The 144,179-nt window shown below is 38.8% G+C and overlaps 1 protein-coding gene, 2 long non-coding RNA genes and 1 other non-coding gene across 6 annotated transcripts; 1 reads left to right on the top strand and 3 right to left on the bottom strand.

Annotated features, from left to right (window-relative positions):
• Nucleotides 1–41,996: 41,996 nt before the first annotated feature.
• Nucleotides 41,997–86,460, bottom strand: LOC148852705 (shaggy-related protein kinase kappa). Of its 3 annotated transcripts, none has more exons than XM_088943631.1 (13): nt 86,198–86,460; nt 82,672–82,934; nt 82,062–82,154; nt 81,894–81,953; nt 81,543–81,815; nt 72,499–72,573; nt 56,346–56,402; nt 56,119–56,259; nt 55,996–56,046; nt 55,593–55,688; nt 53,106–53,189; nt 52,894–52,996; nt 41,997–42,425 (listed from the first exon to the last, which is right to left on the bottom strand). In XM_088943631.1, exons 2-13 carry the CDS (start codon nt 82,819–82,821, stop codon nt 42,337–42,339), a joined length of 1,272 nt encoding a protein of 423 aa, XP_088799757.1. In that variant the 5' UTR covers nt 82,822–82,934; nt 86,198–86,460; the 3' UTR covers nt 41,997–42,336. The 3 variants fall into 3 exon arrangements, with proteins under 3 accessions (XP_088799757.1, XP_088799758.1, XP_088799759.1); XM_088943632.1 differs by having other exon boundaries at nt 82,672–82,915; nt 86,198–86,440; XM_088943633.1 differs by lacking the exon at nt 41,997–42,425 and adding an exon at nt 42,511–42,661.
• On the bottom strand, nt 50,472–50,573 carry LOC148852706 (U6 spliceosomal RNA). The gene has a single exon (XR_016100054.1). It is a non-coding gene; the product is annotated as a U6 spliceosomal RNA (small nuclear RNA).
• A 14,897-nt stretch (nt 86,461–101,357) lies between the features above and the next one.
• On the top strand, nt 101,358–103,821 carry LOC148852704 (uncharacterized). The gene is made up of 4 exons (XR_016098962.1): nt 101,358–102,581; nt 102,657–102,709; nt 102,790–102,870; nt 102,952–103,821. It is a non-coding gene; the product is annotated as an uncharacterized LOC148852704 (long non-coding RNA).
• A 13,669-nt stretch (nt 103,822–117,490) lies between these two features.
• Nucleotides 117,491–139,913, bottom strand: LOC148852703 (uncharacterized). The gene is made up of 2 exons (XR_016099029.1): nt 139,363–139,913; nt 117,491–118,142 (listed from the first exon to the last, which is right to left on the bottom strand). It is a non-coding gene; the product is annotated as an uncharacterized LOC148852703 (long non-coding RNA).
• Between the last annotated feature and the right edge of the window lie 4,266 nt (nt 139,914–144,179).

Here is a 144,179-nt window from a genome sequence, read left to right as displayed (position 1 = left end):
AGCTTTTGGGCTAAAAGTTAGGATTTTTGGGTCTTTGGGGGTGTTTCGGAAGGATCAAATAGGTCTGATCGGGAATTTGGGGTAAGTTGTGGTTCATGTGGTGGACCGAGCAAAAATCGGGTGCTGACAGCTGCCCCTCTTTGTTGTGAGGTAGAAGACTATGAAACAACAAAGACAAAAACAAGCATATAGAGATTTTTGCGAAGGAAGGGCTTGGAAGAGGGGCAAGATGAGGAAGGAAGATTAAAGCAAATGGAAAGGTGAAGAAGAGGAGTTCCTATGTAGCATCATTTCATCATGTTCAATCCAGTTTTATTGTTGCGCAATTTCCTAATTCTTGAGGAATGGTGTGCCCTTAGGAAGAAAGGCTCGGTGCATGTCAAACACATAAAAAACTAACACGATAAACTGTAGTGCAAATCAGGAAATACATTTTCTATCTAAAAAGTAATCAAAATCGTTTTATGACATCATAAAGTTGTGATGCAAAATGGAAAATCCACTATATGTCAAGAAATCAGCAAAAGGCCATGATGTGAGGTTTAAAATATCTATAATATGGAAAAAAGCACGTTATGGCAAAAAGTTATGATATGCCATGATGCAATGTTCAAACAGTCATAATATGGAAAAACACGTTAAGCCATGACACAAGATGAAAAATCTCCTATATGTCGGGAAATCAACAAAAAGTCATGATATGCCATGATGCAATATTCAAACAACCAAACTTTAGAAAAGCATATTAAGTCGTGACACAAGATTGAAAAATCCAATGCATGCTGGGAAATTAGAAAAGAGTCATGATATGCCATGATGCAATGTTCAAAAAATCAAACTATGGAAAAGCACGTTAAGTTGTGACACAAGACAGAGAATCCACTATATGCTGGGAAATCAATAAAAAGTCATGATATTCAAGATTTTTAGCATGTTAAGCCATGGTGCAAATTGAACAATCTACTGTAAGCCGGGAAATCACAAAAGTTATAAGATTCAAGATTTTTAGTATGTTAAGTCGTAAGGAAAATTGGACAATCCACCGTAAGCCAGGAAATTGCAAAAGCTTATGATATTCAAGATTTTTAGCTTGTTAAGTTGTGGTGCAAATTGAATAATCTACTATAAGTTGGGAAATCGCAAAACTTATAGTATTCAAAATTTTTAGCATATTAAGCCGTGATGCGAATTGGACAATCCACTATAAGTCGGAAAATGACAAAACTTATGATATTCAAGATTTTTAGCACATTAAGCCATTATTCAAATTGGACAATCCACTGTAAACTGAGAAACCATAAAACTTAAAATATTCAAGATTTTTAGTACGTTAAGCTGTAATACAAATTAGACAATCCAGTGTAAAACGGGAAATAGCAAAACTTATAATATTCAAGATTTTTAGTACATTAAGCCGTGATGCAAATTGGACAATCCACTGTAAGTCGAGAAATCGCAAAACTTATGATATTCAAGATTTTTAGCACGTTAAGCCATGAGCCAAATTGGACAATCTACTGTAAAGCTGGGAAATCACATACTTATGATATTCAAGATTTTTAGCACATTAAGCGGTGATGCAAATTGGACAATCCACTATAAATCGGGAAATGACAAAACTTATGATATTCAAGATTTTTAGCACATTAGTTTGTGATGCAAATTAGACAATCCACTGAAATTTGAGAAATTGCAAAACTTATATTATTCATAATGCAAATTTTCAAACTACTAAAAAGCACGATATGCCACAACACAAATAGAAATTCACCTTATGCCAGGAAACAAACAAAAACTCAAAATATGCCATTATGCAGTCAGGTAATCCACTATATTCTAGGAAACAAGCAAAATTCATGTTATGCCATAATGCAATTTTTATCAATTATAGACTATCCCAATCTTAGAAATAAAGGTAAAAGTTGCCACCTCCAACTAGGAAAGCGATGATCACAACATTTAAACCTCAAGGATACAAGCTAGTTATGCAATGATTGCTAATAAAAGGTTCTCATCAAGAAATACCCTCAAAAAAGGGGTTTGCTCTAATTTGGATAAGTAAAAGGAGATGTATCACGAAGAGATCAACTGCTCAATTTAATGTGGTGAAGCCAAAATGTACTCATGGCGATTTTTGGTGCATCCGAGATGAGTCGTCAAACACCCATGGCACCAATTTAGAGATTTGTAAAATTTTCCAATCCTTACGTATTAAACAACGTAGTACGTGGTGAGGAAGGGGTCGAACCCATAGGAAAGCAAGAATACAAATTATTATTTTCGTTCTAGACAAATAAAAGGAAAATAGATATGGGATCTGTAGAAAATAAGAACATAAAATTTATTAATACTGAAATTTAATGTCTTGAATTGAACAAGGCAATAATTAAAATTCAAAAATTAAAGAACACTAAATCAACAAAAAAATAAATAAAAATGATCCAAAATTCGGATCCAGTGGTGGTAGTTGTCCGGGAAGATGAAATACATGCTTTCTCCCTCCGTTTAGTCCTCGAACCCTTCGAGACACCTTAGCCTTGAACTAGACAAATTCAGATCTGCAAAACACACAAATAAACAAAAATTAAATCTAAAAGATTGCTAGAATAAAAATAACATAAAAGAAAATAAAGAAAATGAAAGGGATGGTTGATCAAATCCAGTGGTGGTAATTGCAGATTGGTTGGACTGCTTGCAAGAACCCCTCATGACAAGATCTGGGCGTTCTTGCTTTCTACAATCCTTGAACTCCTCAAGAAACCTTAGCCTTGTGAACTGGGTGAATTGACCAACCCCTTCTCTAGGGCCCTTGGGGTCCTTTTTATGGAGAATGGTGGACAAAACTGGGATTAGAGAGAAAGAGAGGGGTGGCTAGTGGATTTATGCAGAAAAATGGGCATTTTTCTTCAATTAAGATTATGCTCTTGGGGTATTTTTAATCAAGATTATGCTCTTGCTCTCATTTTTCTTCAATTAAACACTCTTGCAATCACAAATGAAACAAAGTGCTCTTCATACCTTTAAATATTTTGGATACTGTAATCAAGTGATCAAGGAGGACTTTATTACAGGACGAAATGCAAATGGGTAAGGTTAAAATTAAAACTAAGAATAGATGTCCCTATGGAATGATATCTTATCAATTTGATCATCACATTAGTCCTAGTTTTTTTTTTTTCTTTCTTGTTCTTCTCTTCATTCTTTGTAGCAATTGGTTGTCCTAGTTTTTCTTTGGTTCTTCGTCTTCTTTCTTTTTCTTCTTCTTCTTCTTCTTCTTCTTCTTCTTTTTTTAATTATTTACACTTGCCCCAAATTTTCTATTTATTTCTTCTTCTCTTCTTATTTTGTCTTTCCCCAAATGTTGAGATCTACATGCACAATTAAGCATATGACATCCGCCCCCTATGAGGGTTTATTTGAAGGAATTGTTCCTACAAAGTTTCAAAAGGAATAACTAGTGAAATGAATAATAAAAAGGGTTTGATGAAAATGGATAAAGCAATCTGCCAAAAGAGGGCCTCCCACATCATTTCTCCATCAAATGCACAATCAATAGGAAACAACTACATGTCGAGCACAATTTAAGTTCCATTGACTCAAGGATAGTTATGTCATTTGACATCTTTAAGAATTGAATGTTCTGAGATTATTCGAATGAGACTTATTCTTTTCCCTTCTTTTTTCTTCTTTCTTCCTTCTTTTTTTTTTAAATGTGTTTTGCCCTTAGGAAAGAAGCATCTAGGGGATTTAATGGGTTTAACAAAGAAGAAGGTCTAATGAAATAGCTCAATAACTAACTAATGGTATTGATAGTGGTAAAGGGGTTTGAGGTAAACAAAAATGACCAATAATGACCTCTAGTCCTTTCTCTGATGAATTATCAAAGCACTAGGTAAATATGATGCCTGCATTCTATGCTGGCTCAAGAAACAGATCAAAAGGAGTGCATACCCTATCACAATGACTTTAACCTTATGAATGCCCCAATTTGAGCTGCCAATGATGGATTTATTTATCAATATGGTTGGGAATGGATATTGCTGTTTTGATTGATAGGATTACCCCACTTTCTTTAGACATTCCTATCGATGGACCCTTGATTAACAATCATTATTTCACAAAGCTATGCTATTGAGGCTTATTTTAATTTAATGATCAAAGAAAAATGATTTTTTTAATCCTCTCAAAGGAAGTGGCAATTCTGTCTCCTTCCAAGTTTGGACAATCTCCTTTCTTATTAAAAGCTTATTACTTTATTATCAAAATGACAAAAAAGAACACCTAACCAACACTTAAAGCAAGAAATCAAGGAATTTGGACTTATTATGCAAATTATGGAATGGGATGATGAGAAAAAATGAATCAAGACTTTTATTAGGTAAAAATTAATTGATTCATTTTCATTATTATAGATCAATGATAGCATGTCTAGAACCTTTGGGTTAACTTTATCTTATTTTTGTTTCTTTAACATTTTCTCACCTCTCTTTGGTGCTTTAGCCTTCGAATAATGGATGAAGTATGCATGCGATAAAATAATGGGAAAACAAAAAAATGAACATGCATGTGTGTGCCATTGGTGGCATGAATGAAATGCGAGAAAATGATGCAGTGAATGTGTGGCCAAGGTGGGATGGAACCTATTGGGGAGGCGACCTAGGGTTGTTCAACAGGTGCGATGAAGCATAGCATTGAAAGGTAAGATCAAGGAAAAGAAGACTATTTCACTTGATTGAAAGACCTTATTTTTATTTTATTATTTTGGTTGAACCTAAGCGACACTGCCCAGGCTGCCTACGTACCCCTCATGAGGGATCAAACCTAGTGTAGTTCGAGTTATTTACAACCTCGACTAAAAACAAGAAAACAAAGGAACAAAAAATCAAATGATCAAAAACTCACAGTATGCTACTAAGACTGAATGATTCTTCTATTGATAAGATTTTGTATTACAAGCAGGAAAGGGGCACACTGAATAATAGGATGTCCAAGCATTTGATGATAATCACAAAATATACTTGATTTGAACTTTCAAGGAAGCAGATATGAAAAGGACTTGGATGAAGCAGATTTGTAATTCTCCAGGGTTATCTGATCTTGATGACCTGATATTCTTTGAATCGATGTCTGAACTCTTTGGAACTAGATGCCATGGTCCTGAAGAAACTCCTATAGTTCAGAATGTGATGGCAAATCCATCTTTTTTTTTCTTTTTTATTTCTTTTTGCTTTTTTTGGTTTTTTATTAAAAATTGGACAACTAAAGGGAATGAGAAAACTACTAAGGGCTATGTACTGGAAGGTTTTACCTAAGGCCACTAAAGTAGGATATGCAAAATTCTAAATGTATGGGAAAATGATGTAATGACAACAAAACATTGAGAAAACAACAGTAAAACCGGCCTACGCCAAGTTCAGAACCAGGTGGGGTGAACACTTGGGCAGACAAAGAAATATGCATGAAGTTGGGAGTGGGTCGGCCACCTATGAAGAGGGTAGGCTGCTATGAATGGGCTATCTAATCAAAGAGTCCAAGGGTATTAATGGAAATGTGAGTGTTAAGGAGTTGAGTGTGATGGGTGTTGGTTTATTAGGCTCTAGTTGCTTTAGAATGGGAATGAGCAAAATAGGGATGGTAACTATTTCCAAACGAGGTGGACCTCTATCATGAAAGGCATAAAAATTAGGAAACTATTTCCAAAACACACCAAAAACTAAAGAAAAACATGTTTCAGATTAAAACACTTGCATTAAGTGGTTTATTTAGATTACCACTTATTTGAGAAGAAAAACTCAGATCATTATTTCTTCAATTCTAACTTTAAGAAAGAACACAATTAATCATTGACAACTAACTAGCACACATGTTTCATCAAAGCATACAAAGGAACATTTTGTTATTTTACTTGACCCATTTACATTACCTTTCTTTGTTGCCTTCTACTTTTTGTTCTCTCTTTTTTATTTTATTTTTCATATTATTTTTTATTTATCTTTATTATTTTTATCATATTTTTTTACTAGTTGTATTTTACACTTTTTTTTACTTTTTAATTTAATTTATGTTTTTTTTTGCTTTTTGTGGTTTTGTTTTGTTGTTGTTGCTTTTTATTATTATTTTTTTGTTTTCTTTTTCTTCTTTCTTTTTTTGTATTGTTTTGTAATTGTGTTGTTACTATCTTCTTATCCTCCCTATTTTAAAGGGCAGAAATTGACTCCACCTAAAACAGAAGCAACAAGCACTCACGCATTTTTAAGAAAGGAAACCGAGCTACCTAGTTTGCTATGGGAAACCGAGCTACCTAGCAATGCGGGCTCCGTGGAAAGCCAAGATAATGGTTAGCTGTATGATCTCCCAAAGGATGGTCTAGGTGACTGAGAGATCAGAAATTGACGTAACTAGCTAAGGGAACTGCTGAAATTCCATTTGACCTTTTTGGGTTTGAATCAAAGAGACAAAGTGATTCTGTCTTATCTTTAGATAGCACCGGGCTGACCAAATCTCAGGCTCACTTAACATAACTAGGTTTGATGCCGACATTGACATAGATAAGGCTGAACTTGACACACTATGGCGAAGACTAACCAAGGGGTTTGGCTTTAACGCTGTTAGGTGGACACTGCAAATTGGAAAATCAACCTGAATTTGAACATAACATTGATTTTGGAACAAAGACACCGAGTACACTGGATCTGGCTTCTACAAGAACCGGTGGAACTTGGGCAAGAACGAGGCCTCAGGATTGAACCTAGCGTCCTAGGATTTGACACTGCTGGGTGGACACTCCCCAACTTGGACACTCTTCAAGGATAAGCTTTTCTAGAGAGAACATGCATCACTACTAGTGCTGAAAACATCAAGCTCTCTCACATCCTAATGCAGATGGGCTGCTTCTTTTGAAGTATGAATTTCTAGCTTCCTTAGGTTAGTCAATCTTCCTATGTCCAATTACTGGATCTAGGTAGGGAGCTGAGGAGTAGATGGTATTACCCAGGTTTCACTAAACCTATGATCTCCTAAAAGATGCGAACAAAGATCAACCTGCAGCCTTGCACAAAAGTTGAACAAGTACCCCTAGGCTGAACAGTAAACCTACCTCTCCTAAGTAGAAAAACTCAGACCTTAGTACACACCGGCTTTCTAGGGTGACAATCTTTGGTGAAAAGAGACAACTGGAAAGTACTTTCATGATAGAAGTGAAAGGGATGGTAGAATCTATCGTATGGACGCCAAAACAGTTGCGGAATGGGTGGGCGAATTTCAAAAATTTTCTACCTGCCTTTCAATTGGGAATCACATTCCCTAATTTTAGAATCAAGATTCAAGTATCCTACTTGAACTAGAACCGAACTAGATCTGAACCAAAAGTGAATGGAGTAATTATACTTGATGCAGAGAAAAAATTTCTCCCAAAGTTGGTGTTCACGCCCAAAGAAGGAACCAAGATCTGCTCCTGCTGAAGATGACACAACAACTAGGAACAGAACCAGCAGAGTGCGTCCTACACACTGAATCCTTCACAAGAATCCTCTGGATGACAATGGGCACCAAACTGAATCAGCCTTTCAAGAAAGACTGATATCAAGAACCTTTCTTGATCTTTCTCTGGTAGAGAAAACGAACTGCAACAAATGGGTGGCAGCTGCAATTGGAGGAAGCTAGAGAAATAGACAGCGAACTGCTTTTCTTTTCTCTAGGGTTTCTGAGATCCTATCTCAAAAACTGTAGAATGTGTTCTGTCTCCCTAGGGTTCGAATTCATGTAATTCGATTAGGGTTTCTTCCAGTTGCTTAATGATTAAGAAAGGTTTTCCTGATCATATCAGGAATTGCCCCTTATCCAAATCTGTATTTGGATTATGACTCTTCTTAATCCTATTTGCAGATTAGATAAGCTTTTAGGCTCATCCTAATCTCAGATTCGACCCTTAATAATGACTGATCAAATCAGCCTAGTTTGAAATGGGCTTTAGGCCCAATAAGGTCATATGCTCAAAAGTCTTCCAAACTACTACCTAGTTGGGCTTCTTTGTATGGCGTGGGACCTAAGCATTGATCTACACACCAGCCACATGGGTTCGGCCCATCCTCTATTACAAGGCCTGGTCGAATTCACTGGAAAGCCCAGTGAACCCCTTGAGCCCATCACATGGACCCTATGGGTCCAACACCTGCACTAAGTGGTCACTGGGCCAAGCCATCTTATAAAAACCCAGGGACTGTGGGTAGGTGCAAGATTAGCCCATCAGGTATCATCCCAAATGGCCTTACACTTAACTTCTCAGCCCATAATGATCAAGCACTGCCCGACAAGAGAGGACCTCTCCCTCGGCTACAAGGAACAGTGTTGCACTCTCTACTTACATGGATCCCAGGAATTAAAACCATTTGCAAACATTTTGAAACCATACTTAAATATATATTATATATATAAACTTTGCAAAACAAAATTCCAACGATTGAAATCAACTACCGGCAGTTTGGTTTCCATCAGAGAGAGTGCATCCCCGATCATTACCTTTGTCCAACAAAGGGGCTGATCCCATCACTATGATCACCCATTCAGATGAATTCTCAGACTGTTCCAACATACCTAGATTTTGACCCCCGCTAAGGATCTCACTGATTGGCATATCAAAGACAGCCCAATCCGACACTTAGTGCAGTACCATAGTCGAGTCTAGGGGTCAAGTGTAACTTTCCAGTTTTGCCCATCAATCTCCAAGGTCTAGGGCAATACTAGAAATCTGGTTCAGTTTAAGGGTTCAATTAATTCTACACTGCACGTGCCTTGGGTATCACCCTGGTGGCTGAGACAAGCCACCCCAACACTTGGCAGCACACCAGTGTCAGCCTTGGCAGATAAATCTCCCCAGACTTATCCAACGGCTGTGAACATTCAAAACCAACACAAGTCTCATTAAGTGTCCAGTTTTAGGGTCTTACACAGAAGTATAGTACACAACATGAATCAAACATGTACTTCATTTATTTACATTAAATATCAAAAGTACATCAAAACTAATTGAAGCTAAGGGCATACAGAAACTGTCCAACAAGAAGGTTCGACCTAAACACTTTAACTAAGGTTCTTTTAAGCACCTTCAAGTTGAGAAACACGAACTAAAAAGATCTCAGGCGAGCCATTGCCCTTTGAGTCTACAAATCTCAACCTATCCAAACCCCATAGATTCGCCCAAATGAAGCTACTGGGAACACAATCGCTAGGGGATAAAGGCCTTTGGGTGACTACATTCCCCCAAGGAAGATTCAAAGATAACTACAACAGGTCTAAAGTGGGCAATACAGACTCATACACATGTTACGCCAGGCCAACAAAGCGGTGGGATGGCTGAACTAAACATCTTGTCGAAGGCTGAGAGTCATGAAGGGACCTTAATTTAAATCGGATCGGAAGAAAACTCAATAGGTTTGGGCTTTGTTCAGTCAGAACCGACAACTCCCATAATCTTCTTGATGACTCAAAGGAAACACATAATTCCTGAAAGGCCAAAAAATCTAAACGAATGGAGCAAATGAGCTAATGATCAGGAACCACCTTGACTTGAGAGATCAGAATGGATACTTTGCAGAGCTAGCTTAGCCCCACATACTTACACTACACTACTTTCTTTTACTTCCCTAAGAAATCCTCTTTTTCTTTTTTCTTATCATTTCTTCCCTCATCTTTATTCATTTATTCATTTTTTTTATTTTTTATATTACTTGGCAATACACTTTTATTACATTTCCTAAAGCTTTGGTGGTTAAAAGAAATCAAACACCGAGCAATTTGGATCACTTTCATTCTTCCCCCTTTTAATTTATTATTATCATTGTTATTTTTATTTTTATGTATATGTTTATTGATCTTTTCACTTATTTATCCCTTTTTTTAGTATTTTTATAAGGTTACATTTCCCAAAACCAAGATGCATTAAAAAAAGACTCCAAAAGATTTGGGTCAAGACAAGGAAACCTCTCACGCTTCAATAATTTCAACATACTTTCTTGTCATCATTTATTTATTTATTTACTTGCCACTATTATATATATTTTGACATTTTTTTGCTTTTGATAATTTATTTTACTTTTTTTTATTATTATCAATCTTTATTGTTCTTTTTTTTTTTTTTTTATGTAAGAGTTCCCTCATGACTTGAAATGCTTCACTTTCCTCCTTTCTCTTTTTTTTTTCTTTTTTTTGGCAATTTTTTCTCTTCTTTTTTTTATGTTTTATTTTATTTTGTTTGGTTACTCACAAATTGTTCAACACACACATCCGTGTCCTATCCTAGAATTCTATGGTAGGTTTACTCCCTATGCCCTTCTAACATCAAAATGGGTTCTAAGTGAAAATGCATAGGTTGACACGGTTCATGTTTAGACACAAGGATCCAACATGGTAGCTAGCCTTCAAACCTCCACCTGCCGGACATGCGGGATTCTAAAGTTGGTGGCTGGTTTGTGAGTTGTTGATGTTGTCCAAATGTCCTAGCATCTACTGGCCCCTCTCTTAATAGGACATAGGATTCTAAAATCTAATGCAAGTGGTGTGTGCAAATGATGAGTGAGATCAAGCATGGAAAGAGTGAAATAAGACAAACGTAGCTGAATACATCATCACATATAAATGTAAATAACAAAATTAAAAAAAAAACAAACATTAAGCAAAGAGAACACTCATTAGAAACAAGTCACACAAAAGAGATATTTATATACATTGAACTTTCAATCTTGGAGAGTATACTTATTTGGAATGTGAAATCATTGGATGCAAATCCCCCCTTTTTATTTTCTTATCATAAACATTAATATTTGCTTTTTATTTTGACTTGATTCTCCATTGTTTTATATACAGCTTTTTAGTTTTTTTCTATTTTTTTTTTGTTATCTTGAATCTTGAACACATTTCAGCTTAAGAAATTCTTTACTAAACTTCCTACAAAGCCTAAGTTATTTAATTTAAGTGGGTTTTCAAAGTCTCTTTATGATTTAAAAGATTATTCTTCTTGAATGGTTTTAATTTCTCTCCCCATTTCAGCATATGATCATGTTTATCCTCAAAGAAATAAAGCTAAAATATCTCCCAAACATATCCACCATGAGAAAGTTAACGACTTAATCAAGTCCAAGAGAGCTAAACTTACCCAAGAAGCTAGAAGCTCACTCAAATTTCAGCATTCCAAGTCAATAAACATCAAAAGAACAATGCTGAAATCTCTTCCAATGTCTCCCTAATAAACAAGTTCAAGACTCAAGGATTTCAAAGAAGTCACTAACCAAAAATGAATTAGCCTATCTTTCTTTTATTGCTTATTAGTAATAAACTTCTATACTAGCGCTGATTTTTTTACCTCACAACACACAAAACCTAATCAATCTCATTTGCTGATATTTTATTCATGATTACCCTAGAAACATCCTATTAAACCCCCCACCTACCAACCTAAAGCTAAAAGACCCCACAACTCACATCCTAACCCCCAACTTGCATGCATTATTCAACATTCTTGGATTTAACAAGTGTAGCTTAATTTATCATAGAACCCCATCCCCAAAGTTTATTTCCTTCAAGCCTTGATTCCAACATTTATGTGAGGGCTCACATTGCACAAATGATTTTCCAAGACAAGATTTTCATGAATATTATCTTCTTAACACTAGCATTTAATCAAGGAACCATCATGCCTGTCATAAACCTCAACCTTTCAGCACTCAACAAGAAGTATGTCATTTTGGGCATTCAAAACAAACTTTTAGATCAATACATCCATCCCAAATAAGTTCAAAAACCACATAGAACCTCCCATTTCAGTATGGGAATGCTTCTAGAATCATGCACTACTTAAACATTAGAGCCAAAGAGTACCTAAAACCCAGAAATTTCAGCATAGAACATGCTCCTAAATCAAACATCCTTCACATATTTGGATAAAAAAGAACCCAAAACCCAGAAATTTCATCAATATCATGATTCCAAGAATATGTATTTTCCATATAATGGGATCAAAGAGAGCCCAAAACCCAAAAATTTCAGCAATGGGTATGCTTTCAAAATCATCATTTTTCACATTCTAGAGACAATAAGACATTAACACTCAAAAATTCAGCAATGAACATAATCCCAAAACTTGCATTTTTCACATATTGGAGGTCAAAGAGAACCCAAAACCTAGAAATTCCTGCAATAGGGATGCTTTTAAAATTCACATGTTTCACATACTTGGGATTAAAAGAACCCAAACAACCAGAAACTTCAGCCATGAGAAAGGTTTTAAAACCAACATTTTCACACTCTTGAAGCACCTAAAACCTAGAAATTTCAGCAATGAGAAAGTTTTTAAAACCAACATTTTCCCACTCTTGAATCAACAAGAAACCAAAACCCAGAAATTTCAGCAATGATAAAACTTTTAAAACCAGCATTTTCACACTCTTGAATCAATAATAAACCAAAATCTAGAAAATTCAACAATGAGAAAGCTTTTGAAACCAACAAATCCACATGCTAAGAAGAAAAGAAACCTAAGACCCAAAATTTCAGCAATGACATGCTTATGAAAACAATCATCACACCCATCATGTGAAGAACAAAAGCAACCCTATACCCAAAACTTCAACAATGACATGCTTATAAAGAATCATCAAGATCCATCATGTGTTGAGTTGGTAAACCGCATGAAAACCAATGGCATTTCAGCATGAACATGTTATTACAACCATCCTATACTAGAGTCAAGAACAATAAGTACAATGGAATTTAAACATGCAAACAAGTATCCCATCATTCTCCATCATGTCATTGCTTTCAAGAATGTAAGTTCACCCAATATTCCAAACCATTTCATGCCAAATCAAAACTTGGAGGATCCCACATGTTATCAATTTGTAGCATTCAAAGAAAATGAAGCGTGAGGAAGAAATTTACCTCTTTGATAGCCCCCAACAAGCATTAAATAAAAAAAAAATCCAAGAATAAAAAACTGAAATGGAGTCTTTAAGATGCATTTCAGCACTTCCTAGCTCATTCATATTGCAATTTCCCATGATATCCTAAGAGCATGTGCATGAAAGCCCTCTTGGAGGAGTGGTGAGATTTGATCCACATGAAAGAAATGCTTGAAGTACCAATGTCCCAATCCATTATTCTACTCTTCCAACTTATTCTATTAACTAAGACTTCCTCCAAGAAACCATTATTAGAAATAAGGAGGCAAAAACATGTTATTGACAAAGGAGAACGGAAAAGAAGCAAACTAACAACTATTGTATGAGGGAAACAAGCATGCATCCATTATAGCAATTATCCTAAAAACCCACAATTCTAAACAACCCAATAAATGCAAATGAAGAGACAAACATGCTCAAATTAGAAGATTGAAACAAAAAAAAACCTAAACCAAATATCAATCCAAAAAGATCTAACCTAAAGCCAAGCATGTTAGCAAAATAGAAAAACAGAGAAATGAGAAAGCTACCCTATTTTCAACAAGACAAGATAGAAGCGATCAATATGCAATATTCAAACAAAATACTAGCAAATCAAGGCTAATTTTATTAAAAAAGAAACAAACAACTTAAGTACCTCATGTGGGCCCCATATATGGTCCAAGAACTCCCTAGTGGAGTAACCAATCTATGAGCTTTGGAAAACGGCTCACTTGAGGTTTTTATATATATAATAAAAAAATAATATGTTGTATGCTTTGATTATGGTTACAAGTTCAAGGGTAAATGGAATGTTTACAAGGTTCTTAAATAAAATGTGTGTGCTAGTTGTTAATGATTGATTGCATTCTTTCTTAAAGTCAAAATTGAAACAAAATAATTTGGATTTTTCCTCTCAAATTAGAGGTAATCCAAATAAACTACTTAATGCAAGCGTTTTAATTTGAATAAGGTTTTCCTCAGTTTTTGCTATGTTTTGGAAACATTTCCCAAATTCTTATGCCTTTCAGGATAGAGGTCCACTTTGTTTGCACCATACTACATTTTGCATTTCCTTCAACCTAGTTGTCTATAGAGGTACGCGGCTTTTCTAGCTATAGAGCAATCTTGAGCCTTTGTCCTAAACTACTTCTTACCATCCCTATTTTGCTCATTCTCATCCTAATACAACTGGAGCCTAATAAACCAACATCCATCACACTCGGCTCCTTAACACCCATCTTCCCATTAATACTCTTGGACTCTTTGATTAGATAGCTAGTTCATAGCAGCCTATACCCTCTTCGTAGGTGGCCAACCCACTCCCAACTTCATGCATATTTCTTTTTCAACCTAGGTGTTCACCCCATTTGGTTTTGAATTAGGGGCAAACTGGTTTTATCGTTGTTTTCTCAATGTTTTGTTGTCATTACATGGTTTTCACATAAATTTTGCATTCTACATATTCCCACCTTAGTGGCCTTAGGTAAAACCTTCTACTACATAGCCCTTAACAGTTTTCTCATTCCCTTTAGTTATCCAATTTTTAATAATAAAAAAAGAGTAAAAACAAATAAAAAAAGAAGAAATTGCTAACCACCATTGTTGAACTAAAGAGTTTCTTCAGGACCATGACATCTAGTTCAAAAAGAGTTTAGACATCGATTCAAAGAATATCATGTCATCAGGATAAGATAACCCTAGAGAATTGCAAATCTGCTTCACCCAAGTCTTTTTCAAATCCGCTCTCTCAAGGGCTTAGGTCATATACATTTTGTGATTATCATCAGATATTGGGACATCCTACAGATTAGTGTTGATAATGGATTCTTATTGATAGTAGAATCTTTCGGCCTTAGCGGCATACCGCGAGTTTTGATCATCTAATTTATTGTGTTCCTTTGTTCTCTTGTTTTTAGTTGAAATTGTAAATAGCCCGAACTACACTCGGTCTGATCCCTCACGAGGAGTACATAGGCAGCTTGGGCAGTGGTGCTTAGGTTCAACCATGATAATAAAATAAAAACAAGGTCTCTCAATCAAGTGAAATAATCATCTTTTCATTGATCTTACATTTCAATTCTATGCTTCGTTGCACTTGTTGAATAACCCTAGGTCGCCTCCCTAGTAGGTTCCATCCCACCTTGGCCATACATTCATTACATCATTTTCTCGCATTTAATTCATGCCACCAATGGCACACATATGCATGTGCATTTTTTTTTTGTTTTCCTATTATTTTATCGCATGCATACTTCATCCATTCTTTGAAGTCCAAAGCTCCAAAAAGGGGTGAGAAAATGTCAAAGAAATAGAAACAAGAAAAAGCTAACCCAAAGGTTCTAGATATGTTGTCACTGCTCTATAATAATGAAAATGTCTTAATTCTTGAATCAATTAATTTTTACCTAATAAAAGTCTCGATTCATTTTTTTTATCATCTCATTTCACAATTTTCATAATAAGTTCAATTTCCTTGCTTTGATGCTTTGAGCATTGCTTAGATGTTCCTTTTTGTCATTTTGATATTAAAGTAATAAGTTTTAATAAGTTGCCCAAATTTGGAAGGAGAAAAAGTTGCCATTTCCTTTGAGAGAATTATAAGAGAGCATTTTCCTTTGATCATGAAATTAAAATAAGCCTCAACGGATTATTAAACAAAGGCCATCGTTAGAAATGTCTAAGAAAAGGGGGGGGGGTAATCCTATCAGTTCAAAATAGCAATGCCCATTCCCAACCATATCCACAAATAAATCCATCATTAATAGCTCAAACCGGGGCAGTCATAAGGTTGAAGTCATTGTAATGGAGTATGCACTCCTTTTAATCTGTTTCCTGATTCAACATAGAATGTAGGCATCATACGAACCTAGTGCTTTGCTAATGAATATGGGAAAGGATTGGAGGCCATTATTGGTTGTTTTATTCCCTAGATGTTCAAATCATGGATAACAACACTAGTTATCCCGTTGAGCTGATTTCATTAGGCCTTCTTCTTTGTTAAACCAATCATATTCCCAAGATGCTTCTTTCCAGAGGGCCAGGAAAAATTAAAAGAGAGAGAGATAAATAAAAAGAAAAAAAAAAGAAAGAAGAAAAAGTAGAGAAAAAAATCATTCATCCAAGTAATCTTAGAATATTCTAGTCTTGAAGATGTCAGATGACATAACTACCCTTGAGTCAGTGGAAGTCAAATTGTGCTCGACATGTAATTCTTTCCTATTGGTTATGCGTTGGATGCAGAAATGATGGGATGCCCTCTTTTGGTCGATTGCTTTATCCCTTTTCGTCAAGCCCTCTTTATTATTCATTTTGCTAGTTACACCTTTGAGCCTTTTTAGGAACCAGTCCTTTAAATAAACCCTCCTAAGAGGCGGATGTCATATGCATAATTGTGGGTACAAGTCTCAACAAGTTTGTGGGAAAGAAAAAATGAAAAAAGAAGAAGAAGAAAAATGAAATGAAAAATTGAGGCAAGTATGCAAATTGAAATAAAAAAAGTGAAAAGCAAAAAAAAAAAAAAAAGAAAGATGTTGCAATGAGAACTGGGGCAACCAATTGCTACAAAGAATGGAGATAAAAGTAAGCAAAAAAAAAAAAAAATTGGGGTAGATATGATGATCAAATCGATAAGGTATTGTTTCGTAATGACATCCATTTTTGGTTTTTATTTTAATCTTATCCATTTGCATTTCTTCCTATAATAAAGTCCTCCTTGATTACTCGGGTGCATGACCCCTAACATTTAAAGGTATGAAAAGCACTTTGTTTCATTTATGATTGCAAGAGTTTTTAATTGAAGAGAAATGAGAGCGAGAGCATAATTTTGAGTAAAGCCCGAAATATGGATTCAAGCATCTGATACTCATTATAGTTTAAGTTTCTTTAGCCTTTATCCCTTGTTTCAGAATGCTTGTCATAGGCCACATTTTGTCTTAGTCAAAAGTCCTCCTTGATCATTGAGAAATTGTTAGCTAGCACTGGACATGCCTGATAGGGCTAGCAAGGAAGGAATTGCCAAAAATAAGAAAAGGGAAAAAAACTAATAAGAGGAAAAAAGAGAGAAGAAAAGAAGAATCTCCTCATTAAGAGAGCTATACATCAGTGGATTGAATACCAAAGAAGGTGAAGTGATCACCCATTTGAAGTGTGATAGGATTACCACTTAACCTATCTTAAGCAAATTCAACCTTCTCTTTCATGAGAAAATCGCCATGAGTATCTTTCGGCTTCACCACCTTAGATTGAGCAGCTGATTGATCCCTTTGTGATACATCTCCTTTTACTGATCCAAATTGGAGCAAACCCCTCTTTTGAGGGTATTCCTTGATGAGAACCTTTGAATATCATAAGTTTTGCAATTACCTGGCTTATAATGGATCAACAAAATCTCATGAAGTAATCCCATTGATTGCATCAACAAAATGGATAACCCAATTTTATGGTGCATCTCCACCCACTGATTCAACCCGTTTTCATGCTAATGACGGAAGGCTTTTAGAGAATTCATCCTATGATATTCCCTATCTCATTGCACTTATATTAATTTGGAGGGAACATGGAAAATAGTTTGTAGGTCTGATTTAGGTCATATTATAGTGGCTCTCACTAATTTTCATAAAGTTAGATTTGAATGGGCCCAAAACGGGCTAGGATTCTGCAAGGTTCCTCTTGGGGAGGAAGTTGATTAGGGGGCCCATCGAAAAGGGAGATCATGCAATGATATATGGGCATCATGGCAATGATGTGCATTCGACCATGATGTTTACAGAGAGCCACTAACCTGAGAAGCCCATTTGTCCAATGGGTGGAGATTTGAATGTTGGCGACTTTGTCGGAGCCTTAAGTCTAGGTGTCAAACTCTCACCTCATGCATCACTGTTCACACGTCAGCTTAGTCAGTTAGGGTGTCAGCCACTTCCGCTTTGTTTGCTTGCATGCCCCTACATCAAATAACAACATGAATAAAAAATCAAGAGCAAAAAAAAAATAAAAAAAGTAAAAAAATAAATATTAAAAAAATAAAAATAAAAATACATATAATAATAAAAACAAAAAGGTAAAAATAAAAAATAGAAAAAAGGGGAGTTGTAAGGTTTAGTAAAGCACAAATATACACAAAAGAAAATAAAAAAAATGAATAATATTTTTTTAAATCCAAAAATGTGAAATGGAAAAAAGAGAAAAAAGGGTAAAAAAGAAAGAAAAATAAAAAAATAGAAAAAATTAAAAAAAATAAAAATTCCCATTAAAAAAAGGAAATTCAAAATCACATAAAGAGTAAAAAATATAATAATAAATCTAAAAAAATCGAAGAGAAAATTAAAGGGGAGGTTTTTAAATAGGAAAAAGAAAAATAAAAAAGAATAAATATATAAAAAATGTAAAGAAAACAAAAAATAAAAAAACAAAAACAACAAATTTATGAAAAATCCAAAAATAAAGTAAAGTGTCAAAAAAATGAAAAACAAAAAATTATAAAATAACAATTGTAAATAAAAGAAATTACAAATATACGGTAAATAAAAAACATCAAATATGGAATTAAAAAATAGAAATACAAAAAAAGGAATAGAAATGGGAGAGAAAAGAAAAGCAAAAAAAGAAAAATGAAAAAAAGAAGAAAAATGAAGGAAGGAAGATAAATTAGGAAAAAATGAATAAGAAAAAAAAAGTCATTTAAATAAGAAAAATTTTGAATATTTCTTTAGAGTAATTAAGAAAATTAATTATAGGAAAAAATAAAAAATAAAAAAGAACAAGAATTAAGATATAAAAATAAGAAAAAAAGAGAGAAAAAAGAAAAAATTCGAGAAGAAAAACAAAAAAATAAAAAATAAATTAAAAATTTCAAAAATATTAAAAAATAATAACTAAAATTATCTTAGATCAATCAAGGAGTTACAAGTAAAAAAAAAAGGGATAATAGATAAGTAGATGGTAAAATGTAGGACCTATGTAGAGTAATAACAAGAAATTAAAAAAGATAAAAAAGTAAAAAAATTGTAATGAAAATTTGAAAATAAAATACAACCAACAAAATAAAGAAGATAAAGTTCAAAAGTAAATAAAAATGAATACATATTTGAAAAAAAAGAGACAAAACACAAATACAAAAAAAGAAGAAAAATCCAAAATCAAAGGAAATTGCGAAAAAAGAGAATCCAAAATAAAAAAAAGAAAAAACCAAAATACAAAAAAAAAAAATTGAAGAAATTGAAGTTGCTCAAGATATGACATAGAAGAGTAAGCAAAGTATGAGATAATGGTGCACAATGATCTAATTGATGCCCTTTTTTAGAGGAGGTTTTTCTTGAAGATCCAGAATTCAAAAAGCATTGTGGTTCAACCTAGATTCTTTATCATGTTTGAAATCCCTCCTAAGACTGATTGCATCTCTCAAGAGGCAGTCCTCCTAAACACAGTGAATATAGTGTCGATTCATGTCCCTTATAGTGACTACCTCCATCTCCAAGAAACATTGAATGAGATGTCTATCAAGTTGGCCAAATTGGAAGCTGAGAAATCCCAAACTACTCAATTTGCTCATACAATGGGAAACTAATCATCTTTCCCTCCTACATCTTATGCCTTTGCATCCTTTTCATCCCCAAACCCTGGTTCCATGTTAGAAACAACATACTAGTCATCTTCCTTTGTCTTTACTATGAGAACTAAACAGGCTCATCAGTTAATGACATTTCCCACCTCTAACTTTGAGAATTCGGCCATGCCTCAACCCATTACTACATCATTGGGAGGAAAGAATTTGAATATGATTGCCACCCAATCTCCGCTTCAAGATCCCCTCAAGATTGAAGTAGAGCATATGAAAGATGAGTTGAAGAAGCTAAAAGAAGTTTGGAACTTGGGAGTTTCAAATTTTAGAGAGTTATGCTTATACCTTGATGCAGAGTTGCCTGTTAATTCCGAGCTTTGAAAAGTATAACAAGAAGGGATGCCCACATACTCATCTAAAAATCTTTTGTGGTGACATGTTCCAATACAGGTCAAATGAGAAGTTACTCATTCAGATGTTTCAGAAGAGTCTTACAGGAAGTGCTAGGACCTGGTTTGCAAATCTGGCAGATGAAAAGAAAAAGACTTGGAAAGGTGTTTCAGAAGCATTCTTAGACCAATTTTCCTATAACATGGAGTTAGCAACGGATCAAGTAGATCTTGAGTTTATGACCTAGAAGTCAGGAAAAGTTACATGGATTATGCATATTGGTGGCACAAAATGGCAGCTAGGTTACGACATCCAATGCCAAAGGAAAAGATGGTGGGGTTGTTTATCAAGACGTTAAAAGATCTACATCATACATTGTTGATTGCACAACATTTGAAAGATTTTAGTGATGTCGTGAAGGGAGTTGTTTTGAAAACTTTTATTTCTTTGCTTCGGATTTGTTTACATTATTTTTTTTTATTTTGTTATTTTTCTGATCTTTGGAAATAAAACTCTCATAATTCTTCTTTATTTTCGCAGGACGTAGTAGCCGAAGGCGGGGTGCCAAAACACAACTGAACTACGCACAAAGAAAAATAGAAAAATATTGGGTAGCGACTCAGGTGTGGTCGTCCTAACTTATTTCTGATTTTTCTTTTTGTTTTAATTTATCTTGGTAAATTAGTGTTTTCAAATCTTTGGTTATTTATTTTTATTTTTATTTATTAATAGATTTGGCTATATTTTTTAGGATTATTTTTCTCTTTTGTTTCATCTTTAGATTGAATTAGTTATTTAATTTCCTAATTAATTGTTAATTAGGAAATTTTTAAAAATTTTGAATTTTAGTTTAAATTTCAAAATTTGAATTTGAATTTCAAAAAAAAAATTAATATTTTAAAAATTTTTGCATTTTCATTCCAACATTTAGGGTTTGATATGTTCTAGAGCATGCATCATATAGGGTTTTTTAATTTCTGAAATCATTTTGTTAGTTGATGATGTGTTAGGGTTTTTCATTTTTTTAATTGCTCTCTTTGCTGAATTATTTTGTTTTATTATTTTATTGCTGAATTGCATATTAGAGATAACTGTTCATGCATTATAATTGCATTTGTTTTGTTTATTGTGTTTTTTTGTTAATCCATTTAAGCGCAATCCAATTTAAATAAGATAAGGTGGGGACTTCATCACCCTTCCTTGGCCTAAAACCACCACCCTTTCACATGCGGTTCAGCGTAAACCTTAATTTAAAATTTGGATAGCAAGATCCTTTAGGAGGCCCCACACTTTTGGTTCAAAAGTGTGCTGAAGTTTAGGGAAACTTGTAATTACTTTCCATAACCGGCGGTTGGTGTCTAAGGAAAGAGGTTAGCTAGCTAAGCCTAAGCGGGTTTTTTGTTACTTAATTAGGTCATTGCGAAAGCAAGGGAAGCCTCCCACATCCGCACCTCTTACCTAGCTAACCAAAGGAAGTGGTGTAATTCCAAGTGAACCTAAGAGGATTCACATTGGTTGAACCACTAGTTTAGGAAACCTTAGTTTAGCCCCTAGGTCGTGTGTTTTACTTGTTTGTGCTTAATAAAAAAAAAATTAAAACAAAATAAAATGAATTCAAAGGCCGGAGTTTGTAGAATTAGAAACTACTTCCAACTGGATAAGATTAATGGGATGGCCCAAAGACTTGATCATGCCCTTGCATTTCGTCAACAAATTGGCCCATACCCAACCTTGTCATCCTACCCAACATGTTCCATCTGTGCCAACCCAGTCCACCAAATTCATGATTGTCCAACGGCGGCCCAGTTTCCGCCATTTATCCAAGAACAGGTTCAAGCAGACCAGAGTTTCTCGAGGCCTAATAATGACTCATTTTCAAATACTTACAACCCTGAGTGGAGAAATCACCCTAACTTTTCTTGGAGGACACATCAACCTAACACATAGTCCCAGCAGTACCATCCATCTAAATCTATAGCCCGACAATTTCAGAGGCCACAAGTGTAGAGCCAATTCCAACAAACTTAACATAAGAACCAACTAGTCCAAGCTTATCAGGTTTACCCACAACCTCCTTAAACCGGTACAGTTGATGACAAATTCATGGAGCTTCAATAGCTAACACTAACTCAGCAGCATTCTATCGCTATATTAGAGAGCCAAATAGGACAGCTAGCCGAAGCCAATGCAAGGAGAGAAGTAGGACAACTACTAAGTCAACCGGTTATGAATCCTAGAAATCAGTCACCAGGTTTTCCTCCATAGCAAAGTCAACCACCTCCTAAGAGCCCTCAGTTTGAAAATGCCAAGGCTATTACGACCTTAAGGAGTGGGAAGATTTTAGAAGACCCGTATGAGAAAAAAAAATTGAGAACATCAATAAAAAGGAAAGGAAAATTTAGAAGAACCTATAGTGAACCGACCTATAGTTCCCTTTCCAACTGCACTCACAGCAACGTCGTTGTGAAAGACGAAAGATGCTTGCAATGAGGAGATCAGGGAGTTATTCAAGCAAGTCCATATTAACGTCCCTCTCCTCAACGCGATCCAACATGTCCCAGCCTACACCAAATTCTTGAAAGAGTTGTGTACTCAAATATGGAGCCACGATCGGCCCCACAAAAAGTGATGCTCTCGGCAGATGTTAGTGCGGTTCTCCTAAACCAACTCCCCCAGAAAATGAAAGACCCTGGTGCTCCTCTAATAAGTTGTGTCATCTCTGGAATCACTTTCGATCGGTCCCTATTGGATCTTGGGTCCAATGTAAATCTACTCCCCTCTATTATTTATGAAAGGTTCAGGGTCAGTGTCATCTCAGAGTAAAGGATTGTTACTTCCTAGTGGATTTTATTGTCCTAGACATGACCCCAACCGAGGAACTGAACCATAACCCGATAATCTTAGGATGTCCATTTCTAGCAACTGCCAATGCAAACATCAACTATAAATCAGGAGAAATGGACATTTCATTTGGGAGGCAGAAAGTCCGATTAAATGTATTTAGTGCCACTAAGTATCCAAACCTAGGGGAAGATGAGTTCAAGGTAGATGTAGTGGACGACCTTGTAGATGCCCTATCTACCCTTTGGTTAGCCAAATCTGAGCCCTGTTTGTGTAAAGAAGAAAGCAAGTCTGAAGTGTAGATGTGAGAAGTGACTGAATGCGTCTAGCTGAAGACGTTAAACTTAGCACTTGTTGGGAGGCAACCCAACGAAGTTTTGTTTTAGTTGTCTTGTTAGAGTTTGTCTTTTCTTTTGAATAAGTTCTAGAATTCAGTTCGCAAATCCTGAACCCCTATTGATTCCTTACCTATTGATTGTTCCCTTTGGTCCAAGTCCCTTTTGCATTATTCTATTCATGCCATTAGGGACAATAACATTTAAGTTGGGGTGTGAGGAAAGAGAGAAAATTTTGAAAAATTTGAGAGAAAAAAATGAGAAACTAAGCCTTTAAATATGTAGAATTAAAATTTCACTAAAAATTTAATATTTTTCCCTTAAAAGAGATTCCCAAACAGAAAAAGTTAAGGAAACTGATAAAAGAATATTGAATTTTGTAGAGATTGGTAGCAAGTGACAGGAGTTAAATTGGTCTTCTTTGAATGTTGTCGAAATCGTTTAGAAATTGAAAATACTCCTAATTTTGCCCCTATAAAGATAAGAAGAGAAAGATTGAGAAATCAGACGAAAAATTCTACAAATTAATAGAGATAGTGGACTGCCCCGAACAGTGTTGAATTTTACACAGAAAAAAAAGGTCAATGGACACCCTAAACTTAGTAACCGTGTCTCTTCACCTAAGTTAAGTGCTGAGATTCGCGTCAAACGGAAAAAGGGAATGCCAAAGACACTTACCTAACACTTAGTAACTAGGTCTCTTCACCTAAGTCAAGTGTCAAGATTCCCGTCAAACGGTGGAAGGTAGAAATAAAAATGTGTGTGCATATTAAGTTCAGGGGTAGAAATCCACTATCAGAAATGATAAGAAGAATACCTGCCTGATTTTAAAAATCAATCACAGCTTATGGAGAGAATTTGCAAATGGAAGGGTATATAAGAATTTTAAGCCAATTTTCTGTAACGTTCAAAGCAGGATGGTTTTACCCCTTAAACCCAAAACTGATCTTTACAAAGTTTGAGAATTTGCATTGCTAAGGGACTAGCAATGGTTAAGTTGGGGGGTGTTAACTCTGTATTTTTATGCCTTAAAGGCATCATTTTAGGGGTATTTTAGACCTTAGGCTGACTAATTAATACCCTTTTTCTGGTTAAATTCAATGCTATGACCTCTGAGGGTCCTTATGCAAATTCTGGGTAAAAACTAAGAAATTTACAGAGTTTTCTATAGATTTTAGGAAGCTGGTGAGGATTCCAGGTGAGAAAGGGGGTGATTCAATGAAAAACTGAGCCCAAGAGGGCACCTCCTATTTGATAAACCTAGAAAGGTGCCCCTACTATTGTAGTAGCATACTCCCCTCTCCTTAGAAAACCCTAGGGCACCTCCCCACTCATTCTTTCCACCTCTAACAAACCCTAGTCGCCCCTAACTACTAAATCTTCACCTTTCACTCCTCCCTAACATCTAATCTCAACCATCCAAGCCTTAGCAACCTCCTATACCCTTAGATCTTCACCTTGCAATCTCCACGCTCCATTATAGGGCACCATCTCTTTAGCATTCTAACCCTAGGCACCCCCAAATCTCCACCATTCAAACCTTGAAGCTTAAATCCCAGCCCTCCATTCCTAAACCCTAGGGGTGCCCATTTTTTTGCATAAACCTACTAGCCACCCCTTTCTTTCTCTCTAATCCCAGTTTTGTCCACCATTCTCTATAAAAAGGATCCCAAGGACCCTTGAGAAGGGGTTGGTCAATTCACCCAGTTCACAAGGCTAAGGTTTCTTGAGGAGGTCAAGTGTTGTAGAAGGGAAGGACACCTAGATCTTGTCAAGAGGGGTTTCTACAAGCAATCTAGCTAATCTGCAACTACCGCCACTGGATTTGATCAACCATCCCTTTCGTTTTTTTTTTTCTTTTATATTATTTTTATTCTGAAAATCTTTTAGATTTAATTTCTATTTGTTTATATGTTTTATAGATCTGAATTCGTCTGATTCAAGGCTAAGGTGTCTCAAGGGGTTCGAGGGCTAAATAGAAGGAGAAAGCATGTATTTCATCTTCTGGGACAGCTATCGGCACTAGATCCGAATCTTGGATCATTTTTATTTACTTATTGTTGAATTCACCAGTGGCGGTAGCTGTAGATTGGATGGATGGCTTGCAGGAACCCCTTCGGACAAAATTTGGGCGTCCTTCTCTTCTTCAGCCCTCGAACCCCTCGAAATACCTTAGCCTTGAACCGAACGAATTCAGATTTGCAAAACACACCAACGTACAGAAATTAAATCTAAAAGGTTGCTGAAATAAAAATAACATGAAAGAAAATAAAGAAAATAAAAGGATGGTTTATAAGATCCAGTAGCGGTAGCTATAGATTGGCTGGACTACTTACAGAATGACTAGAATTTTCTGCTCCCCAAATGAAATGTCCATTTCCCCCGATTTCCAGTTGATGTTTGCATTGGCCATTACTAGAAATAGACGTCCTAAGATTATTAGGTTATGGTTCAATTCCTCGGTTGGAGTCATGTCTAGGACAACAAAATCCATTGGGAAGTAACAATCCTTTATCCTGACAATGACGTCCTCAATAACATCACGAGGAGTCTTGATTGACCGATCAGCAAGTTGCAAAATTACTTGGGTAGGTTTTAACTCGCCAATCATGAACCTGTTGTAAATAATAGAGGGAAGCAGATTTACACTGGCCCTAAGATCCAATAGGGCCCGATCGAAAGTGATTTGAGAGATGACACAGCTTATGAGAGGAGCAGTAGGGTTTTTCACTTTTAGGGGAAGTTGGCATAGGGGAACCGTACTAACATCTGCTGAGAGCATCACTTTTTATGGGGCCAATCGTGGCTCCCTCTTTTTATTTGTCTAAAACAATAATAATAATTTTTATTCTTGCTTCCTGGTGTATCCGAAAGCATGTCATTAACCACTTTAGAACACCAGTTTAGAGATTTATAATTTTTTCCAATCCTCATGTAACCTTAAACAGCGTAGTACATGGTGAGGAAGGGGTCGAACACATAGGGAAACGAAGGAAAAATTATTATTTTCTCATTATGGACAAATAAAAAAAGAAAATGGAACTAGGGATTGCAGAAAATAAGAAAATAAAATTGACTAATGCTGAAAATAAAGGTTCAGAATTAAACAAGATGATAATCAAAATTCAAAAATAAAAGAACACTAAAATCAAAGAAATAAATAAAAGTGATACCAAAATTCAGATCCAGTGGCGATAGCTAAAGATTGGTTGGACGGCTTGCAGGAACCCCTCTTGACAAGATTTGGAAATCCTTCCCTTCTTCAGCCCTCGAATCCCTCAAGACACCTTAGCCTTGAACCAGACAAATTAAGATATGAAAAACACACCAACGAATAGAAATTAAATCTAAAAGGTTGCTGAAATAAAAATAACATGAAAGAAAATAAAGAAAATAAAAGGACGGTTTATCAAATCCAGTGGTGGTAGCTACAGATTGGCTAGACTACTTGCAAGAACCCCTCCTGACAAGAGTTGGGCGTCCTTCCCTTCTACAACCTTTGAACTCCTCAAGAAACCTTAGCCTTGTGAACTGGGTGAATCGACCAACCCTTTCTCTGGGGCCCCTAGGGTCCTTTTTATAGAGAAGGGTGGATAAAACTAGGATTAGAGAGAAAAAGGGCGGTGGTAGATAGGTTTCTGCAGACATATGGGCACCCTACAGTTTAGAATGGAGAGTTAGGATTGTTCTAAGTTGATCCTAAGGCTGGAAAGAAAAGGAGAGGGCACCCAATATTATGTAAGGCTGAGATTTGGGCGCCTAGAATTGGAAAGTGGAGATTTAGGTGCCTAGGGCTGAAAGGTGGAGATTAAAAGGAGTGAGTGGCGTCCTAGGGTGAATGGCTGAGATAGAGAGTGAAATAGAAGGCTAAGATCTATTGGCTAAAGGTTAAATGGTGAGGATTAGAAGTTAGGTGGTGCCCTAGGGTTGGAATGCACTCAAAAGAGGGTACCCTAGAATAGAGGGTTAAGATTAGATGTTAGGAAGGGAAGGTAGGTGAGGATTTAGTAGTTACGGGTGGTTAGGGTTTGTTAGAGATGAAAAGAATGAATGAAGATATGCCCTAGGGTTTGCTAGGGATAGGGGAGAATGCTAATACAGTAGAAGGGGCACCATTCTGGGTTTAGCAGATAGGAGATGCCCTCCTGTAAAACACCCCCTCTCTCAGTTGGAATTCACACCAGCTTCCCAAAAACTACATTTCAACATTTAAACTTCCCCAGTTTTCCCAGGATTTGCACGGAGACTCTCAGAGGTCACAATCTTGAATTTAACTGAGAAAGGGGGACATTTTGACTATTCTAAGCCCTAAAATACCCCTGAAATGATGCCCTTAAGGCATCAAACTACAGAGTTATTACTTCCTTGTGGGTTCAACCCCTTTCTCATCACGTACTATGTTGTTTAAGGTTACGTGAGGATTGGAAAAATTTACAAATCTCTAAACTGGTGCCATGGGTGTTTGGCGACGCATCCTGGGCGCACCATCTCCCAAGAAACTCTATCATGTCCTAGGTTTTCAATGATTGATAGTGATCAGTTTTCTTCAAAATTTGCAAGAAAAATCAAAGGAAATTTAGGCTCGCCTTCCTCAGTTCACTCCAAGCAGTTGAAATGCAGTTTTGTTGAAAATTGTGTTAATGAATCAACTTCACCTATACACTGCACCATCCTCAATAGAAGTTGATTTTAGGATGGATTTGGGTGTGAATTTCCGCCTTGGGATCTACGTTTGTGGTATCCATATCAGATATAAATCTCTCTCTTTGTTTGGTTATAAATCTGATCCGGTTCAATGCAAGACCGATTTTGAAAAATGTAGTTTTTCTAAATATACGGAATTCGATTCCCAGAAGGATTAGGAAATTTTTAAAATTTCACCCAGCCATATAGCATGGTTCATCCATCCATATGATGGATCCTAACTTCCAACGTTTGTAAGATAATACAAGCCAAACTGTCGATACCAATAAAAACAAGGAATTCAACCAATATTTCATTAAAACATAAAATCGCTATGATCATTTTTATGTGATATTTATAACTCCATGACTCGGAATACGGTAGTTAACTCCTTCACTTTCGGCGCTCTAATTGTGAAGACATGTTTTAAGATAAGTAAAGGAAGTCACAAGCTATACTTATTGATAAGAATGCTCTTATTCATAAGTAGGGGGCTAATTGTATGTATATGTAGTTTACTATAATTGGAATTTATGATATCAACAATAAATAAGAATTGCATGAGGAAATCCTAGTAGTGATGAATGCAATTGTCAAAATAAGCAAAACAATGTATCAAAATGAGGAGTAATGATAGCATTCTATTCTATGGAGGCAATGAAGGTCACACACACCTACAATGAACATAAAACATCATCCAAGGCTTGTGATAAGCATAAAGGATCGTCAAGGGCATGCAGTGAGCATAAAATATCATTCCTGGCCTACGATGAACACAAGGTTTCATTTTATGACCTATGACGAGCATACAAACTCTCCTCTGCAATTGATAAACATTTTCGACGATCACAACAAATTTCAATGGGGCATTTCAAGGACAATGGTTAAGCTATCTAAACACGTCAACCATTTAGGGATCTTACTCCTGACATGTGGCCATAGGAAAACTCACTAAGGGACATAGCCGGCATGTGCTATGCAAGAACTTGGAGAAAAGGAAATCTTGTTCTTAAAGCATCTATCTAGACACATGATGAAACCCCAATGGAGTTTACTTGGCGATAGATAAAAGAGTTAAGATTCACTTCCTTAATGAGAAAAGTCTTCTTTTGGAAAATTCTCTTTATAGCCTTGAGATCACCTCTATAAAATGTAGGAGACAAATCATGGGGGATGACACTAGAACCCCAAGATCTTCTTACCAAAATTCCTTGGCATTCCCTTCGGAAAACTAAGTCCATCCTCAATACTCTAATCCCAATTTTGAACCTGCACCATCTTCGTCTTTCATATATGGAAGATAACATTAGTGGATAACATAGAAGATCCATTAACTAAGCCACTCACACAAAAAGTGTTTAAGAAACATGTGAATAGTATGGGACTATGGATTGTACTTGGTTGGACCTGAGTTTAACTATAAGCAGTTAGGTAATGTATGCCCTAGACAATCTACATTCAATTGGAGACTTGAAATGCACATCGAATTTCACAATTGACTAGGATTGATCTCTCTAGTCTTGGACTATGCCATCTTTAGCTTGGAAATCAATTTTCGTTGAATGCTTGGGTGTATTACACCACTTTAGGAGTTGTGTTTCGTTGAAAGGGTTAGTGTGAGCATAAAAAGAATGGCTCACTTGTGCTGGGAATGGAGTCGCCACCCATCAATTAAGGAAATGGAGGTGATGGGACCTCCAAGATATACATTAGAAAACATTTTGTTTTAATAGTGACTCCAACGCACAGGCACTAACCACTCCTCTCCCGAGTCCAATAGGTTGGGTCCACATGGCATCTCAAACAGAGTAAGCATCAACATAAAAAAGCAATTAATAAGGTGAAAGAAAGGTAAATAAAGTAAATCACAAGAACAAGCCAAAAGCAAAATATTCCCTATTTTTATTTTTTTATTCTTTTTGTATTTTCTAAATTTTTACTGTTATTTCCTTTTTTATCAATTATTTATTTATTTATTTTTAGCTACAAACTCATGAAGCACTATTTATATATTTAGTCACTAATTATCCATCAACCTACTCCCGACCTACTAATATTTCCTAACTACTAACCTAGCAAAAAATCAGTCCCATCAACAAAGATTTTTTTATTATCATTATTTTTTTCAGTATCTCTTTTATTGTTTTTTGTTTATTATATATATTTTTATTTCAATCCCCACTACTGCCACTACTGTAACCGAACTCCTTTCTCTTCCTTCTTGAATCACCTCTTATCCACTATCACTCTCTTGGAAATAATCCCTCTTTTCCCCTTTCTTTCTTATCATACATAACCCTTCCACCAGTAACATTCATTTATTTGGATTCCCCCTTATCTGTGACATACATGTCAAATGACTTAATTCAAGCTACTTTTATCAACAAAACAAAGCAAATAATTACTTAAACCAAAATGAAAAAACATAATCCAAACTTATCAACAATTATCCATTAAAATAACAAATGAAATAACAATCTAATATTGACCATGATGGCAATCTAGAAATGTTAATCACCTGGAAATAAAATCGATCAAGAAAAAAGGAAATTGATAGGAAAGAATGAAAGGAGAAGGTTAGCATTGGGTTCTTTTATCAAGGCTGGTTCAGAGGAAGCCTCTTCACCAGTTTTGCCTACTAAATCCCAGTCAGATGTTGGTTATTTCATGATAAGCATAAGAAAAAAAGATAAATGAAGGTAACACTTACTTGGTTGGGGATTTTGACCTGTAATCAATTGAAAAAATAGGGGAATCAAGAACTATATCACCTTACTCACTCTTCGAATCTTTTATAACTATCTATGGATATGAGTAGAAGCTTGTGATGACTCAGAAACAGTCGATCATGTTGGGGATTTAGTCTAGTATTGATAGGAGATAGGTCTGAAGGATGGTGAGATCCATCATACGGATGGCCGAACCATGCTAGATGGTTGGGCAAAATTTCAAAAATTTATTTCTCACTTTCGAGAATCACATTCCCTAGTTTCAAAAAAACTGCATTTTTCTAGGATCATTCTTGCACCGAAACCAGATCAGATTTGAAACCAAAAGGAGGGAGATGTATACCTAATACGAAATCCAAATGTAGCTCCCAAGGTGGTAGTTCATGCCCAAATTGAATCCCAAAACCAGCTTCCACTGAAGATGGTGTAGCTTTGAATGAAGTCGGTTCATCAATGCAGTTTTTGGCAAAACTGCAATCCAACTGTATAGATCCAACAAGGGAGGTGAGCGAAATTTCACTACAATTTTCTTGTAAAATTCCAAGAAAGAACTGATAAAAAATCAGCCCAAGAAGGGGAAATTGAATTAGGGTTTCTAGTGACAAGAGCAAAGAGAGAATTGAAAGAAGAGAGTGTTCTGGAGTAGTTTGCCTCCTCTCTTTTTATAAGCCTTAAGGAGCACCACTCCTAATCGAATTAGGAGGTTCCTAATCCAAATATTTATTTGTATTTGGATTCTATTAGTGGATAAGACTTATCCTCTTATGAGAATAGGTGCTCCAGACCCATATCCAAACCCATATTCGCCCAAGTCACATTACAATTGATAATCCTACATTTTGATGCCTTAAGAGCATCAATTCAGGGGTATTTTTGGCCTTAGAGTAGTCAAAGTGTACCATTTTCCCAGTTAAAATCAATTATTTGACTTCTGAGAGTCTTTGTCCAAATTATGTAGAAAACTGTGAAGTTTTATAGGTTGAAGTGCAATTTTTGAGAAGCTGCTGTCAAGACCAATTGAGAGAGGGGGTGTTTTTGTAAAGAACTGAGAACAGGAGGGCACCTCTTATCTGCTAAACCCAGTTGGCGCCCATCCTATTGTATTACCATGTTCCCCTCCCTTTAGCAAACCCTAGGGCACCATCTCACTACTAATCCTCACCATTCAGCCCTTCACCTCCAAATCTCGGCCACTCCCTCCATCCTATATCCCAACCATTCAATCTAGGGTGCCACCCATTCTTTTAATATTAACCCTTCAACCCTAGATATTCTAATCTACACCCTCCATTCCTAGGCGCCCAAATCTCACCCCTACATAATATTGGGCACCCTCTCCTTTTATTTTCAGCCATAGGATCACCTCAAAACCATCCTAACCATCCATTAGAAACGATAGGGCGTCCCTAACTTTGCTAAAACCCAGCTGCCACCCCAATCTTTCTCCCTATTCCCAATTGTGTCCACCCTTCTCTATAAAAAGGGTCACAGGGGCCCTATAGAAGGGATTGGTCAATTTACCCAGGTAAGAAGGAAGGTTGAATCTTGAGACCTTCGAGGCTAGAGGAAGAGGAGGACACTCAGGCAAGAGGAGGGGTTCCTACTTCTAGTTCACCAACACCACTACTACCACCTCTAGATTTGAATCCCAACCATTTTTTTTTTCATTTTTAGAATTACTTTATGCTCTTTAATGTCAATTTATTTTTACTTCATGCAAATTTACTTTTATTAGATTTAATTTGTGTTTTAATTCTCTTCTGCAAATGTGAAATTCGGCCAGGTAAGACAGAAGGCCTAGCTTGAGTAGTTCGAGGGTGGAAGGAGAGATCCGAAAACTACTACCTCTAATCAGATTCTCAGACATTTTTATTTTGTTTCTTTTATTTATTTGTTTCCGTTACTCAGTATTGTTCGAATTTGGTTTTAATGAATTGCATTTTTCTAATTAATTAGTTTTAGATTTCTACAACTCTCCTTTGTGCTATCTTGTCCCGATCTAAGAAAATACTAATTTTCCCTCGCTTCCCTATGGATATAACCCATTATGACCCATTTATTATGTTAATAATTTTTTGAGAATCGGAATAAAATTATAAATGTTTAAATTGGTGTTCCAGAGTGTTTAACGATGCGCTTCCAGACACACCAAGTTTTTGGCGCCATTGCTACGGAAGCAAAGGAGAAAACTTTTTATTTACTTTGTTCGGATCTATTTCATTATTTTTTTCTTTTTCATTTTATTACTTGATCCGTTGTCTCAGTTTAGTTCTTGTTTCTCTATGATTCTGTAGGACGGAATAGCGAAAGGTGGGGTACCGGACTGTTGCAGGACTGCGAGACGGAAGAGAAGAGAAATAGGATTTTGTTTCAGGTGTAGTCATTCCATTTTATTTTTTATTTTCAAATTCTTTTTTATAGAGTAGTTATTTTTAAATTTTTAATTAAATTTTTTTCTAGATCTGATTTATTTTTTTAGTATTATTTTTCTTCCATTTTGTTTCTAGATCTATTATTCTTTCTTTATTTTAATTTCTTGTTCAATTATTTATTTATTTATTAGGTTTGTGTTTTTCTTTTATTTCAAATTAAAAAAACAAAAAAAGTCGTTTACTTTACTTTATTTTATTTCTTGTAGCATATTTTTCTTTTGTTTATTTTATTTTATTTTATTTTTGGTTTAAATTTTAGAGTCATTTTTTATTTCAGATAAAAAAAAAATAAAAACAAAAATAAATAAATAAATAATTTTTGTTTATTTTATTTTTATTATTTTTGCAGTGTATTTTTCTTTCATTAATTTTATTTTTGTATTAATCATTAGATTTGTGTTTTTCTTTTATTAAAAAAAGAAAAAAATATAAATAAAAAAATTTCAGCATATTTTTTTTGTTTGTGTATTTTATTTTCGGTTTAATTTTTTTTTATTTGTATTTTTGTCTTTTATTCTATCTATTTCTTGCATAATTTTCTTTTTTATCATTTTATTTTCAGCTTAAATTTTAGATTTGCAATTTGTTTGTTAGAATTTATTTTTGGTAGTTGTTATTTTTGTTTAGCACAATTAATTATTTTTTTATTTTCTGTTTGCATTTATTATTTGTTGTTTTATTTCATTTCTTTTCTTTTAGTTGTTTAATTGAATAATTAATTGCTAAATGTTAAATAGGAAATTGTTGAATTTTTTGAATTTGATTTTAAATTTCAAATGTGAATTTAAATTAAAATTTTAATTTGAATCTGAATTTGAATTTCAAATTTGGAAATTTAAATTTTAAATTTTCGAATTAAAAAAAAAAACTGAAAAGAATAAAAAGAATAAAAAAAGTTAAAATTAAAAAAAAAATCAAATTTAAATTTTAGGAATTTAAATTTAAAAATCTGAATTTGAATTTAAACTCCCAAAATTTTAAATTTTGAATAAAAAAATTAAAAGAAAATTAAAAAAAAATGGTTAATACTGTTCTTGCATTTTCATTCCAATATTTAGGGTATGATATTCTAGAGCATGCATCATATAGGTTTATTTAATTGGTAAAATTATTTGTTAGTTGTGAATGTGCTAGGTTGCTTTTTATTTTAATTGCTTATTGTGCTTAGTTTATTTTATTCTTATATGTTATATTGCTGAATTGCAATTTAGAAATAATTGTTCATGCATTGTAGTTAGTTACATTTGCTTTGTTTATTTTGTCTTCCCCTTAATCTACTTAAGGGCAACTCCATTTAAATAAGATAAGGTGGGGATTTCATCACCCTTCCTTGGCCCAAAAATCACCACCCTTCACGTGCGGTTCACCCTAACCCTAATTTAAAATTTGGATAGAAAAATCCTTTAGGTAAGCCTCACATTTGGTTCAAAGGTGTGTTGAATTTTAGGAGAGCTTGAAATTATTTTCCATAACTAGCGGTTGGTGTCTAAGGAAAGAGGTTAAATAGCTAAGCGTAAGCGGGTTTTGTGGTTACTTAATTAGGTCCTTGCAAGAGCAAGGGGAGCCTCCTACATCCCCACCTCTTACTTGGCTAACCAAAGGAAGTGGTGTAATTCCAAGTGAACCTAAGAGGATTCACATTGGTTGAACCACTAGTTTAGGAAACCCTACGCCAGCCCCTAGGTCGTGTGGTTGACTTGCTTGTATTTTTTTTAATTTAAAAACTCAAATTTGAATTTAAATTAAAAAAAATTAATTTATTAAAAATAATAAAATTTTAAAAATTCAATTTTGAATTTAAATTTTAGGAATTTAAATTTCAAAATCTGAATTTGATTTTAAATTTCGAATTAAAAAGAAAAAAAGAAGAGAAAATAAAAAATTCAAAATTCAAATTTGAATTTAAATTTCAAAATCTGAATTTGAATTTGAATTTTGAATTAAAAAAATTAAAAACCAAATTTGAGTTTAAATTTCAAGATCTAAATTTGATCTAAATTTGAAATTAAAATTCAAAATTTAAATTTCAAATTTCAAAAAAAAAAAATAAATAAAAAGGGGGTTAAAATAAAATAAATTCAATGGCTAGAGTTTGTGAAATGAGAAATTACTTTCAGAATTTAAATTTCAAGATCTAAATTTGAAATTAAAATTCAAAATTTAAATTTCAAATTTCAAAAAAAAAAGAAGAAAAAGTGGGTTAAAATAAAATGAATTCAATGGTCAAAGTTTGTGGAATGAGAAATTACTTCCAACCTGAACCACAAATTGATTAGAACCACGTGACTCGACAATTGGACAAGATTAATGGTATGGCCCAAAGACTTGAAAAAGTCCTTGCACGCTGTCAACAAAGTGGTCCATACCCAACCTTGTCATCCTATCCATCATGTTCCATCTGTGCAAGCCTGGCCCATCATGTCAGCTAGTGCCCTACGACGGGCCCATGTCAACCAGTCTGTCCAAACCAAATACATGTGGCCAACAGATTTTTCCAACCCAAGGCTAACCCATTCTCTAGTCCATATAACCCTAGGTGGGAAAATCAGCCCAATTTCAATTATAGGGCCCAAGTCTATGAAAACCCCCTACCAGATATGCGCTCTCAGTGGTCTGAAGCCCAGACCCACTACGAGTACAATGATTACCATGGGACTCAATTGGCTCAACCATGTCAAACCTATACACAGTCCCAATACAACCTATCTAAATCCATGGCCCACCAAAATTTTTAGAGGACACAAGTATAGAGTTCATTCCAGCAAGTGTACCCTAGGAACCAACTAGTTCAACCGTATCAAGCTTACCCACAACCTCCTCAAACCCGTACCATCGATGACCAATTCATGAAGTTTTAGCAGCTGATCCTAAATCAACAGCAGTTCATCGATAGATTAGAAATCAGCCAGTTGTGAGTAGGGCAATTACCAAGTCAACCAGTTGTGAGTCCAAGAAATCGGCCACCGGGTTTTCCTCCACAACAAATTCAACCGCCTCCTAAGGACCCTCAACTTGAAAATACCAAGGCTATTACAACCTTAAAGGGTGAGAGGACTTTAGAGGACCTATGTGAGAAAAAGAAAATTGAAGAAGAAAATGAGCAGGAAGACCCCTCTCCTCAATGTGATCCAACATGTCCCGGCCTATGCCAAGTTCTTGAAAGAGATGTGTATTCAAATGGTGGAGCCATAATTGGCCCCACAAAAAAATGATGCTCTCGGCAAATGTTAGTGCAACTCTCCTAAATCAACTCCCCCGAAACATGACAGACCTTAGTGCTCCTCTCGTAAGTTGTGTCATCACTAGAATCACCTTCGATTAGGAACCAACGGATCTTAGGGCTAGTATAAATCTACTTCTATCCATTTATAATAGGTTCAGGATCGACGAGTTAAAATCAACCCCAATAATTCTGCAACTCGTTGATTGGTCAGTCAACACTCCTCGAAGTGTTATTGACGATGTCATGGTTAGGGTAAAGGGTTGTCACTTCCCATTGGATTTTATCCTAGACATGACCCTAACCGAGGAACTGAACCACATCCTGATAATTTTAAGATGTTTGTTTCTAGCAACGGTTGATACAAATCTCAATTGTAAATCGGGAGAAATTGACATTTCATTAGGGGAGCAGAAAGTCTGGTTAAACACTTGTTATTCTCAATACTGTTCAAATTTGGTTTTATTGAATTCTATTTTTTTAATTAATTAATTTTATAATTCTACAACTCCCCTTTGTGTTATCTTGTCCAGATCTAAGAAAATATTAATTTTTCCCTTGCTTCCCTATGGATACAACCCGCTCTCAGCCATTTACTACGTTAGTAGTTGTTTGAGAATCAGAATAAAATTATAAATGTTTAAACTGGTGTTCCGGAATGTTTAGCGACGCACTTTCGGACACATTGATTAATCTCATTAATCATAGACTTTAGGCCCATTAAGTAAGTGGCTCATGTCCCTAGATAATTGTTGGCCCATTTAGGTTCAATTTGTATGGCCTGGGACCCCAACAGTGACATCACATAAGCCTACATGGGTTCGGCCTAGCCGAATTAATTTATAAATGTAGTGAACCCCTGAGTCCATCAGTATGGGCTCTTAATGGGCCCAATATTTACAATTAAATGATCCCTAAATCCAGCCATCCTTTGAAGGCCCAAGGACAAAAGACTTAAGTAAGATATAGCCCATCAGTTAAACAACCCTTAATGGTCTCTTACACTTAGCCTCTCTGCCAATAATGATCAAACACTGTCCAACAAGGAAGGACCTCTCCCTTGACTACAAGGTGCAGTGTTGCACTCTCTACTCGGATGGGTCCCGTGAATTAAAACATTTTGCAAACATTTTTCTTAAAAAATAATATATATATATATATATATATATATATATATATATATATTGCAAAAACAAATCTCAAACACGATTGAAATTGGTTGCTGGCAGTTTTGGTTTCTATCAGAGAGAGTGTAGTCTCAGCCTTTCACTTTGTCTGACAAAGGGACTGATCTTATCACTATGATCACCCACAAAAGTGAATTCTCAAATTGCCGCAACATACCTAGGTTTTGACCCCCAAAGGATCTCACTGATTAGCATATCAAAGACAACCCGTCCGACACTCAGTGCAGTACCATAATCAAGTCTAGGGGTTATGTATAACTTTTCAGTTTTGCCCATTAGTCTCTGAGGTCTAGGACATAACTGGAAAATGGTTCGGATTCAGTGCATCAAACAAACACACACTACATGTGCCTTGGATCTAACCTTAGCAATTGAGACAAGCTACCCCAACTTCTTTGGCAACACATTAATGTCAGCCTTGGCAGGATAAACTCCCCAAGTCTATCTAATAGCTAAGAGCATTCTAAACTAACACGTGTTTCATAAGTGTCTAGTTTAAGGGGTAATTATACAAAAATACACCAATGATAACATGAAAAAATCATGTTCTTTTATTCATTTACAATAAATATATTTCTACATCAATCTGATTTGAGCTCAGGGCATACACTATCTAACAGCTCTCACTTGCACTTAGGTCCAATCCAGTACAAGCCCTAGTCCCATAATGTCCACGTGTTTCTCAAACACTTCCTGTGTTAGTGGCTTAATCAATGGGCCTACCACATTCTCCGCTGATGCTACCTTCTGAATCTGTATGTCCCTTATACCAACAATCTCCTAAAATACATAATACTTCCTCTCGATGTGCTTTGACTTCAAGTAGGCTCTTGGCTCCTTAGCCTGAGCAATGGCTCTAGTGTTGTCGCACAACAATGGAATGGGTGATGTGCTGGATGAAACAACTACTAATTCCTAGATGAACTTCATCCAAACTACTTCATTGGTAGATTCACTTGCGGTTATGTACTCAGCCTAGGTCGTGGAATCTACTATAGACCCTTATTTGCTGCTATTTCAACTAACTGCATAGGACTTCATCGTAAATATGTAATCAAATGTAGACTTTCTATCATCTAGATCTGACTGAAAATCGACATTAGTATACCCAACCATCTGCAATGAACTACTATCGAAGACAAGGCAATATTCTTTAGTCCTCCGTAGGTATTTGGGTATGTTTTTCACAACGGTCCAATGCTCCTATCCTAGGTTTGATTGGTATCTACTTACCACACTCACAACCTGAGCAATGTCTAGTCGAGTGTACAACATGGCATACATGATGCTCCCTACGGCAGAGACATAGGGAACCCTTCTCATGCCCTCAATCTCCTCAGGGGTCTTGGGAGACATACCCTTTGAGAGAGTGAATCCATGTCTGAAAGGGACAAATCCCTTCTTGGAGCTCTCCATGTTGTACTTATTGACGATTTTGTCAATATAAGTAGATTGGGATAATCCTATTATCCGCTTCGATCTATCTCTTTAGAGTCGATGCCCCAATATGTAAGAGGCTTTTCCAAGATCTTTTATGGAGAATTATTGCGAAAGCCATATTTTTGTCGTAGTCAACATTCCTATATCATTCCCAATTAGTAGAATGTCATCTAAATATAGAATAAGGAATGTAACATTTTCTCCTACTATTTTCTGTAAACACAAGGTTTATTCGGATTTTGCTCAAAATCAAACTATTTGACCATAGATTCAAATCGGATGTTCCAACTTCTAGAAGCTTGTTTTAGTCCATAGATCGACCTATTCAGCTTGCACACCATATGTTCCTGACCAGATGCAATGAAGCCTTGCAGTTACTGCATATAGATATCTTCAGTAACATCTCCATTTAGGAATGTGGTTTTGACATCCATTTACAAAATCTCATAGTCACAGTGTGCCGCTATAGCTAACATGATCCAAATCGATTTAAGCATGGCCATGGGCGAAAAAGGTTTCCTCATAATCAACTCCTTTCTAAGCGTACCCTTTCGCTACTAGACGAGCTTTATAGGTCTCAACCTTTCAATTAGGGCCCTTCTTCCTCTTGTAGATCCATTTGCAACCAATTGTTTTCACCCCAGGGGGTGAATCTACAAAAGTCAAGACTCTATTAGTATTCTTCGACTTTGATGGCTTTTACCCACTTCAAGGAATATATGTCCAACATAGGTTCCGTATAAGTCATGGGATCTTCCTCACTATTCGTATCTTCCATCAATTAACTTTCTTGATCATAGTCATAACGAACTAGAAGTCTAGACACCTGGGTAGATCTTCTAAGTTGAGTGTTATCTGGAATCTGTGGGACATATCCCACTACTCCTGAGCTCTCTTCATCAAGAATAATTTCCTAAAGATGATTGTTCAAGATGTATTTTTCTTCCAAGAATTAAGCATTTTGACTAACAAACGTCTTTTGTTCTCTTGGGTCAAAGAAAACATACCCGCAAAGCCTTTGGGGTAGCCTATATATAGGCAATGAGTGGTATTGGATTCCAATTTGTCTGCACTTGTTCTTTTAACATGTGTTGGACAACCCCAAATCTTCAAGTGTCTCACATTTGGTTTTTTACCAGTCCATAGCTCATAAGGAGTCTTAGGAATAGATTTGGTTGGAACCCGGTTCATCACGTATATTGCAGTCTCCAATGCATGCCCCCAAAAGGATATAGGTAGTTCTGAATGCATGAAGAATGATCAAACCATATCTAATAGAGTCTGGTTTCTTCTCTCTAACACACTATTTAATTGTGGTGTAGCAGGAGGAGACAATTGTTATATAATCCCATTGTCCATTAGGTAGTTCTTGAATTCGTCGAAGAGATATTCACCTCCTCAATATAATCATAGGGCTTTGATCTATCTCTCCAACTATTTCTCAACTTATTGTCTAAACTCTTTGAATTTTTCAAAGGATTCAGATTTATGTCTCATTAGGTACATGTAACCATACTGAGAATAATCATCGGTGAAAGTTATGAAATAACAGTGCTGGTTTCGTGCCCTAACTTTCATGAGACCACATACATCAGTATGTATTAGATCAATGTGCCCGTAGAACTTTCATGCTTACCCGTAAATGACTGTTTTGTCATCTTACCCTGAAGGAAAGGCTCACAAGTTGGTAGATCTTCTACAGACACATGGGGTTAACCATATCACGTGTTCTTTTCACAGAGACACGTTTCAATGTAGTTTTGGATTGTTAATTTAATTTAGTGAAAGTTAAATTATAAAACTTCTAATTGTTCAAATAAATAATTGGAAAATTTAATAATTTCCATAATTATTGGATATTACATTTATAGTTTCTATAATTATTAGATACTGCATTTATAATTTCCATAATTATTGGAGCTATATTTATGGGTTTGGGGGATGACCCCCAAATAAGAATGGCAATGGGCGGATTCGGGGCGGGGATCATACTCCCCATCCCCAACCCCAAGTTTTAAATTAATCCCCATCTCTAACCTTGATCCTTATCAGGAAAAAATTTAGCCGGCATCCCCTGTCCTCGACAGAGATGGATTGCCCCATTAGGGACTTGAATCCTCAAATTTTTTAATTAAAATTTTGATTTCAAAAAATCATTTATTTAAAATAAAGGAAAAATTAAAATGCAAATAAGATTTAAGCCTTATAAGCCCTAACATCTTTTTACTGTGCATCGAACAGGGGCCCACTAGTTTTAGACTAAAATTAATTGTTTTGACAAACTTTAGACATGGGAACCAGACTTCCAAGCAAGGTTCTAAGTATTGATACGTATTGACCGATATGTATCATGCCGATGGCTTCCCGATATACCCCTCCAAAGGTTGTATTGGGTCAGCCACTGGTTCGGAGGATAGCCGGGGCCTTAAATCGACCCTTCTGAACCGGTTTGGCAGTCATTGTTTACGGAAAGCTGATGGCACCTGGACATCAAACGAGTTTGAAATCTCGAACATCCTAGTAGATTATTATCAAGATCTTTTTACCTCTTCAAACCCAAAATTTCACAATTCCTGATCTTGTCTATAATGTTTCAGAGGAGGAGAATATAGTATTAATGCGCACTCCAGATGAATCAGAGTACGCATTGCAACATTGTCTTTTTTATTTTTTTTTTGCGCATTGCAACTTTGTTGGAGCATTGTGAAAGGTAACATTATACCATGGGTACATAGATTTTTTCAGAGCCCCCTGCAATTAGAAAGGGAAATGCTACATTCATTTGTTAGATTTCCAAAATGGAGGTGGCAGAGGGACATAAAGACTCTCCGCCCATTGGTTTAAGCAATGTTTTATATAAAATCATTACTATAATAATTACTAATAGATTGGAGTCAATCTTGCCAATGTTGATCTCCCCATTTCAAAATGCTTTCACTCCAGGGAGAAACATCACAGATAACACAATTATCACAACGGAAGGTCCTGCATTCCATGAAAGAGCTAAAAAATGTTGTATTTCTTATATGAACTTTCAAAATGTCCTGTCTTTGTACTTTATTCATGGTTAGTTATTAGACCATAGATTTAGAGTTATGTATCTATGGGATTTAAAGAGTTTTTTTAGTGTTTCAATGTGTACCACTTCGCAAGGCCAATATTTTGAACCTTGCATTTGTGCATCTACAGCACAAGCACAGATAGAAAAAGAAAATTCAGAAAATTCCGAACCCTGAACCGGGATAGAAAAATGTTTTAAATCCTCAAACTGAGATATGAGGTGTTCCTTAATTCCTCATTTATGAGGTCACTAATTATTATGCACAACAGCATGTCTCATTGGAAGCTCAACTATTCCATTACGTTTCCAACTCTATCGCTACTGGACAAATTGTTCTGGAATTTTCTTTGTAACACAAACAAAATGGAGAAAATAACACAAACAAAATGCAGAAAATAGAAAATAAAGCTTGGGGGAGTGGTAATGAAAGGAAAGTAAGAAAACAGAAAATTTATACATTTCTCCATGCTGGATCAGATTGCTGATGGAATGGGGAGGTGCGATCAAGTTGTAGCATTCTCCAAAAGTTGCTAGACGTGTAACGCCATGAATAAGTTCTGCTTTCTTGCATGCGCTGGAATAAGTTTTCCAAGAATCTCTGGGGGAATGCCTGAGAGCTCTGTTCAAAAGATAAAATAAATTAATGAAAAAAAGCATCCGCCACAAAAAATGAATAATATAAAACTTGTCGTTGAGTACCATATGGTGGGTATTTTGTATGTTTGACAGTTTTTGCAAAAATAATAGTGAAGGGCTAAGGGACCTATTCTTTTTATTCTTCCCCTTATGTTCCTGCAGGCTGGGTGAACAAAAGAACCACCTGATATCAACAGGCATGTAGTGAGCCTGCTAGGTCTGAAAAGCACAACCTAAGGTCTGTTAGAGCAAGAATTTCAGATCTTTATTATGCATATATTATTGATGTTTGAGTCAAAGATATTTTCTAAAATTTCTAGAGAAAAAGTACAGGAAAAAAACTTGAGAAATTTCTAAAATTCTCTCTTCTTCCCCTCTTCTCTCCTTTCTTCATTTCTCTATCTTCTGTTTTTCTCCCTCTGTTCTGGTTTATGACCGATTGCAGGTTATTTGATATGGCATCAGAGATAATCCAGTAACCTGCAATTCGATTTTCTTCTTGATATCCACAATTACAGAGTCGAGAATGCAATTCTGAGAGAGAATCAGATATGCTCCAGCTTGAAGGGGAGTGTTAGAATCATTAGAATTAGTTGACAAGGACATTCTTATCCTTTCCTTGTTATTTTTCTCTCTTATATCTGTTGTAACTTATCTAAGGGCATTGTTGTCATTTCAGCTTTAGTTAAACGTTAGTACAAATTGGGTCGACAGTAAGGAGAGTTGAGTGGGATTTCTCCTTGCTTGTCTTCCCTCTTTTCTTCTCTTTCTCTCCCTACCTTCTTTTTCTCTCTCTTCCACTTTACTTTTCTTTATTGAAGTTGGAACAGTCTGTAAGCTGAAGAAGTCACTTTATGGCATTAAATAGTCACCAAGAGCATGGTTTAAGATGTTCAAGGCAGCTCTTGTTAGCTTTGGTTATATCCATATCACACTCTCTTTATAAAGAGGAGAGCTACTTTGGCTATATTTTTTATTGTTTATGTAGATGATAATTGTAATTGCTAGTGATGATGTGTAGGAGGTGGAAAGTCTTAGGAGATTTCTCAATACTGAAATTGAGATTAAGAACTCAAGGGAACTAAGGAACTTCTTGGGGATGAGGTTGCTCAGTCCAAAGATGGCATCTTCATATCATGGAGAATACCTTTTTGGACCCACTTTCGAATGATTCTAGGATCTGGGACCTGGGCTTTAGAAGAGGTTTAAGAGAGAGTGCATCTTTGATTAACCTTCTTAATATCCCAGAGAATACTTTTTTGAGTCCATTTTCGGATGACCCTAGAATCTGGGTTCCCTCACCAGATGGACTTTTCACTTGTGCCTCTTTTTTCAAATCCCCAACTTCAACTACTTCACAAGGGGTGGACTTCCTTGTGAAAGAAGTTTGGTCAAAGCCTATCCCACCTAAGGTTCAAGCTTTCTGCTGGAAATCTTTCCTTGAAAAGGTTAACACTTATGATGTGCTGCAATAAAGACAGCATGGTAATGGACTGGAAACCCCCAAAAGGTAGTAAAGTTAAACTGAAATTTGATGGAATCTCGATGGCGATCCTGGCATGGCAGGAATTGGTGGGGCAATTAGAAATTCGAAGGGCAGATTTCTGGCCCTTTATTATGGGTCAATTGGTGTGGCCAACTCCATTAAAGTTGAATTATTGGCTCTACTACAAGCCTACAAGGTCTCAGAATTGTTAAGCAGTTGGGCCTCAGACAAGTGGAGGAGGAAGGTGTTATGGACGCCTTCCTCGGGAAGACGTACCATCGCCGCCGGCAGCAACAGGCCCCGGGCCCACTGCCAGCAGCAGCAAGGATTCAGTGATGCTCATCCTACCCGGTTCGGCAACAGCAGCCTTATCTAGATTAGATTAGCTCATTTTGCTTGTTCTTATCTTATTGTTCTTATCTCTTATCTTATCTTGTTAATAGCTTATCAGATTAGGATTAGCTTAGCTTATCTTATCTTGTTAGTAGCTTATCAAATTAGGATTAGCTTATCTTATCCTTAGCAAGATAAAACTGGAAGTCTCCCTATTCAGCAAGGAGACTCCCTTTGATTAGGACTCTTGTAATCTCCTATTTAAGGAGACCCCATTATTGAATGAGATATCAAATTATTCAGTCAAGAGTGAGTTAGGAAAGTTGGTGATCTCTTGGACAAATCACCGAAGGTGCCAAGATAGGTTCATCACGAGCAGGAAGGAACAAGGGAAAACAGGAGGTTTTCCCTGTGGACCGACCCGTGACGAGATCCTATTCCCGGGCCCTCAACAACTTGGTATCAGAGCAAGGCGTCATGGGAGATCTGGAGCAGCTACCTTCCAGGGTCCACGACCTCGAGCACCAACTCGTGGAGACCAGCTCCGAAGTTCGTGAGATCAAAGGTGAAGTGCGAGAACTGCGACGACTAATGGAGATGTTTCTTTCCAGCAGGGAAAGGAACTCTGACGGAGGGACAGCAGTTACCGACCGCCGGCCAGATCTGCCAGAGTCTTCCGGCGAACAGCAGTCCATTGGCCATGGAGCAACCATCATCCCCAAGTACAGCAGGCTGGAGTTCCCATCATACAACGACAACGGAGACCCCCTAGGCTGGCTGTATCGCTGCGAGCAGTTCTTCCGGAATCAACGGACAAATGACCAGGACAAGGTAAGCCTAGCCGCCTTTCATTTAACAGAAGAAGCACAGCTTTGGTTTTATCGGTTAGAGCAAGAAGAACCCGGGCTCAGTTGGCCCCAGTTTAAATCCTATTGCCTTCTTCGGTTCGGACCCCCATTGACCAGCAACCCACTGGGCGAGCTAATTAACCTTAAATAGACCGGAACAGTTGCTGAATACCAGCGACAGTTCCAAACCCTCCTCGCAAGGGCATCCTCCGTGCGACCAGACCAGCAAGTCGATATGTTCACAGCAGGGTTAGCAGAACCCCTGCGAGTGGATGTCGAGATGCAGAATCCCCCAAATTTGGTCACAGCCATGAACTTAGCCCGCGCATTTGAGCGCAAGCTGCTGCTCAGCCGCGGAATTTTTAATGTGGGTCGTCCACCAAACTCGTGGGTGCCCCCAAGACCAGCAACAACGACCCCCTCTTCTGCTACCAGCCGGGAAATGAAGCCTCCCACGACCACCACCTCTAGAGCAGTGACAAGTACAGGCAGTAACATAGTCACTCCTCCCATCAAGCGCTTGACCAGGGCAGAAATGGCAGAGCGCCGAGCGAGAGGTCAATGTTTCAACTGTGATGACCTCTACTCGGCAGGACATAGATGCAAGAGGCTTTTTTGCCTTCTCATAGATGAGCAAGAGGAGGAAGGGGAACCCGTCACATTCGAACCAGAGATCTCTCTCCATGCGATCACCGGTATTAAAACCTCTCAGACCATGCAGTTACAGGCACAGATCGCAGGTCAGCCGGTGCGCATTCTCGTCGATTCAGGGAGCACACACAACTTCATAAGTGAACATGCAGCCCTGCAGTTAAAACTACTAATGGAACGGCCGCGACTACAGGTAGCCGTCGCAAATGGTGAAAAAGTTCACAGTCCAGGGATTTGTAAGGACGTCCCAGTACAGGTCAATTCTGAACTAATTCTTGTTGATTTATTTGTACTCTCATTGGATGGGTTCGATATTGTTCTTGGGGTCAAATGGTTAATTACCCTAGGCCCGATTTTGTGGGACTTCAGCGCACTCATCATGACCTTCCACCTGAATGGCAAGCAAGTTTCATGGCACGGTTGCAGGGTGGAAGAAAAGACACCGCAGGTTCATGCACTCCAGACAGAACCGGAAGCCATGGAAAAACTTCTCGCCGAGTTTTCAGATCTGTTCTAGGAACCGAAGGGCCTTCCCCCTTCCCGAGCTTGCGACCATCGTATTCCTTTGGTGGCGGGTTCAGCACCAGTCGTTGTCAGACCTTATCGCTACCCTCACTTACAGAAGGATGAGATAGAAAAACAATGTACAGCGATGTTGAACCAAGGGATCATACGCAAAAGTCACTCCCCCTTCTCTTCACCGGTTTTGTTGGTGGCGAAGCAGGATGGAACGTGGAGGTTCTGTGTTGACTATAGAGAACTCAATAACTGGACGATCAAAGATAAGTTCCCTATTCCCGTTGTTGACGAACTGCTGGACGAGTTGCATGGTGCCCAGTATTTCTCTAAATTGGACCTCAGGTCCGGATATTTCCAAGTTCGCATGGCTCCCGGTGACATGAAGAAGACTGCTTTTCGCACCCACCATGGCCACTTCGAATTTTTAGTCATGCCATTCGGACTCTCCAATGCACCATCTACATTTCAGTCACTAATGAACGAGGTATTCCAGCCCCATCTACGCAAATTTGTTTTAGTTTTCTTTGATGATATCCTCGTTTACAGCAAATCATGGGTAGAGCATGTCCACCATCTGAGGACCGTTTTCGTACTCCTACGCCAACACAGCTTATTCCTGAAATGGTCCAAGTGCTCCTTTGGGGAGCGACAGGTTCTTTACCTCGGCCACATCATCCATGGGCAGGGTGTAACAGTTGATAGTTCCAAGATTTAGGCTATAACAGAATGGCCCAAACCTCAATCCGCCAAGGCCTTACGCGGGTCCTCGGTTTAACGGGTTACTACCGCAAATTTGTACAGAACTATGGAGTGTTAGCAGCCCCGTTAACCAACCTGTTGAAGAGAAACTCCTTCTGGTGGGATGACGCAGCTGATGAAGCTTTTCTGTCACTGCGAAATGCACTGTCTTCAACCCCTGTCCTGCAATTACCTAATTTCGCCCTCGAATTTACAGTCGAGTGCGATGCTTCCGGAGTGGGTATCGGGGCCGTACTACAGCACCCCATCTGCGCAAATTTGTTTTAGTTTTCTTTGATGATATCCTCGTTTACAGCAAATCATGGGTAGAGCATGTCCACCATCTGAGGACCGTTTTCGTACTCCTACGCCAACACAGCTTATTCCTGAAATGGTCCAAGTGCTCCTTTGGGGAGCGACAGGTTCTTTACCTCGGCCACATCATCCATGGGCAGGGTGTAACAGTTGATAGTTCCAAGATTTAGGCTATAACAGAATGGCCCAAACCTCAATCCGCCAAGGCCTTACGCGGGTCCTCGGTTTAACGGGTTACTACCGCAAATTTGTACAGAACTATGGAGTGTTAGCAGCCCCGTTAACCAACCTGTTGAAGAGAAACTCCTTCTGGTGGGATGACGCAGCTGATGAAGCTTTTCTGTCACTGCGAAATGCATTGTCTTCAACCCCTGTCCTGCAATCACCTAATTTCGCCCTCGAATTTACAGTCGAGTGCGATGCTTCCGGAGTGGGTATCGGGGCCGTACTACAGCAGCAAGGGCACCTGATCGCTTTCTTCAGCCGCAGATTGGCTGACCAGCATCTGAAGCTTCTAGCCTATGAGCGCGAACTAATCGGCCTTGCCTGAGCCATCCAGCACTAGAGGCCGTATTTGTGGGGGCGGTCATTCATCGTCAAAACTGATCATTACAGCCTCAAATACCTGTTAGAGCAGCGTCTCACCACTTCCCCTCAGCAGCATTGGGTTAGCAAACTGCTCGGGTTTGACTTCCGGGTGGAATATAAGGTGGGATCCTCTAATCGCGCAGCTGATGCCTTGTCTAGGCGAGAAGACGTGATGGTTCTATGTAGCATTTCCCAACCTCGGATCTCTCTGTTTGACGACATTAAGAAGGCAGCACCACAGTCCCCAGAATGGTCGCTCTTACTGCAGAAGATCCAGACCGGCACGGCCGACCCCGATTGGTCACTTCACGACGGGTTGGTACTGTATAAGGGACAAGTTCATCTTCCAGCAGACTGCCCGTTGATTCCCACCATCATCACCAACATCCATAACTCCACCCACGAGGGAATTCAAAAAACACTATACCGCGTCCGGTCTGATTTCCATTGGCGAGGTATGAAGACTTCTATTCGAGATTTTGTCTAGAATTGCTCCACATGCCAACAGCACAAATGGGAAAACCTACACCCGGCAGGCCTCCTTCAGCCCCTTTCCATCCCATCGCAGATCTGGGCCGACATCTCCATGGACTTCATTGAGGGACTTCCCAAGGTAGGGGGCAAATCAGTTCTCTTTGTGGTAGTCGACCACTTCTCTAAATACGCGCACTTCATTCCTCTATCACACTCGTACAGTGCCACTTCGGTTTCCCTCGCCTTCTTTACACATATTTTTCGCTTACATGGGTTGTCGGAATCCATCATCAGCGATAGAGACCCGGTCTTCACTAGTGCCTTCTGGAAAGTGTTATTTCGACTACACGGCACCACCTTGGCCTACTCATCAGCTTACCGGCCACAAACCGACGGTCAGACGGAAGTGGTTAACCGCACTATCGAGATGTATCTCCGCTGTTTCGTAGGCGATCAACCTCGACGGTGGTTGGAATGGCTTCCTTGGGCCGAGTACTGCTACAACACAGCCTACCATTCCTCCCTCGGCATGACTCCCTTTCGCGTCGTTTACGGCAGGGATCCTCCCCGCTTGCTGTCCTACGAGCCTGGATCTACTCGCTTGGACGCAATCGATCACTCCTTACAGGACCGCGACGCCCTCCTCGCCGACGTCCGCATTCGCTTACAGCAGGCCCAGCTCCGCATGAAGCTCCACTATGATAAGCACCACCGGGAACTGTCGTTCGATCCAGGACAATTTGTTTGGTTGAAGCTCCAGCCCTACCGGCAGCGCTTCTTGCGCCACAAGGCTGCCCTGAAGCTGGCCCCTAAGTACTATGGGCCCTACAAGGTTCTGCGACGGATTGGCAGTGTGGCCTACCAGTTGGAATTGCCAGAGACTAGCCGAATTCATGATGTCTTCCACATCTCCTTGCTGAAACCATTTACGGGTGTTCCCCCGGACCAAGTTCCCTCCCTGCCACCCTTGAAAGATGGCAAACTGGTTCCCCAGCCTAAAACTGTCACCCGCTCTCGTTTTAATCGTGGAATCCTTGAAGTCTTGGTGGAATGGTGTGATCTACCACCAACAGAAGCCACATGGATCCCATTGGCAGAGTTCCAAGCCACATATCCAGCTTTCGAGCTTGAGGACAAGCTCGTAGTCCAGGAGGGGAGTAATGTTATGGACGCCTTCCTCGGGAAGACGTACCATCGCCGCCGGCAGCAATAGGCCCTGGGCCCACCGCCAACGGCAGCAAGGATTCAGTGATGCTCATCCTACCCAGTTCGGCAACAACAGCCTTATCTAGATTAGATTAGCTCATTTTGCTTGTTCTTATCTTATTGTTCTTATCTCTTATCTTATCTTGTTAATAGCTTATCAGATTAGGATTAGCTTAGCTTATCTTATCTTGTTAGTAGCTTATCAAATTAGGATTAGCTTATCTTATCCTTAGCAAGATAAAACTGGAAGTCTCCCTATTCAGCAAGGAGACTCCCTTTGATTAGGACTCTTGTAATCTCCTATTTAAGGAGACCCCATTATTGAATGAGATATCAAATTATTCAGTCAAGAGTGAGTTAGGAGAGTTGGTGATCTCTTGGACAAATCACCGAAGGTGCCAAGATAGGTTCATCACGAGCAGGAAGGAACAAGGGAAAACAAGAGGTTTTCCCCGTGGACCGACCCGTGACGAGATCCTATTCCCGGGCCCTCAACAGAAGGGGACGCCAAAGTTGTCATCTCTTGGGAAAAAAATAACAGACATATTCCCTGGACTCTCAAGAATGCTTTCAAGGAAATAGAAAGGGCTGCAAGAGAGCTGAATGCTGAATTCAAGTGGGTTAGAAGAAGCGCAAATGGGCTAGCTGACTCCCTTGCTAAACAAGGGGTAGATAGACAGCAATGATTTTTCACTTATTTTAATTTAATATATCATAAATTTCGTCAATCAAAAATATATATACTAATTGTAATACATTCATATATATATATATGTATATTTATTATATAAATATATTCAAATTTATTCAAAATTATAAATCAAGCCAAGCTCGCATGCTTTCGAGTAGAACTTTTTATTTGTTGAACTCGAATTGAGCCTAATTGTTTCTTGATTTGTGTGTCATCCTTACGCAGGGGCCATGCTAATCTTCTTTGTATCATTCCAATTTTATCGGATGTCTCCAAAGAGACAAATTGAGTCGAGCCTAATTGAACTTGAACTCAAACTATTTGATTAAAGTTCAATTTGATTGCACCTCTGGCTGCTACACCCATTGATTTGAATCATAAACTATCTACTTCTGATGGGGAATTGTTGGATGACAGGGGAGTGTTTTAGAGGTTACTTGGAAAGTTGTTATCTCTGAGTGACTCACCCTAATAATTCCTATGTGGTTAGTGTTATCAATCAATTCATGAATGCTCCTGGGGATACACATATGGCTACAACAAAGAGGATTTTGTTCTATTTGAAGGGTACACTAGGAAAGGGTATTTTGTTTGCAAAGCATGGCCACATGAAATGGGAAGCCTATATAGATGATAGGCACTCCACATCTAAATATTGCACTGTGGTAGGAGGAAATCTGGTTTCTTAGAGAAGCAAGAAACAGTCAATAGTTGCTAGAGGTCTTCAGCTAAGTAGATGTTAGGGCTATATCCCATGGTATGCTAGAATTGTTATGGTTGCGGTCTCTAATGGATGAAATGGGCATTGGTTATGATCAATAATATTGTATTGTGATAATCCAGCTGCCATTAATATTGCACATAACCCTATGCAGTATGATCGAAGAAAACATATTGAGGTGGATAGATATTTCATCAGGGAGAGAGTGGCATCTGGAGAAGTGTGTTGACCTCCCATTGCTTCTGAAGAGAAATTAGCCAACATACTTACTAAAGGAGCTCCCAAGTCTAAGTTGCAATAATATATAAGCAAGTTGGGCATGATTGTAATCTATGCTCAGCTTGAGGGGGAGTGTAGCAATATTGGGCCAGATAGGCCATAATTTATCTTATGCTATGGACCTATTAGCACCTTTTATTGTTTATTTAAGTATCCGCCCCCTTAAGGGCACTCTTGTAAATGTACCAAAATTTCTAATTAGTGCTAATAAAAGCTAATTAGGGGATGTGATGAGATTACTTGAATTTCTCATCTCCTTATCCCTTTCTCCCATTCTTTTTTCTCTTCTCTACTCTTGGTTTGATTTCTATTTATTTGCATTCTTTCTTTTTCTTGATTATTTCAGATTATACTATTGCTGTTTTTCCTCTCATAACACTGACATCCAGCACTGTTCACGCATTATTGAACTTATTGTTGTTGCTCACCTTTCTGATTCAATCAATAAATGTTGGAAGTTCTACATATTTTTTCCATATCCAACAACTACAGAGTATTATTCACCGGCTCTTGTCCTTCCAGAGAATACTGGTGACTAAATTTTGCCAATACTAGATTGTTGTTTTGAGGAGTTTTATTGCATTAATAGCCTTGCAATTTTCTTATATATCAATTGTTTTATTCTTCCAAATAGAAAATAGTTTATTATGAGTAAGTGAATCTACTTTTTAAAGTAATTAAAAGTTTATCTTTTCTTCCTAAAGTATGCATTCCTGACCTCATTTCTTTATCTGACCATGTCCTCCATGCACCCTATCATAATCCTATTCTTTTTCTACATCATATTTTCACCCCTCATATTGGTTATACGTTGTCAGCACATTGTTTAACTAGTAAACAATAGTTGAAGTTTGTTTCCAGTGACTTTTTTCCCTTTACCTATCTACTTTGCTTTTAACCTCCTTTACCTTTCGTAAATTCTAAATCTAGAGTTTGGAAGGTAAGTTTTAATGGAGGTCTTTTATTTTAAATATGTCAAAAGTCCCCTGATATGTTTAAATGTGTTAATGTAATTAAGATTTTGTCTTCTGTAAATGTGCGGAACTCTAATTCATTTGAGTAAACCAGAGCAAGTTACGTTGTGGCTACCTATTTACCCAGATACAGCAAGGACACACCTGAAGATGGTGTTGGATATGAAACTTACACAAGAAAGTTTAGTATCCAAGACGAGATGACACCCTTGACAAAGGGTATCATAGGTGACTATATCTTAGTTTCCTTGACTACTAATACATTAGCATATTCTCCAACCACACTTCTTAAACTTTTGAAGGTGTATAACACTTCCTATTTCTTCTTGTGCTTTCTATTCACACATAAGGATAATGCTACTATTGCCCTTTATGACAATTGGCCATATTCCTACAAACAGACTAGAAAATAAATTTCAGAAATCTCAGAATACCAAAAATTCAAATTACCGAAGATTATGAAATTGCCACATGGTAAGGAAATGGGAAAAATAGCATATTTCTCGAAGGATTTTCCATGCTTTCCATGTCTACACCACTTCAAATCATCCTTCTTAGACACTAGTGCTCCAACAACAGGCATAAATTTCACTTACAGAAGAATCATAAGCATCAAAAGTTTCCTCACCCTGTGGTTTGAAATTGAAGAGTGGAGGGAGAGGGCGACCATTAGGAAGGCGAGTATTTGGATCTCTTAATTCATCAAAGAAGGGATGAATGCAAGCTTCCAACTGCCATATTGTCACAGGTAAAAGATTAATAAAACTTCAACACATAAACAATTGACTCCAAATGATAGGATCAAACATGCCAGGAAAATTATATTTAAGTTAAACTTACAGCTGTACATCGTAGATTAGGAGAGTACTGCAGGAACCTGGAGACAAGGTCAACTGCTTCTGGGGGTAAAAGTTTCTGAAAAACCTGATGAAGAAAAATAGAGTAACAAAAGGTCTCACTCCACAGAATATTTCCTACCATAGAAAATATAAATGGATGCATAAATGACAAATATAGACATGAATATTGACAAAATAGGCAGATGGGAAATAGCAGTTTAGATTCAAACACTGAAAGTGCATAGATCCCCAAAATGTACTATCACAATTTGTAAAAACATTTAACAAAGATAGAGAGGCAAAGCATCTCCCAATAAACTGGATTCCCACACCATGATATCTGGATACATGTGTCATATCCCTAATATGGTCATTTGGTTCCATGAAAACAGAACTTTGGGCCTGGACATCAGGGATGTTTAGTAAATCCCTCTCAAGAATAACATACCGGAGGCAGTGATAAATTCCTGGTGGTTGGATTTCTATTGGATGGATGTTGGGCAAGGTATCTCCATATTCATAAAGCTAAGAGAAACAATTTAGGATACAATTTTAAAAATCCAAATAGGAAACCTAACATCAAGTCCAGATAGACATCTATGCTCAGCTTGAGGGGGAGTTTTGTGTAGCCTAGCATTATGGGCTTGGACCCATTTATGTTATGTTATGTTAGTTATCTTTGTTTCTTTCTTACTACGCTTAATAGGCCTGGGTTTATTGTGTTTTCATTAAGTTTCTTCCTACATACTAATTAGAGACAGATTGGTCATTGCCTTTCTTCCTTAATGCCCTAATATAAAAAAATGTTGGGGGCTGTTGTAGGGTGTGCCACCCATTTCATTCAAACTCTTATTCTCTTATCTTCTTCTTCCTTCAAGGCTGAATGTAACAAGATTCAGTGTTATTAATAAATTTATGTGATTTGTATACATTTCCCTAGCACATCCAAGCATTTCCATGCCAATTGTCCGTATCCATACATTTCCAAATGTATCCGTATCCGAACTATCCCATATGATACCCAATACTGAAACTTTAATCCTTGAATACAACTAGTAAGTGCGCTGTTGTACTGGTGGATTTTTTGCCTTTCAACCTAAAGAATAAAAATCTAGCTTCAGATCATTTTACTTGTAGCTGTATCAACATTTTGAACTTGTAGTTGAACCACTCACTTGGATTGATTAACCATTTATTTGCAAAAAAAAAAATAATAATAATCAGCTTTGTCAACAACCAAATGACCATTCTGGTTGAACTGCTAACCTATGTAACCAGGTCAATGGACCATGGATAAGACTTTATTCTCCGTTTTTGTTTTTTGGTATTCTTAGCCGTTTCCATCATTAACAACAAAAATTCTCAGTTTTCACACATTTTTGTTTAATATGACAAATATGTAATATTGAAGACACATTCAATTTTTTTTATTATTTAATTTATCACATCACAAGTTAACTTGTTTGATTGAAAGGGAAATGAAGTTCCAATTGATTTTTAGAATATTGGTTTTCTGTTAGTGTCTTATATCCCATGGTCAAATCAACTATTAAAACCAGTCAACCCATCAACCAAGATTGTGGGTCTATTTACCACAAAACTACTTGCCTATAAAAAATTATTTACTTGGTCAACAACATGTTGACTTAGCTAATTGAGCCATTGAATTGTTGACCCAATCAATGGGGTCACAAGTTAGACATGAATTCTCTTTTTCTCCTGATGGAGAATTCCATTTTCATCATCACTAATAAAAATAATTCTTATATATCACACTTGTTTTTTTAATATGATGAATATATAATATTGAAGATGTATCTAAATTTCTTTACAAATTTTCTACATTTTTATGCCTTTATATTTTAGTCTATAATTAAATTTTTATATTTAATTATGACATCATGGGTTGACCCATTTGACCCAAAAGGTTCAACCATTGACCTGCCACCTAGACAAAAAAACAATTTTGTTTTACAATTGGTTTTAATTTTTTTATATCATTTACATCATTAATAAAATTATTTTTTGTTTAATATGACTAATATATAATATAAGCGGTGTGCCCAAATTTTTCTATAAGTTTTTGTAATTTCATAGTCCTCCATAACCTAACCTTCATTTTTTTGCCTATGCTCACCTAAGATTTGCACTAGTTCCTGCTCATTCTTTTAAAGCCTTCACAAGATACACTTATAAAGGCTCTTTTTTGTACATGATCTTAAGGGTTGCTTGCCCTCCTTTTCATGATCGTAATACATTATACTTATCAAAAAAAATCTATAGTAGAAATAACTCCAAGTTAGATTTTCTTCACACTAATTCCCATAATTAAATTTTGGGATTTGAACCCAAAAGCAGCAAGTTAACTCGTTTTGCCCTGACACCCATGTAAAATAGCTAGTTCTTTGGAAATTAGAAAGAACTAGAATTAAATTATATTAGAATTATGAATTAATGTGCTATGCATTGATGAAAATTATGAGCATACCTTGTGCCATGGATGAGCCTTAATCTGTGGGAACTTAAATTCTGTATAGTTTGGATTCATGCATTTGATCTCCTCCCTGGTAGGTGTACCTAAAACCTGCATAAAAGTTATTAAACACATAATAAGTTCAAAATTTAGAACCATGAAACCCATTTAGGGGCCATTTGATAACAGCTGAACTGGCTGAACTGAATTGTTTATTGTTTTGTCTTTTTTTGGATAAATAATTAAATAACAAAACATTTAAGGGTATAGTAAGCAATCCAGTTCAGTTTCAGCTATTAAAGAGGTTACAACCTCCTTAACAACTTACTAAAAGACAAAGAAAAAGGTCAATTCAATTCAGCCAATTCAGCTATCATCAAACACCCCCTAAGATGTCATGGTTGGTAAATAATATCACCTTGATGATTTCAACTAGTTGATCGACTCCACTTTCACCAGGAAACAAAGGCTGCATTAAACAAAGGATGCATTAAACAGGACACTAAATATGAAGTCAAAATTTTCGAGGGTAAAAGACTACCTGCCCAAGGAGTAGTTCTGCCATCACGCAACCTGTAGACCACATATCTATTGCAGTTGTGTATTCAGTAGCACCAAAAATGAGCTCAGGGGCACGATAATATCTTGAACAAATGTAAGAAATATTAGGTTCTCCTTTCACCTAGGTAAAAATTAAGACAGAATCAACCTCAGCCAAGTAAAATGTCAAAATTAATGGCTTGTAAAACATTGGATACGAAAGCTTACTAATACTTTCGCACTCCCAAAATCACATAATTTCAGCAGATGTGTATGTGGGTTCACCTGAAAGTAAGAGTAATGTGTTTAATAAGTCAAGTGGCATCCAAAAATAGAGCAAAAAGACCATTCATGTAAGAAACATAATAAATTCCAATTTGGGATAAACCTGCCTTAAGCAGTAGAGAAATAAAAAGAACCCAAATTCATGAAACAAATGTAACTTCGGGAGTAGAAATCTTGCCATGTGCTTCAGAACACAAGTGACATCCAGAAATCAACTGAAAAAGCCATCTATGTAAGAATTCTAATAAATTCTAATAAAGTGGGATTAACCAGCTAAATTTAAGCAATAGAACAGTAAAAAAACACTCAAATGCAAACAGATTAAAACCCAGGAGCAGAAATCCTCTAAAGAGATTTAGCTACTATCTTATTTCTCTCTTTATCCATCATAGGTGGGATCTTCCTTAGTTCTTTTTTTGGTTCTCTTGCTTTTTTATTTCTTTTCCTTTTCTTTTAGTTGGCAAGGGGATATAATGTATTTAGGATCCTAAGTCAGAAATTAGGAGGTAGGTATAGGAGGTCTATGTTTTCTACTGTACCAATAACAAGATTTTTCTTTTTTTTCTTTTTTTTTTTTTTCTTTTGAAACAGGTCTACTGAGAACAAGATATCAAGATCAAAGAATGTTGTTAAGAAAGCAAATAGATAGAAGAGGGTACAATAAAAATCAAAACCTCCCAATTCAAGTTGAAATAAACCAGCTAGCCAACTACCCCATCCCAGCAAACTGAAGAAGCTAATCTGGAAGGGTTTAGCCACAATAGAACACACTTCTCTCTAAAGCACCCCCTCCCAGACCCTCCAAAATGACAACTAATGTAAGAGAATCTCTGTTGCAAGCATACTCTTCACTAACTCAATTAGAAAGAAGTTAATCAAACCATTTAAAAAGGTATTTGCCTCATGTAGTCAATAACTGGGAGAATCAACATCATCATCCAAGCCTCATCCCAACTATATGGGGTCAGCTACATGAATCCTTTTTCACCAGCCAGTTTTGTTTATTGCAATATCTTTGTTAAATTATTGGCACTTAAATCATTTCTTACTACTTCTACTCATGCCCTTCTCTACCCCTTTCCCTTCTAGCCCCTTTCAATTTGCAACAAATCACATCTTCTTACAGGTTGGATAGATAGTCAACAGAATTGGATTGGAATTCTTTCTTCCTATAAGTCAGTCAGAAGCCCTTTACCATTGTCTATCTGCCTATCTGGTTATAGGCCTATTATGTTGAGACCCGGTAAGTAGGGGCAAATACAACCAGGTTCAACCTATGAAACCACATGAAAGAAGAAAGACTTGTGTGGATCACTTGAAAGGGTCCATAATGATAGCCACTAGATGAGCCCAATGTTTGGTTTCAAGCTTTTTACTTTGGTCAGTTGTATTTTAACAACTGGCTCAAGTACTTGTATCCAGAAGAAAACCAGTCCAAGAATTTCCTACTTGGCTACTTGTATAACAAGAAAAATAAGAAGAAAAGAGAGAGCTGTTCAAGAGAAAGAAGAGGTTGGAATAAAAGTGGAAGAGAGGAGAAGAAAAAACATTCCTCTCTCACTCCCTTAGTCTCTTTATATGTGTGCTGGATTAATTTAAAGGAAAAACTAAATGGGTGCCCCTGGTTAGGCAGCTGACCCAATAAACATAAGAACTGATGTATTAAGGGCCCATAAAGATAGCCCATTACAGAAGAAATAGAACAATAAACACCTGAACTAAAGCAAGGCCCATTTGGCCCAATCTCTCTACGCTCTGCCTCAAGCTGAGCATAGATGTCAATCATGCCCAGCTTGCTTATGTAGTGTTGGAGCTTTGCCTTAAGCAATACCTGAGTCAAGATGTCTGCCAGTTGTTCCTCTGAAGAGATGAAAGGGAGGCACACTTCTCCTGAGGCCACTCTCTCTTGTATGAAGTGTTTGTCTACCTCAATGTGTTTGGTTTTGTCATGCTGAACAGGGTTATGAGCAATTTATATGGTAGCCCAATTATCACAATATAACATTAGTGGCCTATCATAATCAATTCCCATCTCTTCTAAGAGAGATCTGCGCCACAACAACTCCAACATCCCATGAACCATAGCCCCATACTTTGCCTCAGCCAAAGATCGGACAACAACAGACTGCTCTTACTCATGAGACAATATTTCCAGCCACCATGGCACAATAACCCGATGTGGATCTTTGTCATATCTGCCCAGTCATCATCTGTATACACTTCTAATTTCATATGTCCACGCTTAACAAAGAGTATACCTTTCCCAAGAGTACCCTTAAGATAACACAACACTCTTTCTATTCTACAGCAGCCATATGTGTCTCTAGGAACATGCATAAACTGGCTAATCACACTCACAGCATAGGAAATGTTTAGCCGAGTCATATACAAGTATAGAAGCTTCCCCAACAACCTCTGAAACACTCCCCTATCAGTCAAGAGCTCCCCATCATCAGCTGAGAGCTTATGATTCACATCAACAGAAGTGGAAGCAGGCTTGGCACCAAGTTTCCTAGTCTCAGTGACAAGGTCTAATACATACTTTCTCTGGGAGATGAAATCCCTCTTTAGCCCAGCAACCTCAATGCCCAAGAAGTACCTCAACTCTCCCAAATCTTTAATCTCAAATTTAGAGTTAAGAAAGTATTTGAGATCATGAATTTCCTATGCATCACTACCTATGACAACAATGTCATCCACATACACAATGAGGAAGGTAATATGAGAAGCTTTTCTATTCACAAATAGAGTGTGATCTAATTGTATTTGTGTATAACAAAACTGAATAAGTGCAGTCCTGAATCTATCAAACCAAGCACGAGGAGACTACTTTAAGTCCATAAAGAGATTTCTTCAGTTTGCACACCTTACCTTGCATCTCCTTACCATACATTCCAGGGGGAAGGGACATATACACCTCTTCTATCAAGTCACCATTCAAGAAGGCATTTTTGACATCGAATTGGTAAAGAGACCAATCATAGTTTATTGGCAAAGACAAGAGAACTCTCAAAGATGTCATCTTTGCCACTGGAGAAAAATGTCTCCATTCAATCAATCCCATAGCCCTAGGTATACCCCTTGGCAACAAGGTGGACTTTATACCTCTCAATCTATCTATTAGCATGGTACTTTATGGTATAAACCCATTTACATGCTCCTTTCCAACAGTTAAGCCTACAATATACCAAGTATTGTTCATATGAAGTGCTTCTATCTTAGTTCTCATAGCATCCCTTCATTCTGGCTTGGATAAGTCTTCAGATGCATTCTTAGGGATAGGTTGGGATGAAATAGAGGCCAAGAACGAAAAGTAGGAAGGGGACAACAAATTGTACGAAAGGTGTTTGGAAATGCATTGAACAGTACGTTTCCTTTTACCTTTTCTTACAACAATGGGTACGTCAAGGTCTGGGAATGAGGGTATTGGTTGTGGTTCTACAAGACCTGTCCTCTCTTCAGTGGTTGGAAGTTCCAGAGGCTCACCTAGAGATGGGGGAACAAGCTGTCCATGCCTTAGTATTTATCATTGGTGCCACCTTTGAAGAACAGGTGGTGTATGAACATAGGAGGACTAATAGGAGTCAAAAGAGCTAAAGGAGGACCAATACAAGAGTCAATAGGAGCTGGTAAAGGTGGGGGAGAAGCAAAAACTAATTGGAGGGCTCCCCCTCAGAATAATGTCTATAAAAGGGGGTTGACTATGCAAAAGTGACATCCATAGAAACAAATCGGATGCCACTATTGGGATCAAAGCAACAATAACCCTTCTGTGTGAAGGCATACCTTAGAAAAATGCACTTCTTGGATTTGGGTTCAAACTTATGTCTTTAGAAACTAGGAACATGAACATAGCAAGTGAACCCAAAGACTCGCAAAGGAATGGAGAAAACTTCAAGGTCTATGTAAAGAGACTGGGCTGAATGGACCCTAGTATCTTTTCTTGTAGTATGTTTTATTTATTTGTTAGCTAATGAGCCTATCTTAATGGGCATAGCTATTTCTTTTGCTAGTTCTCTTTATGTTACTGCCTAGCTGGCCGCTCACTTAAGGGTATACTTGTAATTATGTTAAGATTGAAGTTTAGTAAAAGGATTAGAGAAGGGAGGGAAGAGACATTCGAACTCTTCTTCTTCTTCTTCTTCCTCTTTTCTCCATCTTCCTTCTCTTGTACTGTTGTTCTCTTCTTTTCTTCCTCTTTTTTCTCTAATTTTCCCAAGTTTACATCAGATTTAGAGGACTGATTTACAACTTGGTATCAGAGTAGGTTTCTTTCTTTCTTCTTTTCTTCTTCCTCTTTTCCCATACACCCTTTGATTAAAAAAGTGTACAGAGAGATAGGTTCTCTATAGTTCGGAGGATCTTTGGCCTAGTTGGTAGAGGGCTTGGAGAGTGTAAATCTGGCCGGATATTGCCAAGAAGTGGTGTTGTACTGTTTCTGCCCAAAACCCTAGCCGATTAGAGATTTTCAAAGTTACAAGTAAAAGTAAAGCTTTGGGTGTGGCGCTTTGTGCTTGGGAGGTGTCTTTTGACTTCTAAAAGAGGACAGTTCAGGTTTGGAAGAGATTGGGTAGCTCTAGTAGGAGTGGTTGCATCTTCTATCTTTCTCACCAACAGTCGGACGCAGTGAAACCCTAGTTTTCAAGCATCTGGGTACTGGTTTGACTTCAAGTAAGTTTATAAGGACCAAATTTCTGGCTTTTTTTATTTTCATTTCATTAATGGAGCAATACGGAAGTGAGTTCAAGCAGGTGCCGGTTTCCGGGCTTGGCTCGGTAGATTCCGTTTTGACTGGTGTGACAACAATCAAGCTAGATGGGACAAATTATTTTGCTTGGGCACAATCTATAAGGATTTATGTCTGTAGTAGAGGAAAATTAGAGTACCTCACAGGCAGTAAAGTGAAACCCGAAGAGACAGACCCTGAATATAGAAATGGATGCATAAGAACTATACTGTCATAGGATGGTTAGTCAATTCTATGCAGCCTCATATAAGTCGGCATTATCTCTGGATGTCCTCTGCCAAGGAGATCTGGGACAGTTTTACTGAAACTTATTCACAAAAGTTGAATGTGGCTAGAGTCTACAAGCTGAAAAGTGATGTGAAGAACCTAAGACAGGGGGAGAAGAGTGTGGCAATCTACTATTCTATACTAAAATGCTTATGGCAGGAAATTGATGTTATAGAGACAGTTGCATGGGAGACTAAGAATGATTCAAAAATGTTTAGGAAGTTGATGGAAAGAAACAGGGTGTTTAAATTTCTTACTGGACTCAACCCTGAGTTTGACATCATTAGGCAGAATATTCTAGCCAGAGATGATGTTACTCTTGCCCAGGCATATGCTATGGTGAGCAGTGAGGAGAGTAGGCGGCAAGTTCAGTTACAGAGTCCACCTACGGAACACTTTGCACATGCGGGAATAAAGTCGAAGGGTCCAACTAAGAAGAAGGAGCAAGTATGTGAATATTGCAAGAAACCAAGGCATACAAAGGACACTTGCTGGAAGCTTCATTCTAATTTTCTTCTTGACTGGTTTAAGAATAACAACAATTTTAAGAAGGGTAGTCAGATAGGAAAGCCAAAGACAGCTAATGTTGCCACAGTACCGGAAGGAGGAAGTAAGGAGAGTGAAGAGAAGTCCACCATTGAACAGTTGGCAGCAATGAAGGCAGACTTTGAAAAGTATGGTAGGCTGTTAAGTCACTTGGAGGCTACTATTTCTACATCTTCAAGCAACACATCATCATCATCAGCATTTGCTCACTCAGGCATTCATGCTTGTACAAACCATGCTTCAGTTTCAGGTAATCATAAAATCCCTTGGATCATTGACTCTAGTGCCCCAGACCATATGAGCAGCTTGTCTAACCTTTTCTATTCATACCACTTGGTTCTGGTGCATCAGACCATATGAACAACTTGTCTAACCTTTTCTGTTCATACCACCTTCTCTCTGGTAAAGAGAAAATATCCCTTGCTCCCATTTCTAGCAAAGGGGATATAAAAACCTCTGACACCCTTTATTTATCCTCTATTTCTCATGTCCCTAAACTTAATACAAATCTTTTATCTGTTAGCAGCCTGACAAAATCCATGAAATGTAGCATAAGTTTCTTTCCCACTCATTGTGTTTTTCGGGACCTACAGTCTCAGAGGACGATTGGGAGTGGCCATGAGGCGAAGGGAATATACTTGTTGAACATACCTCATAGTGCTCTTGGACCACCTCATGGAGTTGCCTTGGAGTCGGTCTTGTTAGAGTCTATTGACAAAATCATGTCATGTCACTTTCGGTTTGGCCATTTGTCTTTTTCTGCTTTGAGTCATTTATTTCCAGAGATATGTTTAAGGGGGTGTCTTTATCAAGTCTTCATTGTGAGTCGTGTGAACCGGCAAAGCATTGTAGACAATCTTATTCAGTAATAAAAGATCTATTTCTCCTTTTCATATTGTTCACTCTGATGTGTGGGGGCTATATCATTTGCCTACTATGGGGGCTTACAGGTACTTTATCCTTTTTATTGATGATTAGTCTCGTTACACTTGGATTTATCTCATGAAATCCAGGGATGAAGTATCAACTATTGTGCAAAAATTTCATGAACTCATTCTTACCCAGTTTAACACCCGGATCAAAATATTCCATTTTGATAATGCTAGGGAATATCTTGAGAAAACCCTCTTAGCCTATCTTGAAACTTTTGGTGTTATTCATCAAAGTTCTTGTTCCTACACACCACAACAGAATGGAGTGGCGGAAAGGAAGAACCGACATGTGGTTGAAGTTGCCAAATTCCTCATTTTTGCATCCCATGTTCCTATAAAATTTTGGGAAGATGTTGTCCTTACTGCTACCTTTTTGATTAACCATATGCCTTCCTGGGTTCTTGGCTTCAAAACCCCCTTTAGCCTTCTCTTTCCAGATGAGGATCTCTTCTCTCTTCCTCTCCGTGTTTTTGGGTGCACTTGCTATGTGCATGTTCACAGCCATCAAAGGCACAAATTTGAACCTAAGGCTCGTAAATGTATTTTTCTGGAATATGCCCCCACACAGAAGGGATATTGCTATTTTGATCCAGTTAATGGCACTCGTTTTGTATCTTGTGATGTCACATTTGCTGAGACTACTCCTTTCTTTAGTATTCCTCCTGAGGGGGAGAAATCTGAGGAACCCTTTGCTATGTCTCCAGCAGTTCCTTTTCTTGTTCCTTTTGAGTCATCTCATGAGGTGTCCACTTCTCCCACTGGGCCAACCTCAAATATTCCTGTCCCTCCTCCCCCACCTCATCCTTCTGTAATTCCTCCTCATCCTGTACTTCAAAGGTGGTACCAAAGGCACAAATTCAGACATGGGCAAGTTGTTTCCACTCCTACAGAAGAACCTCTTGCTCCTCCCATCATTACTGAGGTAACAAGGTAACAAGTCAGCCTTCCTCTGACCCAGCTACATCCTTCCCAGACCTTGATCTTCCTATTGCTCTCTGCAAGGGCAAGCAGAAGTGTACAGCCCATTGAATCTCCAAACACTTATCTTATAACCTTCTATCTCCTACCTACTACTCTTTTCTTGCTTCTGTTTCTTCCCATGTGATACCCAGGTCTGTACCAGAAGCCTTATCTAAACCTAAATGGAGGGATGCTATGATGGCTAAACTAGATGCTTTGCATAAGAACCATACCTAGGATATTGTTGACTTGCCTGAAGGGAAGGAACCAGTGGGTTGTAAATGGGTATTTGCCATTAAATATCACTCTGATGGCTCTGTTGAGAGGTTTAAGGCCAGGTTGGTTGCTAAAGGCTACACTCAGATGTATGGTATTGACTATCTTGAGACATTTGCTCTTGTGGCTAAGATGACCTTAGTCCGGGTTTTGTTATCTCTGGCTGCTACTTTTGATTGGCCTCTCCACCAGTTTGATGTTAAAAATGCCTTCTTGAATGGCAATCTACATGAAGAGGTCTATATGTCTTTGCCTCCGGGGGTGTATGGAAAGGAAATGCAGGGAAAGATGTGTAAACTGCAGAAATCTCTTTTCAGTCTCAAACAGTCTCCTTGGGCTTGGTTTGAGTGGTTCAGGGCTGCTCTTGTCTCATTTGGTTACACACAAACTCAATCGGATCATACCTTGTTCTTGAAAAGAAGTGGCTCTCTGGTGACCTTTTTGATAGTCTATGTTGATGATATTGTGGTCACGGGTAATGACAAGAGGTTAGTAAACTCAAAAGATTTCTTAACTCTGAATTTGAGATCAAGAATTTAGGAGATCTCCGATATTTTTTGGGCATTGAAGCTGCTCGATCTAAAGATGGTATCTTCATTTCTCAACGCAAATATGTCCTTGACCTCCTTGTTGAGACTAGCAAATTTGGTGTTAAACCAGCCTCCACTCCTATTGATCCTAATCACAAGCTATCTACTACAGATGGTGAACTTTATCTGATAAGGGAATGTTTCAGATACTGCTTGGGAAGTTGTTATATCTTTGCATGACTCGGCCGGACATTTCCTATATAGTGAGTGTTATTAGTCAATTTATGCATTCTCCTAGAGATACTCATTTAGCTGCTGTAAAAAGAATTCTGTGTTACTTGAAAGGTACTCCAGGGAAAGGTATTTTATTTGCCAAACATGGACAAATGAAGCTGGAAGCATACACTGATGCTGATTGGGCAGGATGTATTGATGATAGGAGATCCACCTCAGGTTATTGTACTTTGGTGGCAAGGAATATTGTTTCATGGAGGAGTAAGAAACTGTCTATAGTTGTCAGATCCTCTACTGAAGCCAAATATAGGGCTATGGCACATGGTGTGTCAGAATTATTGTGGCTACAATCCCTTTTAAAAGAATTGGGAGTTGACTATGAGAAGCCAATGATGCTCTACTGTGACAACCAAGCATCTATCAATATTGCATATAATCCTGTTCAACATGATAGAACTAAGCACATTGAGGTTGATAGACATTTTATATGGGAAAGAGTTTCCTCAGGAGAAGTTTGTTTGCCATTCATCACCTCAGAAGAGCAGCTGGCTGATATTTTGACCAAGGGAGTTCTGAGAGGGAAGCTGACACATTATAAGCAAGCTGGGCATGATTGACATCTATGCTCAGCTTGAAGGGGAGTGTACAGAAACTAGACTGAATGGGCCCTAGTATCTTTTCTTGTAGTATGTTTTATTTATTTGTTAGCTAATCGGCCTATCTTAATGGGCCTGTTATTTCTTTTGCTAGTTCTCTTTATGTTACTGCCTAGCTGGCCGCCCACTTCAAGGTATACTTGTAATTATGTTAAGATTGAAATTTAGTAAAAGGATTAGAAAAGGGAGGGAAGAAACATTCGAACTCTTCTTCTTCTTCCTCCTCTTTTCTCCATCTTCCTTCTCTTGTACTGCTGTTCTCTTCTTTTCTTCCTCTTTTTTCTCTAATTTTCCCAAGTTTACATCAGATTTAGAGGACTGATTTACAACTGTCTAGAAAAAGAACACTTAAGGAAGATTTGAACCCCAAAACTCAGGAAGGCATACGGTTAATACGATATGTAGTTGTCATCACTACATCACCCAAAACCTTACAGGGACATGGGAAGCAAAAAAGATGCTTCTAGCAACTTCCACAATGTGCCGATTCTTTCTCTCCACTACCCCATTTTGTTTTGGAGTGTGGGCACAAGAGCTTTGGTGAACAACTCCAAACTTCTCAAAATAAGAGGCAAGATCCTTCTTAAAATACTCCTTAGCATTGTCTGATCGGAATATTTTGATCTGGATGTCAAATTGGGTAAGCACAAATTCATGAAACTATTGAACAAGTTTAGGCATTTCAGCACGTGAACACACAAGATACAACCAAGTGTAATGAGAGAACCCATAAGATACAACCAAATTTTTTGTAGCCTCCCATGCAAGGTAAATGGTAAGGCCCCAGCAAATTCGAGTGAACAATGTTAAAAGGAAAAATGGATCTTTTATTACTTGTTAGATAAGAGTTTCTACAATGTTTTGAAAACTCACAGGACTCACAATGTGGACTCAATATACTGACTCCTTCAAACAGTGAGGAAACAAAATCTTTAAAGAAGAAAAAGATAGATGACCCAAGCGATGATATAACATGACATAACTAACTCTGAAACTGTAGATCCAAAAGCTGATTTTTGAGGTAGTATTTGGCTCTATTCATGCATGTCCAATAGGTATATCCCATTTGCCTCAAGGCCACTCCCAATTACTAACTGAAAGTAGGTTGGTATTAAGTTTAGGTACATGAAGCACAAAAGTCAAAGTAAGGAAGTCTGAGGTTCTAATGTCCCCCCTTTCCTGAGATGGGGCAAGAGAACCATCAGCAAGGGATATTTTGTCACAACCATATAAGAGTCGGTAAGTAGTGAATAAAGTGGAAGCACTAGTCATATGGACAGAAGCACCAGAATCTATTATCTAGGGGATCCTACCTGAGATGGAGGCATGATTCATAGTAGCACGAATACCTAAGTGATCATTGGTAGAGGGGGGAGTTGTTACTGGGTGGAGCGGAAGCTGAAGTAGACTCCAGATGACTGATGATGCAGCCATATTTCTCATATTCAGCCTTATAGACTTCTCATCACATTGCCCCTTCTCAGCATTACAGGAGGTGGCTACATCAGCCTTGCCTCCTTTCCCATTCCCACTCTTTCTATCATTGTTATTATTATTCTTGAATTTGGGGGGTAGGAACTTTGGATGTAACTCCCAACAGGTATCTTTTGTGTGCTTTGGCTTCTGCAGTATTCACACACAACCTCCTTTCTCTTGGTGCCACTCTTTTGCTTCGTCCTAGAATTTAGCAAAGTGTTCCATTGGGGCCTCCACAATCTGAACCAGTCTCTTGCTCTCCTTAGTACTAACCATAGAATAAGCCTAAGAAAGGGTCACCTCATCCTCAGCTAACACATTTTTTCTAACTATATCATACTCAGGATTGACTCCGGTTAGGAACTCAAAAACTGATTCCTCTCCAGTAATTTCCTATGAGTTTCAACATCTTTTGTGCATCCCCATTGAATTGTCTCCATCAAATCAATTTCCTACCACATAGACCTCAATATTGAGAAATACACAACTAATGGCTTCTCCCCCTATCTCAAATTATTCATATCATTCTTAAATTTGTAGGCCCTAGCAACGTTTAACTTCTATGAATAGGTCTCCTTGACAATATCCCACACCTCCTTAGCGGTCTCTAACCACAAGTAGTGTTGACTAATATGAGGTTGCATAGAGTTCACCAACCATCCTAAAACAGTGTAATTATCCTGCACCCACTTCTAATGGGTAGGATCATCCTCCTTGGGTTTTGTCTTACTCATAGTGATATACCCCCATTTTCCTCTACTACAAACATGAATTTTTATTGATTGAAACCATGCCAAATAGTTTGTGCCATCTAGCTTCATAGTAGTCATTGCCCCACAAAGATTCTCTACAAACCCCTGACCACATCCAGAGTTTGTAGGGTATTTTGTCTCACTTCTAGTATGCTCCATTGATCAAACAGAGGCAAACGAATATTAAAATAAGATACTACTAATCAAAAAACACTAACATGAGATTTTATGTAGTAGAAAACTAGGGTTTCACAGCACCCAGCAGAATGGGAGAAAATGGACGAGAGAGGGAATTTGTGGCCACTCCTACCAGGGATTCTAGAAACTTCTCCAACTAGAGTCGATCTCCAAATGGGTCAGTAAACTCCCTTTTAAGCCCCAAGCGCCAGCTTCAAACTATCTCTAAACCCCTTAGTCTGATTTCTCCAATCAGCTAGGGTTTCTGGGAAAAATCTCCAAGAACCTGCCTTGGGCCTCAATTTAAATGATAAATCTTCTCCAGAAATCTCCCCTAACTAGGCAGCACCGATCTTCAATCAATCAGCATCTTACTTCTCCATACACATTGTATATGGGCCTAAGAGAAGAAAAGCAATAAGTGGGAACTTGCTCTGGTACCAAGAAGAAAACCAGTCCAAGAATTTCCTACTTGTATAACAAGAAAAATAAGAAGGAAGAAGAGAGAGAGAGAGTTGTTCAAGACAAAGAAGAAGTTGGAAGAAAAGAAGAAGAGAAGAGAAGAAAAAACATCCCTTTCTCACTCCCTTAGTCTCTTTATAAATGTGCCGGATTAATTTAAAGGAAAAATTACATAGGTGCCCTTGGTTAGGCAGCTGACCCAATAAACATAAGAACTGATGTGTTAAAAGCCCATAAAGATAGCCAATTACAGTAGAAATAAAACAATAAACAGCTGAACTAAAGCAAAGCCCATTCGGCCACCAAACTAAGGCCCATTTGGCCCAATCTCTCTACATATCCCTCTACCTCTGCTCTAACTGCTGCTAATGTCTCCAGGGGAAGAATCCGAAGTAACTGCAGGAATAGCATTCCCCTTCATGTTCTAGAGTCTCTTTGGTACCAAATGAGGATATAACTTCCAACAAGTGTCCCTAGTATGTATTAGTTTCTTTGAGTAGTCACATACAACTTCCTTGTTATCTTCCCATTTGCTCTCCTTTTCCTTTAACTGGGAGCCTTAGGTTTCACTATAGCTGTGTAGCACGAGCTGTAGAATTAACAAAAGGGGTTTGCAACATGAGCCATCACCTATTCTCCTCAGAGTGTATTACTAATAATAAAGTATGAATAAAATGTATGAAGAGCATTTTGGGGATAAAAAATAAGAATGTTGTCATGTCTGTTGTCTAAACTTAAGTGCTAAGACCTCTTTAAAGAACAGTCTGAAGTCCGAAAAAAAAAATAATGTTTTTCAGATTTCAGACATGTAAAACAGACCAAAAGAACAACCCCTAAGTCATATTGTCACAAGTAATAATTTCCTACCTGACAATACGACACAATACATTAAGTCCAGACAAAAACTCAAAGGCTTCATTCCTTTCCAGTAACTTCCTGTCTGTAGCTGCATTTTTTTACATTCCCACAAAACAGTCTCTAAGAGATAAATCTCCTGCAAAAAGAGTTCAGTATAGAAAAGTGAACCAATTAAGGTTCCTCTGCCTATTTCAAATTATTCACTTCAGTACTTCACTAGTAGGCCCTTGAAACATTTAGAGCCTGAGAATAAGTCTTTGTGAGATTATTCTAAGCTTCTTTGGCTGTCTACATCTATGGACAATTCCTACTAATGTGAGGAAGTTTGAATTACAAAGTCGGGTCATTACCATATAGTTTTTTTGGTAATAAATTAAAAAGAAAATTTATCCATTTAAAAGAGAAAGGAGTACAGAAAGAGGTGATAAAATATCACCCAAAAGAAAAAACAACAAGCTCACCACCCACCAAAACAACTTTCGAAGTACAAAATTGAGCCCTTGCCCAGATGTTTCAAAAGAAAAATAAATCTGCCCACAAGCCTCCCACGACTACTCCTCAATTCAAAATTCAGATCCAACTCCCAAAAATCAAGGCCTTCCCCTAGATGCAGAAAGAAAAAATATGAACTTCTCTAGTGAATAAGTATTCAACAGGATATTCCCTTTCCAGTTCCTTAAACAATTTCCTTGCAACTGCCTCCCCTCCCACGACTACTCCTCAATTCAAAATTCACATCCAACTCCCAAAAATCAAGGCCTTCCCCTAGATGCAGAAAGAAAAAATATGAACTTCTCTAGTGAATAAGTATTCAACAGGATATTCCCTTTCCAGTTCCTTAAACAATTTCCTTGCAACTGCCTCCCCTCCCACAAAATTTTGCCCTAACAATTTACTTACTTGGACCTCTTCTTCAACGACTTTTTCCAAATCATCATTCTTCTCTACCTCCCTCACTCTATCAAAAATCACTGCGTTTCCTCTTGACTCTTATCATCCTTTTCCCCAACTTCACTCTCTTTCTTCTCTTCTTCTGCATCCATACACAAACCTTCATCTTGAGAACTAGAACTCGTTTTCACCTTACTCTTCTTAATCTTACTCTGAACTTTATTGAAAAAAGTACTCTTCTTACCACCCTTCTGCATTTTGTTTTTGAGCTTCAGTTACAGGTGAAAAGACATAAATGCCCCAAAGCAGCAAAACATAAGAAACAAAACAAAATAAATATCATACTGACATAAACAGCATATGGCCAGCAAGGAAAAAGCATAGAAACAAAATAGCATAATAATCTGATGACAATCTCAACACATTTAAAGCTAGACTGAGTGTGAACACCACTGGAAGTCTTTGCACTTGTAGAGCTTCATAAAAAGTATTCTTCCATAAGTTATAACTTGAATTGATTGCTGTAATTTGGGTTGGGGATTCTGCTGCTTAAAGAAGTTCTAGTCCTAGAGAAAACATCCCTCGTGTATGGAGATTTGCTCTTCATAAGAGCAAATAGATTTTTCTTTGTATTAAAACTTTGAAAACCAATTTTCAGCACTTTCTTTAGAAATTCTCTCACACTTTTTAATTCTAAGTTCAGGCATGCAATATTGCTTCAACTCCCCATATAAAATTTTACAGGCTTCTTAATGCAGTAATCAAGATGTAGCTACTGCTTATGGTATAACAAGCAGGGTAGCCCTGCTTCTTAATGCAGCCATCAAGAGAGTAGCCCTGCTGTACAATCCACCAAGCAATCCCTAAGCTACTTGCTTAGGGAAGAAGGGGTTGAGTTCTAGCAGTGTCCAAACTGCTAATATATGAAGAATCTGACAGAAACCAGGGTTGATATCCTGTGGTTTTGTGCAGGAAAATAGAGAAGAGAAGAGCAAAAATAAATAAATAAACTGTATTTATTCCTTCCAGAAAAAAAAAAAAAAAAACTGCCTTACAATCTGTTCTAGCTGTCTTAAGTAGACCCTACCATACTTAGACTTGGAAAACAACTAGGAAATCAATATTAGAAAGACTCCTAAGCTGAAAATAATTCAGACTTAGAAAACAATTAGAAAGACTCCTAAACTGAAAATAACTCTTATGATAAGAATCATAGACTGACAAATAACTCTTATAAGACTCCGAAACTGAAAATAACTCTTATGATAGGAATAATAACTTGACAAATAACTCTTATAAGAAGAGTAACTCTTATAATGAGAACCATAAGTTGGCACCTAAAAGGGCCTTTTCAAAAATGAAACCGAAGATGACATAGGTCCACTTGGTTGAACTAACAAGTACGCCTCAGGGCAGGCATTGCCCCCTTTGAGAATGCAATTTAGCCCCCGTGGGGTGGTCCCGTTGTTTAAAGAACTGACTTGTGGCCTCCTCAGGGTCTGATGGAGGTTGAATGGGCTGCAATCGATTATTTTGGGGTAGCAGGGTTGATGCTCTGCATCACTTCTTCCCTGCAAGAAAAAATGAAAATAAACAAACCTCCACCTAAATTTCTGACCTTTACCAGTGTCACAATAATCCATTCTTTAGAAACCCATTCATCTTCTTTCTTCTGGTGGATTTAATAAAACGACCCACCAGAAAAAGATTAAAAGAAAATTGCCCTCCCTATGTGTCATCCCTACAAGGATTTCTTTATGGAAAAGATTGAACAACCCAGAGCATTCTAAGTTGTAACCAAAAGAGAAGGAAAGATCATATTCTTCATCCTGAAATTAATGATAAGTCCAAATTCTCCACTATCATATTCTTCAAAATGGTTTCAATTTTCAATGGAAACAAAAGCATTCAGTACATAGCAAATTGCATACAGAATAAGGACTTTGATTTAATTGCATATTCCATCTTTAGGTTATAACCTTCATCACACGCCACCTTGATTCAAGGTTTCCATTCTGAATATAAATAAAGTCATTTCACTCCCAACATTACATTACCATGCAAAGATGCAACAAATCGACTTGCATTCGTAAGTAAATATAGCACATTGACTTGCACTCTTAAGAGTTAAACACCCAATTCCAATTTTCGATAATGACAGGAGCAGCACTGCTTAAGGCATTAAATTTGAAATTAGAAGGAAATTTAAAATAAAATATAACCACCAAACCAATGAAATGTGGACCAATTCAAAAGAAATTGCATCACTCAAGTATACACACATGGTAGTGAAAAGCAACAATTTTACTCAGTGCAGTAGGAAGCACCATACCAGTAAGTTCTGGGGCTTAATATCACGGTGACAAATACCAACACAGTTATGTATGTAAGCAAGTGCCCTGCAGATCTGCACCAAAACCAAAATGGGAAAAAGAATAGCACTGAGAGAACTGAAGCCTGTATATCAATGAATAAGGTAAGAATGTATTCATGCCAGTATCAGATCAACTCTACCAAATAAAAAGAACATTTGTGCCGGACATGATTGATTCTATAACTCAGTGGATTCTCAAGAGACCATTCAAGATCTCATTTTATGCTTTCCCTTTCTTTTCTGACATAGACTAATAACAAAGGAATATTTTCTTGTTTTTGCCAATTAAAGAAAAGGATCAACTGTAGCATTTCTACCAAAAATTAACTTCATTTGACTAATTATGCCCTCTTCTACAAGCATATGTGATACAGGACTAGGATATGAAAGAAGTAGAACCCAGGAAAATGTCAGCAATGACAGTTCTATAATTTTTGGATATTCTATATTTTCTCAATTTTGGTTTTTCTGTGTAGTTTTCTAATTTGTAACATTAGGTAATGACCTTTCTTTATGTATTTTTCTACTTTAAACTTGTTACAAGTGTTTTTAACTAGTCTAGTGAATAAAAAAAACATGTTAAAAAGTATTATAGAGTTTTTAAATTTTGGATAAAATGAAGTTGATCTCTACCAGTTTTATTTATGTCTATTATCAATGGGTTAAAACTTTCACGTTTGGGTTGATTCGGTATCTTTAAAAAGGTTTTCAACCATCTATGCAATAGCAAGATCTTATGAATCGAATGTTATAGAAAAGAGATTACAATTTTATTGGCAGGAGGGATCCCACTATTTTCAGGCTAATGATGTCGCACTCTACTTCCACCTCGTTGCAAGAGGGTTTCCAATTTTCTACCATTGCTATTCCCTCTAGTGGCAGCTCTGAGCTAATTCTCAAATTGGCTGCCCCTTCTATTGCCGGAACAAAGAACATTTTATCCTGCAAAACTCCTCCCCAGTCAGCCACCTTTCTATCCAATATAACCACCTTTCTTCTTCTTCACTCCTCCATACTCCCCTCAGCCATCAATTTCGAGCATATGGAACTTCCACAAATCCCTCCTCCTCCTACCGGTTTCTTCGCGCCGTAGGTATTCTCAGACGAGTCTCAACTTGGGGATTACCATAGGAGCCTTCATGCGTTCTGCTCAGTTCTCCAGAAGCCACATCCTCTGTTCATAAATGTCCAGGGCCTCCGCAAACATCAGCCACCCTTGTTCTTTTCCAGAAGGAATACAAACTATCTCCTTCTTACCAGGTCTGAACATTTCTGTCAATTGAATGAAATCTCCCATCATTGCTCTTCTCCACAATAAATTTTTTTCGTTTGCAGATATAGTTCCCCTTTCCATCCAGTCTCTGTGATGGAAGATAAAGTGCCATCGATGAACCCTTTCAACCAACTTGAAGGTTCCCCACTTAACACCGCTACAGATTTTCTGTCTTCTCTGATTTTGATTGCCGAGCTACCACCTGTCTCTTTTAACAGGAATCTCTTCTTTTCCACAACAAAAAACTTCTTCCACCTATTAGCCAGAACCAAACCTCTCTTCCATCCTTCATCAACGTCCAGCCACTGAAGACCTTATTTTCTTTTTATCTTCCCAAGAAAATTCAAGCTATTCTTCTCTTGTATCCCCTCACAAAACACCTTGAGAGCTTTTTAATAGAACCCAGAATCCAGAAAGATCCAGAAATTCTTTCTACCGCCTGACGAGCAACCTTTGATGCTCCAACTGGCTCGCTAAAGCCAAAGCAGGGAATCGCCACCTGTTGCCCCATATCTAGTAGAGGAACCTACATTTTCCCATTGGCACATCTGAGATTCCACGTCCAGCTGATAGAGATTCAGGTATGGCCCCTATGCCCAATAATGTTTCTATTCCTGTTGATGCTACACCTATTTCTGGCATTGTTGCATCTCTCCAGTGTGTGTGTGAGAAAATGGCTTGCTGGTAGGATCTGGGAATATTTGTGACAGACAACACATCAGAGAAAGAATTATGGTCTGAGGGAAAACCATAGCGGTCAGGTGATCTGGAAACTCTAGTAAGACGGCATAAGGTAGGAACATCAGTAGATGGAGAAGTTGTGGTAACAAGAAGGATGGCATACTTATACGAGCTGGTCTAGATGAAGAACCATCCTCCCTTCCATCACTACTTTGAGGTCATACAATTCCCTTGCAAACTTAAGTGTCAACACACTTGGGATACAGGAAACCTCATTCACCTCCACCAGGATTCTTGCCATGTCCAGCTTATCCTAAGCACTATTTCTGTTATCAAATGCAGGGGATTTCCTACAGCATTCCCTAATCTCCTGACAGGTGAGAATGCTCCATGCATGCAGAGGGATGCTACCACACCAAGCCACATTGCACATCTTCTCTTTTTATCACTTACCACCCCTGATGGCAAGAACCACTTCCCCAAACGTAAATCAATCTCTCTGCATTTCTGCTTTTTGTGTCCAGAACCCAGTCCACAACTTCTCTACTATGAAAATAAACTAGAAGAGACCACCATTTAGTCTCCTCACCCCCCATCACCCTTTCCTTTCCCCATTCCAAAACTGCCCAAGATTCAACCTTCTCAGCACCCAGCTCATTTCCCACAAGTCTCCCAACTAGCTTCGCCTGGAGGACATTCATCCTCTCCTCCATTGCCCCCACCTTCCTAACATCCAATCAAACTACCACAGTCTTCCTCTCCTCCACCTTCCTAAACCAACCAAATTTACACTCGTACAAACTGGTTGATAATGATTACATCATTTTTGTAAATAATTCAATTAACCCTAGTTCAGTTCTAGGTCTGAAGTAAGTAAGAATGAAAGAAGAAAAAGAACAAGAAGAAGAGAGAGAGAGAGAGAGAAAAGGAGAAAAGGTTCAGTCTGAGAAGAAGAAAAGTCACCTCTCTTAGCTGACCCACTTTGTATTTATTCTCTTTGTATTAGATTACAAAAGACAGAGTTGTCCCTCATTAAGTATGGAACACACAACTTAAATCCAGACAAAATAGACAACTTAACCTTAATTAGATAGACAAAAGACTTAACTACCCTCGTACTGTCGATTCTAACACTCCCCCTCAAGCTGGAGAGTATATATCATATAGTCCCAGCTTGTCACATATGTAATCCACTCTTCCTCGACTCAGTCCTTTTGTAAACAAATCTGCCCACTGGTTTCTTGAACTCACATGAGTTGTATTTATCACTCCATTGATCACCTTTCTCTCTTACAAAGTGACAGTCAACTTCGATATGATTTGTTCTCTCATGAAAGACTGGATTAGAAGAAATGTGGACAACAGCTTGATTATCACAATACAATCTCATGGGCCTGTCAATTGAGAATCCCATTTCCTGCAAAAGAGTTTTCAACCACACTAATTCACATGTAGTATGAGCCATAGCCCTGTATTCAGCTTCTGCATTGCTTCTTCCCACCATTGTTTGTTTCTTACTCTTCCAAGTTACCAAATTGCCACCAAGGAAGATGTACAATACCCTGTAGTGGATCTCCGATCAAACATAGATCCAGCCCAGTCAGCATCTGTGTACCCCTCTATCTCAAGAGTTCCTCCATTTTTGTATAACAGTCCACGACCTGGAGCTCCCTTCAAGTACCTAACTATTCTTAGAACTGCTTCCCAATGCAGGAGTCGAGGATGTTGCATAAACTGACTCACCATCCTTACAGCAAACGATATATCTAGCAGAGTAATAGTCAAATAGTTCAATTTTCCCACCAACCTCCTGTACCTTCTAGGATCAAAACTCTTCACCTGCATCAATACTCAACATTCAGTTCTATGGGTGTTTCAGCTGGTTTGGAACCCAACAACCTTGTTTCTTCAAGTAAATCAAGGACATATTTCCTTTGGCACAAGTTAATTCCATGCCTTGACCTTGCAAGTTCTATTCCCAAGAAATATTTCAGCTTACCTAGATCTTTTGGGTGAAAGTGATCTTGTAGAAAGTTTTTCAACCTGTCAATCCCATTGTTGTCACTACCAATTATGACAATATCATCCACATACCCCACTAACAAGATTTTCCCAACTTCTGATTCACAATTGAACACAAAATGGTCTACTTGACACTGTTTCATGCCAAAGTTCTTCACTACTCCACTGAATCTGCCAAACCATGCACGTGGAGATTGTTTCAGTCCATAAATCGCTTCTTAAGTCTGCAAACTTTACCATCCTCCCCCTAAGCAACAAACCCTAGTGGTTGCTCCATATATACTTTCTCAAATAGATCACCATGTAAGAAGGCATTTTTTATGTCAAGTTGAAAGAGAGGCCAATCATAAATTGTTGCTAAAGAAATCAACACCTAAACTAAACCAATTTAGCCACAAGAAAAAATGTCTTCGTATAGTCAACACCATATAACTGAGAATAGCCTTTGGCCACTAACCTGTCTTTCAACCGTTGTAGACCCACTTACATCCAACAACATATTTACTGGGAGGGAGAGTGGTAAGTTCCCATGTGTGGTTGTGTGCCAAAGCAGACAATTCCTCTTCCATTGCTTGCTGCCACCCTGGAGAAGTGATGGCTTCTTGGACAATCTTAGGAATGGAAATAGATGATAACAAGGATATAAAATGTCGATGGGAAGCAAAAAGGTGAACAACAGAAACATAATGAGAAATAGGATGAGATGTACAACTACGTTTACCTTTCCGCAATGCAATAGGAAGATCATGGCCAGAAGGAGGAAGTGCAACCACATGATCCATCAACGGGGGCTGAACTGGAGGAGGAGCTAGTGCTCTTTTGTGAGTATACACTTGTGTGATTGGTGGCCTTGTAGTATTAACCTGCATTGGAGAAGACGGTGACTAAGATAGAACAGGAACCATAAGAAGAAGGTCCTCAACTGGGACTAGAAGTGGAAACACAGGAACAGAAGGAGGGACATCAGCATTCGAGAAGAATGGAACCGACTCAAAGAAAGTGACATCAGAACACACAATGGACCAATGAGAGCTAGGGTTATAACACTTATACCATTTCTGGGTTCTGGAGTAGCCAAGGAAAATGCATTTTGTAGCACGTGCATCTAACTTGTCTAGTCCAGGCCCTAAATTCTGAACAAAACAAACACAACCAAAGACTTTAAGAGTAAGAGAGAAAGGAGAAAGAGTAGGGAACAAGATTGAGAAAGGAGATTGACTTCCAATGATGCACATGGGCATTCGATTGATGAGAAAACTTGATGTAAGGACAGCATCACTCCAAAAACGCTTTGCAACATTCATATCAAGCATAATTGACCGAGCAGTTTCAAGTAAGTGTTGGTTTTTCTGTTCAGCCACGCCATTCTGTTGTGGGGTATAAGAACAAGAAGTTTGGTGAATTATCCCATGGTGCTCCAAGTATTTCTGAAATGGTGTTGAGGTGTACTCTTTTGCATTATCCGAGTGAAGAATTTTAATATAAACTCCAAATTGGATACAAATTTCAGCATAAAATTTTTGAAAAATAGAGAACAATTCACTTTTGCCTTTCATAAGATAGAGGCATGTCATCCTTGAAAAATCATCAACAAAAATTACAAAATGCTTATAACCATTGTATGTCACAACTTTGTTTGGACTCCAAACATCTGAATGGACTAAAGAAAAATGACTCAAAACACGACTATCAACTCTAGGACTAAAAGAGACTCTATGGTGTTTCCCAAACTGACACAACTCATAATCCAACGGTGGAAGACGACTTAAAGACGGGACCAAAAACTTCAGAGCCTTGAACGACGAATGACCAAGTCTACAGTGCCACTGGAGAGGAGTAAAAGATGACTAAAGAGTTACTTTCGGACCACCACCATCAAGATAATACAATCCACCTGCCTCACGCCCTCCACCAATCTTCATCCCCGTCTTGAGATCCTGAAACACACAAGAAGATGGATAAAAGGTTATAGAACAATTAAGTGACTTGGTTAATCTACTAATAGACATAAGATTAAAAGGGAACTTGGGTACATATAAGACAGAGGGTAAAGATAAGGATGTAAGATCAATATCACCAACAACACAATTGGGAGAGGTAGAACCATTAGCAAGAGTAACTGTTTGGGATGTAGAAGACTGAGAAAGTGAAGAAAAGACACTCGAGGTCCCAATCATATATGATCAGAGGCTCTAGAGTCAATGATCCAGTATGAGGGTTTGGAAGCTAAGCAAGTCATACCTGAATGTGCAAGAGTAGTGCAAGAGTAGTTGTGTTCTGCTGAGAAGATGTCTGAAGAAACTTCTCATATACCTTACATGGGAAACTCTCCATTTCCTTCCAGAAGCACCAATAGATGTGGAGGGGGTCTAATCAGCCTGCTAATTCTCACTAACAGTACCACCACTACTAGTCACAACATGATTAGCCCAAGTGTTGGGTGGACCGTGTAAGTCATAACAGAAGTTAACAATATGTCCCTCTAATCCACAGTATATGCATCTCCTAGTACTAGTACTTCTTTCTCTACCACGTGACGTGGGCGCCGGCAACAGCAACAGTAATTTAGTGCAGCAGCAATAGTAATTTAGTGTTCTCAGCAGCAGCAATTTAGTGTTCTCATCCTATCTTATCTATTCAGTATTCTTACCTTATCTGCTTTCAGTAGCAGGGATTAGTAGGAGTCTTATCTATTCAGTGTTCTTATCTTATTAGTTCAGTAGTATGGATTAGTAGGGAGTCTTATCTTATCTTATCAGTTCAGTAGGATAGATTAAGGGAGTCTTATCTTATCTTATCAGTTCAGTAGGATAGATTAAGGAAGTCTTATCTTATTAGTTTAATAGGATAGAGTAGTAGATTAGCAAGGAGTCCTCCTAAAAGTAGGATTCTACCTCTTGTAATCTCCTATTTAAGGAGCTGATATTATTCAATAAAGGTATCAAAAATTTCAATCAAGAAAGAGAGCAAGGGAGAGTTGGTGATCTCTTGAACAAATCACCTTTAGGGCGGCAAGATAGGTTCTTCAAGGAAAGGGAGGAACAAGGGAAAATAGGAGGTTTTCCCCGTGGACCGACCCGTGACGAGATCCTATTCGCGGACCCATAACACCACGACCTCCCCCTAACTCTCAACCTCCATTGCAGCCACCAGTACAATTAAACATAAGACCACCTCGGGTCCCTAGAAATCCACGACCACCTCCACCACCTGTATTTCCACGACCTTCCCCCTCTTGTCACCACAAAACCAGACCTGTCCAAGATAGAGGAAGACTCTGTAAGGTCAATAAAAATCCTCCAAAGTCGGGCAAACACTTCCTCAAGAGAGGGGAGAGCAGATCCACACAATATTTGTGCTCGAGCAGATTCATTCATATTCAGGTTTTAAACCCATTAAAAACCTTGTCACATCAAGTTGTTGTCGCTGTTGCTACTGAATTTGAACATCTGGAGTTAGAGGGTGATACACATTAAGCTCATTACGGAGGTTTCTCATGCTTGCATAGTATTTTTCCAAGCTTTGATTACCCTGCTTCAGGTTAAAATACTCTTGGTAAAGTTGGTACACTCTAGTGGTATTATCTTGGCCAGAATAGAGTTTCTTAGCATGGTCCCAGATTTCCTTAGTTGTATCCAAGAACATAAAGTTCACACTAATTTTAGGTTCCATGCTATTCCACAACCAGGTCATAATCTACGCATCCTCCTGTTCCCACTCACTAAACCCTCAAGAATCAGAAGAGGGTTTTTCCCCACTCACATGTTTCATCTTTTTCTTGGCTCTCAAAAACACTTCCACAGATTTAGCCCATGGCACATAGTTCTCACCATTAATTTGATAGAGATCATTTGAACATTCAACTAACCGGGAGAAATCATAACACCTATCTTATTATCACTACCCTCTCCAGTTGTTGCCATCATAACAAAATCACCTCACACCATAAAAGAATTCAACTATGATAAGCAAAAAATCGCCCTTCACTATTCAGCACTACACCACACACCACACAATACAGTACTGTTATGACCACACTGCTGCTGTCATGGGTTCAGCACCTGAAAACCCTACTATCACCACACATATCCAGACATAAACAGAGAAGAAAAAAAAAAGGTTCATATGCATATCTACCAATCAACACTACCACATGGATGAAATCCAGCCCAAAAGGAAGAGAACAGACTCCACTATTAGTCGACTAGAGATTTCTGTTCACACCTGTCCACAACCAGCCCCCTTCGTGTCATTGAGTAAAGGGCTTCTAGCAAACCACCACAATGGCCACCACCACAGCAACTGGAAGCATCATATTTACCTCGAAAAAGGAAAAACGACCACTCTTTTTTGGTCCCTTATCGATCCTCCAATTCATTTAGAAGTTACTTCAAAGAGAAGTTCTGATATGGCGATATCAAGAGGACGAAGGGAGAGAAAATAAAACTGAATTCTAAACTGATTTCCTAGGGCTCTGATACCATGTGAATAATTCGATTAAACCCTAGTTCAGTTATATGTCTGAAGTAAGTAAGAAGAGAAGAAGAAGAAGAAAAGAGAGAGAGAGAGAGAGAAGGAGAAAGGGTTCGGTCTGAGAAGAAGAAAAGTCACCTCTTTCAGCCGACCCAATTTGTATTTCTACTCTTTGTATTAGATTACAAAAGATAGAGTTGTCCCTCATTAAGTCTGGGACACACAACTTAAACCCAGATAAAATAGACAACTTAACCTTAATTAGATAGACAAAAGACTTAACTACCCGTGTACTGTCGATTCTAACAATTTTTTTGTAACTTTTTATCATGATGGTTACCTCATTCAAGACTAGCACACTTGGATGTTGACAAGGAGGAGCTATAAGAACTAAGTAGATGAGTAACAACCATTTACCATTAAAAGAAGGTGAATTTGCAACAGGATTTATTAATAAACAAGAAGTTACTGTTATCTCCAGCAAAACAGAATTCATGCAGCCAAATGATGGGGGTGGGGGGATGTTGGATGGCACCAGGAAGGATGTACCAACCTGATAGGTATAGAGCTTCACATATATCAAAGGGATTCGCTGGTTGATCCTACTGTAGTGCCTTGCAATACGGTTAACAGTCTCAGGGACAAATTCAAGTACAAGATTTAGGTAGAGTTCTTCCTTGTCTGTTGTTGAAAAGAAACAATGCTTGAGGGAAACAATGTTAGGGTGATCCATCATTTGCATTATCTGCAATTCCCTATTCTTGTAGCGTTTGTCTTGGAGAACTTTCTTTATAGCAACAATTTCTCCAGTTTCTCTACATTTTGCCTGCACACAGTAGTAATGAATTATCTAATGAATAAACAATTTAAGGATGTGAAGAAACTAAATTTCCATTCTGCTTACCTGGAAAACAACACCAAAAGAACCTGTTCCAACCACATGTTCTGCTATGTAACTAATTGTCTGTCAATGAGGTCGAGACATCACTAAAATGCATATTTATCAAGGAAGATCATCATGGCATGTGTTGAACAAAAGAATAAATCTCTTCAAAGGTAATTTGCTTTCAACCTGCCTGGATTGACCACTTCGGCCACCAATAGTTGTTGCTATTACATGTCCTGCCTCAGCACCATTGCCATCAATTATATCTGGTTCACTATCCTGCAACAGAAATAATGACAATAATTAAGTAAACAAGCTAATGCGAAAGGCTCCTGCATTTCGATTACCCAAGTTTCCAAACCGTTTCTCACAAAGCAAGGGGCCAACAGGGATCACATTGTTGGATACCTGATGTAATATACGTGGTGCAAAGCACTACTTTTTTTGTAAATATTACCTATTCTTTCTCACAAATAAATAAAGTTTTCCATGTTAAACAAGGGAAAAATTAAAGGTAGGTTGCACGCTCAAAGAAATTCCAGAAAAAAAAATGTAAAAAGAATCACAAGATATCTAAATAGGGGAAAATCTATGATGCCAGAAAGACATGGTACTAGAAGAGCTTTGACAAATCAAAAACCACCTATGGATTTTGATAAATGCCACCTGATTGATTAACATGTTTATGATACTGGTTGATTGGTCATAAGTTTTTTGGATATTATGTCTTTTTGGTATCATAGTCGAACCCATCTAAATAGTTACATGAAGAATTAACTATGAAACAGAATGTTACTTTATCATCATCCTGATCCAGCCTGTTGTCCCTCAGCCTCATCTCCAGCATCTCTCTCCCAAGCCAGTCAACTGAGCTAGATGACCCCTTGAAGCTGTTCGCTGCCCTTGAACTGCCTACACCACCATGTCCTAGACCAGTGGATGCCATTAAATATGCCTCCTCGTAAGCAGACACTAATATTTGCTACACTCTTATTATTCTTTATGATTCTTCACTCCATATTGTCCAGGCAACAATCCTCCTGATGGGACAATAGCATCCTAAAGTCAAAAAACAAAAGGCAACATAAATAAGAAATATTTAGAAGATAGTGAATGTCTTCAGTTTTCTTTTTTTTTTTTTTCCTAGAAGTAGGATAAATGGATTAGTTCTGGTCCAGAAAATGCTCTGAAATAAATCCAGGCCCAAAATGATTTAGACGAAGGTACTGAGAAAGATCTGAAGACATATTCTACAAAAATTATGACTCAATGGGAAATATAGAATATGTAGCCAATATGTGTTTTTATTTATAGAATCTTAGGAAGAGAATTATCACACTTCAAGATATCAAAAAACCTTGCTGCATCTAAATTTCTGATTCTAACCAAGTTATAAAATATATTAAACTAGAAACAGCTACCTTACAAAATGATTCTAAACCTCAAATAAGCCAAAGAGCTTAAGGACTATTAAGGGAAGAGAAAAAAAAAAGGAAAAGATTGTATTTTAACTTTTTTAGAGCAATCAGTTAACACCAAACAAATAAACATTGTAGTAACTTTTTACAATAATCAGTTAATCCCAAATAAATTGCTATATTGAATGTCTAGAAGATGTTTGCAGTTGCTAACTTGCTTCCTTGAGGGAAAATCAGAGGATGGTCATACATGATCTAATCAAAGAATGCTTTAACCAAGAAATCATCATTCCTATCAGTGTTTTAAGAGCACAAGGTGCAAAAAAAGCACAAGGGGAAGGCGAGGCATGCACCTTTTTCAAAGCAAGGTGCAAAACTATAAAAATAAATGTCAAAAAATTCAAAAAAAATAATAAAAATACTAATCATAATATAAATAAAAATATAAACTTTAATTTCAAAATAAACATTTGAAAAAAACTATTATCTAAAATTCAAAAAAATAAACATAAAATGTAAAGTGTATTCAAAAGAAAATTTAAAAATAAAATCAAACATACAAAACATTTTCAAGCATGTAAAACCCACAATTTCTTTTTTTCCTCAATTGCATTACTTCAAATAGCTAATGTGATCTAAAACATCTTGCATTCTTGATTCTACAAGCTGCCCAAGCCCCTCTAGGCAAGCCCAAACAAATCCATGTTAGGGTCTTAAATTCTCAATCCTTACACAAAAATAATTATTTTATAATATAAATTGTCTTTTAAGAAGATATTTTACTAGGATGAATGAATGAACAACATTAAAATCATTTATTTTTGTGTAAGGATTGAGAATTTAAGACCCAAACATGGATTTGTTTGGGCTTGCCTCGAGGGGCTTGGGCAGGCCCAGTCATTAGGTTCAAAAAAGAACAAAAGGTGCAAAAAAATTAAAAAGGTGCACTAGGAAAGCGCCTTTTGAAAGTGCTGCACCTAGGACCTAGGCAAGGCACATACCTTAAAATGTGCCTCGCCTGATGCCTAGGCGTGCCTTTTAAATCACTGATTCCTATCACCAATCAAAAGAGAGAAAGAGCCATCACTTCATTCCATTTACAACTCTGATTAACATTTGTATTAGGGTCCACTGACTCTTCTTCCAGCCACAAAAAAAAAGTTCAAGGATATATTCTAATCGCCTATCATTTAGAACTCTACAAATTGCCTTTATAGTAGTGAAATTAGTGAAAAAATAAATGATACAAAGGGGAAGAGATTTCACTTAGAGAAAATCATAACTGAACAAACAACAAGCTGGAAAAAAAAATGTAAACATTAGCAACCACAATGTCCAGTTTTGTCCCAAAATCTGACCCCAAGCAAACATGTACAGTAGCAGTTACAACATCTGCATCTTTGTCTGGCCTAAACATACAGATATACCATTGCTAAGATGAAGGACACTAACAGATTTCCTACTGAGCCTATAATTTTTTCACTTTCCTTACCTAAAAAGCAGTACCTCAAGAAAAATTCCCATCAAGCTTTAAAATGCCCTTCCACAAAAGCCTCATCACCATGGATTAAACTACTGTACAAGCTTTCTCACTTTTTTCCAATTTAAGTCATTAAAATCCCAACAAGATCAATTCACTGCACTATTTGAAAAATGGCAATTCAGGGAAACAGACCAGCCCACTATCCGATAGCCTATAAGATCTTAACAGGTTTTTTCAATAATAAACAGTAGAATTGTATTAATATCACAATAATGTTATAAGATCCTAACAAGTTCAGTTGATATTTATTATGAATTCTGATAACCTTTCTTAGTTGGTTACTCTGAACTCTAAAGTATCATCTTAGAGCGCTTAATATTCTTTATATTCCTAAACAAGTTGTCCTATTTCTGTGCCCAACCCTTTGATAATGCTTTGTACACACTAGCACACCGGACCATGAAATGAGACTTTTTGCTAATTCTGCAACCGGTTTTTCTGTTTGTAGTTTTTAAACATGTAGAATTTGATACTGCTGAGGCCCCAACAGTGGATCTTTGGGTTGAGCCATACTCCATTGATGTGGGGCTCCTTTTTAGAATGAACTATAAATATTTTATGTATCAAGTTTACTTAGATATATGTCATTCATAATAAATTTGAAGTTTGTTTTACTTACTGTTGAGGCCCCAATTAAACGGCAAAGTTAAATTCTTTCTTTTTTTTTATCTTTCAAATACCACTTACCCTCAAGGAGGAAATAAAATCCTGCTTTTCTGAGAACTGTAACCATTAACTTTAGACACCCTATTGATTTTCTTCCATTGCCAATTTCTCGTCCAATTTCCAAATCTTTGACACATTTAAAAGGAAACGCAATAAATCTCTTAACAGTACCAAACTGGAGATTTTATACATATAAAAAAAAGAAACATGTAACTAATTTAAGTAACGATTCTCTCCCATAACAATTAGATAGCATTTGTCAAGGATAATTAAATTCTTACAGGACCACTTGCAATATATTACATAGCTTGTAACATAAAGTGAGGAATTCTGTCAAACTGCCTGACCTCCCATGTTTACAAATTGCCTATGTTTTTGCACCACCAAACAAGAAATTCCTTTTGACAGCATAACTAAAGCCAGAGAAGCTTTAATTCTTCCAGCAAAAATTTAAACTTACTCGATCAGATTGTTAAGATATTGGTGCATTTTTTCAAAGAAATCACATAACTAGAATTGAAAACAACAATAAATAATTCCATCATTTGGCATTACAGACTGAGACTCATCTATAATTCTCTGGTTCTAATTAGTTTCATAGAAAATAGATAGAGAACAGAAATGTCTTGATCAAAAGACAGCCCTAGATAGTTGAAGATTCAAAGCAGATCCTTCGAAGATCTTGTCTCACCGACCTGGAAAGAGTTAAAGAGAGAATCCGAGAAGAATTGATGCATTGTAGCTTCTCCCCAGATTGTACGACACAGGAAGAAGGATCCAAAGATGTGTGTGTGATGGAGAGAAGGATAGAGCTTTGAGATGGTAATTTGATAGCTATTCACAATCTGTCTCTCTGGCTTCGCCTTTCGATAACTCTGCTGATTGTCTTTCTTCCACCTTTCATGTCGGCCTTTTTTAATTTTATTTTTTATCTTTCTTCCCTCTTTTGAAGTTTGACGTTAGGCTTGACGCCCGACGACGCCGGATTTTGTCTGTTGTTTTGACGCCAGTCACGCCACCATCACTTTCTTTGGATTTACTTCAGTTAAATTCCCACTTTGCCCTTGCTCTTTTTATTAAATGACTATATAGTCCTTTTATCCCCACAAGGGATCGTACTTCCACCAATCAAACCGAACGACTGATCTATGAATGTGTCAACAGTTGGGTGAAATTTTGTTTTAATGTTTCCACCAACAGTTAAGTATTTATTCATGTTCCATTGATGTGGTGCCAACATTTATTCTATCATGTCGGTTTGTATGCATTGGTATTAATAAAAGTTGATCTTGATTTTATGTGTACGTCAATCGTTGGGTGAAATTTCCTTCACCCAACAATTAAGCGTTTATTCACTATTCCGCTAATGTGGCACCTAATGGGCACTAGTTGTTAATAAATGGACCAACCATTTTTCTCAACTTTGACACCAAATCAAGTACAAATCTTTATTTAATAAACGCCTAGGAACCAAACACATACTTTGTCCGATTAACAATTGGGTTAGTTGTGGAATGTGGTTTTTGCTTGTTTCGAATATAACCCTAAAAAATATAGGGGTTTTTACAAGTAAGTCCACCTTAGAAAACGAAATCTCAAGTAGCCCGATATAGCATTCGAAGCCCCCATCGACACCACTTAACAAATTAGTATTTATGGGCGACTCCACCTATCTACACGTCAACGAAAATTTTGGTTGTTTTCCCATTATACCCCTGAATTCAAAAAGAAGAAGAAATTTCTTCGCTCTCCATCTTCCCGAGTTTTTGAATGTTGGAAGGATTCTTAGAGCCCTCTTGTGTTCACCGTTCACTAGCCGTTGAAGACACCCTTCATTCACCAACCATTGGAAGGAAGCTCAAAGCTAGGTTAAGCGGCCATTGGAAGGATTCTTAGAGGCCCCCTGTGTTCAACGGTCATTGAAGGCCCCATTTGTTCATTGGTCTCCTTCATTCTCAGGCTTCGATCGTTGGAGGCCCCCTCCCTTCGTTCACCGTTGGAAGGTAGCTCGAAGCTACTAGGGTTAGCGGCCGTTGGAAGGATTCTTAGAGGCCCCCTGCGCTTAATTGCCATTGAAGGCCCCATTTGTTCATCAGTCCCCTTCATTCCCAGGATTTGACCTTTGGAGGCCCCTGTGTATACCGGTCGGTAGAAGCTTCTCAATTTACCGAACGTTTGAAGTGTTCTGTTCTCTGCCAGTTTGGTTATTGATTTCTGGTATTTGCCCATTGTGAGTGAAGTGGTGAGGGGGGTGGGGGTAATGGTCTCCTTGAAGGACAGAATTGGCTAAGGACGAGCAACCAAATAGAAAGTCGAGGCAGAGAGCATAAAGAGGGAATTGGATGATAGGGTTAACCAATGACTGGATGATTGTCCTCCCCTACGAGAAGGTTCTCTATTTATAGGGAATATCCCGAGATCTTGAAAGGAATGAGCTAGAGGTGCTCATTTTCTATTAGGAAAGGGAATATTGGACTCGTTGTCAGTCATTAAGGGCACTATTGGGGCTTCAACACGTGTCTCTATCCGAGGATTTGCTTCCCTTTCACTCGGAGGTCCTCATAATGCGTGTGTGCTACTACCTCATGCATGTATCACTTAACTGACATGGCAAAGGTGACGTCACCGTTTGGCGGTGATGTCTCATTAGATTTATCGTAGTCCTGCGGTGCACTCTTTAGGTTCATCGCAGGGGGAGGGTTGGTTGTAAACCGGTCACGAGCGTCTATGTAGTACAATACTGTTAGATAGTGTATGCCCTTAGCTCTAATCAGAATGATGTACATTATGACATTTTAATGTAAGTGAATAAAGTACACATTTGATTCATGTTATTATGGTGTGTTTCTATGTAATACCCTTAAACTGGACACATATGAGACTCGTGTTAGTTTAAAATCTTCACAGCCGTTGGATAGATCTAGGGAGATTTATCCTACCAAGGTTGACACTGATGTGCTGCCAAGTTGGTTGGGGGGATTGTCTCAGCTGCCAGGATGAGACTTGAGCTACATGTAGTGTGGGTTTCTTGAAACCTTGAACCGGATCGGAATTCTATTTACTGCCCTGGACCTTGGAGATAGATGGGCCAAACTGGAATGTTAAACCTGACCCTTAGACTCGATTATGATATGATACTGCACTAGGTGTCGGATTGGGCTGTCTTTAATATGCCAATCAGTGAGATCCTTAGAGGGGTCAAAACCTGAGTATGTTGGGATGGTCTGAGAATTCATCTGAGTGGGTGATCATAGTGACATGATCAACCCTTTTGTCGGACAAAGTGAATGATCGGGGATGCACTCTCTCTAATGGAAACCAAAACTGCCGGCAGTCGATTTCAACCGTTGAAATTTGTTTTGCAAAATATATTTATATAGAGATATATTATGGTTTCAAAATGTTTGCAAAAGGTTTTAATTCTCGGGATCTATGTGAATAGAGAGTGCAGCACCGTACCTTGCAGCCGAGGGAGAGGTCCTCTCTTGTCGGGTAGTGTTTGATCATTATGGGCTGAGAGGTTAAGTGTAATACCATTGAGGGTAATACCTGATGGGCTAATCTTGCATCTGCCCATAGTCCTTAGGTTTTTATAAGGTGGCTTAAGAGCCCATGGTGATGGACTCAGGGGTTCACTGTCCCCTACAGTGAATTCGGCCAGGCCTTGTAACAAAGGCTAGGCTGAGCCCATGTGGCTAATGTGTAAATCAATGTTTGGGTCCCATTCCATACAAGGATAACCATCTAGGCAACAGTTAGGAGGATAAGTGAGCAGATGGACTTAATGGGCCTAAAACCCAATTCGAACTAGCTTAATGAGATTAATTAAAAGGGGGTGGTTCTCGGATTTAGATTAGCAGATAGGATAAGGGATTATCCCTATCCACTCAGAGAGTCCAGATCCAAATAATGATTTGGATCAGGAAACTTCTAATTAGATTAGGAGGGTTGATCTTTATCTGCAAATAAGATAAGGGATTATCCTTACCTCTTAAAGAGAGTTTAGATCCAAATACAAGATTTGGATTAGGAAACTCATAATGAGATTATGAGAACGTCTTTTTAATGCTATAAATAAGAGAGCAGGGCAAACCATCAAAACAACAGAAATCATCAGACTGACTGCTGAATTCCAGAGAGAGACAGCACAATTTGACTGCACTGTCTCCTTCTCTCCTACTCTTTCCGCCACACTAGTTCGATCTCCACCTGTGGGAACGATCAAGAAGAGTTTTTGATATTACCTTTTGGTAGAAAAGGTAATCTGAAGTTGTGCTCACTAGCCCTCCATCAGATTCTTGCTAAAGAACCATCCTGCTGATTCTGCTTCATCCTGTATCGTGTCATCTTCGGTGGAAGCAGGTTTTGGATTTTTCCTTGGGCATAAACACCTTCATTGGAGATTATTATTACTTCGTATCAGGTATATCCCTCCACTCCCTTTTGGTTTTAGATCAGGTCTGGTTTAGGTTCAAGATTGATCATTGAAAATGCAGTTTTATAAAATAGGGAATGTGATTCCCACATGGGAGAGATAGAAATTTTTGAAAATTCGCCCAGCCTTCCTATAGGGTTCGGGCCATCCATATGATGGATCTCTCATCCCTTTAGTGGTATTAGAGCCAGATTCAAATCTTGAACCAAAATTAACCAGATCTGGGTCTGCACAAATGGGTAGAAGGCGTTCTACCTGATTTGCGTAGATTAGCGTTTTCTAGGAAATTTGTTCCTAGATTTTGAGCGATTGATCTGAAATTAAATATTTATAAATCTGAATTATATTTAGAATTGTTCTACATATTTTTCTTGATTTTTCGGTTGTTCGTACGGTGGAGACCAAAATCTTTAATGGCACAAGAAATCTGCGCACCTGCTGCTGTTTTTCATTCTTGATCTGTAATTAATTATTTTAATTTTAGACGGAATGTATAGGAATTCGATTTTGATGTAATATTAATAGAAATTAGGTTTTCTATTTTATTTCATTCAAAGTTGAAGCAGAAAGCGCAAGGAGGAGAATTTTGTAGATTAGGGTTCGATCATCTGTGATTTGCAGTTTTGGAAACTACATGCTGCGATCTATCTTTTGTTTTGCAGGGTAGCAGTCCTACAAACAGCCCTCCTACTGATTCTTGATTGTCTTGTATTAGTAATTTAATTTCATATCATGTTCTTGAATTAAAAATCAAACCCTATACCCATTTGAACCAGATTGGACCAAACTAGTTGGACCGAATCTGTGGTTCAATGGGGGCTATTCTCAGCCCTAATTTTTTACTCATGGGTCCAAGAGTTGATGGTTAATTGCAAGATGTAATTCAGCCCACACCTATAAAACCCAATTTTAATATGTTAAAACTGCTTCATGGGCCAATTGCAAGATGAATCTCCCTAAGTAATATTAATCAGTAATATTATGAATTTTTATGGGCTTTAATCATGGGTTTTAAAATTATTTAATTGATTGGATCAATTATGATTTTCCTGCATATGATATATGGATGTGTGATGTGCAACGCTCATGGGCCATAAGTACTTGGCCCATGCTGATTCGATAGTGGCTCTTGTGCACACCATGGCTGAATGCACATCATTGCCGTGGTGTCCTTAAGATCATTAGATGATCTCCCTTTGTGATGGGCCCTACTCCAGCTTCCTCCCCAAGAGAAACCATGTGGAACCCTAGCCGTTTAGGGCCCATCTAAGTCTGGCTTTATGAAAGTTAGTGGGAGCCACTTGGTTTGACCTAAATTAAACTAGGGCGTAATATCTCATTCCCTCCTGAAATATGAGTGCATGTGATAGGGAGATTCATATGATGAACTCTCTAAAGGCCTTCTATCATTAACATGAAGATGGGTCCTTCAGTAATGAGGAAACACCCCATAAAATTGGGTTATCCATTTGCTGCTGGATCTGTTGGATTGTTTCATAAGATGATAGGGGTGTTATAGACTGATGTGGGAGGGGCCTATCCTAAAATGGAAGACTCTCTCACGGTACATTGGAGTTCACAAATATGATGGGTGAGCACTCACTGGACAGAAAGGTTTAACCTACAATGGCAATGAACCTTGTCTGACAAAGGCCAAAGGGAAAGCTCATAAGATGAGTGGATATGATCATTCATAGAAAGGTGGTGGGGTTATGCAGTTGAAACTGTTGGCTCCATGCACCCTATGCGATTTTCCACATTTCTAGAGACATAATTCGCAGTCTCCGTCATTGAGATAGAAGGTAAATCTCATAAATGAATAAATGGAAATGGAACATAGATTAAAAGTCATATCTATGTAGATAACATGAATGAAATAAGGTTGTGGACTAATATTTGTTTTGCCCTTTATCAGAAATGGCAAACGGATAATTCGCTAAATTGTTGGACGACAACAAACTTAAGGGCCCAAACTACGCTGACTAGTATCGTAACCTTATGTTGGTCGTGACGTCCGAGAAATTGGACAATGTAGCTAAAAACCCTACTCCAGAACGTTCGGGTGATAGGGCTTCTAAGGCCCATAGGAGGGACTATCAAGAATGGGAAGAGAAAAATTCCCTTGCCCGCTGCTACATCATAGCCTCCTTAGATAATCCGATACAGCAATAGTTCGATTAGATCGAATTGTCCAAGGATATCTTGAATAGTTTGAGGATGATGTATGAGGAGCATAATCATTCTACTCGTTAGAAAGTCTTGAAACAGTTCATGACTGCGTAGATGTCCAAGAACCAGCAAGTTCATTTTCATTGTCATATGATGATGGGATACATCAATGAACTTGAGGCTCTTGGATCCAGGCTTGATCATGTCACCAAGGTGGATGCCATCCTAAATTTCTTTGCCTCATTCCTTCAATCAGTTCATCATGAACTACAACATGAACAAGCTAAATGTTAGCATCTAGGAACTCAACAATATGTTGTAGAGGACCGAGGAACTGATAAAGAAGGATGAACCCATTGCCATGCTTGTTGAAGCTAGCAAATCGGGCAAGAAGAAGAGAAAGACAAAGAAGAAGCCTCAAAGGAAGGTTAGCAAGACCGAAAGGCAGAGGAAGGACAAAGCATCAGATGCTTGTCACTTTTGCAAGCAGGCCGGCCACTAGAAGAGAAACTGTCCTCGGTACATGGAGACTAAGAAATAAGTTAATTTTGATCCTTTGTCATAGAAACTAATTTGTTTGTAACTTTTGCTTTCTGGTGTATTGACTTCGGGGCTTCAACTCATGCGTGTAACACACTACAGGGGTTCAAGATAAGCAAAAGAGTGAGTGACGGAGAAGTGACGCTCTACTTGGGGACTTCTGCAACAGTTGCAGCTACAACCATAGGAACTGTAGAATTAATTTTCAAAGAAGGAATTATTGTACTGAAAGATTGTCTTTTCATACCAAATTTAAGAAGAAATTTGATTTCTATCTCAAAATTGTGCATGGATGGTTATTCTATCTTATTCAGTAATGTGATTACTATTAAACGAAATAACAAATTTCTCGCATACGGAGAACTTGGGAATGGTCTCTATGTTCTCTGTCATTCTCTAGAAACGAGCCTTACCGAAACTATGCTGGAAATAATACCCAAGAAGTGGACCCGTGATACGGTGAATCCCATGTGCCTGTGGCATTACCGACTTGCCCACATTAATATAGATCATATCACAATGTTGGTAAAGGATGATCCTTTGGATTTTCTAACTGTAGAAGATCTTCCAACCTGTGAACTTTGCCTTCAGGATAAGATGATGAAACGACCATTTAACGGTAAGCTTGAAAGATGTACAAGCACACTTGACCTTATACATACTGATATATGTGGTCCCATGAATGTTAGGACGCATAACCAACACGTTTACTTCATAACATTTACCAATGATTACTCACGGTATGGTTACGTGTACCTAATGAGACACAAGTCTGAATCTTTTGAAAAGTTCATAGAATTCAGACAAGAGGTTGAGAAACAGTTAGGGAGAGAAATAAAGACCCTTCGATCAGATCGAGGTGGCGAGAATCTCTCTGATGAATTCAAGGACTACTTAAAGGACAATGGGATAGTATCACAAATAGCTCCTCCTACTACACCATAAATAAACGGTGTGTCAGAGAAGAGGAACCAGACTTTATACGATATGGTCCGATCACTACTCCCTATGAGCTTTGGACCAGTAAGAAACCAAGTGTGAGACACTTAAAGATTTGGGGTTGTCAGGCACATGTTAAAAATACGAGTACTAACAAATTGGAATCCAAGACCAGTCATTGCCTATTCATAGGCTACCCCAAAGGCTCTGTGGGTTACTTATTCTATGGCATAAGAGAACATAAGGTGTTATGTAATTGAAATGCCCATTTCTTGGAAGATGATTACATCGTGAACAATCATCATCAGAAAGAAGGAATCGATTATGAGAAAACCTTTTCGCCGGTGGCCATGCTTAAATCCATTAGGATCCTGCTAGCTATAATAACGTACCATGATTATGAGATTTGGCAAATGGATGTCAAAACTATGTTCCTGAATAAAGATCTTAGCGAAGATATCTATATGTAGCAACCGCAAGGTTTCATAGCTGTAGGTCAGGAACACATGGTATCCATATATGGACTTAAGCAAGCTTCTAGGAGTTGGAACATCCGTTTTGACTCTGCTGTCAAATCATTTGACTTTGAGCAAAAATCCGAATGAACCCCGTGTCTGCAAGAAAACCAGTGGTGATAAGGTTACGTTCCTGGTTCTGTATGTAGATGACATTCTACACATTGGGAATGATGTAGGAATGTTGACTACGACAAAAGTGTGGTTTTCACAGCAATTCTCCATGAAAGATCTTAGAGAAACCTCTTACAAAATGGGTCTTCGACTCTATAGAGATAGATCGAAGAGAATAATAGGACTATCCCAATCTGCTTACATTGACAAAATAATCAAGAGATATAGCATGGAGAACTCTAAGAAAGGAAATGTTCCTTTCAGGCATGGAGTCACTCTCTCTAAGGGTAAGTCTCCCAAGACACCCGAAGATATTGAGGGCATGAAAGATGTTCCCTATACCTTAGCCGTAGGGAGCATCATGTATGCCATGCTGATGTAGCCAAGTCGGTAATGCCATAGGCACGTGGGATTAATTGTATCACAGACTCTTTTCTTAGGGATTTCACCCAATGTAGTTTCGGTTATGTTAGTTTTTAGAGAAGGATGTAGAACATAGAGACTGTTCTCCAGTTCCCCGTATGCGATGAATCTGTTATTTCTTTTAATAGTAATCATATTACTAAAGGAGACAGAATAACCATCCGCACACAGTTTTGAGACAGAAATCAAAATTCTCCTTAAATTCTATACATAAAGACAATCTTTCAACCCAAGTAGAGCATAACTTCTCCACTCAGCCTTCTGCTTACCCTGACACCCTGTAGTGAGTTACACGCATGAGTTGAAGCCCCGGAGTCAATATACCAGGACGCAGAAGCTACAATAAATTGGTTTCTATAACACAAGATTCGAAATTACCTTTCTTGGATTCCAAGTAGGCAGGAGAATTCCTTTTCTAGTGGCTGGTCTTCTTGTAGAAGTGACAGGCATCCGATGCTTTGTCTTTTTTCTGCTTTTTGGGTTTGGTAGCCTTCTTCTGGGGCTTTCTCTTTGCCTTCCTTTTTTTGCTCAGTTTCCCAGCTTCAACAAGCATGGCAATGGGCTCATCATTTTTAATCAATTCTTCAGCCCTCTACAATATATTGTTGAGTTCCTGCAAGCTAACGTTCAGTTTGTTCATGTTGTAATTCATGATGAATGGATTAAAGGATGGAGGAAAAGAGTTGAGAATAACATCGATCTGTGTTACCAGATCTAGCCCAGATCCAAGAGCCTCCAATTTGTTGATATATCCCATCATCCGAAGACAATGGTCGTGAACTTGTTGGCCCTTGGACATCTGCGCGATAATGAACTGTTTCAAGACCTTCTGTCGAGTAGAACGATTCTACTCCTCATACATTGTCTTGAGACTGTCCAATACATCCTTGGCAAGTTCAATCTGATCGAACTGCCTCTGTATTGGGTTGTCCAAGGAGGCAATGATATAGCAACGAGCAAGAGAGCTTTTCTCCTACCATTCTTGGTATTCTCTTCTCCGGGCCTCAGAAGCCCTATCTCCCAGACAATCCGGGGTAGGATTCTTAGCTACCTTATCCAACCTTTCAGAGGTTAAGACCAGCATAAGGTTCCTATACTAGTCGGCATATTTTGAGCCCTTCATCTTGTTGTCATCAAGCAGCTTTGCAAATTGTTCGTTTGCCATTTTCTGATAAAAGAGCAAACACCAGTCCACAACCTAATTTGATTCATGTTCATTATATAGATATGGATTTTAATCTACGTTCCATTCCCATTTATTCATCTCTGAGATTTCCCTCCTCTCTCAGTGATGGAGATTATGAGTTGTCTCTGGAAATGTGGGAAATCACATAGGGTGCATGGAGCCAACTGTTTCAGCTGCATAACCCCACCACCTTTCTATGAAGGATCATATCCACTCATCATATGAGCTTTCCCTTTGGCCTCTGTCAGACAAGGTTCAGAGCCGTTTTCAAGTAAACCTTTCTATCCAGTGAGTGCTTACCCATCATATTCGTGAACGCCAAGGTACCGTGAGAGAGTTCCCATTTTCTGGTGACACCCCTCCCACATCGGTCTATGACGCCCCTATCATCTTATGAAGCACTCAGATAAGCCCAACAGCAAATGGATAACCCATTTTCTAGTGCATTTCCTCATTACTGAAGGACCCATCCTCATGCTAATAATGGAAAGCTTTTAGAGAGTTCATCATATGAATCTCCCTATCACATGCACTCATATTAGCTGGAGGGAATAGTAAATTATGCCCTAGTTTGTTCTAGGTCAAACCAAAGTGGCTCCCACTGGCTTTCATAAAGCCAGATTTCGATGGGCCCATATCGGCTAGGGTCCCGCACATAACCTCTCCATGAGGTGTGGGGCCCACCATTGAGGGAGGTCATCCAATGACCAAAAGGGACACCATGGCAATGATGTGCATTCAGCCATGGTGTGCGTAAGAGCCACTGTCGATTGAGCATGGGCCAAGCACTTATGGTCCATATACGTAGCATATCACACATCCATACATCACATGCAAGGAGAAATTGATCCAATCGATTAATTATCTGTAAAGCCCATTTGAAGCCCATTTTCAATCCATAATATTAACCATTAATATTATCCATGTATATGGGCCGAATTAGGGTTGATGGGTTCGGCCCATATAGCTTTATCTGCAGAGTGGGCTTTTAGCAGTTTTAACAACTTAAAACTGGCTTTTACAGGTTGGGCCAAATTAAGCATTTAATTAAATATCAATCCTCAGGCCCATTAGTGGGAAAATTATGGCTGACATTCAGCCTTGATCAAACCCTAGATTCTGTCCAAACATTTTGAACTAATCTTGGTTCGAATGGGTCTAGGGTTTGATCTTTAATTAAATTTTTAATTCAAGAAAATAATATGAAATTAAATACTGATAAAAAGAAAATCAAGAATCAGTTAAAGAGGGCTGTTCGCACAATCCATCCTACAAAACAAAAGTTAGATCACAGTTTGCAGTTTCATAAACTATAAATCGCAGATTGCGATTCTCCCATCTGCGAAATCTCCTTCTCTATGCCGCCATATTCGATCCAAAAATAAAAATAAATAAAAATCCTAATTTCTATTAATAATTACATCAGATCGAATACCTATACATTTAGTCTAAAAATAAAATAATTATTTTATAGACCAAATGTAATAAAATAATCCATAAACTACAAAATCGCAAGTTCCTTGCGCAAATCAAGAATTTGATCTCCTCTTGTACGAACAACCCATAAATCAAGAAAATCATAAAGAACAACTCTAAACAATAATCAGATTTATGTAAAAATTAATTTCAGATTATTGGCCCATAAATTTTGGGACAATTCCCAAAACCCTTTATTTGCGCAAATCGGGTAGAATGCCTTCTGCCCATTTGCGCAGGTTCAGATCTGAAACAAATTGGTTCAAGATTTGAACCATGGCTCTAATACCATTGAAGGGATGAGAGATCCATCGTATGGACGCCCAAATCTTGCGGAATAAGGTGGGCGAATTAAAAAAAAAATCTCTCCCTTTCAACTAGGAATCAAATTCCCTATTTAGAAAATCATATTTTCAAGGATTAATCTTGAACCATAAACTGAATCAGATCTGAACAAAAGTAGTAGGAGAGAATTATGCCTGATACGGAGAAGTAATATCTCCCAATGGAGGTGTTCACGCCCAAGGAAGGATCCAAAGACTGCTCCCACTGAAAATGGCGTAGTGTAGGGTGGAGTAGAATTAGTAGTGTTCTTCTCCAAGAACCTATTCCTTCGCAAGAAATAGCAGGATGGCACGTGAGCACAGCTTCCTATCATTCCTTTCACCAAGAACTAATATCAAGATCAAATCTTGACTTCTCCCACTGAACTGGAGATCGAACTAGCAATGTAGGCGGCAAGAAGAAGGAGGCGGCAAGAAAGAATTCTGTAGGGTTGCTTGATTCTTTCTTCTGTGATTTCAACAATAAAGAGGATGTGAATATCTGTGTTCTAAAGGCTGCCGCCCCTTCCTTCTTTTGTAACCCTAAAGGATCAACTCCTAATCCCATTAGGAGTTGCTGATCCAAATTTTATTTGGATCAGACATCCCTTTAGGTGATAAGGATAAATCCTTATCTTATCTACAGGTTAGATCAGCCTTCTTCTAATCTCATTAGGAGGCTTCTAGATCCAAATCACATTTAGATCTGGACTCTCTGAGTGGATATGATTAAGACCCTATTCTATCTGCTAATCCATCTCAGAATTCGCCCCATGTTTAACTAATTAAAATAGCCCAGTTCGAAATGGGTTTTAGGCCCATTAAGGTTATGTGCTCACTTAGTCTTCCTAACTGTTGCCCAGTTGGGCTTCCTTGTATGGCGTGGGACCTAAGCATTGTTCTACACATCAGCCACATGGGTTCAGCCCAACATTTGTTACAAGGCCTGGCCGAATACACTATTATGGACAATGCACCCCCTAAAACCCATCAAATGGGCTCTATGAGCCCAACACTTACCCTAAGTAGTCCCTGGGCCAAGCCACCTTGTAACACCCAAGGACTGTGGGTAGATGCAAGATTAGCCCATTAGGTATTATCTTCACTGGTCTTACACTCAACCTCTCAGCCCGAAATGATCAAACACTGTCCGACAAGAGAGGACATCTCCCTCGGCTGCAAGGAACAGTGTTGCACCCTCTGCTTATATGGGTCCCGGGAATTAAAACATTTTGCAAACATTTTAGAAACCATAATGTATATATACTTTTATATCTCATATAAAAAATATATTTTGCAAGACAAATCTCAACGATTGAAATCGGCTGCTAGCAGTCTTGGTTTCCATCAGAGAGAGTGCATCCCCGATCATTACCTTTGTCCGACAAAGGGATTGATCCTGTCACTATGATCACCCACTCAAATGAATTCTCAGACTGTCCCCAACATACCCAGGTTTTGACCCCCGCTAAGGATCTCATTGATTGGTACATCAAAGATAGCCCAATCCGACACCTAGTGCAGTATCATAATCGAGTCTAGGGGTCGGGTGTAACTTTCCAGTTTTGCCCATTAATCTCCAAGGTCCAAAGCAATACTGGAAATCTGGTCTGGTTCAAAAATTCAATTGATCCTACACTACATGTGCCTAGGGTCTTACCTTGGCAGTTGAGATAGGCCACCCCAACCGACATGGTGGCACATCAGTGTCAGCCTTATCAGGATAGGTCTCTCCAGACCGACCCACTGGCTGTGAACATTCTAAACTAACACGAGTCTCATAAAATGTCTAGTTTAAGGGTATTACATAGAAACATACCAAGGGAACATGAATCAAATACGTACTTTTATTCATTTACAATAAACTCATAATGTACATCATTCTGATTGAAGCTAAGGGCATACAAAACTGTCTAACACACCCATTCCACTGTTATGTTACAACACTGGATCTACGGGAGATTGATGTTAAAAGGTAGCATCGGCGGAGAATGTGCAGACCCATTGACTAAGCCACTAATGCAGAAAGTGATTGAGAAACACGTGGAAAGTCTGAGATTCTGACTTATACCCGATTGGACCTAAGTGCAAGTGAGAGTTGTTAGACAGTGTATGCCCTTAGCTCCAATCGGAATGACGTACATTATGACATTTAATGTAAATGAATAGAGTACATATTTGATTCATGTTATTATGGTGTGTTTCTATGGAATACCCTTAAACTGAACCCATATGAGACTTGTGTTAGTTTAGAATCTTCATAGCCGTTGGATAGATCCGGGGAGATTTATCCTGCCAAGGCTAACACTGATGTGTCGCCAAGTTGGTTGGGGTGGCTTGTCTCAGCTGCTATTGTGAGACTTGAGGTACTTGCAGTGTTGGTTTTCTTGAAACCCTGAACCGGACTAGAATTCCAGTATTGCCCTGGACCTTGGAGATAGATGGGCAAAATTGGAATGTTACACTTGACCCCTAGACTTGATTATAAAACTACACTAGGTGTTGGATTGGGTGGTCTTTGATATGCCAATAAGTGAGATTCTTAGAGGGGGTCAAAACCTAAGTATGCTGGGACAGTCTGAGAATTAATCTAAGTGGGTGATCATAGTGAAATGATCAACTCCTTTGTCGAGCAAAGTGAATGATCGGGGGTGCACTCTCTCTGATGGAAACCAAAATTGCTGATAGTCGATTTCAGCCATTGAAATTTGTTTTGCAAAATATATTTATATAGAGATATACTTATATATATTATGGTTTCAAAATGTTTGCAAAAGGTTTTAATTCCCGGGATCCATGTGAGTAGAGAGTTTAACATTATACCTTGCAGTCGAGGGAGATGTCCTCTCTTCTCGGGCAGTGTTTGATCATTTTGACTTGAGAGGTTAAGTGTAAGACCATTGAGGGTAATACCTGATGGGCTAATCTTGCATCTGCCCACAGTCCTGTCAGGCAGTGTCCTTTTTTCGATTTTATCTGAGAAGTTGACACAGCCGAGTTACTATCAGAAAGGGAGGCAACCTTGGTTGCTAATGGTGGGGAGGGTTTCTGGCCTCTAGTGCATGTGTTTAGGGGTGTGGAGGGCATATTCAATCCTATCCATGGATCTGAACTAATGTGCCTTTGCGGGCGTCCTGACCGTTCCGTTACTTATAAGTGTGAGGAGCCTAAGACCACTAGCTCCAAGTCGTCTACTAGCTATTCGGCATGGGCGCAGTATATATTAAGGAACCCTATGTATTGTTGCACGTTGCAGGATTGCGGTCTCCTTAGGTGTATGGACTGCTATATGAATCTTGTCGGTAGGGAGGTGGTGAAGTAAGTTCCTCGTCTTCTAGAGCACTGGTGTTGTTGTACCCATACTTTTGTGGGCGCATTTGGTGAGTTTACCATTATGGTAGAGGATTTGGTTGCCCTGTTAGGGTTACCGGTTGGGGGTGCCGTGTCTTCTCCGCACCTTTAACATGTTGAGTCTATTCTCACCAATATGAGGTGGCTTTTTGACGAGCTTTTGCGCGAAACTGTGGCTTTTGAAGTTCGGGTCAATCGCACCACTGCCCGTGGTAAGATGCCATTGGAGGCTGGGTGGCGTTTTGGTTTGAATCTCATGGTGGCGCAAACGTTATGGTGCATTGTGCCAATTATCAATGCCACCTTGCTGCCTTTTTCTTGTATATATCCTCTCGGTTCCTTTTTCCTGGGTTGCCTAACTGCGGTTTACGAACGGTCCTTATCCCGCTTGCTGTCTTAACTGCTAGTGGTCATCAGCTGCCATTGGCTTCCATGTTCCTAGGTTACCTGTACGAACAGATGGACGATACTATTCAACAGATAATGGACCCAGGCTGTAGAGGCATGTAAGTTACATTTGCGCTCCTTTTCTTTGGATGTTTTGCTACGAACGCTTCAGTCTTAGCATCACGCCCTTCGCTTGTCTCCTCTTCGAGATGCCATTGCCACTATGAAGGGTGATGAGTTCGAGGAGAAACAACTCGAAGTCTATAGGGGGAAACGCTGGCTTCAGGCTTCCAGGAACGAAGACTTCAAGTTGGATGAGATCAACATGAAGCTGGCATCTCTTGATGGATTCACTTGGCAGCCCTATGCTGAGGCTGTTCAACATGCCCTGCCTTTATGTGTCGGGTTGCCTATTCCGGAGGGTGGTGACCAGCAGTGTGTGCTGGCTGTTGACAATCCTGCCACGGGTGTGGCATGTCTGGTGACATGGTCCGGTGTCATAGCCTATCTTGATCGCACTAGGGAGGCACAATTGGCGGTATACCGTCCAGATAGGGTGATGCGCCAGTTTGGATATGACGATAAGGGCAGGCAATTTTTAAGGTCCTCTGGAGAGGACGTGTTCTGGACCCATCGTGACGACTTGGCTTTCCCCAAATGCACAACATCACAACATTTCCCCTTGCTGGGTTCAAGAGGGCATCGACCTACAAATCCCTCCAATTCGCTTACCTGTGTTCTCTGTTTAGGGGATTTCAGGAGCTCGTGAGGAAGGACCCCCAACCTCGTCACGTAATGTCTCCCCCGGTGGGTCATGTTGCTGATCGGGGAAATATTCCACCATCTACTTCATCGTGTTTGCCACAGAAGGCCGGGGTAAAGCGCGATAGGGGTCATTCAGTATTTGAGCGGGAGAGTAGTCATCCCCGTGTTGCGAAGAGGGTTAGGTCTATGAGGGTCCCGAGATTTGTCCGAGCTCCGGATGTACTGCGCTCGATGGGCCCAGATGTGGCCTTGTCGCAGGCACTTGTTTGTCACGCCAAAGGCAGGCCACCATCTTCAGCATCACCTACTGCGGAGGCGTCTGTACCAGCCGCGGGGTCAACCAAGTTGGTTATAGTGGCACCCTCTGTAAGGGTAGCCTGCGTCCGCTTTTCGAGCGGAAGGATAAAGAGGATGGCTCCTCCCCGACCAAGATGCGGTTCTTCGGAGGACGATCTGGTAATATAGTTGAAAAACTGTTGTTTCCCTTAGTTTTATGTAATATACGCTGATATTGTTAATAATTGTTTGAAGATGTCCTGTCAGCCTAAGAGGCTACTGCAGTTTCTCCTAAAAGGTTAGATTTGGTGAGTATTAATGTTCTCTACAGACATCTATTTTCTAGGCTTGTATTTAGGGAATGAGGTTGTGACTTAAATGTGCGCAGTCATTTGTTTTGAAGCGTGTCGAAGATGAAGAGACGTGGCCTAGCGCAGAAACTTCGGAAACTCCCATTGTGAGTAAGTAGGTATGTGGGAATTTTGTTGATATGTTGCTTTATCACGTTTAGGCTTGTTATACTAACTACTTGTGTGTTGTTTCATCGCAGGCTCCGTTTCATGTAGATATCGCCATTGTGCTTGTTGCTCCTATCATCAGGCATCTAATGGAGGAGTTGAGATCACCGCAACCTCCCGATCAGGACCCTGAGGCTGTTGAGAATGCTGGTTCTGGTGACGCCACTGTAGATGCTGCAGCGCGAGAGGATGGAACTTCAGTAGCTGTGGAGCCGAAGCAGGTGGTTTGAGCCCTCCGTCGAGAGGGTCGGGGTTCCTATGAATGCAGGGGACCAGGCTAAATGTGGGGATGTAGAAGTGGTTGGATCACCGGTGAAAGAGCTGACCTATGAGGAGGAGCTTCTGCAAATACGACAGGAGCTTTCCGAGTTCTATGACAAGAATGACGTTCCCCCTCTAGGTTATGCCATTGTGGATCCTGTTGAAGTTCAGTGTCATCGCTGCTACGACAAATACTCTATATCGCGTTTGGTGACAGAGTTTGCTTCCCTGGTCATACGTGCTGGAAGGTTGCCGTCTACGAAACTTCATCCAATGATTGTCGGGCTTGCCTGAATACGATTGTGATAAGTGGAGAAGGTTAGCAAGGAACCATGCCAAGAATCCAGTTATCAGGACTACATTGCATGAAGTGCAGGACGCGTGGCCATGCATATCTGCTGCTAGCTGTTAGGCTTAAGAATGAGTCAAATAAATGAGTAGGAGTCAAATAAACGAGTGAGGGAAAATCTCACTATTGGTTGCGTCAGTTGCTGTTGACTAGGCTAAAGTATAGGATAGACGGTTGCGTGAGTTTAGGAGAGTTGGTTGAGTGACTTCTTGTATTTAAACCTGGGTTATACAGAACCAGGGCATGGAATTTTCAATAAAATGGTAGGCTATTTTCTTGCCTTAAAAGAAAAGTCTATCAATTGGTATCAAAGCGAGGCTGACGATGGGAAGCCACAAAGAGCGAATAGAGAGTCTGGAGACCAGTGTGGGCAGTTTGCAGGAAAGCTTCAACTGCTTGGAGCTGGGATTTGGCGAGAAGTTGCAACGACTGGAGGCTACAATCAACAATCTCACGGAGGCGGCTGTGATACAACTGGAACCTAAGTTTAACCAAGTCATTGAGCGAAGTGGATCTTCATCAAGTGACCGAGGTCGTGAGCACACAGGAGGAGGCCACCCCATGTTCTCTTCAAAACTTGCAAGACTGGAATTCCCCAGGTTTGCGGGAGAAGATCCAACTGAGTGGCTCAATAAGGACATTGCGGACAGGATCAGAATGTTTAAACCAAAGTCACTCAAAGAGGCCATTAGCCTAGCCAGGATGAGGGATGAACAAATCAGTCGGCAAAAGAAGGTGACTAGGTTCCATGCGGCTACGACTACTGTGATGAGTTCGACTTCGACCAACCCCAAGCCAGCGTTACCGATGAAGCAGTTATCATGGGAAGAGATGCAACGACGACGTGCACAAGGACTTTGCTTCAACTGTGATGAGAAATTTGTCATGGGACACAAGTGTAAGGGTCCACAACTGCTGCTGTTAGAAGGAAACTTGGAGGAGGATGAGGAGGAACCGGAAGGCCTTGAGATTTCGCTGCATTCTCTCACGGGCTGGTCCCCTGCTCGCACCATGAGAGTTGTAGCTAGAGTCAGCTCCCACGATTTAGTTGTGCTCATTGACAGTGGATCGACACACAATTTTATTAATGGTCGGGTCGCGGAGCTACTGTAACTTCTAACAATCCCAACCGAACCTTTTAAGGTGAAGGTGGCCAACGGTGCACCCCTCAAATGTCAAGGGAGGTTCGAGAATGTCAAAGTGTGGCTACAAGGTATCCCATTCACTCTAACTCTTTACTCTTTACCACTAATCGGGTTAGATATGGTGCTAGGGGTCCAATGGCTCGAGCAGCTAGGCACGATCATGTGTGACTGGAAAAGGATGACGATGGATTTCACGTGGAAAGGAAGCCCCCATCACCTAGAAGGAATCAATCATAAGCCGATCCAACATGCCGAACTCAGAGCCATATCAAAGGAAGAAAAACAAGGGAATTCTTTGTTTCCCATGTGCTTATGGATGACTACAGAGGAGGGGGTTCCTATAGAGATGCGGCCATTACTGCAAGAATTTGAGGACGTGTGCCAAGAACCAAAGCAACTACCTCCTTCACGAGAAATTGACCATCGAATCATCCTCAAAGAAGGGATCGAGCTGGTTAATGTACGACCCTATAGGTATGCTCATTTCCAAAAGACCGAGATAGAGAAACAAGTACAAGACATGCTCAACATGGGAATAATCAAGACTAGCACCAACCCCTTTTCTTCACCCGTCTTGTTGGTAAATAAAAAAGATGGGACATGGCAGTTCTGCACAGATTACCGGGCCCTCAATGCCATTACTATCAAAGACAGATTCCCAATCCCAACGGTGGAGGACATGCTAGACAAGCTATATGGAGCAACTTACTTTACTAAGCTCGATCTAATATCGGGTTATCACCAGGTGTGAGTCCACCCCGCGAACACTCACAAGACAACCTTCCGCACGCACAATGGCCATTATGAATACTTGGTCATGCCTTTCGGATTATGCAATGCCCCCTCAACTTTTCAATCCCTGATGAACTCAATCTTTCGGCCATTCTTAAGAAAATTTGTGCTGCTTTTCTTCGACGACATTCTCATCTATAGCTCGGAGTGGGAAACACATCTTATGCATGTTTGAAAAGTTTTCGAAGTGTTGAGACACCATCAATTTTTTGTTAAACTTCGCAAGTGCGCCTTTGGTCAACAAGAGATCGAATACTTGGGTCACATTGTCTCTGTACAAGGGGTGCATGTGGATCCTGGAAAGGTAATAGCTATGATAGAATGCCCTGAACCTACTAATGTGTCTGAACTGTGTGGTTTCCTAGGTCTCACAGGCTACTACCGTAAGTTCATAAGAAACTACGGAATGATAGCCCGGCCTCTCTCCAATCTGCTCAAGAAAGGCTAGTTCGCATGGGGCAAGGAGGCCAAAGAGGCATTTGAAGCCTTAAAACAAGCCATGTCGTCGACCCCAACCTTGGCCATGCCCAACTTCGATGAACCATTTGTCATAGAGACAGATGCATCAGGGGAAGGCATCAGAGCAGTCCTAAGCCAACAAGGGAAGCCCATAGCCTATATGAGCCGAGCCTCAGGAGTTGCAAAGCAGGCTTGGTCCATTTACGCTAAGGAAATGCTAGCCATCGTACAAGCAATCAAAACACTGCGGCCATACCTTCTGGGATGCAAATTCTATATCCAAACAGATCAGCGAAGCCTTAAGTACTTGCTTGAGCAGCGCATCACTACGCCTGAACAACAAAAATGGGTTTCCAAGCTGCTAGGATATGATTATGAAATCTTGTACAAACCAGGGAAAGAGAACTCAGCCGCAGATGCTTTGTCAAGGAGGTTAGAAAGTCCCAACCTCCATACATTATATACTTCTCATGCCTCTCTATGGGACGAGATCAAGAGAGATACGCAACAGCACCCATATATGGTACGGATCGGTCAGCAAGCTACAAACAAACCTGAAACTCCATACAGTTGGCACAACTGGCTGATCTACTATAAGAACAGAGTAGTTGTTCCATCGGATTCTCCAATCATACCAAAACTCCTCCATGAATTCCATGATACTTCCTATGGAGGTCACTCTTAGGTACTGCGGACGTACAAGCGATTGGCACAATAGTTCTATTGGCCGTTTATGCACCAATCAATTCAAAAATATGTCGCCTCTTGTGCAGTGTGCCAGAAAAATAAATCAGAGACCCTCTCCCCATCTGGACTCATGCACCCACTACCCATTCCATGTCAGGTATGGGATGACATAACCATGGACTTCGTGGAGGGACTTCCACCTCACAAGGGAAAAGCACAATCATGGTCGTCGTAGATCGCCTAAGCAAGTTCGCTCATTTCTTGCCTCTATCTCACCCACACACGGCCAAAACAGTTGCTGACAGATTTATAGGAGTGGTTAAACTTCATGGGATGCCAAAATCTATTATCAGTGATAGAGATCCCATCTTTGTTAGCCATTTTTTGTGTGAGTTTTTCAAGCTGTCAGGGTCCAAGCTGCATATGAGTACATCCTACACCCCCAAACGGATGGACAATCCGAAGTGGTCAACAGTTGTTTGGAGGAGTACTTGCGTTGTTTTGTATCCCAGCAACAGAAGAGATGGAGCAATTACCTGCCGTGGGCCGAATTCTAATACAACACTACGTACCATAGCTCAATCGGCATGACTCCCTTCCAAGCACTATATGGGAGGATTCCACCGGTAATTCCGCATTACTCAACCGGCACATCACCAGTCCATGAGGTAGACAAAGCATTGGAGACAAGGGATAACATCCTCAAACAACTAAAATCTCACCTGTAGGCGGCTATTAATCGCATGAAGCAAATAGCGGACTCAAAGAGAAGGGAGATTGTTTATCAAGAAGGCGATTTTGTATTGCTTAAGCTCCAGCCATATCGTCAGCACACTACTTATAAAAGAGCCCACCACAAACTCGCCAGGAGGGGGGAATGATAAGTGGAGAAGGTTAGGAAGGAACCATGCCAAGAATCCACATTATCAGGACTACGTTGCATGAAGTGTAGGATGCGTGGCCATGCATATCTGCTAGCTGTTAGGCTTAAGAATGAGTCAAATAAACAAGTGAGGGAATATCTCACTATTGGTTGCGTCAGTTGCTGTTGACTAGGCTAAAGTATAGGATAGACAGTTGCGTGAGTTTAGGAGAATTTGTTGCGTGACTTCTTGTATTTAAACCTGGGTTATACAGAACCAGGGCAGGGAATTTTCAATAAAACCACAGGCTATTTTCTTGCCTTAAAAGAAAAGTCTATCAGATTGCGACTATGATGGATCACATAATGAACCGTCCTGTCGAAGAACTCTCTTGGTTGGATTTTGGTCGTTGGATGGAAGCTTATAGATCTTTTTCAACTATTGGCTTTGAGATGGGCCTGATTGAGAAGCGTGTTGTGATGTTAGCCCATGCGTTCTAGAAGGCTGATCTGAAGGTATCACAGCCGGTACTATTCCGTTCTCTCAAGGACGCATGCCTTCACCACAAAGTCATCAAGGATAGCCTTGCGAAGGCCACTGAGAAATTGGAGACTCTCATGGACGAGTGTGCACAGTAGCGAAAGGTGGTGGCGGAATATTAAGCGAAGCTAAAAGATTTGGACAGATTTGAGGAGTGTGCCCCGACTTTAGAGAGTATCACAGCAATGAGAGAGGAATGAACCGGAGTATAAAACTGTTGTAAATACTTTTGTTTCCGCTTTTGTATTGTCGTGAAGTAGAACATGATTTGCATATTGTTGTTCCCGAGGTCCCTTGGTTTTTACATGTTTCTGTTAACCGTAGTTATTTCGAAGGACGCTCATGATGTTATGGAAATCTTGTGTCACTTTTGGGGTTGCCAAGGAAAACTTTCACGTTAGGGTTTTGTGTATCTGAAACTTTGCAAGTGGCTCTTTGATAGCACTTTGCTCCTTGTAATAAAACTTTATCGTATATTAGTTCGCAGGAAAGAGTTAAGTTAAAGTCGTTAGTAATGCAAATTGGAAAGCCGTGTGATATGTGAGTTTTTATCGTAGTTGGTATCAGCGTGAATGTCAAGTAGTAATAAAATCTTTTTGGGTATGATCATTTTGTGTGCTCAGTCATAAACGGGTGCTATTATGAGTGTAATCAAACTTTAATTGCAAACTAATTTAGAAAGAGATGTTGTGTAGGCCTCTTAGTTTAGAGGTTTTGTGCAGGTATTTAAATGGTGTTGATAAGAAGGGGAAGTTGCAAGTGTTCACTAATCGTTGGAAATGTACTTAGCAGGCCTTTAGGTAGCCTTGGGTAGTAGAAATCGAGCATGTGGACACCCATTGTTCACCATCATAATCAAGTGTTAGTATAGGCGTAGTGGGCTTCATCGCAGATTGCTAAAAGATACAAACGATGTTATTCCTGTTGGAATTTAATCTCATAAGAGATTAAATCCAATGGGTTTGATTGGTCAATTTCATGAGAAACTGCACCTACACACTTGATTGAAAAAATCAGTTTTTTCTTACAAAACCCAGTTTTGAACTTGTCCCACATTGGAAAATTATAAGTTTTGTTTTCAGTATTTCAATAAGAGCTGATTTACACTCCTTAGAATTAGTAGAGGAGAGTATGGGGATTCAATACTGCACAACGCGCGCATGTGCAGCGCAATGAGGCGCTTTAGAGACGCACTTTGCTCGCACCCGCGTGGCTCGCGATGGGCGGCTCTGGTTTTAGTGCGTTGATGACTGTTGATTCGATCGGGTGTAATCAAGAGGCACAATTCAAAGTTAACAGTCACCAACTGTTAACTACTTTTTAAACAGTCACAATGTTTGAAAAAATTGTGACTGTTCAAGGTGCATTCTCTAAACCAGCACCTACCTTTTCTTCATACATCTTCACAAATTATTTAAGGAGCATGATTCAGACTCCAAAACACACAATTTCGAAATTCACTCTCTCTCTCTCTCTCTCAGTTCGGTCTGCTACAGTCTCATAGAATGTTTTTTTGGAGACTCTTCAACTTTGCTGGTTGCAGATTCTCGCCCAAGGCTCTGTTGTATCCTGGGAACGAATTTGCCTGTAACCCAACAGCAAACTCAGTGAAACTGAGTAGGGGCAAATAACATTCTAAAGACAGTGTCTTCAGACACGCCTCAAAGCTTCTCCTCCAAAGTTACAGTGACCCCATCTTCCCCAACAATTCCAACATCTGAGTTATTGTCAAGTCTAAGGAAGCTAGCCCAAACAAGTGGGTAAGTAACGTATTCATAGAAACGGGGTGTCTCAGTATCAAAGCATGGTCAAGTGCGAAAGAACATCGCAAAGGAAATAATGAATTGTGGAGTGCATACTGAAGTACATTTTGTAGAATGGGAGCTGAACTTTTGTAGGGAAATGCGGTTTTGCTACCCACACAAGGATCGAGTTCGTCATGCCTTTAGGAGGCAAGCCTTTTCGTGGGTGATACAATAGAGTGCTCGATAATAGTATCGGTAATTAGTGCAAGCCAACAATTTATCACAATTTGTTACCCAAGAGGCGACCAACCTCGAGGATTAATCATGACCTCTGGGTTGTTGTGTTTATGAGTTGGGTAAAAGTATTTTATATCGGCTATGAATTATGCCTAAACTTGACGAAGCCCCCCAGGGGTTATTTGGTGTGAATGTGCTTGTGGTTGCCATGAGTGTAGGACTGGGGCTGTCTTAGTGACATGAACACGCCTGGTGTTGATAGGGCCTTCTCGGGGTTGTCAGGGAATTTAAGTGCAAGCCTGGGGTTGCTAGGGCCTTTGCACGGAGCACGGGGCATCCTGGCATACTAGGGTATATAAGGGGGCACTTGTAGGAACAGGGCCTTTGCATTGGAACATGCAACATCTTGGGCAATCCAGGGTATGTAAGAGCACACCTGCTAGAACTAGGCCTTTGCAAGGAGCGTGTAGCATCCTGGCGGACCAGGGTCTGTAAGATCGCACCTACCAAAACAAGGCCTTCGCATGGAGCATGCGACATCTTGGTGGACCAAGGTATGTGAGAGTGCACCTGCCAGAACAGGGCCTTCACATGGAGCATGCAACGTCCTAGCGAACTAGGGTATGTGTGAGATCGCACCTGCCGGAATAGGGCATTCGCATGGAGCATGTGGCATCCTGGCAAACCATGGTATGTATGAGGGCGCACCTGCCGGAACAGGGCCTTTGCATGGAGCATGCATCATCCTGGTGGACCAGGGTATGTGTGAGATTGCACCTGCCAGAACAGGGCTTTCACATGGAGAATGCGGTATCTTGGCAGACCAGGGTATGTATGAGGGCGCACTTGCTGAAACAGGGCTTTCACATGGAGCATGTGGCATCCTAGCAGACCAAGGTATGTATGAGATCACACCTACCAAAATAGGGCCTTCGCCTGGACCATGCAGCACCCTAGGAAGACCAGGGTATGTATGAATGCAATACTAGGTTTTCCAGGAGATGTGGAGTTCGAGAGACATCAACAATGGTCAACACACATGTTATATTAATCGAAGCATTGTGGCAGTTAGTTATTAGTTGACTATGTGTATATGTACATCGGGAGTTTTATCCCCAAGACAGAGACCATACTGCAATGTGAAAGCAATTGACATGTAAATTAGGAACTTATCTTATTTATTGGTAAACAAAATACAACTTTCATATAGATGCTGAAGAGAAACAATACTTGGGTACATAGTTTTGGCTATATTCCCTACAATGCTACTCAAAAGTAGGGTTTCAACTAGTAACCATTTATGGTTTCATCCTGCTCTCTTGTTTCTGTGTTCTACAATACATAGTAGCCAGATGAATGGACCTTCCCATGTTGGTTCAAATTTTCCTACTGATTTCCCTACCTAACATGGAGCGATGTTTTGAGCACCTTGTCTCCCTTGTTGAAGTTCTTGGGTTTCAGTAATCTATTGAAGTTCGTGGCTAGGGCTTGTTTGTATTTTGTTTGCTTTTCTAATGCTTTGTCCCTACTTTCATCAATGCACTCTAATTTGTCTGCTAGAAGTTGGTCCATGTTTTCAGGCTTGAATCTTTTCCCCATTACAAGGGCTACATGGGTAGATTCAACCTGTGTCTCTGCTAGTAGCACTGCTTCCTAGGCATACACTAGTGAATAGGGCATTATTTGTGTGCTTTTTCTAGTCGTGGTGCGATAAGCCCATAGGGTTTCTGATAGCTTTTCTGACCAATCCTTGGTTATCTGCCACCATTTTGCTCAACATTCTCAATAGAGTCTTGTTAGTGGATTCTACTTGCTTGTTTCCTTGTGGGTAGTACATCTTGGACGTTCCCAACTTGGCCCCATACTGCCTTAGAAGGTCCCAGACTTCCTGATTCTTGATAGAAAGGTCATTGTCTGTTAGAATCCTCATTGAGACTCTGAACCGATGGACTATATGCTGTTTGAGGAAGTTCGCTATGTTTTCTGCACAAATCCTTCACAGGGGTATGGCTTTCGCCCATTTGGTGAAATAATCGGTGGCCACCAAGATGAAGTAATATCCTCTAGAAGGGGGGTGGATTTTTCCTATGAGATCTATGCCCCAGGTATGGAGGACCAAGGTGTGATGATAGGGTGAAGATTGTTGGCCGCTTTGTGTATCCTCTCGCCGTGTATTTGGCATGTGTGGCACCTGCGCACGTGTTTTTTAGCGTCTTTCACCATGGTAGGCCAATAGAAACCTAGGTGCAGAATGTGGTTGTACAGGGCCAGCTGACCTTGGTATGCGGCTGGCTCAAAACTATGTGCTGCTTCTAGTGCCTCCTGTGTTTCTTTGTCAGCCAGGCATCGTAGAGGCTTTCCTGTGTTGGATTTCTTGTATAAGACTCCTTCATGGAGGTAGAATCTCTTGGCTTTGCTTAGGAGCTTTCTTCTTATTCTCAGGTCTATTGTCAATGTATTGTCCTTTAAGTTCCTAACATACATATTCCTCCAATCCTCTTCTTCGACAACTAGACATTCTCTCCCGTCCACTTCTAGTATGCACTTCTCACAATTGCGTTGTATTCTGGCCACTCTTGACTTCATTGCAGACCAGTAAAAACCAAACCGTTGTATTCTGGCCACTTCTAGTATGCACTTCTCACAATTGCGTTGTATTCTGGCCACTCTTGACTTCATTGCAGACCAGTAAAAACCAAACCTTTGTAGCTTTCTATACAGGGTGCTACTAGTGTCTCCACAATGACATGTGTTTTATTCAGGACTTTTTCTGCCTCCTTTGGTCCTAAACACCTCATTCTAAATCCATCTGTGGTGTATCTGGAAGCATGTCGTTAACCACTTTGGAACACTAGTTTTAATATTTGTAAGTTTCTCAATTTCTCATAACAAATACAAACATAGTAAATGGTGAGAACGGGTCATATCCACATGGAAGCAAGGGAAAAATCGTTACAAACTTTAATTCGGATAAAAGAACACAAAGGAAAGTTGCAAAATCATAAAACTTTAATTAATTAAATTGAAATTCATAAAAAATAAAATTTGAACACTGCTGAAAGTGAAAAGTGCATAAAAATAAATAAATAATAGAAATTAATAAACAAAATAAATTAAATAAAAAAAGATTGTAATCCAATTAGAGGTAGCAGCCTTTGGATCTCTCCTTTGACCCTCGAACTTCTTGAGCTAGGCCTTCCATCTTACCTAGCCGATTTTTAAATCTACAGAAAAGAAACAAAGCAAAATTTAAACTGAATAAAAGTAAATTTGTACGAAGGAAAAATCAGACTAGAAATTAAAGAACAAAAGTTAAATCTAAAATTGAATTAAAATGGTTGGGATCCGATTCTAGAAGTGGCAGAAGTGGCTTTGGCAAATTGCAAGTAGGAACCCCTCCTCTTGCCTGGGCGTTCTCTTCTTCCTCTACCTTTGAACTTCTCAAGATCAGCCTTCCGTCTTACCTGGGGGCAGAATCCAACCCTTCTCAGGGCCCCTTGGGTCATTTTTATAGAGAAGGGTGGATAAAATTTGGATTAGAGAGAAAGAGGGGGGCGGCAACTGAGTTTTAGCAGAAATATGGGCACCCTAGGGTTTAAAATGAATGGTCAGGATTGTCCTAAGGTGATCCTAAGGTTGAGAAGAGAAGGAGACGGTGCCCAATATTACGTAGGGCTGAGATTTGGGTGCCCAAAATTGGATGGTGGAGATTTAGGCACATAGGGCTGAAAGGTGGAGGTTAAAAGGAGTGGGTGGTGCCCTAGGGTGAATGGCTAAGATAGAGAATGGAATGGAGGGTTGAGATCTAACAAAGTGGTGAGTGGGGTGAGGGTAATGGTTTCCTTGAAGGATAGAAGTAGGCCAGGGATGAGCAACCAAACAGAAAGTTGAGGCAGAGAGGATAAAGAGGGAACTTGATGATAGGGTTAACCGATGACTGGATGACTGTCCTCCCCTATGGGAAGGATCTCTATTTATAGGGAAGATCTTGAGATCCTGAAAGGAAGGAGCCAGAGGTGCTTGTTTTCTACTAGGAAAGGGAAAATTCGATTCGTTGTTAGTCATTAAGGGCACTATTAGGGCTTCACCACATGTCTCTATGGGGATCTATCTGATGATTGGCTTCCCTTTCACTCGGAGGTCCTCATAATGCACGTGTGCTACTACCTTGTGTGTGACTCACTTAACTGATATGGTGAAGGTGACATCCCTATTTGGCAGCGGTGTCTCATTAGATTCATCGTAGTCCTGTGATGCACTCTTTCGGTTCATCATAGGGGGAGGGTTGGCTGTAATTCGGTCATGAGCGTCTATGCAGTATCAATATGGCGTCTATTGTGCTTTGAGGGTCTGAAGGAGCACTATATACCTACACTCCTTGGAAGGGTTCTCAAAGGCTCCATAGTCTTCGTCTCCAAATCCTTGCACTCTTAATGGTTGATGGAAGCCTTCCCAATGCTCTAGCATTCCATTGGCCATCCGTGTGAAGCCTTCTTCAGCTCGTTGCACTCTTATGCGTCATTTTCAATAAGTGTTGGTGATTGACCATTCAACCCCCCTCATCCAATCTCGATCTTCTGCGGTGCACCAGATATCAGAATCCCTATTTGTTGCAATACCCAAATTGTCGATTATAGTTGGATGCTACTCTACCACAAACATTTTACTCTGTTTCATTGTTTTTTGCTTGGTTGAGTGCAGTAAGGAACTGTATAAATGAATAGTTTAGGCTCAATTTGGAAGGATTACAATGGAAATTGCGTAGAGTGCAAATCCTTATGTTTTGTATTATTTTGTATGCCTTTGTACCATACATATTTGTATTTGTACTCCTTCCGAACTAAGCCTTAATGTTTGCTTAGTTGAGTGCGGTAAGGACCTTTGTAAATGAATTGTTTAATGTTTCTTAGTTGATTGTGGTAAGGACCTCTATAAATGAATAGTTTAATGTTGCTTAGTTGATTGTGTCAAAATGGCAAAACCACCCACTAGCTGCTTAGGCGGATGCAAAGCTGTTCCGTGCCAACCATACCCACACCGTCCTATTTCCACTTACCCACTAAGTATTCCAACACCTTCCATTCGCCCATCGGCACCGATGGTGGGAAATGATGGTTCTACAAAACTATTGTTTCCCACTATCACCCTTACCTGTGAGCTTGAGGCATCTCCACCTCCTACAGGGATGTCGAAGGGAGCTCACCCCATGTTGAGGATGTGGTACCACCACCCATCTACCCCCGCACCTCCTATCCAGGACAATGTGTCAGAAATGGAAAAACCACCCACTGGTTGCTTCGACGGGTTTAGAGCTCTTTTGTGCTGACCAAACATACACCCTCTATTGCCACTCACCCATTGAGCATCCCGACATCTTCTGTCTGCCCATTAGCCCAATGACCCAGACCGACAGTGGGAAATGGTGGTTCTAACCGTTAGCCTTCTCCTTGAGCTTGAGGTGTCTTGGCCTCCCACGGGGTGGTTCCCCAAATTTTGAATGCTGGCTCTTGTTTCCTGCTGAAATTGCTGAGTATTAGTAGCTAGAGCCTTGACTATATCATCTAATGACATACCTGAATTCGAGGGTTGGCCTTGTGCTGTGATGGATGTTGAAAACTGGGGCTGTTGACTCAAAAACTGGGACTGATATTTCTACTATCCTCATTGGTTTCCGTAGCTTAGATTTGGATAATCTCTCCACCCCAGATTGTAGTAATTGGAGTAGGGATCATACTTTCATTGGGGTTAGCCCAGGAATCCTCCTACGACACTTACTTGCTGCATCGATCCATCCTGTAGTGATGGACACATGTCCGTAGGATGACCAGGGATTGAACAAATACCACACACCCTGACAGTTTGTAATTGTCCTACAGTGAGTTGCCTAACTAAGGCTGTTAAGTCAGAAATATGATTTTCTAAATTTACATGGCTTACCTCATTTGCATGCCTAATGGGACCATCTGCCCTTGCACCGAACTGCTGTGAATTTTTGGCCATTTTGGAAATTAATTCTTTGACTGCTTCGGGTGTCTTGTTCACCAAGGCTCCGCCACTGGCTGCATCTACCATACTTCTATCCATGGGCTGGAGCCCTTCATAGAAGTATTGGATTAACAGTTGTTCGGGTATTTGGTGGTGCGGACAGTTGGCAACAAGTTGTTTAAATCTTTCCCAATATTCATATAGCATCTCACCACCAAATTGCCGAACTCCACATATTTCTTTCCTTGTATTTGTAGCCCGGGATGCAGGAAAATATTTGTCCAAAAATATCCTATTCGTCTCATCCCATGTGCATATTGAACCGGGAGGAAGAATATGCAACCAATCATTTGCTTTATCACGTAAAGTAAATGGAAAGGCTATAAGTTTTACCTGGTTTTCGGTCATACCATGGGGCTTCATGCTCGAACAGACGACATGGAATTCTTTTAGATGCTTATGAGGGTCATCACCTGGAAAACTATGAAATATAGGCAGTAGTTGAACCAAACCAGATTTGAGTTCAAAAACTACCTCAAGAGTGGGATACGTTATGCATAAGGGCTGTTGGTTCATAATCGGTGCAACCAACTCCCTTAATGTCCTCCCTCTGTCAGCCATTCTTTCTTCTTCTTCGAAGATAGGTAGATCACAAGCAGGTAAATCGCAATTTGAGTTCACCCTATTAGGTGAACGATTCTTCCTTTGTTTTTCCTCATTCCTTAAACAAAGGGTGGTCCTCTCTATTTCGGGGTTGTACTCAAGTTCACCTCGTTGAGAAGCATGAGTCATAAAACAAGAAGATTAACAAAAAGAAGGTAATAGCTAAGAAATTAAAGTTGCTCCCTGGCAACGATGCCAAAATTTTGACGGGTTGTCAAAGCCCTCAAAATTAGTACTAGTCCCACAATAAAATAATTGTAGTAAAAAGTGGTACTAGGTCGAATCTCACAGGGAGTAAATTAATAATCTCTTAGTCGAATGGATAAAGTAACCAAGTGGGGGAATTAATTGCTGAAATTAAAAGAACAGAAAGTAAATAGCAACTTAAACAAGAGAGATCAATCTTACCAAATTCTGATTCAAGGGTTCGGGTTGAATCAATTGGCCATCGATCCTAGGTAAAATTCAACAGTCTTGCAATTTAAGCATTTACCCTTAGATTTATTAGGATAGCCAGAATAAAACTTGTGTTTCCCTAAATCAGTTGACCAAACCCAGCATTCGATCAACACTTATCTTTAATCAATTGGGTACGATAGCGCTCCATATTAATTAATGATAGCATTAAGCTTTGTGAAAACAGTTAAACCAAAATAACTTTAATTGAGAATTATTGAATCTTGTTCCATCGATTCCCTTTAGGTTAAAATATGTCAATGCATTGGTAAGAGGCTGTCATGAACAATTGACCCAAAAGGATATTAACTTATTTGCTACTTGTATCACTATTTGTGACAATTACGGATCGCCGAAATCATGGATAGTAGTAGGAAAATCAACATTAATTCAGTTTGTCAAACTAATTAACATCAACATCCAATAAAAATATGCACAAGAATTAATGAATACTTGAATTAGAAAGCAAGAAAATAAATTAATTACAGAACCTCACAATGACACAATCGAACCTCTCCCCTTGAACCAGAAAAAAGAAGCTTAGCTGCTCATGATCTGCGCAATCTCCATGCTCTGCTTCTCCATGGCCGAACTGCTTTCTTGAGTTTCTTGATTTTCTTAATAATCTCTTGGATCTTGGAGTGAGTGATGCTACAACTGGTTTGCCCCCCTCTTTATATTGCTAAAGGAGAGGGCTGTTTTCCAACTCTTTCTAGGAGATCATCCTATCTTCAGGGAGTCTTGATCTTCTTTGAACTAATCATATCTTATCTCTTATGTAATGATCTAATCTCAATCTTCTTATCTCTCTAGGATTACATTCAAGACTTTAGATATGATAAGACTCTCTCATCGGAGATTACATTAGAAATTGAGACTCTTGACTCTTGATTTCGAGTTGAGTTGCTTTGATAACTTGGGCTGTTTCAAGGTACTTCTGCGAGTTAGGCTTCAGTTGTGAAATGGGCCTGGCTACAAACTTGTTCCGACTTTGGGCTCGTTTTCATACTCTATGAACTGTTAATGCATGAGATTCAACATCTACAAAAGAATAAAGTCCAATTGACTATGCTATTCCGAGTTGAATAGTAAAACTAGTGTGAGATGGAGCATAAAATGCATTCACATAAAAAAAAGTGTGAGGTGGAGCATAAAATGCATTCACATATAAAAAAGTGTGAGATGGAGCATAAAATGCACTCACACCTAGAAAACAATTGAGGGAAGAAAAAAAGAAAAATTGGTGACAACTGAGGTTGAAGGGGACAAAATACAGTTGAACTCTCAATGAAGTGCAGTTACAGATTCAAACCTAGTTCAAATTGATGGTTAATTTTTGTAGTCAAGGAGTTGATCTACATATTGAACGGGAGTGAAAACTAGATCTTGACGAATCTCATGTTCTCTCTTTCCTTGGCTCTTATGCATGTGTTAAATAGTAGTTTACATGAATAGGAGTTGAATACTTACAGATGTTTCCCAACCACTCAATGCAATTCCCTTCTACAAACTCATCCGATAAATGGTGAGAATAAAATTGGGAGATGATCAGTTTATGGTTGATGTCTTTGCTTGAGGACAAGCAAAAGCTTAAGTGTGGGGGTATTTGATGAGTACATGGTTTACTTACAATTTATGCAGTTATTGAATGAATTTTATGTCGATTTGATTGGATTTCACCCTATCTTAGATCGATTTTGAGAAAGAATTTAGGGGAAACCAACTCAAGAAAAAGAAGGCATAAAGTAAGAAAAGAGAGCCAAAATTTAATCAATTTAGCCCAGCCCAGCCAAGAAAGCAGTGGAGGAGCAATCGACCCATGTAACCCATGCTACACTCTTTGGGGGAACCCAAATAGAGAGCCTAGCAAGCAAGCTAAATTTGGCCCAGCAAAGAGGAGCCCACTTTCAGTCAAAAAGCAGCCTATAGTACAGCCAAAATATGCTTAAAACTCAGCTTAGTTGTAGTCCAAAGTGCAGCCCGAAGGGAGCAAGGGGCGGCAACTTCTAGAGGTTTCAAGAAGAAGAGAAAAGAGCAATCTATTCTAGAAGATTCAAGAGAGGGGTGAGGTGGCAGCATCCTAGGCTCCTTGAAAGCCTATTTAAGGAGGCCTCTTAAAGGGGAGAGTGTTCAATTGCTGGAGTTCAAGGCTCTCCCCTTGGGTTCGAAATTCTTGAAGAGAAGAGAAGAGAAGAGGAGAGGAGAAAGAGCTAGGCACAAGAAGGAGAAGGGCTGAAGAGATCCAAGAAATCAAGAGAGAAGAAGGTGAGTTCGAATTGGGGGAAAGCATGATTGAGAGATTCTTTGTTCTATTTCTACTTAATTTGTGTTTTCTTGAGTTTGAATTCAGCTTCAATTCATGAAATTTCTCTTCATTTCTTTCATTCCTTCTTGTTGTAATCAAATGCTGTAAAGTTCAGATTGTAATCAAGATCTTTGGAGCATTCAAATAGACTAGATCTAATCTTGTTGTTTCTTGAATAAAGTATGAATTGTAGATCAGATTGGCCGAATTGATCTCTTAAAAATCTAGATCTGAAATTTCAGATATGAGATTTATAAGGACTGAATTGCTTGGGAAAAAATTCAGACCTTCATATTTCAGCTTGGCCGATTTGATCTAACTCTTGGAATTTCTAGAGTGCTTGAGAGAGAGTTAGAAATTCAGATATGTTATTCAAGAACTGAATTGCATGCAAGGTTAGAGATTGAAAGAATTGTAGGATCCATCTAATGGATGCCATGAAGGGTGCGGAAAGGGTGGGTGAATTTCAAAAAAAAATTTCCTACATTCTTCCAACTGGGAATTATATTCCCTGAATTTAGAATACATTATTCAAGGATTCTACTTGAACCATAATTAAACCAGATCTGAACCAAAGGAAACAGGAAAGATTATACCTGATCCGGAGAAACAATATCTCCCAAAGTTGGTGTTCACGCCCAAAGAAGAAACCAAGATCCGCTCCTGCTGAAGATGATACAGCTTTGGATGGAACGGAACTAGCAGGGTGCGCCCTACACACTGGATTCTTCACAAGAATCCTCTGGAAACCTTAAACACCGAATCTTTTTGTCTTTCTTGCAAGACTATTGTCAAGAACTAACTTCTTGACATCCTGTTGCTGCAAAGATCTAATCTTCCAATAGGGAGTGGCGGCGGCTGGACGAGGAGAAATCCAGGGACGAAGAGGGCAGAACTGTCTCTTCTCTCTGGAGTCTGTGAGAGATCTGATCTCAATTTGCAGGATGTGTTTCTTGCTTACTCAAACCCCCTAGTTCGAAATCTGATATTTCTGCTAGGGTTTTCTCCTATTTCTTCTTGATTAAGAAACCTCCTAATATTTTTGGGAGTTATCCAAATCCAAATCAGTATTTGGATAAGGGTTAATCTTAATCTTATCTGCAGATTAAGTTAGTTAACTCCTGATCTTATCAGGAGGTTACCAGATTCAAATCTAATTTGAATTTGGTCTCTTAGAGTGGATAAGACTAAAGACCCAATCCTTTTACTAACATTAATCTCAGATTCGCCCCATGAACAGGTGATCATATCAGCCCAGTTCGAAATGGGCTTTTGGCCCATTAAGTGTTCAATGTTTAACCAGTTTCCAATCTGCTGCCCAGTTGGGCTTTTTTGTATGGCGTGGGACCCAAGCATTGATCTACACACCAGCCATATGGGTTCGGCCCAGCCTTTATTACAAGGCCCAGCCGAATTCACTAAAAGACTCAGTGAACCCCTTGAGCCCATCACATGGACCCTATGGGCCCAACACTTACATTAAGTGGTCCCTGGGCCAAGCCATCTTATAAAAACCTAGGGACTGTGGGCAGGTGCAAGATTAGCCCATCAGGTATTATCCTAAATGGTCTTACACTTAACCTCTCAGCCCTTAATGATTAAGCACTGTCCGACAAGAGAAGACCTCTCCCTCGGCTGCAAGGAATAGTGCCACACTCTCTACTCACATGGATCTTGGGAATTAAAACATTTTGCAAATCTTTTGAAACCATACATATACATATACATATATATATATATATATATATATATATATATATATATATATATATATATTAATTTTGCAAAACAAAATTCCAATGATTGAAATCAACTGCTGGCAGTTTGGTTTCCATCAGAGAGAGTGCATTCCCGATCATTACCATTGTCCGACAAAGGGGCTGGTCTTGTCACTATGACCACTCACTCAGATGAATTCTCAGACTGCCCTAACATGTCCAGGTTTTGACCCCCACTAAGGATCTCACTGATTGACACATCAAAGACAGCCCGATCCGACACCTAGTGATGTGTCATAATCGAGTCTAGGGGTCAGGTGTAACTTTCCAGTTTTGCCCATCTGTCTCCAAGGTCTAGGGCAATACTGAAAATCTGGTCCGGTTCAAGGGTTCAAACAATCCCATACTGCATGTGCCTTGGGTCTTACCCTGATGGCCGAAACAAGCCATCCCAACACTTGGTGGCACATCAGTATCAGCCTTGGCAGGATAAATCTCCTCAGACTTGTCCAATGGTTGTGAACATTTAAAACTAACACAAGTTTCTATAAGTGTCTAGTTTTAGGGTGTTACACAGAATTATACCAAACAACATGAATCAAACATGCACTTTAATTTATTTCCACTAAATAACAAAAGTACATCAAATCCGATTGAAGCTAAGGGCATACAAGACTATCTAACAGCTCCCACTTGCACTTAGGTCCAATCTGGTATAAGCCAGAGTCCCATACTTTCCACGTGTTTCTCAAACACCTTCTGTATCAGTGGCTTAGTCAATGGGTCTGCCACATTATCCGTTGATGCTACCTTCTGAATTAGGACATCCCCTCGACCAACGATCTCCTGCAGTAGATGGTGCTTCCTCTCGATGTGCTTTGACTTCGAGTGGGCTCGAGGCTCTTTAGCCTGGGCGATCGCTCCATTGTTGTCACACAACAACGGGATGGGTGATGTGTTGGACGGAATTACTCCTAATTCGTGTATGAATTTCTTCATCCACACGGCTTCCTTGGCAGCTTCACTTGCGGCAATGTACTCGGCCTCGGTTGTGGAGTCTGCAGTGGACCCCTATTTGTTGCTTTTCCAGAAAACAGCACATGATCCTATCATGAAAACATACCCAGATGTAGATTTTCTATCATCTGGATCCGATTGGAAATCGGCATCGGTATACCCCATAACTTATAGTGAACTACCATCGAATACCAAACAAAACTCTTTTGTCCTTCGAAGGTATTTTAAGTATGTTCTTCACAACAGTCCAATGCTCCTGCCTTGGGTTAGCTTGGAATCAGCTTACCACACTCACCGCCTGAGCTATGTCTGGGCGAGTGCACAGCATGGCATACATGATGCTCCCTACGGCTGAGGCATAGGGAACGTCTCTCATGCCCTCAATCTCCTTAAAAGTCTTAGGAGACATCTTCTTGGAGAGAGTTACTCCATGTCTGAAAGGAACATTTCCTTTCTTGGAGTTTTCCATGCTGTACCTTTTGACAATTTTGTCAATGTAAGCAACCTGGGATAATCCAATTATCCGCTTTGATCTATCTCTATAGAGTCAAAGACCCAGTATATATGAAACTTCTCCAAGATCTTTCATGGAGAACTGCTGTGATAGCCATATCTTGACCGAAGTCAACATTCCTACATCATTCCCAATGAGTAGGATATCGTCCACGTACAATACCAAAAAGGTAATCTTATCCCCACTGGACTTCTTGTAAACACAGGGCTCATCCAGATTCTGCTCAAATTCAAACGTTTTGATGGCAGAATCAAAACGGATGTTCCAACTCCTAGAAGCCTGCTTAAATCCATATATGGATCTATTGAGTTTACATACCATGTGTTCCTAACCAGCAACAATGAAGCCTTGCGGTTACTGCATGTAGATATCTTCACTAAGATCTCCATTCAGGAACACGGTTCTGACATCCATTTGCCAAATCTCATAGTTATGGTATGCTGCTATATCTAGCAGGATCCTAATGGATTTAAGCATGGCCACGGGTGAAAATGTTTCCTTATAATCGATGCCTTTTTTCTGAGTATACCCTTTCGCCACCAAGCGAGCTTTGTAGGTCTCAATCCTACCATCGGGGCCCTTCTTCCTCTTGTAGATCCATTTGCAACCAATTGCTCTTACCCCGGAGGGCGGATCTACTAGAGTCCAGACTCCATTGGTCTCCATCGAGTCCATCTCAGCTCTCATGGCCTCCACCCACTTCTGGGAATCTATGTCTAACATAGCTTCCGCATAAGTCACGGGATCCTCTTCACTGGTCAAGGCTTCCACCAGGTAGGTATCCTGGTCATAACCATACCAGATTGGTGGTCTGGATACCCGGGTGGACCTTCTAGGTTGGTCACTACCTGGAACTTGTGGGACATCTCCCACTGCTCCTGAGCTCTCCTCATCAAGAACTATTTCCTAACAGTGAGTGTCTATGATGTATTCGGATTCTAAGAATTGGGCGTTTCGACTGTAGAACACTTTCTGCTCACTTGGGTCATAGAATAGATAACCCACTGAATCCTTTGGGTAGCCTATAACCCCAAATCTTCAAGTGTCTCACACTTGGTTTCCTTCTGGTCCATAGTTCATATGGAGTTTTTGGAACTGATTTGGTTGGAACCCAATTCAGCACGTAGATAGCAGTCTCTAATGCATATCCCCAAAAGGATGTGGGTAATTGTGAGCGTACAAGAAGTGACCGGACCATGTCCAACAAGGTCTTATTCCTCCTCTCTGAAACACCGTTGAGTTGAGGTGTAGCAGGAGGAGCTAGTTGTGACACTATCCCATTGTCCTTTAAGTAGCCCCTGAATTCGTTAGAGAGATACTTGTCACCTCGATCAGATCGAAGGGCCTTAACTTCTCTCCCTAACTGTTTCTCGACTTCCTGTCTGAACTCTTTGAACTTTTCAAAGGATTCAGACTTGTGTCTCATTAGGTACACGTAACCACATCGTGAAAAATCATCTGTAAAGGTGATGAAGTACACATGTTGATTCCGTGTCTTAACACTCAGGGGACCACATACATCAGTATGTATTAGGTCAAGTGTGCCTCCAGATCTTTCAGGCTTACCGTCAAATGGCCACTTAGTCATCTTACCTTGAAGGCAAGGCTCACAAGTGGGAAGATTTTTTATGGTTAGCAAATCCAAAGGACTATCCTTTACCAGTCTTGTGATTCGGTCAACACCGATATGGCCAAGTCGGTAATGCCAGAGGCACGTGGGATTAATTGTATCACGATTCCTTTTCTTGGGATTTTTGACCGACGTAGTTTCGGTTATGTTAGTTTCTAGAAAAGGATGTAGAACATAGAGACCATTCTCTAGTTCCCCGTATGCGATGAATTTGTTATTCCGTTTAACAGTAATCATATTACTAAAATAAACAATATATCCATCAGCACACAATTTAGAAACAGAAATTAAATTTCTTCTCAAGTTCTGTACATAAAGACAATCTTTAAGTACAATGAATCATTCTCTAAAAACTAATTCTACGGTTCTTATCGCTGCAGCTGCAACACTTGCAGTCGTTCCCAAGAATAGTGTCATTTCGCCATCACTCAATCTTCTGCTAACTTTGAACCCCTGCAGTGAGTTACACGCATGAGTTGAAGCCCCGGAGTCAACACACCAGGACACAGAAGTAACTAACATTTTAGTTTCTATGACACAAGTTTCAATGTTACATTTCTTAGATTCCAGGTAGGCAGGACAGTTCCTCTTCCAGTGGTCGGTCTGTTTGCAGAAGTGACAGACATCAGATGCCTTGTTCTTCTTCTACTTCTTGGTTTTGGCAGCTTTCTTTTGGGGCTTCTTTGCCTTTCTCTTTTTCTTGTCCGATTTGTTAGCTTCAGCAAGCATAACCACAGGCTCATCTTTCTTTAAAAGATTCTCGGCCCTCTGCAACATATTGCTGAGTTCCTGGACGCTGACATTCAGCTTATTCAGTTCATGGTGAATGCATTAAAGGAAGAGGGCAAAGAATTCAGGATGGCATCCACTTGCGTGCCAAGATCTAACCTGGATCCAAGAGCTTCGAGTTCGTTAATGTATCCCATCATCCAAAGACAATGGTCATGAACTTTCTGCCCTTTGGACATCTGCGCAGTCATGAATAATTTCAGGACTTTCTGTCGAATAAAACGGTTCTGCTCTTCATACATTGTTCTTAGACCGTCCAATATGCCATTGGCTAGTTCGATCTGATCGAACTGCCTCTGTATTGAGTTGTCTAATGAGGCAATGACAAAGCAGCGGGCTAGGGAGTTCTTATCCTCCCAATCTTGGTAGTCCCTCCTGCGGGCCTCAGAAGCCCTATCACCCAGACGTTCCGGGGTAGGATTTTTCACCACCTTATCTAACTTTTCAGAAGTTAGGACCAACATAAGATTTCTGTACCAGTCTGCATAGTTTGGGCCCTTAAGCTTGTTATCGTCTATAAGCTTTGCAAATTGACCGTTTGTCATTTTCTGATAAAACAGTAAGACATTAGTCCACAACCTTAATTTGATTCATGTTACTTACATAGATATGGCTTTTAATCTATGTTCCATTCCCATTTATTCATCTATGAGATTTTCCCTCCCTTCTCAGTGACGGAGATGGCAGAATGTCTCTAAAAATGTGAGAAATCACATAAGGTGCGTGAAGCCAACTGTTTCAGCTGCATAACCCCACCACCTTTCTGTGACGGATCATATCCACTCATCAGATGAGTTTCCCTTTGGCCTCTGTCAGACAAGGTTCAGAACCGTTTTCAGGTAAACCTTTCTGTCCAGTGAGTGCACACCCATCATATTCAGGTTACGCCAAGGTACCGTGAGAGAGTTCCCATTTTCTGATGAAACCCCTCCCACATCGATTTATGAAGCCCCTATCATCTAATGAAACACTCTAATAGATCCAACAGCAAATGGATAGCCCAATTTTATGGTGCGTTTCCTCATTACTGATGGACCCATTATTGTGCTAATGACGGAAGGCCTTTAAGAGAGTCCATCAAATGGATCTCCCTATCACACGCACTCTTATTTGCTTGAGGGAACAAAATTATGCCCTAATTCTAATTTAGGTCAAACCAAAGTGGCTCCCACTGGCTTTCATAAAGTCAGATTTCTAGTGGGCCTCAATCGGCTAGGGGTTCCGTACGCATCCCTTTTCAGGGTTGTGGGGTCCACCAAGTAGAGAGGGGATCATCTAATGACCTTAAGGGACACCATAGCAATGATGTGCATTCAACCATGGTATGCGCAAGAGCCACTAACGAGTCAACATGGGCCAAGTGCTTATGGCCCTTGGTCGCAGCACATCAAACATTCAAACATCACATGTAAAGGAGGATTTGATCCAATCAATTAACTACTGTAAAGCCCATCGAATAGCCCATTTAAAAAACTTAAAGCATTAACAATTAATGTCTACTAGGTGTATGGGCTGAATAGCAGTTAGCAGTTCGGCCCATACAACTTTTCTCACAATAATGGGCTTTTACAGTTTTAACCCGTTAAAACTGGGCTTTACAGGTGGGCCGAATTAATCCATGTAATTGAACATCAGATTTGGAATAACCAATGTGAGAAATATGGACTGAAAAACAACCCCCTTCGAATCTCAGATTCGGTCCAAACAGTTTTGGTCCAATCTAGTCCGAAATGGTCCAAAACTGATTTTCAATTCAAGAATTAATTCATGAGAGATCTGAAATTAATAATTTTGATTTTAGACAATCACAAATCAAATATGGACTGTTCGTACCACCTGCAAAATAGAGGTTAATCACAAATATTACAGTTTCATAAACTGTAAATCGCAATAGGCGATTTCTCCATCTACAAATCTCCAGCGCCGCCATCTTCTTCTTCTTTAATCAAGAAAATAAATAAAAACAGAAATCCTATTTCTATTAATTAATTACATTCTTGATCAAATCCTATACATTCATTCTAGAAAAAAAATTATTTACAGACCGAATTGAATAAAATAAATGAAAAAGGGTGCATAGACTATCTACGCCAAAACTGCACTGCGATCTCCAGGTTCGAACAACCCATTAACAAGAAACCATTTGTTGAAAAAAAGAAAGAAAGCAATCTGCGCAGATCTTGGCAGAACATCTTCTATCCATCTGCGCAGGGTCAGATCTGATTTTCTTTTGGTTCAAGATTTGAATATGTGGCTCTGATACCACTGAAAAAATGGTAGGATCCATCTAATGGACGCCATGAAGGGTACGGAAAGGGTGGGCAAATTTTAAAAAAAAATTTCCTACCTTCTTCCAACTGGGAATTCTATTCCCTGAATTTAGAATACATTATTTAAGGATTCTACTTGAACCATAATCAAACCAGATCTGAACCAAAGGAAACATGAAAGATTATACCTGATCCGGAGAAACAATATCTCCCAAAGTTGGTGTTCACGCCCAAAGAAGAAACCAAGATCTGCTCCTACAGAAGATGATACAGCTGTGAATGAAAACGGAACCGGCAGGATGCGTCCTATACACTGCATTTTTCACAAGAATCCTCTGGAAACCTTGAACACCGAATCTTTTTGTCTTTTTTGCAAGACTGTTGTCAATAACTAATTTCTTGACTTCCTGTTGCTGCAAAGATCCAATCTTCCAACAGGGAGTGGCGGCGGCTGGAGGAGGAGAAATCCAAGGACAAAGGGCAGAACTGTCTCTTCTCTCTGGAGTCTGTGAGAGATCTGATTTCTAGAGTCTCAAGCAATCCCATACTGTATGTGCCTTGGGTCTTACCCTGATGGCCGAAACAAGCCATCCCAACACTTGGTGGCACATCAGTATCAGCCTTGGCAAGATAAATCTCTCCAGACTTATCCAATGGCTATGAACATTTAAAACTAACACAAGTTTCTATAAGTGTCTAGTTTTAGGGTGTTACATAGAATTATACCAAACAACATGAATCAAACATGCACTTTAATTTATTTCCACCAAATAACAAAAGTACATCAAATCCGATTGAAGCTAAAGGCATACAAGACTGTCTAACAGAGATAACTTGCATAGTTTAGTTGGTGATCAATTCAAATCTGCACTTGAAAGATGATGTTCATTGCCTTGGGATTTCACCAAGCCAATGCTGAATTATATCCTATTCAAATGAGTTAAGAAGGTTGATTGCTGAATCATGTATTTGGATTTTTAGCTTACTCTTTCATCTTGAATGCAAGGTATTTTAGCCAATGCTTCTTAGGTAGATTGTAGCTTAGGATTTAGGATTTGAATAAAGTTGTAATGTTTTGTTAATCAGATAAGAATTAACCAATTTAGTATTAATAGTTGCTTCCTAAATCCCCGTGGGAATGATACTCTGCTCATCTCTTTATTACTTGAACAACTAGTGCACTTGATAGTGTCACAATGACCCACCAACTTCAATCACCCCATTTGCCATAGCTCTATACTTTGCTTCAACACTTGACCTTGCCACTACATTTTGCTTCATTTTTCTCCATGTCACTAGATTTCCTCCTACAAAGGTACAGTACCCACTTGTGGATTTTTTATCATCCACAACACCTGCCTAGTTAGCACCTATGTAGACTTCCACCTTCAAATGATTATGTTTGCTGAATAGTAACCCTGTTCCTGGATACTTCTTCAAGTACCTAAGAATTCTCCCTACTACATCCATGTGTTTTCTTTTAGGGGAATACATGAATTGGCTTAGGACCCCAACTAAGTAAGTAATGTCAGGCTGAGTCGTAGACAAATAAAGCAACCTCCCTAGTAGTCTTTGAAATTGTTTCACATCTTTTAGCGGTTCACCATCATAGTTTCCCAGTTTATGGTGAACATCCATAGGGGTATTGGCTAGTTTTGCACCTAACTTACTTGTATCCTATAACAGATCTAGGATACACTTCCTCTAAGAGATGAAGATGCCCCTTTTTGAGCGGGCAACTTCAATTCCAAGAAAGAAGTTTAGGGGATCCAAACCTTTCACTTCAAATTGAGAGACTAGGAATTCCTTCAACTTTTGTATTTCTGTGCTCCAGTTTCCTGTAATGATGATATCATTTATGTGTACTATTAACACAACCACTCGTTCTTGATGCCTCTTCACGAAGAGAGTGTGATTAGACTGACATTGTTTGAACCCCACCTTGTTGAAGTACCATATGAAATTTACTGAACCACGCTCTAGGAGATTGTTTTAGGCCATAGAAAGGCTTTCTTAATTTGTATACTATACTCACTTCTTTTTGCCCAAAAACTAGGGGGTTGAACCATGTACACCTCCTCCTCCAAATCACCATTTAAAAAGGCATTCTTAATATCCCGTTGATGCAATTTCTACTCAAGGTTTGCAGCCAATGATATAAGAACCCAAATTGAGATCATCTTGGCTACTAGGAAAAATATCTCGTCATAGTCAACACCATAAACTTGGGTATACCCTTTAGCTACCAGCCTTTCTTTGTACCTTTCAATTATCCTGTTTGCCTTGTGTTTCACTGTACTTACACCCCATTGGGTCTTCTATTGGAAGATCTATCAACTCCCATGTTTGATTCTTATGGAGGGCATTGATCTCTTCCTTCATATCATTTGTCCATTCAGGGTATTTTAAAGCTTCTACCATGTTTCTAGGTATGTGAATACTATCAACTACAGAAAAGAAGGAACGGTGAGAAGGGGAAATGTTGTCATAGGACATATACTGGGTAATGGGGTGTTTGGTAGTGCATGACCTGACCCATTTTCTATGAGCAATAGGTGTTGGAATTACCTCCTAGGAACCAGACAATGTTGGTTGCTTAATGTTTGGTGTCTCCACATCCTTGTCACATTGCTAATCTCTATGATGTTGACATTGGAAGACACAAAAATGAGCGAGATCCGGTCCCCCTGAGGAGAATCAGGGAAAAATAGTTCAAACTCAAAAAAAGAGACGTCCATGGAGACAAAGAACTTATGGCCAATGGGATCAAAGCATCAGTAACCTTTTTACAAAGAGGGATACCCCAGAAAGACCCATGGAATAGACCAAGGATCCAACTTACCACAGGACGGGGACAAGTCATATGGCACAAGGCCCTACCATATGATTCCAAGTAACTACAAGATGATCCATAATGTCTTCCTTGGGGTCAGTACCAATGAAGCGTTCTCGAGTAGTATCAGTTGGCACCATAGTAGACTGAGTTTCTTGGGTTACCACATTTGTTGCATTATGAGTTGCATTAGGCTTCTTCTGACTTTGTATCTTACACTGTTCTTGGTTCTTTACATCCCACTTTGGTCTCCCATGGAGCTCCCAACATGTGTCACGAGTATGTCTTGAACAACGATAGTGAATGCAGAACAACTTATCCTTATCATCAGCTTTATTGGAGTCATTTTTCTTTCCCATATTATTTTAACCCTTGTAGTTAATGCTACCGGTTGCTCCCCCTAAGTTGTAACCATCACACTCCTCCTACTACTTTCCTCAAACTGAACAAGGGCATACACCTCTTGGACTGAGGGTAATTCTTTACTTCCTAAAATATGAACTCTAAGGGGTTCATATATAAGCTTTAGCCCCAAGAAGAAGGCAAAAACCTAGCTGAGAAACCAACTTCTTATAGGCTCTAGAATCATCCTTATGTTTCCATTCTATAGCCTGATAGTGGTCTAATTCTTTCCACATTGAGGTAAGAGATGAATAATAGGCTGATAGGTTGTGGTTTCCCTATTTACATGTTGATGATTCAACTTGTAACTGGTAGATCTTAGCAAAGTGCCTTTGCTTTGAATAGGTGGTTTTGGCCTATTCCCATATCTCAGTTGCAGTATCTTCCCACATAAAATTCCTTTTCACATCAGATTCCATGGCTGCAAGAATCCAGGACATCACCATATTGTTTTCTTGGTCCCACCGATCATGTTCAACAGTCCCACTCTTGGGTTCCTTCACCGTTCCATTTATGTAGCCAGCTTTTCCCCTTGCTGTTACATAAAATTTTACACCTTTGGCCCATTCCAGGTAGTTCAGGCCATTCAAAGGAGTGATCGGCATAGGGAACATCATGCTTTCAGTCCCCATACCTACTATACCATGGGTTGATGTAACCCTAAATGATGCAGAATCATCGTTCGCTATTTTTCAAAGGCAGGTCTACAAGCCATGGAACCAATATTCACATGAGTACTACTTCTAATAGTCACAATTAAGGCATAAAACACCACACCCTACTTTTGAAAGTATATACACACTACTGCAACACATAAACAGTCTATGAAGAAAAAGAAAACCGTTGTACCAAGTATACTGCTATAAATTCCACACTTCACACACTAATTTTAGCACATACTTGGACAAAGGGGACCACACACCCTTGTACAACACCTATATAAAGCTGCAAAAACATAACCAGACCTTTACAACATCAGTCGAAGGTCAAAAAAAGGAAGTTTTTTGGTCTTCACAGCACCAGTCAAAGGAGCCAAGCCTTCACAGCACTAGCTGAAGGTCACAACATCATCCGAAGGTCAAAAAATAGGTTTTATAGATCTTCACAGCATCAATAGAAGGAAGGAAGCTTCATAGCATCAACTTCCACCAATTAGGGTTACCTTGGTGCTATGACCAAGGAAGAACCTAGAAGAAGAAACAAGAGATGTTTTTCATCAATCTGATTTCAAGTTTTTTGTCTTCATAGTCTAGAAAAAAAAAAAAAAGTTGATGCCCTGGGTTGAGAGAATACTCTTTAGCGAAAAGAAACTATTGCCCAGAATCAATGTTTGCTTTGATACCTTGTGATCATACAGGGAAGAAGAATAAGAGAGAAAAGAGAAGAAGAAGAAGAAGAAGAAGAAGAAGAAGATGAGAGGGTCGAAAGATGAGAGCTGGCGGTGCTCAGCTTCTCTTTTATTTAAAATTTGTACTATAACAATTACAAGAAATTGCTCAAAGGCCGCTAACGGCACACCCTAAACAAAAGAAAAGAACATGCTGCCAGCAATCTTAGAAAACACCAATGTAACAACATAAATAAAGAGAAAAAATAGTTTAAACTAACAACACATCGTTAATATCTATTTACATTGGTTAGATAAGAGATAAAGAAAAAAATAAAAGGTTTTGAAGACATCTTCCTATTTTACTAAATACCCAATTACACCCTATTGGGTCTTCCTGAAGGGATGAGAGATTCATCATATGGATGGCCGAACCCTACAAGAAGGTTGGGCGAAATTTCAAAAATTTCTCTCTTTCCCATGTGGGAATCACATTCCCTATTTTAGAAAATTGCATTTTCAAGAATCAATTTTGAACCTAAACCAGACACCAGACTAGATCTTAAACCAAAAGGGAGTAGAGGGATATACCTGATACAAAGTAATAATAATAACCTCCAATGAAGGTGTTCATGCCCAAGGAAAAATCCAAAGACTGCTTTCACTGAAGATGACACAATGTAGGATGAAGCAGAATCAACATGATGGTTGTTCAGCAAGAACTGAATTCTTCAGCAAGAATTTGATGGAGGGCTAGTGAGCACGACTTCAGATTACCTTTTCTGCCAAAAGGTAATATCAATAACCCTTCTTGATCGCTCCCATAGGTGGAGATTGAACTGGTATGGTGGCAAGAGCAGGAGAGAAGGAGACAGTGCAGTCAAACCGTGTTGTCTCTCTCTGGAATTCAGCAGTCAGTCAGATGATTTCTATTGTGTCTGAGGGTTCGCCCTTCTCTCCTGTTTATAGCCTTAAAGAGAGGTTCTCGTAATCACATTAGGAGTTTCCTAATCCAAATCTTGTATTTGGATCTGGACTCTCTTTAAGAGATAAGGATAGTCCATTATTTTATCTACAAATAAAGATCAGCCCTCCTAACCTAATTAGGGGTTTCTTGATCCAAATCTTTATTTGGATTTAGATTCTTTGAGTGGATATGGATAATCCCTTATCCTACCTGCTGATCTAAATCCCAGAACTGCCCCCTTTTAATTAATCTCATTAAGTTAGTTCGAATTGGGTTTTACGCCCATTAAGTCCATCTACTCACTTAGCCTCCTAACTGCTACCCAGTTGGTTATCCTTGTATGGTGTGGGACCCAAACATTGATTTATACATCAGCCACATGGGTTCAATCCAACTTCTGTTACAAGGCCTAGCCGAATTCACTATAGGAGATAGTGAACCTTTGAGTCCATCACCATGGACTCTTAATGGGCCCAACATTTACACTAAATGGTCCCTAGGTCAAGCCACCTTATAAAAACCCAGAGACTGTGGGCAAATGCAAGATTAGCCCATCATGTATTTCCCTCAATGGTCTTACACTTAACCTCTCAACCCATAATGATCAAACACTGTCCGACAAGAGAGGACTTCTCCCTCACCTGCAATGTACAATGGCACACTCTTTACTCACATGGATCAAAGGAATTAAAACATTTTAAAACCATAATATTTTTATGTATTTCTATATAAATATATTTTTCAAAACAAAATTCAATGGTTGAAATCAACTGCCGACAGTTTAGGTTTCCATCAGAGAGTGTGCATCGCTAATCATTCACTTTGTCTGATAAATGGGCTAATCCTGTCACTATGATCACCCACTCAGATGAATTCCTGACCCGTAGCTATGAAACCTTGCGGTTGCTGCATATAGATATCTTCACTAAGATCTCCATTCAGGAACACAGTTTTGACATCCATTTGCCAAATCTCGTAATCATTACGCTGCTACAACTAGTAGGATCCTAATGGATTTAAGCATGGCCACTGGCGAAAAGGTTTCTTCATAATCGATTCATTCTTTCTGAATGTACCCTTTCGCCACAAGATGAACCTTGTAAATCTCAACCTTACCATCGGGGCCCTTCTTCCTCTTATAGATCCATTTGCAACCATTTGCTTTTACCCTAGGGGGTGAATCTACTAGAGTCCAGACTCCATTGGTCTCCATTGAGTTCATCTTAGCTCTCATGGCAAGTAGCCACTTCAAGGAATCTATGTCCAACATAGCTTCCGTATAAGTCACGGGATTCTCCTCACTGGTCGTGGCTTCCACCAAATAACTTTCTTGGTCATAGCCGAAACGAACTGGAGGCCAAGAAACCTGGGTAGATCTTCTAGGTTGGTCATTAACTGGTGCTTGTGGAACATCTCCCACTACCCCTGAGCTCTCCTCATCAAGAACAAATTCTTGACGATGATTGTTCAGGATGTAATCATCTTCCAAGAAATTGGCATTTCGACTACAGAACACCTTCTGTTCTCCTAGTCATAGAATAAGTAACCCACAGAGACTTTGGGGTAGCCTATAAATAGGCAACGACTGGTCTTGGATTCCAATTTGTCAGCACCTGTTCTTTTAACATGTGCCAAACAACCCCAAATCTTCAAGTGTCTCACACTTGGTTTTTTTACCGGTCCAAAGCTCATATGAAGTCTTTGGAATTGATTTGGTTGGAACCCGATTCAGCATGTATATTGTACTTTGTAATGCGTATCCCTAAAAGGATGTGGGTAATTCTGAGTGTATGAGAAGTGATCGGACCATATCCAATAAAGTCCAGTTCCTCATCTCTGACACACCATTTAGCTGTGGTGTAGCAGGAGGGGCTAGCCGTGAGACAATCCCATTGTCCTTTAAGTAGTCCCTGAATTCGTCAGAGAAATACTCGCCACCTCGATCTGATCGAGGGGTCTTAATTTCTCTCCCTAACTATTTCTCGACCTCTTATCTGAATTCTTTGAACTTTTTAAAAGATTCAGACTTATGTCTCATTAGGTACACGTAACCATACCGTGAGTAATCATCGGTAAATGTTATGAAATAAACGTGCTAGTTATGTGTCCTAACATTCGTGGGACCACATACATCAGTATGTATAAGGTCAAGTGTGCTTGTCGATCTTTCAAGCTTATTGTTAAATGGCTGTTTCGTCATTTTACCCTAAAGGCAAGGTTCATAGGTTGGAAGATCTTTTATAATTAGAAAATCCAAAGGACCATCCTTTACCAACCTTGTGATATAATCTATATTAATGTGGCCAAGTCGGTAATGCCACAAGCACATGGGATTCATTGTATCACAGGTCATCTTCTTAGGTTGAGAGAATACTCCTTAATGAAAAGAAACTATTGCCTATCTGAGTCCTGGCAGCGCCCAACTTCTCTTTTATTTAAAATTTGTATTATAACAATTAAAAGAAATTGCTCATAGGCCCCTAATAACACACCCTAAACAAAAGAAAAGAACATGTTGCCAGCAATCTTAGCTAACACCATTGTAATAACATAAATAAACAGAAAAAACAGTTTAAACTAACAACACATCGTTAATATCTGTTTACACTGGTTAGATAAGAGATAAAGAAAAAAATAAAAGGTTTTGAAGACATCTTCCTATTTCACCACAATCACACTGTGTTATACGAACCCACATCCTTTCCTCATAGCGTGTGCAAATCACAAAATATAGTTCCGGATGAGCAGTCTTAGCTAACACCATTGTAACAACATAAATAAAGTGAAAAAATAGTTTAAACTAACAACACATCGTTAATATCTGTTTACGCTAGTTAGATAAGAGATAAAAAAAAATAAAAGGTTTTGAAGACATCTTCCTATTTCACCACAATCACACTGTGTTATACGAACCCACATCTTTCCTCATAGCGTGTGCAAATCAAAAAATACAGTTCTAGATGAGTTGAGCCTCTATCTCCCACCTAATAACATCAATCATTCCCTACAACAAAGGTATCATAATTTAGTAGTGATGAGATATAGTTCTATGTGTTCTTACACACGGAATTCATATGTACCTACTGGATCAAAGTTAAAATCCACACCCCGGGGTGATCCCCTCCATGTACTTCACCACAAACACACCACACTCGCTTCCACTACAAAACATATATCACTTTTTTCCTCACATATAATAACTATCATACAATGACCCCAACACCTAAGCATTCACCACATAACATGTACCCAAATTGTTTTGGGGGCTGACTCCACAAATTCAAAGGGTCAACTGGTGACCCAGACAACAAACGATGCCAATTTCTCCCTCAATGTAGCTTGCTACTAGTTAACACGAAATCAAATAGACATGTATCAACAAACTGAGTTATTATCTTCTACCCAACCAATGGTGTAAAAATCAACACCATGGTACATACCATGGTCCTTGCATATGCTTGGTGATAGTTGTTATTTAGGGAACTATACACTTTGAATTTTTGGTGCAAAATATCCACCACCATTAGTTGCCAATATGAGTGATCCGAATGTGGTATGAACACCTTGTTAGACACCAATATTTCTTCGAGTTTTAGCTACTGATACAAAACATCATGGTGGGTGTCCAAGAAATTCAATTGCATTACAAATGCAAAACATTGAAATTATATCACAAAATGCATCGCCAGGTTGTATGGATTTTAACTACATTGCAAGCAACAACCCATACCGGTGTCATTGAAGACATAACATATCTTGATGGTGTTGGTGGGTCTTGCCATAAGCAAAAACCCATACACATCTATCACCTATAAAACCAATAATGTCAAATAAGCACAAGTAAAGTAATGGAATTTTTTATGGGCAAGTTCACCTCAGAAACTAGATTGCCAATTAGACTTATACGACATACAACACCCACTTAAACCAAAATAGTACATCATCCTAGACCCATGCTTCAGGGTTGAAGAGGGCAGCAAGCAATCTAGGGTCAGAAACACTACACTATCATTCCATACTACTTGTTCACTACCATGAGAATAACCATTCATCAGCCTCATTAGACAATAAAAATTAAATGGACAAAATAAACTATAAAGAAAATCAATTAAATAGACAAAATCTAGTATATAATCATGTGCACTTACCCTCGCTTGGAGTTGTTCAAGAACTATTTCACAACTGCCAAATCCTCCTTCAAAAGCAATTCCTTCCTCTTAAAAGAAGACCACAAAGGTTGTGCACCCACAGATTGCACCAAATACTCCACAAGTCACTACAATACTAATCAACTCAACCCTAGACACAAGACCATGACAGCACTAATGGTTATCACTTCACTTTCTCCTTCTCTACTCTTTTAGACCTTGTAACAATGGCAAACTCTTTCGCTACATGCCTTTACTACCCAGGAGCTAGGTAAGGCAACACCACTGTGATGCTTTTCTTCCACTCTCTCCTTGATCGGGAAAACCTACATTTGTAGGTAGAGGCAATGGAGGGAGACATATTAATGATTTCACATGATGGGGCTCCAACATCTCTGCTAACCCTTTTAGGATATTGCTCTACCTTCATAGTTCCTCCTATGACTCCAACAAACAGGTTTGCACCATAACCATTAAATTCCAGCAGGCAGGTTGCCAAAGCTTTCAAGCCTTTACTCAATGGTACTCCATCTAGATCCAGACCATTACTTGTTAACATTGCATGGAGCCTCATAACTTCATCACGAAATGATTCATTCTACTTTCTTGTTGAGGCATATTGGCTGGCCTCCATACACAGAATTTGATATATAGATTCAACACAAGATTTGCGGAGTCCTTGTAAAATCAAGTTAGGAATTGGTTAATAAATCTCAACACTAGCAACTTGTCAATTTATATATTACTCAAAACATGTAAGCTGCGCTAATAATACTTTCTGCCCCTTTTGACCCCACCTATGACCAAGGTCCTCACTATCGCTCAATGGTTCCTTACCCATGCTATGGCCCCTTTACTCCACAAACTGCATATGAACACTAAATTTTATTGCTCTATTAAAATTCAACTTACATGACCCTCCAACTGAACCTCCACCAAGGTTTTCTCTTCACTAGTAGGGTTTAGAACCTCAACAATCTATAACAAGTTCAAAAATCCATGCGAGCTCTTAGTTCTCCCCATAACTAAATGAATAGAAACTACAAACACCACAAGTAAAGGAACAGAAGTGAGAACCATTTTGGCTTAACTTTCATCAACAAATCATCTCTCTTCACGTTCCATTTATAGCCCATGTTCCCCCACTTGAATAGACGAGGACTGGCATCGAGAACTGAAGGAGTCAAAAGCACTATGTGCTCGTAAAGCCATGACTACAAAAAGCAAACAACCAATAAGCAATGGTCAATTGAATGGGATTTACGTAAAGTATAAATAAAAAAAGAATGAATACCATCGACACTAACCATAACTACAATACTGCATCCAAATAGGTTTTTTTTTAATGTGGATGCACCTCTACTCGATCCAGAACCAACACCGGATACAATCCGGTCAATACCACCAACCAGGTAATCATGTACACATTTTCCCTAAACATAATCCTTGATACGTAGTAAATCGTCATCGTATCCAACCCTGAAGGAGCTCACCCTCGAGCTGCCAATAAGAAAAAAATAATCAGCTTCACCACCTCCTCAATGTGCTCCTCACCATCCAAGAGAACAATTTCTTTAGTCTACACCACACCACATCTAACTCTACAAAGGCATAGTGATTTTCATCCAATCCAAACGAAGCCATGAAAAATATCCTACTAGGAAGGCCTTTACGATAGGGCATTAGTACTATCCGACAGGCTAAGCCCCGTTATCAATGCAACATCAGTCATAGAAGGTTTCACAATCCTTCCACCAACTATAAAGCAACGACTATCTGAGTCCCATGATTTTAGTAGATCACTTAGAAGGGATTCTCCCACAAGCACATGTGGAAAATCTAAGAAATGACCAAAGGGAGTTTGTTGGAGTCTTCGTTTGGGTTTCAAACTTAGTGGCAAACTATTCACCATCTCTCTAAACTGTTTAGTGGAACACCTTGTCCCAATTTTCACACCTGACATTTCCTATCAGGAATTTAACCCCCATACATTAGCACAAGAGACAATCGGCACACAGTGTATCATTTCAATTAGATATAAGAAATGACAAAGCTTAACTCTCACTCAACCAAACCAAGAAATCAACTCTAAAAAATAAACTATTCAATACAAGGTATTCCCCAAACAAATGATCTGTACATTGTGGTTTGTATAATGCATGCAATAGTGTTCCAATTTGTATTGAACATTGGTCCTTGTACCTATTGCTTGAATACCTACTAAAATGGAGCTATACCAACTCTAGTTTGAGAGACAACACAAAGGATAATGGGAATTGGAAATTAAAACTTCCACATTAAGGATTGACACTAAACAATTCCTTCTTAGATAGGTCCTTACCGCACTGAAGGCAATGGAATAGGGGAGGCTCTCACAATCCTTTCAACTCTCAAAGGTAGGGGAAGAAGGAGATTGAAGATATTTCTGTCTGCAAACCAAGCTTCGAGCTTTCTTCCAACGATTAATGAGTGGTGCCTCTGACAGTCGGTGAACATATAGAGGGCTTATGAGAATCCTTTCAACAGTTGAAACTTAGCGAAGAAGGGATCGAAGAAATGTCTTCACTTTCTTCTTTTTTGCATTCAGGGGTATAAATCAAGATTCCTTTCAATGGCTGGTGAATGGAGGTGAATGTAGGGGGTCTCAGAGAATCCTTTCAACGTTCGAGCACTCGGGAAAAAGGAGAGCGAAGAGGGAATCTTTGAGAATCTTCCAACGTTCGAAAACTCAGGAAGAAGAGATCTTCCAACATTTGAAAACTCAGGAGGAAGAGAGTGGAGTGCTTTTGACGACCGGTGAACAATGAACACAAAGGGGCTTTCGAAAATTCGGGAAGGAGAGCGAAAATTTTCTTCTTTCTTCTACTTTTTTCTTTTTGCGTTCAAGGGTATAATGGAAAAACAACCAAAATTTCTCATTAATGTGTGTGGCGAGTGGAGTTGCCCATAAATACTGACTTGTTAAGTGAGGTCGACGTTTCGAATGTCATATCATGTTACTCAAGATTTTGTTTTCCGAGGTGGACTTGTCCGTAAAAACCCCAAAAATATTGTCCACCATATGAAGCATAGTACCCATAACCCATATATGTACGAGTACAATAATCAATACGATTCCATGTTAATAAAAAGTTACTAATTTTGGTAATAATTTTAATAAATTAAATTCAATTAATTCCTATTAACAAAAAATTTCCATTAATGCAAAGTTGTCTAACATTAATAGAAACTAACAAGTGTAAAAAAATAAGAAAAAATAGTGCAAATTTACTAGTTTTACAATTTTTTGAATTTAAGTTCTACATAAAATGAGAAATAATGAATTAATTTATTATTTCTAGAAATGAAGACCGAAAACTGAATAAAATGTTAATAAAAATTAATAAAATTGTCCAACAATAAAATATCAAGAAAATAAAAAAAATACTATCAATGTATTATTCCTACAACTTACTTTTAGGAATTTAAATTATAGTTTAAAATAAAAATAAAAAATCTAACAATAATTGGTGAAATTATAAACAAAATTAATAAAACTAATTTCAAGTGTAACTTCAAAAAGTAAATACTAGAATCCATCCAAATTCCATTTAAAATAATGAAAATTAAATTAAGTATGAAAATCCATTTAATATTTTAATTAATAAAAATATGTTTATTAATTGACATACAATTATAATTTAAAATTTACTTAAGTTTCACTTAGAAATAAAAAAAATAGTAAAAAGACACTAAAATTAATAAAAGATATTAAAAGTTAACTAATTTGTATCTAAGAATCGTTAAAAAAATAAGAAATAGAGCTAGTGATTCATAAATTGAAAATAAAATCCATTTAAAAATAACTAATATTAATATAAAATTAAAATATGTTAATAAAAAGTAAAAATTTTAAAAATAATAAAAGTAGCCCAATTACATTCTATATTAAAATAATAAAAAAATGGCCCAATTAAGAATAAGATGGGGTTCCTTGTACTTCACTTTCGCTTAACAAGGCCTTGCATCGCATGGTTGGAACTACTGGATATTTAGTTTGAGATTCATATCCTGCTATTTTATAATAATAATATAGAGAAAACAAATTTTAGGAAGTTGAAGTTTTGGGTTGTGTTAAGCTGTACATTACAAGGACTTATCTCCTTTTGATCTTAAAAACTCAGTATTTGTAAGAGCATTTTAACTGCAAAAAGGAGATAAGTCCTTCAAATAAGGAATGCCAAATGTAGCCTTAAGGGGTAGACATGGGATAGGGTTTACTTAAGGTTCATTGCCCTGTTGTTACGAGAGTTTGATCTCACACCTCCAATTGGGCCTAAGACCCAAGCTAGAGGTCAAACTGATTTATCCAACTTGAGTCTAACCTGTACTGAAATTTGATGCATTCAGGTTGGGATTGACTCCAAGCTGAACTCAGGTTGGTCAATCAGCCCATGCTAAAATTAACATACATGTGTGCATGAATGTTGGTAGATATGCAAATATGTATGCATATGCATGTATATGTATGAAAATATGTATGGTCAGGTTGAGTTAGGGTTGGGATAAAATTAGATCATGCTCGAGGGTTGAAAATCCAAGCCCAACCAGTGCAAAACTGTGAGCTGGATCGTTTTGGTTTCAAGAGGTCCTGTTCTTTTTTTCTTGGAGTGGTACTGTTCAAATTGTACCCTTATTTTATGTTGATCCAAGAAATTGTAATTTTCACTAGAACATTCCCTTAGGTTATGTTTAGTTTGAAGGAAAAAGTAAGGAAAGGAAAGGAAAGGTGGGGAAGCCTTTACAAACCTTGTATACTGTATACGTATATTGTCCATACCCAAGAAGAACTTCCATACTTTGTGGTGATAAGGGTTATTGCCCAAATATAAGCTCATGCCCTGGACTTTGGGCTTATGTCATCTAATAATAAAAATTTAATTACTTGAAAAATTTTAAATTATATAATGTATAATACATATATACTATATTATAAAGTGATTAGGTCCCATGTCATCAGCCCTCTCTTTCTCACATACCCCTTCCCAACCCTCTCCTTATTGCCACATCAGCACCCCTATTTTCTCTATCTCTATCCCCTTTACATTTTTTATCAAAGAAAATTCTATTCTTTCCTATTTTCTTCTTTCTTTGCATAAAAGTCATCCTACAATATCTCCCACTCCTAAAACCTCTCCTTAACTATTTCTCTCATAACCCCCATCTCTCTCTCTCTCTCTCTCTCTCTCTCTCTCTCTCTCTTTATTCATATGTTTTTAACAAATAAATTTTAATAAATGATGGCTCTTTATTAGATTATATCTCTATCACCCTTGCCTCCACATCCCTACAATCTCTCCCCCATTTATTGCTTCCTTTTCCTCCTCTATTTAATTGTTGTTTTAATTATTAAGAAAAGGGTAAATTGCTAAAACCTCCATTGAAGTTTCTGGCTGTTGCTGAAACCTTTGTTCAAGTTTTGACATAGTTGCAGGTAGGCCCCCTTTGTTAGAATCTTCTCAAAAGAGGCATGAGCAAGTCCAAAATACCCATGTAGTTATTTTTTACCAAAATATTTATTTTCCAATTTTCTCTTCATATGAATCGCTATGCCAAACCCTTCCAATCTCTTTTTTGAAAATTGATTTATTTTCCAAAAATTTGCCCTTCATATCAATCACTCAAATGTAAAGTTGCAGCTTTAAATTCTCTATTTTTTATTTTATTATAAAGTTTGTATTATTTTTCTTTAGAAACCAACCTTAATAGTAATTTCAGGAGCATTTTGGACATTTTTGTGCTTCTTTTTAGAAGATTCTACTAGAAGGGGTCTACTTGCAACTGTCAGAAAGTTCAGGGGAGGTGAATGCAATTATCAAAGTTTAGGGAAGGCTTCAACAATAGTGAGAAACTTCGGGGGAGGTTTCAGCAATTTACCCTTATCTCCCTAAACCTCTCAAAATTACTAATTTATTGCTCTCAAACTCTCATTTTATCTCCTCCTTTTATACTTTTCAAAATTACTTAATAAACGTCTCTCCTAATTCCTAAAATCACTTCTCATTCATAAAGTATTGCTAATAACTAAGTCTTTTTTGTTAGACTCTTAACTAATCTCCACTTCCCAACTTCTAATTAAGACACATTATATATGGTTGACCATTTTTGCCTCTGGGTTGCAGGTCACCGGTTCGACCATACAGGTTGAACAGATTAGACCATTCTATGTATGTGTGTGTGTATGTGTGTGCAAATACATATTTTATCAATAAATGGAATACAAGTATGTTTTACATATAATATTTGTATTATTTTATATTTAATTTATGTTTTTAATTCAATTTTAATATTTTATTTGTAAAAATATTAAAAATTGTGATTTAAGGCCAAAATATGGGTTTTTCGTGAAAATAGCAAGGCAAGGCGCTCATAGCACCTAGGAACACATAGAAAAAAGAAGGATCACCTCAATCATACATCGAAGTGCAAAGTTATGGCCCACGAAAGTTTGCGCATACATTAAGTGTGCAACCGTAACCTTGTTACTGAGTCGAACGGATCAATGATTGAACCATTTGGGTCAAACGATTTTTGATTGAAGGGCAGGTTTCAATAGAACCAAACCCAAAATCAAGGTTAGAGTTGGTTTGACTTGGCTTGCTTATCCTTCCATAGATCTCAAGTCCCACATTGCTTAGAAATGAGAATGAAGGCCTTGTTTATAAGAACTCTCATATATGAGTTTATTAATGTGTTGGCATGTCAACTCATGAATATGTAAACATGAATTAAAACTTTTATATAAATTTAATATAAAATAAAATAAAATATATTTGTATACATAATACATGATATAATATATTTATTATCACCATCCAAGCCTCATTGATTCCAATTGAATTTTGTGGGCCAGGTCTATCTGAGCCTGAAGCGTTGGGCCCATGCCTAACTAGAAATTTGTGTATGATGCCAACCTAGGCAGGGGTGGGCATACACACACAGAACTGGGACTGGGCACATAATTTATGAGATGGGCTGGGTCATGAACGATCACCTCTATACTTGGCTTTTTTTTGTAAAAGCAAGTGTATCTTACACCAATATGGCTGTATCGTATCAGACTACATCGACACAGGATACTCTACGATTGCATGTGCATTGGTCCGATACACCATCATA

Source organism: Nelumbo lutea, chromosome 5 (assembly GCF_056320005.1).
Source record: "Nelumbo lutea isolate HS-2025 chromosome 5, American lotus-T2T, whole genome shotgun sequence".
NCBI lineage: Eukaryota > Viridiplantae > Streptophyta > Magnoliopsida > Proteales > Nelumbonaceae > Nelumbo > Nelumbo lutea.
The sequence above is the reverse complement of the archived record's forward strand: the minus strand, read 5'-3'. Positions and strand labels throughout refer to the sequence as shown.

Excerpts from the sequence above, each read along its gene's own strand:
- LOC148852705 (XM_088943631.1), bottom strand. The coding sequence starts at position 82,821 with ATGGCATCCACTGGTCTAGGACATGGTGGTGTAGGCAGTTCAAGGGCA. Across the intron at positions 81,954-82,061 it reads GAAGTGGTCAATCCAGGCAG|ACAATTAGTTACATAGCAGA; the intron begins GTTGAAAGCAAA and ends CCTCATTGACAG. Across the intron at positions 52,997-53,105 it reads CTAATCTACGATGTACAGCT|TTGGAAGCTTGCATTCATCC; the intron begins GTAAGTTTAACT and ends ACAATATGGCAG.